The 121,896-nt window shown below is 42.0% G+C and overlaps 1 protein-coding gene across 2 annotated transcripts; it reads left to right on the top strand.

Annotated features, from left to right (window-relative positions):
• The first annotated feature begins 11,647 nt into the window (after window positions 1-11,647).
• LOC126285002 (RING finger and transmembrane domain-containing protein 2) lies at window positions 11,648-104,975 on the top strand. 2 transcript variants are annotated; one of them, XM_049984299.1, is made up of 7 exons: window positions 11,648-12,056; window positions 45,369-45,713; window positions 54,192-54,308; window positions 61,968-62,145; window positions 101,987-102,140; window positions 102,231-102,446; window positions 103,195-104,975. In XM_049984299.1, exons 1-7 carry the CDS (start codon window positions 11,930-11,932, stop codon window positions 103,426-103,428), a joined length of 1,371 nt encoding a protein of 456 aa, XP_049840256.1. In that variant the 5' UTR covers window positions 11,648-11,929; the 3' UTR covers window positions 103,429-104,975. The 2 variants fall into 2 exon arrangements, with proteins under 2 accessions (XP_049840256.1, XP_049840257.1); XM_049984300.1 differs by having other exon boundaries at window positions 11,673-11,824.
• Window positions 104,976-121,896: the final 16,921 nt, after the last annotated feature.

Here is a 121,896-nt window from a genome sequence, read left to right as displayed (position 1 = left end):
CTGTGCCTCTAGATAGTTGTCAAAGAACGTCTCAATGCTGTAACAGCTGAATTACTCTAAGGACAAACACACCCACTACCAGTAGAGTCCTTTACTGCCATGACAAAAAATATTATTGAAGCCTCAGACTTTGTGCAGTATCCTTACTTGCAGATAATGAAAGCTCCACCCTGCCACTTCAAAATAACAGCAACCATTCATTTTCTGCAAACTTCAGGTTTTTGTCTGACACCGTGACATTCTAAAACATCTCCGGCCACAGAACGATGGTGCATACACAGTACTGACGCCACAATGAACCATTTGATATTGATATCAGTGGCCCTTCCATCACAATATCTATCAACAAGCTCAAGTCAGCCATTATCCTGGCTGAGACTTGCACCAGTACTGCACAGAGATGAGAGCTAACACTGAGATGCTACCTACGGGTGATTCCACAAGGACACCAGGCGTACCCACTCTTCCAATGCCAGTCTGTGCCTCTAAGTGAACCTCATGTCACAACTCGTTTTGGGCGTCACATACGTTTCTACCCCACATATCGCTGACACATGGAGTAGGGGAGTGATGTCAAGAGTGAATCATCTGCTACAGCTTGTGTGTAATGTAAATTCTCTCTGTGATTCTTTGTGCAAGCTCTGGACTACAAACAAATGATAGATATAAGGCCAATTCACACTAGCCGTTACGTCACATCACACCCTGTCAAATGTACCGCAATGCATTTCAAATGGTGGTATCCACACTGGCCATCCCATCATATCACGACACGGCACTGTCAAGGTTTCTTGGGAAGTAAGTTTTGCAGGTAATGCCATATGTCCATTGGTAATCAAAATCAAGTGACCCCCAAGTTCATTTCCTCTAGATACATTGCCGCACAAATCTCTGTATATGATTTAATTGTGGTTAATATCAGTTGTTTTTTATTTGTTATTTATTATAAATTGTTTCGTTTCATTTTATCTTTTGTTAAAATTTATTACAAAAAAAGATTAATTGAAGCAGTGAGGCAGCTGCCTGAATTGTACGACATGAGTGTACTAAACTTCTTGCCCTCGTCTACATTTATAAAGTTGATTTCCACACAGAGCTGTATAATATTTAATATCTTACAATGAGATACATTGCAATAAGGCTCCAACTTGAAGTGAAAAAGTACTGTGGGTAGAATCAGATTGATTGGTAGATGGAATTTACTTGTATGTTGTCAGGCATTTGTACTGTTACAAAAAGAAATTGACTAAAATATTTCCACACTTCATGTTGTTTATTTAAATATATGTTTGTGGCTGGCTTAGTTCTTGTGAAATAGCTCTGAATTTTGTGTGAAGCAATTTAGCAAGCATCATTGGTCAATATTTATATGGTTTCACTAACCCCATTTCAAATAAGGCACTTTTGAAGTATTAAAAGCCAAATACAAGACGTAAAGAAAACCTATAAATCTTGAAGAGAAAGGTATTGAGGGAAACATGACTATTGTACAAAAATTTGCACTGGAAATAAGTAAAATAAATTTTAAACAAATCAATTTTTCATGGGATGTGATGGCAGCTCGTAACACTTTGTTCCTTCTAGTAATTTTGTTTGCAATTTGACGTAACGTATGAAAAACATTATGCTTCAACTTCCTAAAATATAAAAGGAAGAGTCGTCTTCCTTGAGCTCTTTACAAAGTGCGTGAAATTCCCATTTTGCCACTTAATGACTTTTTTTCAGGCCCACACATCCCCCCCCCCCCTCCCCTCCACGTCTGCTTTCTCTAATATAAACGCTATCCTTGCAAGCTGTAAGCCATATGAGTTCAATAAATGTCATTTTCATATGAATGTGGATTCCTTGATCCATGTACGTGCCTAGAGGTGCCAACTTGATTTTATTAGGTATTACATTTGACAGATAACTTTGCATTTCCATCTACATGTTTGACACTCCAAAGCACTCCTATTTGCAGACGACATCAGTGTATTGATTGAAGGTGGAAATAGAAAGGGTCTTAGGCTGTATGCTGAAGTCACGAATGAAAATATTTCAGAGTGGTTTGTGAGGAATAAGCTACTGATTAACCGTTTTTTTTTTTGTTTTTTTTTTTTTTTAAGAAAAAAGGCTACTATACAATTCCACACACTAAATTAAAAATCTATTAAAACAAAATATTTCTTTGGAAAACCAAAAAATTAAGTGTCACTGAAACAAAATTGCTTTGTTTACTTTTACTTATAAGACAATCTGAAATGGAATTCCCACATCACATTCTTAAATTCTAAGCTACCTGAAATGACCTATGCAATGATAAATATATGGAACAACACAAGTGCTGAAGGAGAGAGGTATATTATGCACACATACTTTCCCTTTTGAGTTATGACGTCATATTCTTGGGAAATTCCCCACACAGCATAATAACTTTCAAGAAACAAAAAAAAGATTGTGAGGATAGCTGAAAATCATGCAAACCATGATTGGCTGGTGACTAGCCCCAATCCCTCGACTCACTGAAACATCAATCACAATGTCATTTCAGTCGGAGTATAGGTCATTAGTGGTACAAAACAAGTACATAAATAACATTGAAGAAACGTACCTTAATTTTTGATGGCAAACATACTCCTCTTCAGATCATTCCTGCATATGAACTTGTCACAAATGGCATCAAGGTCGAGTTTCATCGATTCATCTCTATGGGTGTTGAGAAGGGCGATGGCATTAAGACGATCCTGCCTCATTACAGAACAAAGATACGTTTTCACCCTCTGTAGAGAAGAAAACGATCACTCGGCAGTGTAAGACGTTACTGGAATTGTCAGCACTACACGTGTGAATTTCCCTAGTTTAGGCAGTAGGCCAAACAGGTGGTTTTCTTGTTTTAGATATTTCACTATGTCATCCAACGAACGAACATTCGCAGAATCACTAATTTGGAGAATCTCATGAAACATGCTTCGGTGGAGAAGCAAGCGTTCTTTGTCTATATCTGATTCGTAGAAAGATAAAATATCGAATGAATGTTTGTTATCACCAAGAAGAAATTGTTCAATTTGATTTGCAAACATGAATGATAGAGTTTTGAACCGTGATTCCAAGAATCTGATGGATGTATCCATTGTTTCATAATACAATCTTCTATATTTGTCACATACTTCAGTGAATGTTTCTACAGATGAATTGATGGAGTCATCATATTTCTTAGGGACTATTCTTCTACGGGTAATTTTGGGGAATCAACATCCATATCTTGACATTTTGAAGTTACTTCACCCCAGAATGATTCAAATAGTTTCTCGTAAATTTAATAGAAGTTACAAGAGTGGAAATCATCTTATTGGCCTCCTTTGAGTGTTGGGATTTCCTCTGTAGTGCTATGTTTACGGTGTCATTGTGACCAAACAGTTTTACCAAAAGTGATAACATGAAAAAAATCATATGTCTACACATTAATCAAAAAGCCATTTGCTTTGGCCCCAGTGTCTGAATCGTCATTTCTTGAAACATTTATAAAAAATTCCTGAAGTTCTGCATAGTTGGACAAAACTGAAGACATTGCCAAATATCTTACGGCTCACCTTGTAGGACAGAATGGTTTCAAATTTGTAGAGGCGTCTGCATTCAGGTGAGCAAAAAGATCTAATCTTTTAGGTGAATCTCTCACGAAATGTATTAAGTCCTTCATAACATTCAATACATTTCGACATTCTCGAACTGCTTTCACAGTGTCTTGTAGTGTTAGATTTAAACTTTGCCTGGACACCATTATATAATCTGGCCATGTTAGTTGAACCGTCAAAGCATTGACCCCTGCAATTAGATGTAGGCAAATCAAATCATCTTAAAATGTCGATAATAATATCAAACAGAGCCTTAGCTGTGGTACTTTGTATTGAGTGTAGCCCTAAAAAATATTCTTTTATCTCTAGGGAAGTATCAAGAAATCTTATACGGATACTAAATTGCTCTTTGGTGACTATGTCTGTTGTTTCATCTGCTATTATTGCAAAATACTCTGCACTCTTGATATCCTCCAATAATTTTCTAAGAAGTGTATGACTTAAAATGGTCAAAATTTCATTTTGAACATCATGGGATGTCCATTTGTAAGTTTAGCGCTGTAGCCATATTAAAAGTAGTTCGTTAGCTTCACATCGAAGGCATAATACATTGTCAATGTTACTTGTTTCATCAGCATGCCCACATATTGCAAGCCCCTGCACTGCTAAATAACGGAGGGAAGATATGATTTTTAGTAAACAAGCTCTGTTTTCATTCATTTGTGTCAGCTTTTCTTTGGAAATCTGGCTAAATACATTTACATTCCATTTTAAGGATCTGAATTTTAGTACAGCTTCTCTGTGGCAGCCCGATGCTTCATGCGCTTTCAACTTTTCTACCCCTTTCTTCCAGTTCGAAAAACCAGTTTCCATGAAAGTTTTTTCCATTTTGTGAGAAAACTGAAAACGATTTTCTTCAAACATTTGTCTGCAAATTTCGCAAAAAATAAAAACTTTTACCTTATTGTAATCGATCCATGCCAATTGCTGTTTCCATGAGGGCTGATAACAGCGTTGTTCTTTTTTTTTCCGGGGAACAGTGTTTTTTGTCTCTGTCACTATCTCACTCATTCACTATACTGACAGGCCTGCCTTGGCCCAAGGTGTAGGAGTTCAAGCAGGTTGAGCTGTTCCTCCTGGAATCCTCTCTGGTGGGAATATTTTTCTTCGCATTTTGGTCTGGCCTCTGGTTTCTGTGGGATAAGGAATTTATCTGCCGGGTGATTCCAGTGGCTTCTTGTTCTTCTTTTTCTTGCTGCTTCCTGGCTGCCCAAATTCAATCTTCTTTAGGCGGAAAAAGTCCACTGGTGGCGTCTGTTGCTGGATGTACATGACTGCTTGGTCAGTTATGTACCGCCAGTCCTTGTCGGTAAAGATCGGGTGCTTGTTTATCAGCTCCAGATCTGCATGCCTGACGAGTTCCCTCCCGTGCAGCTTCTGGTTCAAGGGTTTGCACCCCCAGAGGGATGGATAAGGTTTATGAGGTATGGGACGGATGTTGTCTACCATGAAAGGGTAAGGATGATCATGACGGGGGTAGCTACTATCGCACAGGGAATCTGCGATCTTGGTGAGCACCTCCCTCACACAGTTCTTGTTGGGGAGGGGGAGGCACTCGAACGGCTCGTCTTCTTCTTCTCCCTCGGTCTCCATCAGCACTTCCTGTTCCGTCAGCGTTTCTGGTGGGGGTGGGGGTGGGGGGGTGGGGGGGTTACGCTTGACATGTTTGCACAGGGCGGCAAAATCCCTGGAGCTGGTGCTGATTTGTGTAGTGTTGTACCTAGTGATTATCAATAGAATTTACAAAAATGAATGAAGGGTCTTTAACATTACAAAGTCCTTCTAGGGATTGCCATCAAATTCGGTGTCACTGTTGCTCATTAGTTTCTTTTACAAGCTGCCAGCAGGCTGCTGTGAGAGGAAGTGGAGCTCGTCCTAGCAGCCAAAGCACTGCGAGCTCATGGTGAGCTTTCGTTCCCTGCATACCTCCGTACAGTGCAGATGCAGTTCGTCATATGCAGAGGTTGGAGGAGTAGCAGAAAGGAATACGCAACAGCTCGTAAAATCAGTATTTTTTTTTCCTACATAATCATTACATACTATTATGCAAAAATGTATGTGCAAGTTTTAACAGATTTCCCAGTAAAGGGTGAGGAAGGGGGAGAGAGCGGTGAGAAATGCGTGTTTCAATATTGGGGGGGGGGGGGGGGGTGAGGTCCCTACTTTTTAACTTGAGGCAACAGTGACGTGCCATAACATCTCTGGCGTGCAAAAACTCTTTTGGGCCAAGGTGGCCATTATGTTTTGTCTATATAATACTTTCATTGTTTTAACAAGGGGATCAACAGGGTGTTATTTATCACGATAAGGACCCAAAACCCCACACTGGTGATCCCGACGCCAGTTTGTGAGCTCTTCCAGTGTTCTACGTGAGTTCAATAACAATAACATTTGTGTGTACAAGTGAACTGCCTGTATCGTCATGTGGCCTACGCCACGAGATGTACCGCTGTACGATTTCTACGGTCAGGATCCGACCATGCCACCCACGTGCACTACACATGGACTCTATACATCGAACATTTCGAGGCCCTCCGACCTGCGAGTGGATTGCAGTACCACAACACTCACAGACAACGTGTACGTACCGCCCGCCATCTTGCCTCAAGATCATTCTTTCAAACATACAGGACAAAGTGTGAAAAGATATCTGGACATTGCACCGCTAACGTCGCACGCTCGGGGGTGCGCAACCACCGTCTGAACTTTCAGAGCAGTGCCACTACACAGCTGCTACATCATCCACGCCGCAAATGAGTTCTGCGCCTGGCTACACACAGCCTCAATTTTCTGATCGAATTGAACAGTGTATAGTGAATGTGACCTCTCCTAGTACCTCTTCCCAACTTTTGCTAGACATCAGACAGCAATAACGACCGATCAGAGGGGTGTAACAGTTTACGGGCCCCCGGGCCTACCCCCCCCCCCCCCTCCCCATTGGCGGACGCCATATTGACTGCTCCCACACCTGTAGCTCTTACACACCCAGTGGTCGTGGATTCCAAACCAACTAAGTTACCTAAACTGCCAACTTTTGCAAAAACATAGCCCAACTCATGGTTCGCGTTAGTCGACTCTATTTTTGATGCCACAAGCAATGACTCAGAAGAAACACGCTTCATGCGCTTTGTGGGACATTTGCATGACCATTTGGATTTGATTAGCGACATTGTGATCAGCCAGCCGCCTTCACCAAAATATACGAACGCTCATTTGTGAAGCTCCAGACGAGATTATTCATCATATCATTCATGAGGAACACTTGCTCGACCTCACCCCATTGGGACTATGGCGACGACTCAGCCGACTCAGCACCCTTGCACCTGTGGATTTGCTACCCGGTACAGCATTATGGTCGATGTGGCTCGCCAAAATGTCGGAAGCATTACAACTACAGCTCCTGCCACTCACCAACAGCACCTTGGAAGAGAAGCTTTTGATCGTGGATCGAGCTTTCAGAATTATTAACAGGCGAGCGCGCAGCATGAAGAGTCAGGGTAGCGATCTCAACAGTATGCCACCCCCTCCAGGATTCGGGCGAGCTTGTTTCCTCAGTCCTCACACTATGACTGTGGTGACATGTGCCCACCGTCGTGGGGAACCAGATACAGCCTCCACGACATCCGCCGTGACACCCCACACCGCACTACAGCGCTCCACAATGGACACAGCAGACACCAGGAGCTCTACATCACCCCCGCCTAACGCAGCATGGCCGCTGTGTTGGTTCCACGCCAACTTCGGCGACACGGCCAGGAAATGTCGCAGCCCTTGTGCGGTAACAAATGCAGCTCACGAGGTGCCATAGGTGCAGCATCTCGTGCACAGGAAAAAAGACGCCTTACAGCAGCAACAGCATCTAACACGGTAAGTGCCGACGTCTATTCGCTCTTGACCTCATCTCAGGAATTAAATTTCTCGTTGACAATGGTGCTGATATGAGTGTAATACCCCCAGCTCTCACACCTGCCATGTTAACTTCCTCACCCAGACTGTTACGCGTGGCTAATGACTCTCATATCAAAGTGTTAGGTACAGCGCCTTTAACGCTCAAACTTTCAAAAGACTTGAAGTTTTCGTGGGCTTTTCATGTGGCACAGGTGACTAGTCCGGTCTTAGGCATTGACTTTCTGCGACACCACAAATTTTCGCTACACATTCTGCGATGTACATTAGTCCACCAAACTTCGCAAAAGACTATTGCCCTTATGGCCACTTCATCTGTATCACCCATTCGGTCAACAAACATTGACATTTCAGTATTGCAGACCAAATGTGCTCTTCTTGCAGCCAAGTTAACAAGTAAAAGTTGTGACGTGCTACTACAACGACAAGAAATCAGTGAACTCAAGCAAAGGCAGGCCAAGCTCACCTCCCTTATCGAGCGTACCGAACAGACATTACAGAGCACGAAAACTGAACTCGCCTCACTTCAAGGTATTCGCTCTTCGCACAAACCGGCATGCGCTCAAATCATTGACTCATTGCACGAGTGTTCGAACGCTAACGACGCACCCTGCATGTGAAGCATGTCGTCAATCACGAGCGGCGCACGTCACAGACTAAATACGACTCAGGGCCCTCTGGTCAGGCACCGACCACGACGCCTCAATTCACAAAACTCAAAGTGTCGAAAGCAATCATCTCGGACCTGTTAAAAGCAGGCATTGTACGTCCATCCTCCAGTGAATGGTCATCACCTATTCATCTCACACCGAAGAAGGATGGTTCCCACAGACTCTGTGGTGACTGTAGACATCTCAGTGACCACAATCATGGACAATTATCCAGTAACGAACATTCAGGACTTCGCTTCTCACTTGGCAGGCGCTAAAATTTTCAGTGTGGTAGACTGTGAGAAAGCGTGTCACCAAATACCAACGTACAAACAAGATATCCCTAAAACGGCCATCACCATACCCTTCGGCCTCTTTGAATATGTTTACATGCCTTATGGATTGAAAAGCGCCTCCCAAACCTGGCAGAGGTTCTTAGATACAGTGTCACGACCCCTACCTTTCTGCTACGCATACCTGGACAACATTTTGATCTTTTTTTCCTCTTGGGAGGAACACGAGCTTCACATCTGGGCACTGTTTGATACATTACAATCCCACAGTGTGATCATCAACAAAGACAAATGCAAACTGAGACAGGATTCTGTTGTTTTTCTAGGACACATAGTTTCAGCCGATGGTATCCGGCCCACACAAGAGAAAATAGACATTATCAAACAGCTGCCGATACCAGAAACATACCATGATCTCTGGTGGTGCTTAGGAATGATCAGTTTTTTCCGCTGCCACATTCCAAGAGCCGCTGAACTACAGGTTCCCCTCACAGACGCACTGCGCGGACCGCAATTGCCAGGCGACCTGCGCGTGCCGTGGACAGAGGTCGTGCGTGCGTCTTTCAAAAAGCTTAAAACCACACTCTCTGAAGCCATCACGCTTGCCCATCCACACCCGGATGCAACACTTTCGTTTACCATGGACGCTAGTTAAATATCTATCGGCGCAGTACTTCAACAAGACAGAGGGGAGGTGGTGCAACCTCTTAAGTTCTTTTCAAAAGAACTTTCTCCCTCTCAGTGCAAATGGTCCGCTTTCAGCAGAGAGCTCTTAGCTGTCTACGAAGCCATTAGATATTTCCGCGAAGACGTCGAGGGACGTCCCCTCGTGACCTTTACAGACAACAAACCTCTCGCCCAAGCACTCACAAATCCTCCAGCTGACCCACCTCCTAGGAGGTTCCGTTATTTCGACCTCATTTCACAACTAATGTACAAAACGTTCGAGGATCCGACAACATAGCCGCTGATTATTTCTCCCGGATCTCAGGCACATCTTCCTCAATCGTCTTCGACGCTCTTGCTCGAGTGCAAACAAATGGTGACTCCTTGGCGAGTCTTTTATCTGACAATAATCGCTCTCCGTGCACGGCGCGCAAGACGATCACTGGCACATGCTCGGAGCTGTGGTGTAACACTTCCACTGGTGTGCCACGCCCCCTCGTCCCCTCCTCTTTGCTTCGCTCAGTGTTTGACGCACTGCACGGTCTCGTCCACCTGAGCATTCGCGCAACTACGTGCATCATCGCCGAGTGTTTCGTATGGCCTTCGCTTCACAAAGACTGTCGCAACTGGTGTCGCACTTGTATTTCGTGCCAGCGGTCCAAAGTCGGACACCACTGCACGCCCCGCTCAGGCATCTTCTGCTCTCCTTCTGGCAGACTCCACCACATCCACATCGACATTGTCGGCCCCCTTCCCCATGTGGATGGTTACCAATACTTTTACTTTTATCGACAGAACAACAAGATGGGTAGAGGCAACCACTCTAGCCGATATTTCAGCCGAAACAGTCGCCAACGTTGTCCTCTCCACATGGGTCGCACGTTTCGGCTGCCCCGAAACCATTACTATAGACCAAAGCCGTCAATTCGAGGCTGTCCTCTACACAAAAATGTACCTCGTGTCTCCATCTATTCCCCCCACCCCCTCTGTCACCTCACGAACCGACCGCCGCATACTCCCACTGGTGTGGCACCGAGATTACATTTTTCCATGCAAAAGGGCTCGAACCCCTGCCCCGCCCCGCCCAGTTCCCCCTCCGGACGATGATGGCGCGACACGTGCACCCCCCCCCCCCCCCCCACAACAGCCAGAGCCTTGTCCTCCGCACTACGAGGGTGGTGGGGGGCGGGGGGCTCTGTGGCAACACTGACGTGCCATAACATCTCTGGCGTGGAAAAACTCTTTGGGGCCAAGGCGGCCATCATGTTCTGTATAAGTGATACTTTCGATGTGTAATGACATATATCTGAAGTGTGACAATAACATTGTTTTAACAAGTGGATCAACGGGGTGTTATTTATAACGATAAGGACCCAAAATCCCCACAAACTATTGGGGGGTGGGGGCAAGGTACTGACTCCTTAAGGCAGCGCCACTGTACGTGCCCGTTGTGTGTATGCACTTCGAGCGTAAAAAAAGTTGAAAAGCATTTTCGCAATTCCTGCGAAAAGAACAGTTGAGGACAGCCATCCCAGTTGAGATCACGTTACTTGAACTGATTTCAAGTGGCGGACAGTGACAGTGTGAATACACCTTGACGTGACAGACAGTGGAATCGGCCCATAGATGTTACAGTTACACGGCGCAGTTAATAGCTTATGTAACGTGGAACAAATAAATTACATTTATATACGACACAACCATACCTGTAAGCTTTCTTCTGTAGTCACAATTCTTTTCCAGAACGTTATTGTTATTTGTTAAATAACAATAAAGTCTCTCATCGTTTAGCCAGAGCGAATCACTCAGTTCATGAAAGAAAACAGCCAATACCCACAAATCAAAATCTAATCGTGTGGGTGGAGAGGGAAAACCATACCTCGTTAGCACGAAATGAAGTACAACAAAATATCTGTAAGCGGACACAATGGGCACAATACCTCTACAAAACCGCCACTTGTTTGCGCTGTGTGTGCTAATATCGTAACAAACTGCTATAGCCCTTATAAAATTGTAATAGAAATGCCTGGAGAAATGAAATCGAAATCCTTAGAAGAAAAGACGTAGTTCTCGCGAAACCTTGATGGATCTATTTAGAGACTCTGTGTTCTAAAAAGAAAGATTAGGGTGCATACCAAGGCATAGAGACAGTCGTTTATCTCGCGCTCAGTAAGAAAATGTTATAGGACAGACTGGTTATAATTTTGGTAGGCTGTACCTTCCCCCATGCACTGCATAGGGGCTCGTGTAGATTAAAAGTTATATGTTTTCTTGAAGCAGTTCTTGTGTGACATGCTGACTGACTTTCCCCATGAGCCCCATCATTATGTTATAGTGCGTTGACGCCCATTTTACTGCAAAGGATGAAAAATTCTCTACACATACTAGATGAAGAAAGAAACGAGAAAATTCACTTGTTGCCCAAAGTATTTTACTTCCCTTCAATAACTCTCATTACACAAGGTCTCGTAAAAAAAAGAAAAACTGGCGTGATGGTGGTTACGATTTTCAGTGTTTTCTTATTCATTTCTTTGCAACAAGGATGCCTTTAGTAAAAAATCATGGAAAATATGATTACCAGCTACTCTTCAAATCATCGCAAATTGGTCAAGAATTCTGTATCAATCTCTGACGCACATAGTAAATAAAAGAGGCAGAGATAATATGCGATTGCAGGATTTGACACAGATGGAACTCGGTAATGATGTTTTTGTGTGTTGTGTGATGTGGACTGAAAGAGTGTTGTCTTCCACTAATACCGATCAATCAAACACAATGAAACGACTTTCCTAACACCTTAACAATGGCGCAATCCGGTGACGGCAGAGGACCACCAAATATTAGCAGCAGATTTGGAGTGCCGTTTGCAATGTTTGGACACAGGCAGGCACATCACGGTTTATTAATGACACATTCCGTAACGCCACTGGGTAAGAATAAAAATAAATATTCGAGAAGAATACAGTTCCTTTCAGCAATATAAATGTGATTTAACTGATGTTATCGAGGATACTTTCCTAAGCCGTGGTTTGTTCAGTTCAGTTACGTATTATGGTTTGTTTATTTCGAAGGGTTTCGTGCACACTAAGGGTACCTTTTCAGATTGGCAAAAGTGATGCGTCGTCGATTTAGTTGTCTGCATTTTTATGTATTAAAAACTATGTCAAGTGTTCAAAGCCAGTTCTCAGAAGAGACATAGGACTTTTTCACAGTGAAGTGTTCCAGGCAACGACTCATCGCGTAGTAATCATTATACTGGATACAATACTTTTTTATTTGACACTGTAATCCAATAGAAACCTAAAAACATTTTTTGTAGGTTGCATTAATAACAGTAACCCTGGCCTGTAGTGACTAGTGTGATTATTATTTCTTTCTTTCCTTCTTGTACATTAATTGTAAAAATGACAGCAGCAGCAGTATAAGCAAAGGGCTTCATTATATTCAATTTAAAATAATTACCTACAACTTATTATTTAGTTATAATGTTTGTTGTATAAACCCTTAGAATTTCCTCACGGTTGTGAAATATGTCAGAACTGTTTTTTATTTTCTTCTACATTGAATCTCATTCACAATGTCGTATTATGAATGTAGTAGTCCTGTGTCTATTAATACGGACCATAGAACAACACATTTTCTCCTGTAGCCCAAATGTAACCTCCAAGAACGTTCTGCATGTTAACAAGTGTGATTTTTGCTCTCATTAAACTCAGTTTAGTTTATTACAATATACACAAGCGAAAATTCCCAAAAAATCCATGTCACAAATGAACAATCTTGCCCTGTTTGAATTGCTACAGAAGTTTGTTAGTATTGTTAATTCACTAAGAAACGATAAAATGTTTTTGCAGCTTGATAATTTGCTCCTCTCAATGCCAGCATAATGTTGCTCTAAAGAGTAATCATTTTACTGCCTAGTTCTTTAATTTCTTTTGCAACTGAATTTGACTCACTCACCTTGTAACGTGAAGTGTCCCCTTCCACCGTAATGATGGCAGGTCAAGAGGAATATTCGATAAAGGTCGTTGGCTTTGACGAGTAAAGTAATGCTAATGACTGCTGTGACATCACATTTTTGTGTTTATATTCACAGTTTTGTTGTTAGTTGACAAAGCCGATGAATGTGAAAAATGCCTGTTTGTGGTGACAGATTGATCTGTAGCTTACCCTGTTTGCAAAAATCACCACCGATATCATTCTATAGTCAATGTGTTGTTAGCACCATTTGTTGCTCATTTTCTACATCACTGATCTAAGCCGACAACCTGTACCAGATATTCGCTGTTTATCCATGATGGCAGCAATATGTCCTGGTCTGGACTCCATGAGATAGTGAAGCATTAGGAAGCCATCTGGCTCCACGCCTGTTCACCCTTTGCCCAGAACTCATACAGATGACACAGAGCAGGCTCTAAGGAACCTGTGTATCTCTCTGTGGCACCACAGATGGGTATTAGCTGTCCATTCCCACAGTTTGGGAACAGTGAGACAGATATACTTCGCAGAAGTAAGACACCTGCTGAGTGCTATGGCTGTATCTGCTGTTACAACCCACAATAGTTGATAGTGACTCCTGCCTTCAATGTTACGGCAAACGGCAGTTGTGAAGTGGTTTGCTCCACTGTAGACAAATAGACTTTTGTTGTAGAATTTATGCAATCCTAAAAGCTGTGGAATGGGTGTGGTGTGATCAGTGCGGTAATTTACTTTTTTTCTGATTTGATAAGTACCCTTCCAAACATTACACGGATGAAATATTGCAGACCGTACAAGACACCCTTCAAATACTAGAACACAAGAGGAAAGCATGCATTATTGTACTGGTACAGTAGTGATGGGTACAACCAAATGAAAACAACAGTCAGTTGGTTGTTGGAAAACAGTCAACTCATTCGGTTGTAGTTTTAAGTAATGATTGAATTCGGCCTACTCATAAGAAAACTTATCTGCTCAAATTTGTAGCCATTGCTGAACTTTCAGGCCCACCAATACATCAGTTTAATTACTTGCATTTGGAGCCAACTAATACACAGCAATATATTAACCATTTCTGAATGATGAAATGAAGAATCAGTCTATTCAGCACATACTTAAATGAATATGTATGTGTAATGTTTACTTTAACTATGGTGTACAGCCTGAGATGCCTTCACATCCAAGCTGTACCTCTGGGGGTTTGTGTGCCCTGGTTGTACTCCTGTTGTAGTTCAACTAACAAAAGCGCTGCAGACTTCAATCGGAAGAATGAATGGAGAGCTCCGCCAACTAATATACTAAAGAATGATTTTAGTTGAAATAATAGGTACATGGTTCAACTAACAGAAAAACTGCAGACTGGTTCTCCTGAAAAGAAAGAAAGAATAATTCAGTCAACATGTACAACTGCAATGGACTGGATCAAATATATTCATATGGTTTGTCTGATACACTGGTTTCTCTCAAAATGATGAATGAATAGCTATGTGGAAGAAAAATGAATATTGAGAAAATTTATTTAGCAACTGTTTTCATTGCATCTCACTGTGATGATTTCCAGTAATTACAAACAATTTCAATTTAGCCCTTGCCATTTGTTTGTGTGGGAAGTGAATATCCTACGCATAAAATTCCATTACCAACTATATAAATAGGCCTACATGTCTTATTCATCTACACAAAACTTTTTACATTTAATAGCCTTTGAAAAGTAGCAGATATATTTCATGAGCATGAAGAAATACTATTCATAATCGTATATTGGTACTTTAGTCTCATTGTTAAACCATTACCGTAAACAGTCTTGACACCATGTTCGTACCCCTCTGATCGCAAGGGGCAACGTGATACATCTCACATCATGTGCGCTGCCACCCAGGGCAGCAGGAACATTCGAGAGGAGTTGCAGGCTACAGCCACCTCTTACCAACAGGCATTCGCTCCCTCTTGTGTTCAGCTGCTCTCCTGACCATCCAGCAGGCTGGCTGTGCTCCTTTCTGTGCAACAGGCACAAAAATTGCTGTAGGAGGTGGGTGAGTGGGGTTAATACAACCTCTGATAATAAAGTTCGATGAATGAAGTCAGAATGGTCGATCGGACAACACTGGCAACTCACAAAGCTGCACCTGTGTACCGGCCAGAGTTGACAACCTGTCCCCACCGCAGTTCAGTTGAGCATCATGTGTGTTCTGTGTTAGACCTGTTGGACGAAGTGCTTGTTTAGTGCATTGATTTTGAACTGAGAACAGGACAATGAACAAGTAAAGGATCAATTTAAAGTTTTGTTGTAAGCTTGGCAAGACACCAAAATAAATGCATTCAATGCTGGTACGTGTTTATGGGGATCAAGATCTGTCCGTGAAGTGTGTGTACGAGTGGTACACCCCTTTTCTAGGAGGCCGGGAAAGTGTTTCTGACAATCCCCGTGGCAGATGACCGATGACTGCCTTCAGTGACAAAAAAATTGAGAAAGTGAGGACATTAATCACGAATGACCGTCGGTTAACTGTGCAAATGATAGCGGATGAAGTGCAGATGAACTGTGAATCCATGTGACAAATCCTTACCCGGGAGTTAAGCAAGAGGAAAATGTGTTGTAGTCTTGTGCTACATCACTTGACTGACGATCAGAAGCAGGCACTTATAGAGGCTTCACAGGATTTCGTCAAAATGGTGGATGCGACACCCAATTTCTTGAACTGTATTGTCACTGAGGATGAAACCTGGTGTCTCCAGTACGACCCTGAAACGAAAAGGCAACCCATGGAATGGTGTTCTCCAACATCTCCTTGTCAGATAAAGGTCAGAGACAGAAAATCACGCATCAAAATGATGACCATTACCTTTTCCAATAGTCAAGGAATTTCTACCTGAGGGAATGACTTTGAATGCTGCATGGTACATTGAAATTTTAACCCATTTCATGCAATATCTATGCAGGTTACGACCTCAGTATGAACAAGGTTCCTGGTTTTTGTTCACGACAACGCTCACCCACACACAGCCATTATTGTCAAACAGTTCCTGGCAAAAAACGGTTTAACTTGAACAACCAACATACTCGACAGATCTCAATTCTCCAGACTTCTTCCTATTCCCTCAACTGAAACTTGCTTTGAAAGGAAAGGGATTTGATGATATTCCTGACATCCAATGAAACGTGATGCGGCTTTTGAATACCATCCCAAAGGAAGACTTTGTGCAAAGTTTCCAGGACATGTATCACAGAGCTCAGCAGTTCATAGTTATGGGAAGGACTATTTCAAAGGGCAGTAAGGTAACTGAAATTCATAGTTCATCTACATTAATGTTACAGGACTATTCACCGAACTTTCTTTTCAGAGTTTGTCTAAGTAGTAACCTTCTTTTTTCAGCACATCAGTTGGTATTCACAGATTGTACAGAATCCAGTAATGGTCTGCCAAGAGTTCCTTAGTGTGAAATGTGTAAAATGATATTTTCCGCAAAAAATCTTAACATTTTAAGAAATATACTTTATATTCACCTCTCCTTGAAATAAGGTATGTTATTTGTGTCTCAAAATATTGGCAACCCTAATCATGGTTCAGGTATAATCATGAAGTCTGATCATTCAAACCCAGAGATTAGGTAAAAACATTCATATAACAGATGTAACGGTGAGAGACTTGTCTATCAGTTGTCTTATATTAAGTGAAAAACTTTCATATAGCTGATGTGGCTGTGGTGACTAGTTTCATTCGTTTGTTTTGTTCAACTGAAAAAAACTGACTGAGTGAAAAACCAGTTGATTGTCTTGTCAATAGGTATCAGGCCATATAGGAAACAGTGGAAATGAGACGTGTCAACAAGGGCTTCTTGCACCGCAACAACTCACCACATCCATTTAGGTGCTATTGGCTATTGTGAGTGGGGATAATAGTGACTGGAGGAACAAAGTGACAAACTACAGCAGATTAACTAAATCTTTCTGTTATGGCAGATTGTGTTTTGTACATTGATGACAGGGAATACCCTTTTTAGGTTTAAAATTGTGACTTTAAATATTCTCATTTCAACCTTGTCTGAGTTACAGACTGAACTGCAGGTGGTTTGATGCCAACTGAATATGAGCATTATCATGTGTCACAGCGTATAATGTAACTCTTTTCACCATGTGTAAACATACTCCACACACGAATGTCTCCACAAGTTGCCTCAGTAGTGGTTCTCTTGGAAAGCAGATGTTTCTATTCCCAAGCTAATCTCTGTGACGTGTGGTGGATCGATGTACATGTGTGGTGTGCTGTTCTGTCTTCCACTCGCTATAGTGCTGATGGGTTGTACAAGGTCTGTGACAGGGTCGGGAGTAACATTTGATATGAGTTGTCAGCTTTGGCCAGTGACATAACGTTAAATGTTGCTGTCATATCACCTTTTGGTGCATGTATTAACAGTTTTGTTGTCTGTTGAAGTCAGTGAATATGAAAAGATAAAAAACTGGTTGTGGTGACAGGTAGATATGTAGCTTGGCCCAAGGTACAGGTTAGGTTGGGAGGTGATAGTTGGGTTGTGAATTGGCGAAGGCAACAGTTATTTAAAAACAGTTGTTTGTGGGGAGAGACTGATCTGTTGCATAACCTCTTTGAAAAAATTGCTAATGTCACATTATAGTTACCATATTGTTTACAGCATTTGTTGCATGCTTCCTATGTCACTGGTCAAAGCTGATGCTCGTATTTGACGTTGCTCTAAATCCAGTTTGGTGACATCCAATTCTCTCCTCCTCCTCTTCTTCTTCTTCTTTGGTCATTTTTGCTCGTTGCATCTGCTCGGGGCAGATGTCGCAAGACACCCATTTCAGTTTGGCGTTGTTACATTAACTCTGTTGCTGTTGTTGTTGTGGGTTCCCCCTCCCCCAGAGGGGAGCTAACCCTCTGACCGAACACGCTGAGTTACCGTGCCACAGTTTTTATGTGGCTTCAGCTATTCAGATTGTGACTTAATATAAATAATTGTTACATAAGGACTTGAACTCTAGACCACATTAAAGTTTTCACTCATTTTTGTGCATTTAATACTGTATGTTAAGTGTTTGGCTTCGGGATATTACACAATGATACTAGTGGATGAAAACAGCAAAATGAACTAACTTAATGAGCCTTCATCATCAGAATCAGCAATTGCAAGTAGAGGAAAAAATTACTGCATTCTAGCACTTTAAAAAAAGTGCTGCAAAATACTGTTTTTCTCATTACTCCCTCTTAAGTATGCACATACAAAATTTGAACATTATGTTATGTATGTTAACCTTATTTTTAAGTTTTGGTATTATTCAGCAATTTTAGAGGAAACTTTTTTGACCATTCCTTTTATTTGTGCCTCTGATCAATTTGCTCGTGTCCTTGTATAGGTTGTTTCTACTTTGGGAACAAACAGTGTTATTGACATGTCCAGACTACAGGGACAACAAGATCCACTGTGGATTAATAGAAACTGGAATACCACTGGTCTGCTTTGACCAATGATGCCATCACCATGCCGAAAACCCCTACTTTGAGCATATCCGAAACATAGAATGTAACACTGACAAATATACAAATACCATGCGAACCAATATCTGACAGGACTCAACAAAAGTTAGCAGAACAACTGCAGGGTAAAAGAGAGTTTTGGTCAGGGGCAAATCAAAAATTCATTAATAAAAACAACACTGCTGTTCAAGATGCAACACTGAAAAGAACAAGACACTTGAAACTGCAAAAAAATAAAACTTGACAAAACCATACAAAATATGCCATGAGATCATGGTATCCTAATCTCCAGTTAACCCTAGACCAGGATGTGAAGAACAACTACAATAGCTTTTATCCAATCTCCAGTTCACCTATATAGCTCAACTCTACACCAGGATATCAGTAAAGCCCCCCTACAACTACAGAAGCCTGTGTCCCATTCTCAAGTTCACCTATATAGCTCAACAGTAGAACAGGTTACCAATAACCATGCCTCATCCCAATTCCAACTCCAAAAGCCAGCATCCCAATTTCCAGCTCAGCCTTAGGGTAAAAGTACACTTACGGTGTCAGTGGCTGCTGTGTAATGTGTTTCAGTTGGTAACAGTATGTGTGGTGAATTATGGGAAGTGAACATGATGAATGGGGAGTCGGATAGCACAAGACAGTGGAACCCATGAGAAAATAAAAAACATCATAAGTGGATCAATGCTTTTTAATTAAATTGTGGGAGAAGGTAGATGAATCAATGTTTTTAATGAAATCGTGGGAGAAGATAGAGGAATCAATGTTTTTAATCAAATCGTGGGAGAAGATAGAGAGATCAACGTTTATTAATAATAGAGTCACAGGTGCAATATGTTAATAAAGATTCAGCCACCACCCTTCTCTCATAATTTAATTAAAAACATTGATCTGCTTACTCAGTGATTACTCAGGCACCTAAGAGTACAGTTTAAATTTCACACCTTATATTCTGCTTTATGCATAACATATTCCATTGTGCCACCATGTAATTTTGTACACTCCACATCACGTTGACTGTAGTGCACTAAATGACACAGAAACATACCTCAGAAACACATTGCCACTACAAGATTAAACCGCTAGAGCACGCCACCTCTTCATACATCGCACCCTCTACAGAATTCCACTTCACTCAAAAACACACACATTGGCTTAGTGACGTCACACATCACGGCACAACGCAAATACATCATGGGTCAAAACAGACGGGTGGTATACCCGATCACTAGTACATTGACCAGCATAGACTGTTGGTTTGACTGAGCGAGTTGGCGCAGTGGACTCGCATTCGGGAGGACGATGGTTCAATCCCGCGTCCGGCTGTCCTGATTTAGGTTTTCCGTGATTTCCCTAAATCACTCCAGGCAAATGCCGGAATGGTTCCTTTGAAAGGGCACGGCCGACTTCCTTCCCCGTCCTTCCCTGACCTGATGAGATCGATGACCTCGCTGTTTGGTCTCTTCCCCCAAACAACCCAACCCAACTGTTGGTTTGAAATATTTCTGATGTTCCATTGAGTGTTATAGAGAATGTAGCCCCAGTCTTGAGTAACTGGCATGTTCTATTTTCTTCTGTTTTTTGCAGCAAGATAATATAAATTCTGGTAACATTAGCTATAAATGACCGTATGTGTCCTGTTAATTGTGAACAAAGATCATCATTTCTGTGATAGTTGTAACCAAAGCATCTTTATAATGAACATGTTGAGGTTTGGTTTTGAGGAGGCTAGATCACTGCTGTACATGGTCTGTGATTTTATCTCTAAATAAAATAGAAAGAAACTTCCACATGGGAAAAGTATATTAAAAACAAAGATTCCAAGACTTACCAAGCGGGAAAGCGCCGGTAGATAGGCACAATGAATAAAACGTGTGTGTGTTTGTGTGTTTTATTCATTGTGCCTATCTGCCGGCACTTTCCCACTTGGTAAGTCGTGGAATCTTTGTTTTTAATATATTAGTGTGTAATCTGTATTTCATGAATAGTGACAACTGTATACAGGATACATTATTGTTAATTGTTGAATTGCTTTAGGAATGTTGAAATAACCATTTCTGCTTGTGTTCAGTGTATGAGGAGGGGGGGGGGGGGGGGGGGTCCAACCGAATGGAAATCTTTCTCTTTTTCAAATAATCTGTCAGAATTTGAAATAAGGACATACCACATTTTTGATGTTCTTATTGTCTCAAAAAATTTCACTCTCATCACAGGACAATCTTATGCCATAGTGTTTGCCTTAAATTTGAAACTTTTTGAAACAGTTCTTTTTGGCCTTCCTGGTCATGATTTATACCTGTGTAGCCACTATGGAATTGAATAAACCAAAACGAAACTATACTTCAATCCAGTGTTAATTCACCATAAACTTCATTTAAATTACATTGAATTTCTTTCCTGCTTTAGCAGTTTTCAAGTTAAGACTTAATTTACGACTTTTCACATTACCAGAGAGCCCTGCAGGTTCCATGTCGAGCTAGCATTAATTAAAAGGTTTATACTGAATGTTAAACAACTCACTCATTTATTCCCCAAAGTATAAACTACACCTTAAGTAAATTTTAGTTTTGTTCCATCACCCAGTATTTGATGTTGCCAACCTATGCAGTATTAATGAAATGACAAATGTAAATATAATTAAACTCTCTTTACATACACCTCCATGAACAGGAAATTCTGTGTATGATACCGAGTATCGTACTCGGTAGGAATAATGTAAAGGTAACAGGCATGAAATTTTCACAGTTCACTGCTTATATTAGTACCATCAAATTAGAGTAGTACCTAAGACACTGAAGTAAATTTAGGAGAAGTAATGTTTGAATCCCCATCTTGTTAACCTAATTTAAGCTGACAAAGTAGCTGCTGTTTTGGCAGACATCTCTGTATTCAGCTACAAGTTGTCAACTAGGGAATCAACAGTGTAACAGAAATTGACACATTGGTGTTCCACTGTAAAGAAATTATGTTGAAATTTCTTGTCATTACACCCATTAAAAATATATGCTGCAGAACAAATCTTATAGTGATGTGTCACTTCTCAAACTGTGTGTTAGCGAAAGAAAAGTGACTGTTAAAAACTAAATAACTTAACATGACCAAACTGCTGTTAACTACTTGTGGTTACATAGATTAAGTTTAACACAGCAAAATTAATAGGAAAGAAAGTACTTGGGAAAAATGATGAAACATTGAAAACAGTTATTGTTTATTGTCTACTATCTGAGTAAATAAAATAAATAAATAAAATGAAAATATTGAGTGTCATGTAATATTTTGTGTAATATAATATCTTGTATTGACACCTTTCATTAACCTGACACGTTCCACATCATTACGAAGTGTCGTATTCATGATCTATGAAACAAGTACTAATCTAATCTGTATAACAGTATTGATATTTATCCATTACAAAGTGTCGTATTCATGATCTATGAAACAAGTACTAATCTAATCTGTATAACAGTATTGATATTTATCAAAGAATAACAGTTCATGACATTTTCCTAAATAGATGTTTCATTACAGTGGATATTACCAACTGTGATTCACCAAACAGACCAAAATGTTATGTTGGTAGATGATACCAGTACACTGGTACATGGCTCAAACAGATGTGTAGCAGACACAGCCAAGACAGTAGCGACACATGATCACAACTGCTTCACAGTAAACAGCTTAACTCTTAATCATGCTGTGACTCTTGTTATTCAAGTCCAAAACAAATCAAAATTACTTAGGGCCTACAGGTATCAGAAATACAGATCAGTGGGCACATGCTAACTGAAACTCTACACCTGAATTTTTGTGATTGAGATGGATAGCAAACAGAGGTCATGCCAGCGTGTGGTTAAGTTAACCAAGCAACTTTGTTGTGTCGTAGGAAGTTCAGACATAGAAATTTCTCTCACTGTGTTGACAAGCGGGTGGGATTGGTAGCATATTTGCATTCAGTACAGTCTTATGGCATAATCTTTGGTGGAATGCAGCTAAAGTGAAAAACACATTTATTTTACAGAAGCGTGCCATAAGAATATTGAGCAAAGTTCATGGTTGAACATCTTACAGAGGCATTTTGTTGGACATTCACGTACCAATACATTTACTTCCTATTGGTATTTGTGTTTAATGACAAGAATGAAATTAGGATGAACTGTGAAATTCAACTAACATAGTGAAGTATAAATCATTTCTGGATTGACGACACACTCCTATCTGGCTCTCAGATAAGATTTTCACATTCTCATGCAAAAACCTTAAGTTGCCAGGAGACATTGCACAGAAAAAGATTATTTTATTATCTATGTTTTGTCAATACCTTTGGAGTCAAAGATGTAAATTTCATTTAACACCAATGTTGACATCACTTTTCTTGTATACAGACACCTAATTATGTTCTGTATAAACATTGCTTAGTTTGAAATATTGTGTAAAAACCACAACCAAGTAGTGCAACAGGGTATAAATGCCTCAAAAAAATGTTTTGCACAACTTTTACGGCTATGATTGCTTGTGGGCAAAGGTTTGAGGGAAGCAGGAAATGAAAGAAAAACCCTTCTGAGGCCCCATCAGGTGCATTTTAACATGTGCTTGTGTTCTTCTTGGCCTGCTGTCTACAATGTGGTTGAGATTATGCTACTCTAGCCTGATCTGTCTGTGACTGGCACCTTCCTGAAGTCCACTTGTTTACAAGGAGAGGGGAGGGGTGGGGGGGTCTTCCTACAGTGGTGCACTGCAAGTTTTGACTGGTCACAAGCGTCTCAGTCAGATTCGTGGTAGCAGATACAATAGGTCATTCCATTTGGTGAGATTCCTGTCTCCTGAAGAAGGTTTTCACAAAATGGGCATAATGTGCTCATACTTTATTGTCTCTAAAGAACAACCCATTACTGAAATACTGACTGTATGGCAAGGTAATAGGTTGAAGGACCCTCTCCCAATACTACACAGCCCTCAAATTCTCCTCCATTGTGTTATAGGTGTTTAACCTCTGCATGTGATTCTAATCCAAAATAGGACTGAGCTTCCTCCCAGCTGAACCTGTTCTAATGCATGTTTGTGTTGTGCATTAGTATCTGGCTGCCTTCACATGCTTCTACGACGGGTATGAATCGTCTGTCAAATCCTGCACTCATCAGTGTAGTGAACCTGACATTACAGATGCAGATCCATTCCAGGTGTTTCTGTGTACACCACTGTACTTAGGTTTGTACTGTTCCATGATGTGTGCCTAGTGGGACAAATGATCGTATGGAGAGGGTTACATGCTTTATGGGCCAACAGGGCCTTTCCAGGTGTCTCCTTAAAGGCAGCACACAGTTCTACTGGATTTTCCTCAGAATGCTTACAAACCATAATTTTGTAGGTAGTGTTTGGTAGCAGTGATGTTGTGGACCATGAGTGACTACTTCAGTGTTTTGTGTCTCGCGGTAATGGTTGAATTTTTGAACAATATTACTGTGGTGTATACCAATTTGCCAAGCAACTTCTCATGCTTCTAACCCTTGTGTTTCTTAAGTGACATTAAGTGCACAGTCTAAACCTGAAATGATCCTTTGAGGAATATTGACAGACTGAACACTCAACACAGGCTGCATTGTTCTATTCACAACTGGAGCCTCTGAAATGCACTGAGAATGCAAGTTTACTTTTACTTCAATTACACATCAGTTTTCTGCACTCAAAAGAGTATTGACCCCTCATGGGGCTCGCCACTCTTTGGCAGGTTCGTGCTTGGCTACCACAGGGCCGCAACCTTTGCAACATCTTTTCCCTTCCATGCTGCATGTCTATCCTTTTGCTATTGTTTTTTCCCTCCCTTGGGTAACATGTCTGTGGTGTTATTGAGAATGTTCCCCATTGTCTGTCGCCGACATAAGAACAGTCTCATAACTGTTTTTCGTTCCCTTTTCCTTTCTTTGTTTCCCTTCTCCACTCGTTCCCCTTCTCCACTTGTTCCCCTTCTCCACTCGTTCCCCTGCTTCACTGTTTGAGGTTCCTCTTTTTAGTCTTTCTCCCTGTGTGCTCCTGAAGGCCGGCCCACACACGTCTGATGTGTAACAGATGACTGGGTAACCTGTAATTCCCAGCCCTGGGTAGACAGGTAGGGTTCGCACATACCCCCTGGTACAGGCCAGGCCCACAGGGGGGTGACTGCCTGAACTGCAAGTTCCCAAATTGCCGATGGGTCCCTCTGTCAGGTGTTCGGGAGGTGTGACCCAAGGTGTGAACAATCACCTAAAGTGGGTGCCTCCCCTCGTGGAGGCTTGTTTACACTAGGCTGCTTGACAATCTAATCGAGCCCGAAATCCAATCTTGCCTCTCTGATGAGGGTCTCATTGCCGTCCATCAGATGATGAAAAAGATAGATTCCACCTTAGTGCCCACCCGCACTCTTTTTCTTACCTTTGATAGAGTGGTGGTTCTGTCTAAGATCAAAGCAGGCTATGAAATTAACTCAGTCCGACTGTACTCTGAACCTGATGCACCACTGCCAGTGTCATTATTTCAATCACAATATAACATCTTGCCGACACTCAGTCAAATGTGTAACCTGTATTAGGGATGTGTACTAGGGTGATTGTCTGCCTCCTTCTCCCCACTGTATCAACTACAATGGCAGTCGCACCACCTCCTTTTGGGATTGTCCCGTTTATCTTGATGAGCAGACTGTCCAAGAGACCTGGGTAAAGGAAAAAGTGCCTTACCCAGTCACTCGCAAGTTATTGGCTAGTCGCAAATTCTGCATTCTCCCGTCTGGCACCTATAATTTTGTTATTGTTACCCTTACTCCATGAAGGGATGGCCACGCAGACATGCTACCTCAGATTCAGCTCTGAGTTTGTGAAATCGCCCAGTGTCAAGGTAACATCGCCATCCCCCCATCCAATTGTGCAACAAGCCATCAAACTCTCACCTCAAGGAGCGCAGCCACCAGCTACACACCTGGCAGACAGAAGGAGTACTCCTGTAAAAACTTCCTACATCCCTCCAGCCAAACAACACCCGAGTCTTCCTCTGCTAACCAGAAAGGCTTGAGGAAGTCCACCAAAGGCAAACGGTATTCTCCTTCGCCGGCTCGAAGACCCTCTTCGATGGTGTTGCCACGTGATACCTTAGCCCGGCTGGCCTCTATGTTGCCGGTGCACCCCACCAACCGTTTTTCTGCATTGGACCAACAGCACAAGCAAGCTAATGCTTCTGTGTACCCCTTGGAGCAGAATCCTGCTTCTGTGCCCTGCAGCAGCGACTATTCGCAGGCTGTCACTTGGCAGTCGCCGAGGTGACACCCGTTCATCTCTTCGTCATCATGACTCTCCTCCAATGGAACGTTTGCAGCCTTTGGTCCCACAAAGAGGATATATGGCTGCTTTTAACATCACAGCATCCCCTTGTACTCTGCCTTCAGGAAATGAAATTGTGTCCTCACAACCGCTTTCAGCTTTCACATTTCTTCCCGGTTTGTTTTGACTTTTCCCCTGAGGTCGACGTTCCAGCTCATGGGTGCGTCATGCTGCTGGTATGGGATGATGTTCATAGTCAACCCATCTCCCTGACTACCCATTTTCAAGCCATTGCAGTTCCTCCTTTCCTTCCCCACCAGACGTTTTCCCTCTGTACCATTTCTGTCCCTCCCTCATTCCATGTCTTCAGGGCAGACTTCCTTCAGCTTATTGGGCAGCTACCTCTCCCATTTCTGCTACTCGGCGACTTAAATGTGCATCATCCCCTTAGGGACTCTCCTAGAACCTGTCAGAGAGGTGCCCTCTTGGTTGATCTTCTTAATCAACTCAACCTCTTCTGCCTTAACACTGGAGCACCCACATTTCTTTCTGACTCCTCGCACACCTATCCCCATTTGGACCTATCCTTCTGCACTGTCCAGCTTGCCCAACGTCTTGAGTGGTCTGTTCTTTCTGACACTTATTCGAGCGACCATTCCCCATGTGCTATCCATTTGCTGGCTCCTATGCTGCCTGTGTGTACACCCAAATGGCATCTTACTAAGGCTGACTGGCAACCTTTACTCCTCCCTGGAACAGAATTTCCCTAGTTGTGACGAGCAGGTGGAAAATCTGACAAACGGGTCCTTCCTGCTTCAGAACGTACCACTCCTCACACTTCCTCTTTACGATGTCATGTCCCAGTTGCTTGGTGGACTGAAGCATGCCACGATGCAATTCACGCACGGAGACGTGCTGTCTGCATTTTTAACTGTCGCCCTACGATGGCAAACTGCATTTGTTATAAGCAGATGCGCTCAGAGTGTTGTCATGTTCTTCGGAACAGCAAAAAAACTAACTGGATTTCATTCACTATTTCTTTTAACAGTTACACCCCTTCCTTTGTCATGTGAGTCAACTTCAAACGGCTCTCTGGGACCAAAATCCATTTGCCAATTTCCAGCCTGACAGTAGCGGACGATGTTATCGTGGATGCTATTGGTATCTCCAACACCGTCGGCTGCCATTTCGCAGAAATTTCGAGCTCTTCCCACTATCACCCTGCCTTCCTCCATTGGAAATGAGCGGCAGAGGCTCAGGTGTGATACCCTTATCTTCTTAGAATCGTGAGTGCTACAATGCCGCCGTTACTATGAGGGAGCTAGATCATGCTCTCAGTTCACCCCTATCCTCGGCCACAGGGACAGACACTGTCCACTTTCAGATGTTGCAGCACCTACCTCTTGCGGGCAAGCACTTTCTGCTTAACACATACAACTGCATCTGGGCAGAGGGCACATTTCCCAGACATTGGCATGAAGCCACCGTCATACCCATACCTAAGCCCAATAAGGACAGAAACCTTTCTTCTAGCTACTTCCTCTTCTCTCTCATCAGCTGTGTTTGCAAGGTGATGGAACGTATGATTCATGCCCAGCTGGTATGGTGGCTTGAGTCTCACAGTTTGTTAATGACTGCACAGTTTGGATTTCAAGTGCGGAATTCTGCAGTTGACCAACTTGTTACTTTGTCTACCCGTGTTATGAATGGTTTTCTGTGGAAATATCAGCCTGTGACCGTGTTTTTAGATTTGAAGAAGGCCTACAGCACCTGTTGGAGGACTGGTATCCTCTGTATTTTCTACACGTGGCACTTCTGTGACCGCCTGCCCTTTTTCCTTCAGGAATTTTCAAAACACCTAGTTTTCAAGGTGCATGTAGGTCTGCCTTGTCGGACACCTTTATCCAGGATAACGGTATGCCTCAGGGTTTCGTCCTGAGTGTCGTCCTCTTTGCTATCGCCTTTAACCCTGTAATGTCCTGTCTCCCGTCGGGCATCCCTGGCTCCCTTTTTGTTGACGATTTTGCTGTCTATTGCAGTTCTCCACGAACCTGTCTCACTGAGTGGTGTCTTCAGGATGTCTTGATCATGTTTATTCCTTGAGTATTGACAATGCCTTTTGTTTTTCCACTGACAAAACCGTCTGTATGAATTTCTGGCTGTGTAAATGGTTGTCCCACCATCTTTACATGTTGGGACTGGTGCCCTTCCGTTCATTGAAACTACGAAATTCCTGGGGCTCATGCTCGATAGGGAACTCTCTTGGTCCTCCAATGTGTCTCACCTGGCAGCAGTCCACTGTATGCAGTTCCTCAATGCCCTACATGTCCTCAATGGTACTTCCTGGGGTGCCCATCAAACAACCCTCCTCCATTTGTACTGGTCCCTTGTCCATTCGAAACTAGACTATCAGTGCTTTGTTTATGTGTCTGCACATCCATCCCTCTTACACCGTCTCAACACTGTCCACCATTGTGGTATCCGTTTGGCCACTGGTGCCTTTTACACTATCCCAGTTGAGAGTCTGTATGCTGAAGTTGCTGAACTACCACTGTCCTACTGCCGTGACTTTCTCCTCAGCGTGTATGCATGCCGTATGTCTGCCATGCGTGGCTACCCATCGTATACCTCCTTCTTTGATGATTCCTTTGATCACCATTATGGAGCGCGTCCCTCCTCTCTGTTACTTCCTAGAGCCTGCTTTCAGCAGTTGCTTCAGCAGCTTAACTTCATACTACCTGCAACTTTCACAGTGGGTGTGAACCCTTCACCACCTTGGCTTCGTGAAGTGGCCCATGTTAACCTTGGCCTTCATTCGCTTCCTAAGGACACTATTCCAGCTTCACTCTGTAGCCTTCAGTTTCATGACCTTCGCATGGAATTTCGTGATAGTACCTTTGTGTACAATGATGGCTCTCAGACTGACTGTGGTGTTGGGTGTGCCCTGGTCATTGGTGCCCACATCTTTATATATTGGCTTCTGGCACACTGCTCAGCATTTACAGCCAAGCTATTCGCCCTGTATCATGCCGCAGAGTACATCTGGCGACACAGACTTTTCAATTGTATCCTCTGCTCACACTCTCTCGGTGCCCTTCAAAGTCTGTGTGTGCTGTATACCACCCATCCCTTAGTGCAACGGGTCCAGGAAAACTTTCACTTGTTCACTCTTGGTGGAGCCACTGTGAAGTTTATTTGGGTTCCTGGTCATGTCGGTCTGCCAGGAAATGAAGCTGCTGACACTACTGCCAAGGTTGCAGTCCTCGTACCTCAGCCCACTAGTTCCTATATTCCCTCCAATGATCTCCGCATTGCCATCTGTCAGAAGGTGGTGTCCCTTTGGCATCGCCATTGGTCCTCCTTCATGGGAATAAGCTCAGGATTATTAAGCCTCCCCTAATGGCTTGGATGACGTCCTCTTGGCCCTCCCGCTGGGAGGAGGTCATATTATGTAGGTTGCATATTGGGCACTGCTGTTTTAGCCATCATCATTTGATAAGTGGCCACATTGTGTCCGAGTTTTAATTGTCTGCCACTTCATGACAGAATGCCCATTTTTTAACCGTTTATGTTCTCACTTGGGTTTGTTGTCTGAGTTATCAGCCATTTTAAAAAATTGTGTGGGGGCTGTCGACTGTGTTTTAGTTTTTACACATCAGAGCAATAAGGTGAAGGCCATTTAATTTTTAGTTTTGGACCTCCATTTCTGTATGGTGTCTTTAGTAGCCCTTTCTTCACGTCCCTTTTTTTAACTGTCTTCTCTTCTGTCAGTTGGGATTGCCGTTTACTTGTTTTTTAACTCCTCTCTGTTTTTGTTTTCTGTAGTTTTGGTGTGGGTGCATATGACCCCAGTTGTTTTTTGCATCCTAAAACAAAATAAAACAAAAGAGTGTTGGAAAAACAGATTTCTAATTTTTTTAAAAAGCTCTAAAAAGTAAAAAAATAGGAACTATTCAAGTCAGGAGAAAAACTTTTTGGAGCAAATTTTGTAGATAGTGAGTCCCTTAATAACGAATGTTAGTAGATTAACGTAAATTGCAATTGGTTTTTTAGTATATTTTACGGAATGAGTCTGCCATGGTGGCTGCTTCTGCTGATCTATGTATTATTTTACTCATTCCATATGCCTGAATGCTCTCTTTCATGATGAATTTATGGAACACAGTCTGTAAATGATAGGAATCTTCAGTCCTTAAAATTACCAAATCATATTGTTATTTTTTAAGAGCAGCGGGAACGAAATGCTTTTGATTTTGTTTTGTACAGGATCGCTGATTTCATGTTTTGTCTCATGGTGAAAGCGGAAGACCCGTTGCATCAGAATACAGAACCCCACCCTGAGCCTTAGAAATGAAGCAATACCTACATGTAAATTTTGTATCTTACATTGTGGTTGTGTAAGTTGCAACCAATCCAAAACAGATTTGTATTATTAGCAACAAACATTATTAAGGATAGTGTATTTAGAAGGAAGTGTATGAATTTAAAGATGGCATCTGCATAGTGAGCTGTTATGTATCCTACTTTACAAAGCATTCCTATTATTTGTTTGTGTTGGATAATTATATTATTTGCTTTAGCTGCTTAGTGTTGAGGGCAGTTCCATTGAACAATGGAAGATGAATGTATATAAAATAAGCTAACACCATGTCTCCAGGGTACTTGAGAGAATAAAACATGTGAAACTGTATTGCTTGATAATTATTCATTTAGCTTGACTCCATTTTATCATGCTATCTGCTTTGACCCCAAGGAATTTTGCACATATTATTTCATTTAGTTCACAACCAATAATTCCTATTTCCAATACCTACAGGGTATTTTTATTTGTTTGAAATTATTCAGTACTTGCCTTTGTGGAATTTGTTCTAATTAGTAATACAGGGAAACACATGGCTGTAAAAGAGAGAATTTTTATTGGGTCACAGTGTGATATCAGTAAGAATACAGTGAATGCATTTTACATGTATTAAACACATTAACAACTAAAGGCACAGGAGCCTGTATTTGCACTTATGAAATCACTATCCACATCAGGTGTCACTGGGTTAGTGCTGTGCACACACAGCGGACCTGGTGATAGTGGTCAGTGACTAGGCTGCCCCTGGTAGCCAGCTCGAGTTGTTCTGGGCATTCTGTTTGAATGTCAGCTTGCACTAATCTTGCCATAGTGATCCAGTTTAACATCTGCTGGGAGCCGTAATATATAGCAGCTGGCAGTTTTACTACATTTCTCCTTTTTGGCAGGGGTGAACACCAGGCATTGCTGTCCACAATGCTGTGACTGAAATTCATTCTGTGGTGATGTTGGGGATAGCAGCTAAAGTCACGAGGAGTTCCCAACCTGCCCAGACTAGTGCATATGAATGAAAGTGAACGGGACGAGGGCACCTCTGCTGCCCCTGTGCCCTGTGGTGGCTGGTGGACAGGACCAATTATGGGGGCGGAAGTGTTAGCCAGAGCAGTGATGGCGACAGACCAGAGAGGAGAGACTCTTGATGACAGAGACCTGATTTGTCCTTACTGACAGCGGCACCAGGTAATCGCAGTGTGTGGCATTGGTACCTGACACAGGAAGCAAACCTGTTATCGGTACTGATGAAGCTCCAGCTACGGGGGTAATCGGACACAACCAGGATAGCACGACCCCCAGCTTGGCCAGGACCAACAAAGAACGAGGCATCAAGTTCACGACCTGCAGAGGGTCCTTGCACCCATCCTGAGGTAGAGCTGGTTCTGGTGGTGTGCCACAAGTCGATCTTCAGTGAAAACTATGAAGAAGCTGCACCTATGCTGGCTGTCGGCCATCCAAACATTCTGGTCCAGACTTGGGTGCCAGGTGTGAATGTCAACAAAACTGGTGCTGCTGGGGAACATCTGCGCAGCACAAAGAGGTTGGGCAGCATCCGCAGCTGATGACCGTACAGCAGCTCGTTGGTACTCTCGATCTCAGTTGGTGTCTTCTCCGAGACCTAAAAAAGTGTGAGAGCCTCCTGAACTGGGATTTCTGCTACATAATTGCACATCTCTGTCTTAAACATTTGGACTAGGCATTATGTCTCATTGTTTATCTGTGGATGAAAGGCAGATGTCATGACACAGCAAATGCCATTCTGTATGCGAAAGTCCGTGAAAGATTGTGCCACGAACTTAGGACCGTTGTTGAAAACCAGGGTGCAAGGCAAGCCTTCTATAGAGAATATCTCTGACAGGACCTAGAAGTCACATCTTCTGTCACAGGTGGACAACAAATGAAATAAGGCAAACAAGAAAAACTATGAATTGCCAATAACCAAAAAGCATCTAAAAAGGATGAGCAAAATCAATGTGGACTATTTCCCAAGGCCACGTAGGGGCTCCCATGGCATAAAACGGTGCACAGCACCACCTGCTGATGAAAAAATTTCTAGCAGGCCCTGGCAAGGTGTAACACCTCCCGATTGGTGCCTGACCAAAACACACGGTGGTGCGTCAACAGTTTTGTACGGCAGTTTACCCCGTGACCCTCGTGTATTAAGTAGAGGGTCTCCTTGCCGCAGAACTGCTTCAGCCGTGACACTGGGAGAAAACCATAAGAGAGAAAAACCTTACAGGAGAAAAGCATCACCCGAGAGGGAGAGGCAGTGGTGCTACACAAAAAATTCTGAAGTGAGCCCATTCTGAAGTGAGCCCAATGCGTGGCCCAGCGAGTGGTGGGCCACCTGTTGTGGGGCGACGGGTGGAATTATTGTTATAAATGTTTTGTATTTATTTAATGCTGTTGTTTGCCGTTCTCAACACTGGCTCTCTAACTACAATATTGGCAACCATAAAGTGATTAGCTGCTGCAAATGGCTCTGAGCACTATGAAGATGAAATTGCAAATGAAGTGAAGAATCAGGACCACAGTGTGACTAGAATTCCTAGTGCCCACTTCATCTGAGAATTACATTTATAGCTACAGCTTATAGCTCTGAGGAAGTAGGAGATTGTCTGGGATTCATAATCAAAAACGATTCTCTCTAAAATGTTTACTATATTCTGAAAGTCACAGACCAAAAAAAGAATCCACACAATCCAACTACCAGAGCAGTTCAGAGTCTAATGCACTGATGCAACTATAACTGTTCAAATTAAATGTTTAAGTGAATGCTCACCATAATTTGATGAAGATGTTCATCAAACGCCACGCTAAATAATGGTAGAATGTCTGTCCCGCGGCGGCACATGAAAATACGACATACGCAAACTGAAGATAGATCATTAAAGTTGTCCCAGAATTAACACTTCACTCGAAAACGATTTCATGGTTATGCATATCCCGAGTAGCTTATTACGGCATCCGAGGCTGTTTATAGCTGCTGCAAATGGCTCTGAGCACTATGAAGATGAAATTGCAAATGAAGTGAAGAATCAGGACCACAGTGTGACTATGAACTGAGTGAGGGAGATGAAGAAAAAGAGGAAGAAGAAAGAAATAAATTGTGTTCTTTGTAGCTAGGGGATGGAACAGTGAAATTGCAAATGAAATAATGAAGAGAGAACATAATGTAGGAAGTGTGTGTTGGGCAAATAGACAGCAGAGCAAAATGACTGAGTACTTCACTCCTAAATAAATAAATTTGGTGCATACTCGACATACTGCTCCATATACTGTATTCAGAGTGTATTAAGAGTGAATAATGTACATAAAATAAAAAAAAGGCTAAATAAATTTATTCATTTCCATTTGCCACCACAATAGACTGAAAATATGAATCTTGGTTACGATGACACTTGTTTATAACAACATAATTTTCCAGGTCTTTTGAATGTTGGTATAGCCAGTTTCCACTGTATTAACCACAAGCAACTGTTTTGATGTCTCGTTCAATGGAATTTGGAGTAGGCTTCAGCCAATTTGATTTTCAAACAAAATTGTCCCCTAGCCAACTTTGTGAACAACTTCCCTGGGACAAGGCAGGGGGTAACTATCAATGACTGACGGAGCATTAATAGTGACCTTGAGGTCTCCACTGAGCCAAAACAGAACAGCCAACTTCTTTATGATCACTAAGGGTATAGCCCATTCACATGAAGAAATCTGTCTAATCACTTCACTTAACCTGGTCACATAAAACTACTGGCACTGGCCGTAGCCGAAAAAAGCAAGGGCAGCTGGAGGGTTTGTTAGTGTTGTGTACTGTGAAATTGTTTGCACAGTCTAACCCTGGGACAAACAGATCTGAAAACTCAGAACACAAGGGTCCCAACTCACGATGAGACACCTTGACACCAGATGCACCACATCCACAATAGAAAAGTCAAAGCCAGGAAAGGCACCTAATACAAACAGATTTTCAGTACCCACATTGTTAATCCTTAACAGTGTAACCAAAACAGCCTAGCTGTGCTGGTACTACGAACAGCTGACAGCAAGGGGAAACTACAGCCGTAATTTTTCCCGAGGGCATGCAGCTTTACTGTACGATTAAATGATGATGGCGTCCTCTTGGGTAAAATATTCCGGAGGTAAAAAAGTCCCCCATTCGTATCTCCGGGCGGAGACTACTGAAGAGGATATCGTTATCAGGAGAAAGAAAGCTGGCGTTCTACGGATCGGAGTGTGGAATGTCAGATCCCTTAATCAAGCAGGTAGGATAGAAAATTTAAAAACGGAAATGGATAGGTTAAAGTTAGATATAGTGGGAATTAGCGAAGTTCGGTGGCAGGAGGAACGAGACTTTTGGTCTGCTGAATACAGGGTTATAAATACAAAATCAAATAGGGGTAATGCAGGAGTAGGTTTAATAATGAATAAAAAAATAGGAGTGCGGGTAAGCTACTACAAACAGCATAGTGAACGCATTATTGTAGTCAAGATAGACACAAAGCCCATGCCTACTACAGTGGTACAAGTTTATATGCCAACCAGCTCTGCAGAAGATGAAGAAATTGATGAAATGTATGATGATATCAAGCAAATTATTCAGGTAGTAAAGGGAGACAACATTTTTATAGTCATGGGTGACTGGAATTCGGTAGTAGGAAAAGGGAGAGAAGGAAACATAGTAGGTGAATATGGATTGGGGGGAAGAAATGAAAGAGGAAGCCGTCTGGTAGAATTTTGCACAGAGCATAACTTAATCATAGTTAACACTTGGTTCAAGAATCATAAAAGAAGGTTGTATACATGGAAGAACCCTGGAGATACTAAAAGGTATCAGATAGATTATATAATGGTAAGACAGAGATTTAGGAATCAGGTTTTAAATTGTAAGACATTTCCAGGGGCAGATGTGGACTCTGACCACAATCTATTGGTTATGAACTGTAGATTAAAACTGAAGAAACTACAAAAAGGTGCTAATTTAAGGCGATGGGACCTGAAACTGAAAGAACCAGAGGTTGTAGAGAGTTTCAGGGAGAGCATAAGGGAACAATTGACAGGTATGGAGTAAAGAAATACAGTAGAAGAAGAATAGGTAGCTCTGAGAGATGAAATGTGAAGGCAGCAGAAGATCAAGTAGGTAAAAAGACGAGGGCTAATAGAAATCCTTAGGTAACAGAAGAAATATTGAATTTATTTGATGAAAGGAGAAAATATAAAAATGCAGTAAATGAAGCAGGCAAAAAGGAATATAAACGTCTCAAAATGAGATCGACAGGAAGTGCAAAATGGCTAAGCAGGGATGGCTAGAGGACAAATGTAAGGATGTAGAGGCTTATCTCACTAGGGGTAAGATAGATACTGCCTACAGGAAAATTAAAGAGACCTTTGGAGATAAGAGAACCACTTGTATGAACATCAAGAGCTCAGATGGAAACCCAGTTCTAAGCAAAGAAGGGAAGGTGGAAAGGTGGAAGGACTATATAGAGGGTTTATATACAAGGGCGATGTACTTGAGGACAATATTATGGAAAACAGAAGAGGATCTAGATGAAGACGAAATAGGAGATAAGATACTGTGTGAAGGGTTTGACAGAGCACTGAAAGACCTGAGTCGAAACAAGGCCCCGGGAGTAGACAACGTTCCATTAGAACTCCTCACGGCCTTGGGAGAGCCAGTCATGACAAAACTCTACCATCTGGTCAGCAAGATGTATGAGACAAGCGAAATACCCTCAGATTTCAAGAAGAATATAATAATTCCAATCCCAAAGAAAGCAGGTGTTGACAGATGTGAAAATTTCTGAACTATCAGTTTAATAAGTCAGAGCTGCAAAATACTAATGCGAATTCTTTACAGACGAATGGAAAAACTGATAGAAGGGGACCTTGGGGAAGATCAGTTTGGATTCCGCAGAAATGTTGGAACACATGAGGCAATACTAACCTTACGACTTATCTTAGAAGAAAGATTAAGGAAAGGCAAACCTAAGTTTCTAGCATTTTTAGACTTAGAGAAAGCTTTTGACAATGTTAACTGGAATACTCTGTTTCAAATTCTGAAGGTGGCAGGGGTAAAATACAGAGAGCATAAGGCTATTTACAATTTGTACAGAAACCGGATGGCAGTTACAAGAGTCCAGGGGCATGAAAGGGAAGCAGTGGTTGGGAAGGGAGTGAGACAGGGTTATAGCCTCTCCCGATGTTATTCAATCTGTATATTGAGCAAGCAGTAAAGGAAACAAAAGAAAAGTTCGGAGCAGGTATTAAAATCTATGGAGAAGAAATAAAAGCTTTGAGGTTCGCCGATGACATTGTAATTTTGTCAGATATAGCAAAGGACTTGGAAGAGCAGTTGAACGGAATGGACAGTGTCTTGAAAGGAGGATATAAGATGAACATCAACAAAAGCAAAACGAGGATAATGGAATATAGTCAAATTAAATTGGGTGATGCTGAGGGAATTAGATTAGGAAATGAGACACTTAAAGTAGTAAAGGAGTTTTGGGGAGCAAAATAACTGATGATGGTCGAAGTAGAGAGGATATAAAATGTAGACTGGCAATGGCAAGGAAATCGTTTCTGAAGAAGAGAAATTTGTTAACATCGAATATAGATTTAAGTGTCAGGAAGTCATTTCTGAAAGTATTTGTATGGAGTGTAGCCATGTATGGAAGTGAAACATTGGCGATAACTAGTTTGGACAAGAAGAGAATAGAAGCTTTCGAAATGTGGTGCTACAGAAGAATGCTGAAGATTAGATGGATAGATCACATAACTAATGAGGAGGTATTGAATAGAATTGGGGAGAAGAGGAGTTTGTGGCACAACTTGACAAAAAGAAGGGACCGGTTGGTAGGACATGTTTTGAGGCATCAAGGGATCACAAATTTAGTATTGGAGGGCAGTGTGGAGGGTAAAAATTGTAGAGGGAGACCAAGATATGAATACAATACGCAGATTCAGAAGGGTGTAGGTTGCAGTAAGTACTGGGAGACGAAGAAGCTTGCACAGGATAGAGTAGCATGGAAGGCTGCATCAAGCCAGTCTCAGGACTGAAGTCTACAACAACAACAGCAGTGTAATGGGGCAGACAGCTGTCTTGTAAGTTTTTTTGGCTGTGAATTGGCTGAGAGGAGAAATCTGCTATTTGTTACAGCTTACCAACTGACACCCGATGCATGCCAACAATGGGGACCATAGCCTGACATATGTCTGAGAGTTGTGTATGCACACGGCAGCTCCCATGTCGACTTATAGGGTGAATGTCATATCCGTCACCCGCACTTCAATGAAAAGTTTGTTCTGGCAAGCAGACAGAGGTGACTGTAATGAAAAAATGGTTGTTGTTGTTGTTTTCAGTCAAGAGACTGGTTTGATGCAGCTCTCCATGCTACTCTATCATGTGCAAGCTTCTTCATCTCCCAGTACCTACTGCAACCTACATCATTCTGAATCTGTTTAGTGTATTCATCTCTTGGCCTCCCTCTACGATTTTTACCCTCCACGCTGCCCTCCAATACTAAATTGGTGATCCCTTGATGCCTCAGAATATACCCTACCAACCTATCCCTTCTTCTAGTCAAGTTGTGCCACAAACTTCTCTTCTCCCCAATCCGATTCAATACTTCCTCATTAATTCTGTGATCTATCCATCTAATCTTCAGCATTCTTCTGTAGTACCACATTTCGAAAGCTTCCATTCTCTTCTTGTCCAAACTATTTATCGTCCACGTTTCACTTCCATACATGGCTACACTCCATACAAATACTTTCAGAAATGATTTCCTGACACACAAATCTATACTCGATGTTAACAAATTTCTCTTCTTCAGAAGCGCTTTCCCTGCCATTTCCAGTCTACATTTTATATCCTCTCTACTTCAACCATCATCAGTTATTTTGCTCCCCAAATAGCAAAACACATTTACTACTTTCAGCGTCTCATTTCCTAATCTAATTCCCTCAGCATCACCCGACTTAATTTGACTACATTCCATTATCCTCATTTTGCTTTTGTTGATGTTCATCTTATATACTCCTCTCAAGACACTGTCCATTCCATTCAACTGCTCTTCCAAGTCCTTTGCTGTCTCTGACAGAATTACAATGTCATCGGCGAACCTCAAAGTTTTTATTTCTTCTCCATGGACTTTAATACCTACTCCGAATTTTTCTTTTGTTTCCTTTACTGCTTGCTCAATGTACAGATTGAATAACATCGGGGATAGGCTACAACCCTGTCTCACTCCCTTCCCAACCACTGCTTCCTTTCATGCCCCTCGACTCTTATAACTGCCATCTGGTTTCTGTACAAATTGTAAATAGCCTTTCGCTCCCTGTATTTTACCCCTGTCACTTTCAGAGTTTGAAAGAGAGTATTCCAGTCAACATTGTCAAAAGCTTTCTCTAAGTTTACAAATGCTAGAAACGTAGGTTTGCCTTTTCTTAATCTTTCTTCTAAGATAAGTCGTAAGGTCAGTATTGCCTCACGTGTTCCAACATTTCGACGGAATCCAAACTGATCATCCCAGAGGTTGGCTTTTACCATTTTTTCCATTCGTCTGTAAAGAATTCATGTTAGGATTTTGCAGTCATGGCTTGTTATACCGATAGTTCGGTAATTTTCACATCTGTCAACACCTGCTTTCTTTGGGATTGGAATTATTATCTTCATTTTGAAATCTGAGGGTATTTCATCTGTGTCATACATCTTGCTCCTAGATGGTAGAGTATTGTTAGGCCTGGCTCTCCCAAGGCTGTCAGTAGTTCTAATGGAACGTTCTCTACTCCCTGGGCCTTGTTTTGACTTAGATCTTTCAGTGCTCTGTCAAACTCTTCATGCAGTATCATATCTCCTATTTCATCTTTATCGACATTCTCTTCCATTTCTATAATATTGTCCTCAAGAACATCGCCCTTGTATAGACCCTCTATATACTGCTTCCACCTTACTGCTTTCCCTTCTTTGCATAGAACTGGGCTTCCATCTGAGCTCTTGATATTCATGCAAGTGGTTCTCTTTTCTCGAAAGGTCTCTTTAATTTTGTTGTAGGCAGTATCTATCTTACCCCTAGTGATATGCACCTCTACATCCATACATTTTTTCCTGCAGCCATCCCTGCTTAGCCATTTTGCACTTCCTGTGGATGTCATTTTTGAGACGTTTGTATTCCTTTTTGCCTGCTTCATTTACTGCATTTTTATATTTTCTCCTTTCATCAATTAAATTCAATATCTCATCTATTAGCTCTTGTCTTTTTACTTACTTGATTCTCTGCTACCTTCACTATTTCATCTCTCAAAGTTACCCATTCTTCTTCTACTGTATTTCTTTCCCCCATTCTTGTCAATCGTTCCCTAATGCTCTCCCTGAAACTCTGTACAACCTCTGGTTCTTTCAGTTTATCCAGGTCCCATCTCCTTAAATTAGCACCTTTTTGTAGTTTCTTCAGTTTTAATCTACAGTTCATAACCAATAGATTGTGGTCAGAGTCAACATCTGCCCCTGGAAATATCTTACAATTTAAAACCTCATTCCTAAATCACTGTCTTACCATTATATAATCTATCTGATACCTTTTAGTATCTCCAGGATTCTTCCATGTATACAACCTTCTTTTATGATTCTTGAACCAAGTGTTAGCTATGATTAGGTTATGCGCTGTGCAAAATTCTACCAGGTGGCTTCCTCTTTCGTTCCTTAGCCCCATTCCACATTCACCTGCTATGTTTCCTTCTCTTCTTTTTCCTACTATCGAGTTCCAGTCACCAATGACTATTAACTTTTTGTCTCCCTTCACTATCTGAATAATTTCTTTTAGCTCTTCATACATTTCATCAATCTCTTCATCTGCAGAGCTGTTGGCATATAAACTTGTACTACTGTAGTAGGCGTGGGCTTTGTGTCTATCTTGACTACAATAATGCGTTCACTATGCTGTTTGTAGTAGCTTACCCGCACTGCTATTTTTTTTTTATTCATTATTAAACCTACTCCTGCATTACCCCTATTTGATTTTGTATTTATAACCCTGTATTCACCTCACCAAAAGTCTTGTTCCTTCTGCCACCGAACTTCACTAATTCCCACTATATGTAACTTTAACCTATCCATTTCGCTTTTTAAATTTTCTAACCTACCTGCCCCATTAAGGGATATGACACTCCATGCTTCGATCCGTAGAATGCTAGTTTTCTTTCTCCTGATAACAACGTCCTCCTTTCTCCTGATAACAACGTCGTCCTGAGTAGTCCCCGCCCGGAGATCCGAATTGAGGACGATTTTACCTCCGGAATATTTTACCGTAGAGGACGCCATCATCATTTAACCATACAGTAAAGGTGCATGCCCTCGGGAAAAATTTCCCTTGCTTTGAGCCGTTCACAGTACTAGCACAGAAAGGCCGTTTTGGTTAGTGTTACAAGGCAAGATCAGTCAATCACCCAGACTGTTGCCCTACAACTACTGAAAAGGCTGCTGCCCCTCTTCAGGAACCACACATTTGTCTGGCCTCTTAACAGATACCCCTCCGTAGTGATTGCACCTACTTTACGGCCATCTATATTGCTGAGGCGCCCAAGCCTCCCCACCAACGGCAAGGTCCATGGTTCTTGGGGGGGGGGGGCTAATTTTATGAATATTTAAATCATTGATTCTTGCAATGACCCTTGGAGGGGGAGGGGAAGGGGGTGAGTGGGTTTGGTGGGAGGTAAAGAGTGGCATACTACTGCTATGTGACTTTTTTTGTCAATGAACCCACTGCTGGAATCAGACCGCCTGCTCATGCTGTTCAACGCAAGAGGGGCACAAAGGAAGTGGCATTAGCTGTTCCTGCTGCTGACAACATGTTATTCCGTGTCACCCTGGTTGGCTTCTTCTGTACTGCAGCTACCCCCTCTTTCCCCAATGTGTTAGCCTCCGTGCGCTAGGGGCTGCATGCTGTCAACAGTGGCGACATCATTCCAGGCCTCTAATTAGCAGCCCACACTGCAGGAGACATCAAGTGACTATCCCTTATTTAAAACCTCTCCTAACAAAGGGTCCTCAAACAGAATGGCACATTGGTGTACCTCCTTATCTGGGGCCAAACAAATTATTGCATCTGAGACTACGGTGTCTGCATGAGACTACTGAGACTTGACCTTGACCAACTGTCACTTATAGTTGAGGGCGTGAAACTCAGCTGCCCAAGCTCAGTACAATTTCTGTGGCTGTTTGCGACACTCATATGACTCATTTCTTCTAGTCCACAACATCAATGGTTAGAATAAACATATGTACTCTAATAATTTTATGTCCAAATGTGACTCACTTTGCAATTCTCAGCGTCAGTTTGCTGTAATTCATTTCCTACTGCTCTTCTTAGCTGTGTAGATGGGTTCACAGAAATATGGCTTTGTCAGCAATTTTTATAGGGAAAAGGGGATTATAGAAAATCAGATTGTAAGCTATAGCACAAGATTTAGGTTCAGATACCAGTGATGATGTGTGTTCACATACACGCAGGTTGTGAAGTGTAGAGAACAACAACAGGTTGTATTTAATACTTTTTCCGTATGTACTTTGTCCTGTGAGTGCAAGTATTGCATCATTTACAGCAGTAGTTCCTAACCTAGGGGTAAAATGAAATTTTTTTAGGGGTAAAAACAATAGGGCTCAACTGTGTTTCAGTCACAACACTAAATTATTTTTAAAAGATTGTTACTATTATCACCAGATCTTGAGAGTGTAGTACTGACTCCATTATTTACCAGTAATTACATTCTTTTATTTCAAATGCGAGTAGTAACATGTGACAGTGTGGCTGAGTTTATACCTTGTGAAATGAATGCATGGACATCTTATTCATATACTGACCCACTACAAATACCGTATAGTTTGTACGATCCATTTATGACAGTAAAATTGAAACACGTATATCACATATTCTTAAATATCTCATTAAAATGTCTTCACTGAGTTGTAGGTAGTTCCTGCAGTAGACAATAAATTGTTTCATTATTTGCTTTGCAATGGTAAACTTATCTGGTAACATGATACAACATGTAATGCTACTTCACTGCTGTAGGACCTAGACAGTATTATTATTATTATTATTATTATTATTATTATTGAGAGTGGTCAGATACAAAGTATTGGTGGCTCGAATTCTTCCAATTTCTGCTAGTTCAGGAATCCAGCAGTTAAGTGATTTACAACAATAAGTATAGTGTACACATCTGAACTTGGCACAGTTTGAAAGGCTGTGCCGTTGGGTCTCTGAGTGGTACAGAGGAATTCTACCCTCAGTATGGATACTTTTCTGAGGAGGAGTTGTAGGTAGCAGTTGCAATGCACTGAGAATTGCTTCAGCATTGCACGTAAAAATTATTGTTTTAAGTAAGCAGCACCAGTTCTCTAAATGACTCTTTAGTTCATGGTTTAGTGAGACACCTACAAAAATGGTATTATTTGTCGTTGTTGTTGTTGTTGTGGTCTTCAGTCCTGAAACTGGTTTGATGCAGCTCTCCATGCTACTCTATCCTGTGCAAGCTTCATCATCTCCCAGTACCTACTGCAACCTACATCCTTCTGAATCTGCTTAGTGTAGTCATCTCTTGGTCTCCCTCTACGATTTTTACCCTCCACGCTGCCCTCCAATACTAAATTGGTGATCCCTTGATGCCTCAGAACATATCCTACCAACCGATCCCTTCCTCTGGTCAAGTTGTGCCACAAACTTCTCTTCTCCCCAATCCGATTCAATACTTTCTCATTAGTTATGTGATCTACCCATCTAATCTTCAGCATTCTTCTGTAGCACCACATTTCGAAAGCTTCTATTCTCTTCTTGTCCAAACTATTTATAGTCCATGATTCACTTCCATACATGGCTACACTCCATACAAATACTTTCAGAAATGACTTCCTGACACTTAAATCTATACTCAATGTTAACAAACTTCTCTTCTTCAAAAACGCTTTTCTTGCCATTGCCAGTCTGCATTTTATATCCTCTCTACTTCGACCATCATCAGTTATTTTGCTCCCCAAATAGCAAAACTCCTTTATTACTTTAAGTGTCTCACTTCCTAATCTAATTCCCTCAGCATCACCCGACTTATTTGGACTACATTCCATTATCCTCGTTTTGCTTTTGTTGATGGTCATCTTATATTCTCCTTTCAAGACACTATCCATTCCGTTCAACTGCTCATCCAAGTCCTTTGCTGACTCTGACAGAATTATGATGTCATCGGCGAACCTCAAAGTTTTTATTTCTTCTCCATGGACTTTAATACCTACTCCGAATTTTTCTTTTGTTTCCTTCACAGCTTGCTCAATATACAGATTGAATAACATCGGGGATAGACTGCAGCCCTGTCTCACTCCCTTCCCCACCACTGCTTCCCTTTCACGCCCCTCGACTCTTATGACTGCCATCTGGTTTCTGTACAAATTGTAAATAGCCTTTCGCTCCCTGTATTTTACCCCTGCCACCTTCAGAATTTGAAAGAGTGTATTCCAGTCAACATTGTCAAAAGCTTTCTCTAAGTCTACAAATGCTAGAAACGTAGGTTTGCCCTTCCTTAATCCAGCTTCTAAGATAAGTCATAGGGTCAGTATTGCCTCACGTGTTCCAGCATTTCTACGGAATCCAAACTGATCTTCCCCGAGGTCGGCTTCTACTAGTTTTTCCATTCATCTGTAAAGAACTCGCGTTAGTATTTTGTAGCTGTGACTTGTTAAACTGATAGTTCGGTAATTTTCACATCTGTCAACACTTGCTTTCTTTGGGATTGGAATTATTATATTCTTCTTGAAGTCTGATGGTATTTCACCTGTCTCATACATCTTGCTCACCAGATGGTAGAGTTTTGTCAGGATTGGCGCTCCCAAGGCCATCAGTAGTTCCAATGGAATGTTGTCTACTCCGGGGGCCTTGTTTTGACTCAGGTCTTTCAGTGCTCTTATCAAACTCTTCACGCAGTATCGTATCCCCCATTCCATCTTCATCTACATCCTCTTCCATTTCCATAATATTGTCCTCAAGTACATCGCCCTTGTATAGACCCTCTATATACTCCTTCCACCGTTCTGCTTTCCCTTCTTTGCTTAGAACTGGGTTTCCATCTGAGCTCTTGATATTCATACACGTGGCTCTCTTCGCTCCAAAGGTCTCTTTAATTTTCCTGTAGGCAGTATCTATCTAACCCCTAGTGAGACAAGCCTCTACATCCTTACATTTGTCCTCTAGCCATCCCTGCTTAGCCATTTTGCACTTCCTGTGGATGTCATTTTTGAGACGTTTGTATTCCTTTTTGGCTGCTTCATTGACTGCATTTTTATATTTTCTCCTTTCATCAATTATATTCAATATTTCTTCTGTTACCCAAGGATTTCTACTAACCCTCGTCTTTTTACCTACTTGATCCTCTGCTGCCTTCACTACTTCATCCCTCAAAGCTACCCATTCTTCTTCTATTGTATTTCTTTCCCCCATTCCTGTCAATTGCTCCTTTATGCTCTCCTTGAAACTCCGTACAACCTCTGAATCTTTTAGTTTATCCAGGTCTCATCTCCTTACATTCCCACCTTTTTGCAGTTTCTTCAGTTTTAATTTACAGGTCATAACCAACAGATTGTGGTCAGAGTCCACATCTGCCCCTGGAAATGTCTTACAATTTAAAACCTGGTTCCTAAATCTCTGTTGTACCATTATATAATCTATCTGAAACCTGTCAGTATCTCCAGGCTTCTTCCATGTATACAGCCTTCTTTATTATTTATGATGTTGAGAATGGTTGGAGGGGGGGGGGGGGGGGGTGAATAGCTAACATCTGATTGCACATGGAAGTAATAGTTTCGAGACAGTTGGGAACCATTGATCTACAGGACAGCCCTACTTACCCGAGAAGTACAACACACATTGATCTCAACTTATGAGAATTATTCTTGGAGTAGTAGTTAACACAAAAAGGGCTATAACTGACTGTGAGGCTTTAAAACATCCAAAGAGAATTTAGCAGTGGATCATAAGTAGGGAAACTGTTTTACTATGCCAAGATAATATCACCAGAAATTTTGTGTTCTTACTGTATGTATTTTTATGTTCATTTGATTGTGATGAGATCGTATGTTTTCTTTTACAGGGGCCACAACAAGTACACCTCGACTTATCCGAGAAAACTTGCGTTCTGTATATGCTGAGCTGACACGTACAGCTCAAGAAGGTGGCCTGTCATCATGGCTCCATGGTCCTGGTGATAATGGTGAAGGAGTCAGTGCTATTCAGCAAAGACCACAGCCAGTAGTACAAAATGATCCCACGAACTCAACAGATAGTATTGCAATTTCCATTGATGTAGGTACCCCAAATGCAAGTCATATTGGCAGTGAACAGAACATCCCAGAGACTGGTGGCCATGTCCACACCCACATAAATAGTGGAAATAACAACAACAACAACAATAATAATAATAATAATATTGATGAAGGTGAGTGTTCTTTTAGCTAAGTGGAAAATAAATGTGCTCACTTTTTGTGTTGCCACTGTACTGTAAAATGCACAGTCCTCAATATGTGGAGCACTTTTGAATTATGTTTGGTTGAAAGCTACTTTAGTTTGGGAGCAATAATGACTGGAAGAACTTTAAAAATGGCTATCCATGCTTCTACTTCGCATGTTGGCGACAGCAGTGATAAATATTTAATATGATGGAGCAGAATGTGATTGATGTAACAATGACATGATATGCTATGCAGCACAAAAATAAATAAGATTGTAATGTTAAACAGTAGCTGTCAGTGTGTGCACAATTTCATTCTTGAGTAGAAACACATTGTTTGGTCTCCAAAAATAAAACTAACATCTTCCAACCAGTGTTACACTAAATGTCTCTCATCACAGTAAATAATTCGTCCCATCATCAGCTAGTTCAATAATTTGATGGTATGACCACCTCGAATTGGCAAGCAACAGAGAATCCCTGCAGGTCCTTCCATTTCTGCTGATTTTTAGTTTCCTGTGGCCATTTTAATCCAGCTGCCCCTCTTGACTCTCTGTCCCATCTGTCCAGTGGTCTTGCCCTGGGTCTTTTATGGTAAAGTGGGCTCCAATCTAGTACCTGTTTTGAGCATTTGCCATATTTTATTCATAGTCCAGCATTCTGATCCATAGGTCAGTACAACTTGTATATCATATATTTGCTTTGGCAGTTCCTTTCCAATTTCTAATTAAGCCCAATACACACTAATAAAATTTTGAACTGTTTTCTATTCTCTCTGAAATTTCATTCCTGAGCTTTCCATTCATGGTTAATTTACTTTCTAGATACTTAAAGCATCTACATCTTTACTAGTTTTTCCATTGCAACTTAATCATTCAGTTTTCTGTTTTCCTGCCAATTTTCGTTACTTCACTTTTTGTGGGCTTATTTCCATGCTTGCATTTTCAATTACTCTCTGCCAGTTGTTCTTCCAATTTCTGCTAATTTTCTCCCCAAATCATATTTCGGGCATATGCTACGATTTTCATATTGTCTGCTGTTGACCCTTCATAAATTTTCCTTATGATGTTGTCCATGACTATACTAAAAAGCACTGATGAGAGCACGCTTCCCTGCTAAGCCCCTGTGTCTGTTATAAACCATTATGATTTTTTGCTGTCTATTATAACACAGTTTAGGCATTTTTGTACATATTTCTGATTCTCAGTTGCATTTCTTTTGTCAGTTCCAGTCTGTTCAGACCTACCCGGATCTCTTCCCTTCCTTACAGTCTCATAAGTCTTTTTTATATCTATGAATGCAGCTTCAATATAACTCTCGTTTCTTTTCTACATCCTGTTTGTCTGTAAATGTGGCATCTGTAGTTGATCTCGCAGGTTGAAATCCTTGTTATTCTTCTCTTACCTGTGGTGCTATCTTGTCGTGATTTTCTGTATAATTACTTTTTCATAAATCTTCATGCTGGGGCACAGTAGTGTTGTTCCTCAGTGATTCTCAAAGAGTGCTTGTTACCCTTCTTAAGGATAGGTGCAATTACTCCCTTTGTCCAACTGTCGGGAATCTTTCCATATATCCATGCTATCCTCATTCAGTGCACCCACTGAATTCTGACAGGCCCTGCAGTTCTGATCATTTCCTGTGTAATGTCCAGAAGCTTTTCCATTTTTCATACTAGGTACAGAAAGCTGGTTGAAACCTGATAGCAGTGATATTTTTGGGAAAAATTTAAGTATATAGTGAACGGATAGGCTAATGGAAAATGGAGGTAGTGTACTTGTCACAGTAGACAAGAAACTCAGATCCACTGAGACAGAAATTGAAGTTGCATGTGAGATTGTTTGGGGAAGACTCAGTATCAGGGATGGGCATAAAATGGTAATTGGGTTTTTTTATCACCCACCAGACTCATCTCGTGATATAACCAAAAACTTGGGTAAAAACACAGTTCACTTGTATGTAAGATCCCCAATCATACTCTAATGATTGGTGGAGATTTTAATCATCCATCAATCCATTGAGAAAATTAAAGTTTTGTTAGTGGTAGATGTGATAAGACATGCTGTGAAACATTACTAAATGCCTTCTGAGGAAACTACTCAGAACAGATATTTCAGAACCCCACTCATGATGGAAATATATTGGCTGTAATGGCAACAAAGAGACCTGACATCTTTGAGGATGTCCACATTGAAACTGGTATCAGTGATCGTGTAGTGGTTGTGAAAACGGTGATTACCAAAGTACAAAGGATAACTAAAACAAGCAGAAAGATACTACAGTAAACTCGATAAAAAATCAGTAGGGTCATATCTTAATGATAAAATTGAAACTTTGAGCACAGGGCAGGAGCATGTAGAGGAACTATGGCTCAGGTTTAAATGAACAATTGACCATTCACTTTGTAGATAAAACCCAGTAAAACAGTTCATAATGGGGGGGAGACCCTTCATGGTATACAGCCAATGTAAAGAAACAGAGACCGTTGCATAATAAATGTAAAACAAAGCATAGGATTATAGACAGAGAGAGGCTGAGTAAAACACGTTTGGCTGTCAAGAGAGCAACGTATGAAGCCACAAAACTGAAAGAAATTCTAGTTTTGAACATGGCCGATAATGCAGCAACCGTAGACGAAATTTATAATATAACTTGAAAATACAGCTCTTCAGTTGCAATTGAAAATTTTTTACCTGTACAACCGAAGAGCCGTATCTTCAAGTTATAATATAAAAAGAAAGTCTAGTCATATGTAAAGACTATTGGCGGCTCCAAAGTCAATGTCCAATCCCTAGGGAATGAGACAGTAACTGAAATTGAAGATAGCAAAGCATAAGCTGAAATGCTTAATTCTGCTTTCAAATGTTCCTTTACAAAGAAAAGTCTTGGCGTATTGTTCCAATTTAATCCTCATACTGCTGAAAAGATTAGTGAAGTCAGTATTAGTGTCAGTGGTATTGAGAAAGAGCTGAAATTGCAAATATTGAAAAAAAGCTCCAGAGTTCGATGGAATCTCTATCAGCTTCTATACTGAATTTATTGCCGACTTAGTCCCTCTTCTAACTGTACTATATCGTAGATACCTCAAACAAAAAACAGTTCTCAGTAGTTGGAAGAAAGCACAGGTCACACCCGTCTACAAAAAGGGTAGAAGAAGTCAATTGCTATCCAACGTCCTTGACATCGGTTTGTTGTACCAATCTTAGAACATAATCTAAGCTCAAACAAAGTGAGTTATTTTGAACAGAATGTCCTCGTTAATGCCAACCAGCATGTATTCCAAAAACATCAATCATGTGAAACCCAACTCATATTTTTCTCACATGATGTACTGAAAACTTTGAATCAAGGCAGTCAGGTAGATGTAGTATTTCTTGGTTTCTGAAAAGCATTTGATTCATTACCACACCTGTGCTTATTTTCAAAAGTTTGATCTGATGGGGTATCAAGTAAAATTTGTGACTGGATTGAGGACATTTTGGTAGGGGGGACACAGCATGTTATCTCAGATAGAGAATCATCGCCAGACGTAAAATTAATTTCAGGTGTGCCCCAGGGAAGTGTGTTTTCTGGCCTCTCAACAGATACCCCTCAGTTGTGGTTGCACCTACGGTACGGCAGTCATAACATACGGTACGACAGTCATAACAGGTCTCTAACAAAAATCCATGCACACAACACACTAAGCGTTCGGTTATGACAATCTATATGGTTTCCCAATAGACAAAGGATCAAACCCTCACTGCTTTTATGTAATTATTTATATTGCTAGTTTGTCACAACATTGTAATTGCTATATATATATATATAAGAAAGAAACTTCCACATTGGAAAAATATATTAAAAACAAAGATTCCAAGACTTACCAAGTGGGAAAGTGCCGGTAGATAGGCACAATGAATAAAACACACAAACACACACACAGAATTTCGAGCTTCCGCAACCAGCGGCTGCTTCGTCAGGAAAGAGAGAAGGAAAAGGAAAGATGAAACGATGTGGGTTTTAAGAGAGAGGGTAAGGAGTCATTCCAATCCCGGGAGAGGAAAGACTTACCTTAGGGGAAAAAAGGATAGGTATATACTCGCGCACACACACACACACACACACACACACACAAGCAGACATATTTAAAGGCAAAGAGTATGGGCAGAGATGTAAGTCAAGGTGGAAGTGTGGAGGCAAAGATGTTGTTGAAAGACAGGTGAGGTCTGAGTGGCGGCAACTTGAAATTAGCGGAGATTGAGGCCTGGTGGATAACGAGAAGAGAGGATATATTGAAGGGCAAGTTCCCATCACCGTAGTTCGGATAGGTTGGTGTTAGTGGGAAGTATCCAGATAACCCGAAAGGTGTAACACTGTGCCAAGATGTGCTGGCCGTGCACCAAGGCATGTTCAGCCACAGGGTGATCCTCATTACCAACAAACACTGTCTGTCTGTGTCCATTCATGCGAATGGACAGTTTGTTGCTGGTCATTCCCACATAGAAAGCATCACAGTGTAGGCAGGTCAGTTGGTAAATCACGTGGGTGCTTTCACACGTGGCTCTGCCTTTGATTGTGTACACCTTCCGGGTTACAGGACTGGAGTAGGTGGTGGTGGGAGGGTGCATAGGACATACCTTGGTGCACGCCCAGCATATCTTGGCACAGTGTTACACCGTCCGAGTTATCTGGATACTTCCCACCAACACCAACCTATCCGAACTCCGGAGATGGGAACTTGCCCTTCAATATATCCTCTCTTCTCGTTATCCACCAGGCCTCAATCTCCGCTAATTTCAAGTTGCCGCCACTCATACCTTACCTGTCATTCAACATCATCTTTGCCTCCACACTTCCGCCTTGACTTACATCTCTGCCCATACTCTTTGCCTTTAAATATGTCTGTTTGTGTCTGTGTATGTATGGATGGATGTGTGTGTGTGTGTGTGTGTGTGTGTGTGTGTGTGTGTGTGTGTGTGTGTGTGTGTGTGTGTGGCGCGCGCGCGTGCGAGTATGTACCTATCCTTTTTTCCCCCTAAGGTAAGTCTTTCCGCTCCCGGGATTGGAATGACTCCTTACCCTCTCCCTTAAAACCCACATCCTTTCATCTTTCCTTTTCCTTCCCTCTTTCCTGACGAAGCAGCCGCTGGTTGCGAAAGCTCGAAATTCTGTGTGTGTGTTTGTGTGTTTTATTCATTGTGCCTATCTACCGGCGCTTTCCCGCTTGGTAAGTCTTATATTTTAAATTAGCTTTTATGTTATAAGGGGTCCCACTGCTGCTATAAGACATGTAATAAAATTATCTCCTTTATATGAGTATCAAAAACCATTTGCTTGACAGTTTTCATTTCTGTTCTATCAACTGTAGAGGTATGATAGGTTCTGACCCAGTGCTTGTGCAAAAACAGAATATAACTTGAGTGCAATGTATTTATTTGGGACATTGCTTTTATGCTTTAAAGAGAACACTGTTCCCTTATACCGAAGTTCTGTTTGTATCATATGATAAATTTTTCTATAAATAATAGGTGTGATAGTGGAGGTATCTACTAAGCTAGTGTATTTTGTCTCTATCCAACATATAATTTATTCTTTGTAATTTGTAACAGTAGTTTTCACTCATGAATGCGCTATACGATCTCTGCATCCACAATTTGCTTTTAAAACATTGTGCTTTCATAATTATGATGACTTTTTAATGTATATAAAGTGCTCTCATGTTCCAACGGGATAAATGAGATGTGTGTTTCATCACGTCGTTAAATACGATAAAAAATTTTTAATCTGCACATTTAGAAAAAAAAATATTTATAACACGTAATGAGTTTCATGGTATTTTGAAATGCTATATTGTGACATACATGGTATAATTACATTTATGTATTTGACTTATTGGTTTCAATGTAATATTTTACGTAAATTAAGAACCTTATATCTCTGACTCCCTATGCCAGTTGGCAGTTACTGTGTTATAACAAATTCTGTTATATTTGATGTTACGTTATTTGTGTATTTTTCTTCTTTTCTAGTCCTGTTATCTTACACAATATAACTTACTCTCTTGGTTTTTATTCTGACATGTTTTTTAAGTTGTTTGAAAATAACATGCCAGCATATGTTGGCAAGATGTGCATAACCCCCCTGTCTTTTTCTTGCTATGTGTTTTTTAATGTATAGTTTTAAAATTGAAATATTCAATTAATGATTTGTAAGTGCAAGTTGGTATTTGGTGGTAATCTCTTGGCAAATAAAGAATTGTTAAGTCTTCACGTGACACACGCCACATAGAGGGCGTTCCAAGACTGTCACACCGAGGTCTGCTGTATAGGTGATATAAACAGCGGCTTCACTTATAGAAATCGCTTCTCAGTTTTGGTTATTGATAACTTGATACCAGTGCCTGAGTTTAATGTGTACAGGTATGTTCTTTCCACCAGTTGGTTTATACTCAGGTGTATTTGTGGTTTTTATTTTTACTCACTGATCGCTATGTTAAAAAGTTATAAAATATTAACTTCCAGCACCGAAGATGATCACTATGTGATCGAAAATCGATTCTGCTATTAATAAAACATCAATATTACGACCAACACTGACCTTCCTTTTAATTTAACATATATGGTCGTTGGGCACACAGCACTCCATGGACTTGCCAATCAATAAAGAATTCGTGTTAGTATTTTGCAGCTGTAGCTTATTAAACTGATTGTTTGGTAATTATCACATCTGTCAACACCTGCTTTCTTTGGGATTGGAATTATTATATTCTTCTTGAAGTCTGAGGGTATTTCGCCTGTCTCATACATCTTGCTCACCAGATGGTAGAGTTTTGTCAGGACTGGCTCTCCCGAGGCTGTCAGTAGTTCTAATGGAATGTTGTCTACTCCAGGGGCCTTGTTTCGACTCAGGTCTTTCAGTGCTCTGTCAAACTCTTCACGCAGTATCGTATCTCCCATTTCATCTTCATCTACATCCTCTTCCATTTCCATAATATTGTCCTCAAGTACATCGCCCTTGTGTAGACCCTCTATATACTCCTTCCACCTTTCTGCTTTCCTTCCTTTGCTTAGAACTGGGTTTCCATCTGAGCTCTTGATATTCTACAAGTGGTTCTCTTTTCTCCAAACGTCTCTTTAATTTTCCTGTAAGCCGTATCTATCATATCCCTAGTGAGATAAGCCTCTACATCCTTACATTTGTCCTCTAGCCATCCCTGCTTAGCCATTTTGCACTTCCCGTCGATCTCATTTTTGAGACATTTGTATTCCTTTTCACCTGCTTCATGTACTGCGTTTTATATTCCCTCCTTTCATCAATGAAATTCAGTATCTATTCTTTTACCCAAGGATTTCTACTGACCCTTGTTTTTTTACGTACTTGATCCTCTGCTGCCTTCACTAATTCATCTCTGAAGGCTACCCATTCTTCTTATACTGTCTTTCTTTCCCCTGTTCTTGTCAATCATTTCCTAATGCTCTCTCTGAAGCACTCTTCAGCATCTGGTTCTGTCAGTTTATCCAGGTCCCATCTCCGTAAATTCACACCTTTTTGCAGTTTCTTCAGTTTTAATCTACAGTTCATAACCAATAGATTGTGGCCAATGTCCACCTCCAGGCCTCTTCCATGTATACAACCTTCTTTTATGATTCTTGAACCAAGTGTTAGCTATGATTAAGTTGTGCTCTGTGCAAAATTCTACCAGGCAGCTTCCCCTTTTGTTCCTTATCCTCAATCCATATTCACCGACTATATTTCCTTTTCTCACTTTTCCTACTCTGGTATTCCAGACACCCATGACTATTAAATTTTCATCTCCCCTGACTACCTGAATAATTTCTTTCATTGCATCATACATTTCTCCAATATCTTCATCTGCGGAGCTAGTTGGCATATAAACTTGTACTACTGTGGTACACCAGGGCTTTGTGTCTATCTTGGCTACAATAATGCGTTCACTATGCTGTTCATTAAGGGATCTGACATTCCACGCTCCGATTTGTAGTACACCAGTTTTCTTTCTCCTGATAACGATGTCCTCTTGAGTAGTCCCTTTCCGGAGATCCAAATGGGGAGACTATTTTACCTCCGGAATAACCATACAGTAAAGCTGCACAGCAAAGCTGCTTTGGTTGATATTACAAGGCCAGGTGAGTCAATCATCCAGACTGTTGCCCCTGCAAATAGGCTGCTGTCCCTCTTCAGGAACCACACGTTTGTCTGGCCTCTCAACAGATACCCCTCCATTGTAGTTGCACCTATGGTACCACCATCTGTATCGATGAGGCATGCAAGCCTCCCCACCAACACCAAGGTCCATGGTTCACGGGGGGTCTTCATTGTTTATAGTAATAAATTATGAACTGGGCTTCTTTGTTGATGCATTATTGTATTTTTAAAACTGTCTTCATTTGCTGTATTGTCACATTAGATTCATAAGATTGGAAAAATTTCTCCTACATTAACCCCCCCTCCCCCATTTTTTTCCAGGGCCTGCTGAAATATTGCGACAGAGTCCAGAAACAAGAGAGTTCCTATCCATTCTACAAAAATACATTCCATTTGTCCTGATACTCTGCGCAAAAGGATTATATGATCATCGAGCAGGTAATGCTTGGACTGCCGATAAAACATTATACGTTGAAATTTTATTGATCATGTCATTGTGTTTGTATTCACATATAGAATGTTTCTGTCATTATGATAAGCATTTTGTGTGTGTAAATATACTGAAAATAGTGTTAATGAAGACTTTTTTGCCAGTGGAATTTATTGTAATGTTGAAAAGATGAACAAGAGAATATAAATTCTGTTTGGCAGTGAAAGGATTAGAAAAGTTTAGAAGAAAATCTATATGCTATCAAATTGAGATGCTTGCTATGAATGGGGATGTAGTAATTATCCACAGGCTTGAGATCAACCACTAAGTGTTCCATCAGACTGTAGGCATCGCCCCCCTCCCCCCTTTTTTCCATTCAGAGCTTGAGGCTAGTGTTAATTTATGTACTGTAAACTAACTACTGCCACTTCGTTGTTTTGTTTACTATCCTTGTGAACTACATGCTTCCTAGTTTACTGCCAGGTATCTTCATATTTTATCCACTGTAAAAGATGCAATACAAGGGGAAGACAGGCACTTACATATAGAGGAATGGTGTACGGTGCTCAGAAACGTAATAGAAAATAATTAATACTAGCTTTTGAGCAGTGCTCTTTTTCTAGTAAGAGTACCCACAATCACACACAACCTTAGAGGCACCCAAAAATACACACTTGTGGTAGCAGCGATGCTGATTATTGAATATTGATTATCGAAAGTAGTTGTCTGCATAGGTGGAGGTGGAAAGTGGGTAGGGAAGGATGCATGAGGTAAGGACGGGGTAGCAGGTAGTGTGAGGCAGGTCATTCGCCAGGTGACTCGGAGCCTGCACGAAATGACAAAAAGCGCTCTGAGGGTAGTGCATGTAAGGGAAATAGAGAGGGGAGGAGAGGGAAAGGTGATGGTGAAGAGGGAGACAGGGGAAAGAATAAGGGGAATGGCTGTGAGCTGGGGAAATGGGGTCAGAGGCCTGGGGGGGGGGGGGGGGGGGGGGGGGGAGAGAGAGAGAGAGAGAGAGAGAGAGAGAGAGAGAGAGAGAGAAGTTGGGAGGGGGGGGGGGGGGAGAAGAGTAGTTCGAGAAGGAACAGCCTGCATAGTTCAGAGAAACTTGTGCTGGAAGAGAATATCCAATTGGTCCATGTAGTGAAGCAGCTGTTGAAAACATTTTTGTTGTGGTGCACATCATGTCGAGCAGCTAGATGCTAGAGTTAGTGGCTTGCCACATTTTGGCTGTGACCATTCATGCAAGTGGCGGACACATGATTACTTCTCATGCACACACAGATTGCTATGCAGTAATCACTTGTGCAAGTGTTGGAAGTGTCCACAGTAAGTAAGCCAGGAAAACTCCAAAAAATTATAAAAGAGAAAGCTGTGATGTGTAGACACCAGTTTATCATTTAGATGAATGATGATGCAGTATTTAACAGTAGAGAGAACGTTGTGCCCATATTTGCAGATTGGAAAAAAATTCTGTGGTCGAAGAGGTGAATCAGAAGCGCATTTATCAAATAATGATATTGAAGAAGTAATACTGACTGGAAAGTAAAAAGCTACTGGAAGTATGGAGAAAGGAAAGGTACCAGGAGACAATGTTCCAATATAAGTAATTACATTCAGTCAAAGAAATATGAAAGAAACTTATGAAATTATTTACAGAATGTCTGCAGAGAAGACAATTCCTGAAACTGAGATAGTGTCTTTATTCTACTTAACAAGAAAGAAGGCAAACAAAATACGCTAAAATTAACAGAGACTTTATAGAGAAAACATCATATCTTAATGAGACAAAGGAATGAGATGGCTTTAGGAATGGATAAAGCACAATGGACTATTTGCAAGTTGTGAACGAATTAATGGAATGTATAGTGACTGTGTATTAGCACTTTTTCTGGAATTCTTAGATTCTGAGAAAGCTTGTGACTTGGCTTCAAAAAATGTAGACTAACATTCTGTGAGACCCAAGGTGTTAAATTAACTTATACTAGTATATTGAAAAATGTGTATGTTGTCGGTTTTACAGTCTCTGTTATACCTCGTGGTAGTGGTAAGGTCAATATTGACAGAGTATTCAAGCAAAGAGAGTCTATATCACTAACACTACAATTGTCAGTCCTAAAGGATGTTTTCACTTCCATAACTGGGAAAATTGAGGAATATACACTCCTGGAAATTGAAATAAGAACACCGTGAATTCATTGTCCCAGGAAGGGGAAACTTTATTGACACATTCCTGGGATCAGATACATCACATGATCACACTGACAGAACCACAGGCACATAGACACAGGCAACAGAGCATGCACAATGTCGGCACTAGTACAGTGTATATCCACCTTTCGCAGCAATGCAGGCTGCTATTCTCCCATGGAGACGATCGTAGAGATGCTGGATGTAGTCCTATGGAACGGCTTGCCATGCCATTTCCACCTGGCGCCTCAGTTGGACCAGCGTTCGTGCTGGACGTGCAGACCGCGTGAGACGACGCTTCATCCAGTCCCAAACATGCTCAATGGGGGACAGATCCGGAAATCTTGCTGGCCAGGGTAGCTGACTTACACCTTTTAGAGCACGTGGGTGGCACGGGATACATGCGGACGTGCTTTGTCCTGTTGGAACAGCAAGTTCCCTTGCCGGTCTAGGAATGGTGCAACGATGGGTTCGATGACGGTTTGGATGTACCGTGCACTATTCAGTGTCCCCTCGACGATCACCAGAGGTGTATGGCCAGTGTAGGAGATCGCTCCCCACACCATGATGCCGGGTGTTGGACCTGTGTGCCTCGGTCGTAAGCAGTCCTGATTGTGGCGCTCACCTGCACGGCGCCAAACACGCATACGACCATCATTGGCACCAAGGCAGAAGCGACTCTCATCGCTGAAGATGACACGTCTCCACTCGTCCCTCCATTCACGCCTGTCGCGACACCACTGGAGGCGGGCTGCACGATGTTGGGGCGTGAGCGGAAGACGGCCTAATGGTGTGAGGGACCGTAGCCCAGCTTCATGGAGACGGTTGCGAATGGTCCTCGCTGATACCCCAGGAGCAACAGTGTCCCTAATTTGCTGGGAAGTGGCGGTGCGGTCCCCTACGGCACTGCGTAGGATCCTACGGTCTTGGCGTGCATCCGTGCGTTGCTGCGGTCCGGTCCCAGGCCGACGGGCACGTGCACCTTCCACCGACCACTGGTGACAACATCGATGTACTGTGGAGACCTCACGCCCCACGTGTTGAGCAATTCGGCGGTACGTCCACCCGGCCTCCCGCATGCCCACTATACACCCTCGCTCAAAGTCCGTCAACTGAACATACGGTTCACGTCCACGCTGTCGCGGCATGCTACCAGTGTTAAAGACTGCGATGGAGCTCTGTATGCCAAGGCAAACTGGCTGACACTGACGGCGGCGGTTCACAAATGCTGCGCAGCTAGCGCCATTCGACGGCCAACACCGCGGTTCCTGGTGTGTCCGCTGTGCCGTGCGTGTGATCATTGCTTGTACAGCCCTCTCGCAGTGTCCGGAGCAAGTATGGTGGGTCTGACGCACCGGTGTCAGTGTGTTCTTTTTTCCATTTCCAGGAGTGTATGTTCATGGAATATCTGAAGTACCTTTGTTCAGGGATGGCATTGAATTATTTATGTCTTGTGCAGATAAACTTCAACAATAAATCGTGTATCTTAATGGAGTAGATTTTAAACTAGTCCTGAAGGTAATTTTAATAAGACAAAACACTGCACAACTAGTGTACAAAAAATAGGGTGATACAAATTAATAAAAGAAGTCATAAATGCTATAATGGGGCTTTTCTTTATTTAGAGTCACTGAAGACATAGAAAAGATGAACAGAGAGAGTAACAAACAGAAGAGTGGAACTGACCTGGAGTACTTTTCATAAAGTTTGTCAAAACTAGGCTTGATAATGTGTCTGAAAATGAAAGTTTACAATCATTGTGTATTACTAATTCTGATTGATGGCACTGTGACATGGATTTTTAATGAAAAAAAAAAAAAGTTACAAACGCGAGGGTTGCTCAGTGATTGGAGGAGAGAGATGCTCATTGGGAGTTACTGGGAGAAACAAGAAAACACACAGATGTATCAGGGAACAAACAGGAGGGGAGTGTGTAATGGTGAATTTAAAGAAAATGAAATGGAGGCTTTCAGGACATACACATAATTTGATCATAAGTATCTGGACACCCCTATGTAATGTGGAATTGAATAGTAGATGTTACAAGAGGCAGACCTGCCAGTATAAGAGGTGGTAGGAGGAATGTGCTGTCAGCAGAGAAGCAGTTAACAGCAGCGTAGGTCGGACAGGATGGCTCGGTGACTTTGAATGTGGATTAGTTGTTGGACGTCACCTGAGTAACAAATTCATGAGGGATGTTTCAGCTCTTCTAAAGCTGTCTAAGTCAGCTATTGTGGTGGTTGTGAAGTGGAAATGAGAAGAAACAACCACAGCTAAATCGAGGCCAGGGAGACCTCGTGCTGATGGACATGTACTTTGAAGCATTGCAGAGGGTGGTTGTAAAAAAATGACATGAAATCAGAGGAGGAAATCACTTGTGAGTTCCAAAGTGCTACCAGCAGTCCAGCTAGTACAATGATTTTGTGTATGGAGTTAAAGGAATACGATACAAAGGTTGAGCAGCTCCTCTTAAGCTACACATTTCTGTAGTCAGTGCTAAGCATTGCATGAGTTGATGTAAAGAGCAATGCCACAGGACAGAGGATGACTGAAAACAAATGATTTGGAGTGATCACCATCACATCCTGTGGCAATTCCATGGAAAGGTTTTGATTTGATAAATACCTGGAGACTATTACCTGCCATCATGCATAGTACCAGCAGTGAAGTATGGAGGAGGTGGTGGTACGGTATGGGGTGTTAGTCATTTTTAGGATATGGTGCATAAGAAAATGCTTAATTTGATGTGATAGGAACACATTTTGCAGCATTGTGTACTGCTTACAGTAACGGGATGGTTCAGAGGCGATAAGTGTGTGTATCACTGCACATGGCAGTGCACTCTGTCATAAAACGGTATCTGTGAGGCAATTGTTTGTGGATAACAACATTCCTTAAATAGATTGGTCTACCCAGAGTCCCTACCTGACTCCAGTTAAACTCCTTTGGGATGAGTTGGAACATTGACTTCGCTGTGGACCTCAGCATCCAACATCATTATCTCTGGTTTCGGCTGTTGGAGAAGTATGGACTGCCATCCTTCCAGTGACATTCAGACATTGTGTTGCAGAGCTGGAGCCACCGTAAAGGTGAAGAGTGGAGAGACACTTTACTAACGTCCACTAATATGTTTCCAGATGCTTTGATTAGATGGTGTATCCACAGGAATGTGTGGTAGAGGACCAAGATAGCTCCTTATTGGATTGCAAGAGATATGAAAACTCTGAGACTATGACTTAATGGATGGTGGGTAGATGACATTAGAAAACAGACAGGAGCAATTTCAGTGCATTTAACTGGAGACTGTAATGCATTGAAAAATACACTATGTGGTCAAAAGTATCCGGACAACCCCAAAACATACATTTTTCATATTAGGTGCATTGCACTGCTACCTAGTGCCAGGCACTTCATATCAGTGACCTCAGTAGTCATTAGACATCGTGAGAGAGCAGAATGGGGTGCTCCACAGAACTCGCGGACTTCAAACGTGGTCAGGTGATTGGGTCTCACTTGTGTCGTATGTCTGTACGCGAGATTACCACACTCCTAAACATTCGTAGGGACACATACAGCACAAAAACATACAGACCAACCTCATCTGTTGACTGACAGGGACAGTCGACAGTTGAAGAGGGTCGTAATGTGTAATAGAGAGACATCTATCCAGACTATCACAAAGGAATTCCAAACTGCATCGGGATCCTCTGCAAGTACTATGACAGTTATGTGGGAGGTGAGAAAACTTGGCTTTCATGATCAAGCAGCTGCTCATGAGCCACACGGTGCTTTGCTTGGTGTAAGCAGTGTAAACATTGGATGATTGAACAGTGGAAAAACGTAGTGTGGCGTGACGAATCACTGTACATAATGTGGCCATATGATGGAAGGGTGGGGATATGGCGAATGCTCGGTGAACGTCATCCGCCAGTGTGTGTAGTGCCAACAGTAAAGTTCGAAGGCAGTGGCGTTATGGTGTGTTTGTGTTTTCCATGTAGGGGGCTTGCACCCCTTGTCATTTTGTGTGGTACTATCACAGCACAGGCCTACAATGATGTTTTAAGCACCTTCTTGCTTCCCATTGTTGAAGAGTAATTCGGGGATGGCGATTGCATCTTTCAACATGATCGTGCACCGGTTCATAATGCACAGTCTGTGGCAGAGTGGTCACACAACAATAACATCCCTGTAATGGACTGGCCTGCACAGTGTCCTGACCTGAATCCTATAGGACACCTTTGGGATGTTTTGGAAAGCCGACTTCGTGCCAGGCTTCACCGATTGACATCAATACCTATCCTCAGTGCAACAGTCAATGAAGAATGGGCTGCCATTCCCCAGGAAAACCTTTGAGTATCTGATTGAATGTAAGCCTGCAAGAGTGGAAGCTGTCATCAAGGCTAAAGGTGGTCGAACACCATATAGAATTCCAGCATTACTGGTGGAGGGTGCCACGAACTTGTAATTCATTTTCAGCCAGGTCTCCGGATACTTTTGATCACATAGTGTATAGGGAGGTCTTGTTCCTGCAGATGGTTTAAAATGACTAATAATGAACACACATTTTATTGCACATAACATTAGAGTAGAAGCATTCACTGCTATTTGTATTAGTTTTTTTAATATGTATGTTATTTGGTGGGATGTAATTTTTTGAGTAAATTTCATATAACAGTACTTAAATAAACAGTCCCATACTCCGGATATGAGGGGCTGAGCAGATGTAGGAAACCTGTCACTGCCACTCACGGAAAACCCTTAGTGGAGGTGGTGTGCATTGCCTTCCTCCAACCTGTTACAAAGTGTGAAGCATGTATCCGTGTCTTGTGGATGACTGTGATGAGTATTTGTACAGTGTAGTGTTCGGTTTGTGTCATGATGGATGAGAGGAAGGTAGACGGTCGAACCCAGTGCCAGCACATAGCCTACTCCTCATGAATAGCACAAAAGGGGGCCGCTACACTCTACTTCTCCGTATGATGGATGGATTATTGTCTACAGTGTCACATGTCCTCACTTCATGAGACACTGCAGAAAGGCTTGAAATTTAATCCATGACATTGGCACAAAGACTGGCAATCGGGAAATTTGCACCACCACCTCTCCTCCCCTTGCCGGCCAAATACTGTGCAAGTGAAAATTTCATCCAACACAAAGAATAGAAACTGTCCTACCTCAGAGTCAAGGACCACTACACAAGTGTGCATTAACATCCTCAGCTGTGGATGTGGATAAATTTCATATTCATTGTAACTTCTTCTTCTTCTTCTTCTTCTTCTTCTTCTTCCTTTTTTTTTTTTTTTTTTTTTTTTTTTTTTTTTTTTTTTTTTTTTTTTTTTAGTGCACTGTATATGCTTTCTCCATGTAACTATTTTTGTAATATAAAATTTTACGTTTATTCATAAATAATTTTTGACATATGACAGCATTAAATAACATGTAACTTGGTATTTTAACTGAAGCCTGAACTGTTTCAGGCATTCTTATATTTCTGGCCTTATCAATAACGGCATGCTATAGCAACACAGTTCTAAGGAGAGAAATTGGGAAACAATCTCGCCGTAGCCTTGGCACTCTTGGTCTTGTTGTAACAAACTTACTTGTTTGTATCCTTGGATTGTATTATTTCTTTGAGGACCAAAAGCTCTATCTCAGGTATGTATTTTTGTCAAATGATTATTAGTTATGTTGTAATGCTACCCACTTGGCAAAAGACTGGGAAGTTAGTTACATTTGATAAGATTTGTGCAAGGTATTTCCTAAGAGTAGGAATGAAAAACCATCGGGCATTCACCAACATCTGTTGTAGAAAAATAAAACAAGACCAAAATCACTTGGCCCAACAAAGTATGCAAGGTTTCGTGTAGCACTTTATTGTTGTCTCATTTTGTACCTACAGCTAGACCAAATTGCCAGTTGCAGTATTCTTCTGTTTCACTGTTATCATTTCTTGTTATTTCCTGCAGCCCTATATTTAACTGTTTCAGAATATGAACTTTTTAATATTTTTTTGGAGACGAGTCAGCCATAAATACAATTAAGTCTTCAATATTTCTGTACACAGCTATTACTTTTTGTATAATATTACAAAGAAACAGAATGGCTGCACAGTACTTACCTCCAGAAGGTGAAACTCCCAAGTACTGCCAACAGGCACATTTAAACTGGAAGGGAAAAAAGTGAAACCTCGAAAACTGAAAGATCCTCTCCCCAGTAAGGAGGTGCAGGTCAGTCAGACCTCAGTTTGAGAAGGATCCACTTGTTTTGAAGAGAAGGGGAGACTCAGAGGAAGGGGAAACATCCGAGTAGGAGGTCAATGATAGATTCATGTATTAATTTACATAAAATAAGGAAAAGGTCACCACTTACCTTTAGCAGACTGATGCGCAGAAATACATATCAGAAAACTATTCACACACAGGCATCCAAATACACTCACTCTTTCAGTCACAACGAGACTGACTGGGGATTCCGCCTGCCTCTATGTCAACAAGATGTTAATCCCTGATCTTCCTTTGTTATTATAGATTGTAGATTATTGAGAGTAGTTGCCTGGACAGATGGAAGTGAGAAGGGGGGACGGAAGGACACTTGAGGCAAGGAACAAGACAAAAGTAATTCAGAGGTTAGAACATGCAAGACAGAGAGTGGGAGAAAGGGAGGGAGGCGAGGAAAGTAATGTGGAGATGAAGAATGTGTGTGTGTGTGTGTGTGTGTGTGTGTGTGTGTGTGTGTGAGACAGAGAGAGAGAGGGGGGGGGGGAGGGGCACATGGTGATGGGGGTGGGGGGAGAAAGCAGTACATGATGTGGATGGCGAAGAAGTGCTGGTGAACAGACGAGAGAAGGGGAAAAAGTAAGGTGAGGCTATGGGAGACAGGTTGCAGAAGTTTGGGCCATGGGGCTGCAAGAGTGCAGAATATACTGGAGAGACCATTCCCACATGCATAGTTCAAAGAAAGTTGTGCTGGAAGGCAGTATCCAAATTGCCTGCACAGTGAAGCAGCAGTTGAAGTCATGTGTGTTGTGGCATGTAGTGTGGGTGGGTGTATGGGACAGGTCTTGCAGCTAGGTCAACCTCAAGGAAAGGGCCATGAGAGTGGAGGGTTGGAGTAGGGATGGACAGGGATGTTCTGTAGGTTGGGAGGATTACAGAACACAACTTTCGGTTATGTGGATAGGGTAGACTTGAATGAGATTTTCACTCTGCAGCAGAGTGTGCGCTGAACTGAAACTTCCTGGCAGATTAAAACTGTGTGCCGGACCGAGACTCGAGCTCTGGACCTTTGCCTTTTGTGGGCAAGTGTTCTACCAACTGAGCTACGCAAGCATGACTCACGCCCCGTCCTCACAGCTTTACTTCTGCCAGTATCTCGCCTCCTACCTTCCAAACTTTACGGGAGCTCTCCTGCAAACCTTGCAGAACTAGCACTCCTGAAAGAAAGGATATTGCGGAGACATGGTTTAGCCACAGCCAGGGGGATGTTTGCAGAATGAGATTTTCACTCTGCAGCGAAGTGTGCACTGATATGAAACTTCCTGGCAGATTAAAACTGCGTGCCGAACTTGGGACCAATGCCTTTCGCGGGCAAGTGCTCTACCAACTGAGCTACCCAAGCACGACTCATACCACGTCCTCACAGCTTTACTTCTGCCAGTACCTCATCTCCTACCTTCCAAACTTTACAGAAGCTCTCCTGCAAAGTTCTGCAAGGTTTGCAGGCCATAGTATTCCTCAGTTACATGAAAAAATGGTTGCAGTATGCTTATAAATATATTTATTAATCTATGTCTTTGTTTATATCCAATATATACTATTCATGAAGAAATTGGATAAATATTTACTGTGTTTTGGAAAGCACAGAGACGTTAGGCTACTGGTCTAACTTTTGTTCTATTCCTTTGATATATGTTTATTTTGTTTGTTTCTGTATCTAATAATGTGTGTTAGTGTATTTAGTTTCAAGTTATTTAAACGTAAATCCAGCATTTCGAATGTGTTTCAATATATTTGTGAATGTACGTTGGCTTGGAGACATGGAGGGAGTGGTCTAGCCAATCACAGTGCTCATTACTAAGAGAGAAGTATGGAGGTTGCGGAGGAGCATCATTTCTAGAGAGGACACAGGAAAGTACGGCACAGGACACAGAGCGCTGGACGTGGCAGTGCGAGGGATGCACATGCATGAGAGGGACTTGGAGAGTGTGGAGCGGCTTGCATGTGTTCGTGGCAGATAGAAATACTTCGTAGTGCTGACTTGTGCACTTTTGAGATTTCTGTGGCTTCTACAGTGAACACGTAGTGTGCGTTTAGAAGTGAATATCTCACAAGCTATGGTGGTGTTCATAACTAATTACCTGATGTAGGAATCTATTGTTTCCCTGTTATTCAACTTGTATTTTATTTAATTGCTGGACCATCGACACCAATAAGTGTTTTGCAGAAATGTACCACATTCTCAAAAGTACTTCTGCTGTCATACTCATCATTTAAAGTCGTTAAGAAAGTACCTGCAGATTTTTTTTTTTTTCCATTGCAATCTTTCATTTATAAATGTATATGTTTCATTCATAATTCACAATTGCCGAGTGATAGAAACCTTTGACCATTCGATTCATGTGTGTATTCTTATCGTATACTGTAGATTCAGCACTATTTGGCCTTTAATGTGGCAACATGTAACCCAGCCCCCAGACAACAAAATCAGCCAAAACTTTTAATATTGCAACTCTGAGTCGGAGGGTACATAGGTGAGGGCCACCATGCCACCACCATTTCATTTCCATTTAATTTGAAAGCCTGCATTATGTTCTTGCCTTTCATGTTAGAGCCGCTGTCATAGCCCTGACCCCTCCTGTCCTCCAAAAGTATTCTCATTTCCTCTAACTATTTAAAGACTACCTCTCTAAGCCTCAAACCAAACATATCTCGTACACGTTCAAATCCAAGAAAATGTTTAATAATATTTAAATATTTAATATTTAAATATTATTAAATATAAATTATATTTATATAAATTATATTTATATAAATTATATTTATATAATATAAATAATATTAAATATAAATTATATTTAAATATTTAATAATATTTAATAATATTTACATCAGTCGTGTCATTGTATACCGATTAGGTTCCTTTCAGATTACGCTGATACTATAGCTCCCTACTTAGCACTCATATACAACCGCTCGCTCACCGATAGATCTGTACCTACAGATTGGAAAATTGCGCAGGTCGCACCAGTGTTCAAGAAGGGTAGTAGGAGTAATCCATTTAACTACAGACCTATATCATTGACGTCGGTTTGCAGTAGGGTTTTGGAGCATATACTGTATTCAAACATTATGAATCACCTCGAAGGGAACGATCTATTGACACGTAATCAGCATGGCTTCAGAAAACATCGCTCTTGTGCAACGCAGCTAGCTCTTTATTCGCACGAAGTAATGGCCGCTATCAACAGGGGATCTCAAGTTGATTCCGTATTTCTAGATTTCCGGAAAGCTTTTGACACCGTTCCTCACAAGCGACTTCTAATCAAGCTGCGGAGCTATGGGGTATCGTCTCAGTTGTGCGACTGGATTCGTGATTTCCTGTCAGGAAGGTCGCAGTTCGTAGTAATAGACGGCAAATCATCGAGTAAAACTGAAGTGATATCAGGTGTTCCCCAGGGAAGCGTCCTGGGACCTCTACTGTTCCTGATCTATATAAATGACCTGGGTGACAATCTGAGCAGTTCTCTTAGGTTGTTCGCAGATGATGCTGTAATTTACCGTCTAGTAAGGTCATCCGAAGACCAGTATCAGCTGCAAAGCGATTTAGAAAAGATTGCTGTATGGTGTGTCAGGTGGCAGTTGACGCTAAATAACGAAAAGTGTGAGATGATCCACATGAGTTCCAAAAGAAATCCGTTGGAATTCGATTACTCGATAAATAGTACAATTCTCAAGGCTGTCAATTCAACTAAGTACCTGGGTGTTAAAATTACAAACAACTTCAGTTGGAAGGACCACATAGATAATATTGTCGGGAAGGCGAGCCAAAGGTTGCGTTTCATTGGCAGGACACTTAGAAGATGCAACAAGTCCACTAAAGAGACAGCTTACACTACACTCGTTCGTCCTCTGTTAGAATATTGCTGCGCGGTGTGGGATCCTTACCAGGTGGGATTGACGGAGGACATCGAGAGGGTGCAAAGAAGGGCAGCTCGTTTTGTATTATCGCGTTATAGGGGAGAGAGTGTGGCAGATATGATACACGAGTTGGGATGGAAGTCATTACAGCATAGACGTTTTTCGTCGCGGCGAGACCTTTTTACGAAATTTCAGTCACCAACTTTCTCTTCCGAATGCGAAAATATTTTGTTGAGCCCAACCTACATAGGTAGGAATGATCATCAAAATAAAATAAGAGAAATCAGAGCTCGAACAGAAAGGTTTAGGTGTTCGTTTTTCCCGCTCGCTGTTCGGGAGTGGAATAGTAGAGAGATAGTATGATTGTGGTTCGATGAACCCTCTGCCAAGCACTTAAATGTGAATTGCAGAGTAGTCATGTAGATGTAGATGTAGAAGGTCGGTAGAAGTCACATTCACAAAATGCACTATCATTGTCGTTTGCTCAACACCCGAAATATCTGGTGTACAGTCCAAAATCAAAGTATAATATTTAGCAGATCTCAATTGAGACAATATTTTGTTTTTAATTTTTTGATGGAGAAAGTGAATTATTTCACTTCGTATGTTTTTAGCCAGATAATGACGAGACTTATTTTCACCATGTGCTGTCCTCCTCATATATTCACCAGAACTGAATCAAATTTACCAAATAATTCAATCAGTTTTAAGAAATTCCCATCTTTGTGAGTGAACAGTTTGTCAGAAGTTCCTCTTAAGGGAAGAGACTGCCTAGCCAAAAACTGGATAATTGTTGTAAGGCATTTGATTACAACTTTCCAATGCTGGGTTTCTGCATTTAATATCTGTCAGGATTCTGGCATCGATAGTATTGCCAGATTTTAATCTTCTGGCAAGGTCCACTCACTTTTGGTGCGATTGTAAATGCACTTGGGACCTACTGTGGCTAGCTAATGTCTCAAAAATGTGCTGTCAGTCACCTGAAGTCAATAATATTTATAATGTTACTTATAATACGTCACACAACAGTCGCTGAGTGCACCCACTTCCCAAATGGAATGTGACCTGATGAATATTTTAATGTTTGAAAAGAGTTTACAACTGAAACAAAAAACAGCATTTGCACTTTTTGAATAAACTAATAATTTCCTCTGTAGAATTTCACCATTGCACAAACTGTGACTGTAATTTTTAGAGTAAAGCAATTATTAGAATCATCCTTAGGGCAGCTTTCAAATTCTGTTATGTATTCCGGAGGCCCTGTTTCAACCAAAGTTGTTCTAACAAAATCATCTATTTTGTCAGGCCATTTTGCAGGTCTGAATCAACTAATCACTGACAGTTTGAGTATCAGGCAAAGACCTGCTAGAATAAGCTGGAACAGCTTCACATTCGTGAGAGAGGTTGCATACAGTGTCATGTTTATCGTGCGACATTGAAGGTACATCTACATCTACTGAACACTTACCCTGATTTACGTCTATATCTGCATTTGTGCTTGGATCATTCTGATCAAAATCTTCTTTAGGTTGGAAAAATTTATCTAATGAAAATTTTAATTTTTGTGTACATTTTCTCTTCATGCAACAATATTAGAGAAAGAAAGTTGCTACTCACCATATACTGGAGATGCTGAGTTGCGATAGGCACAACAAAAAGATTCACACAATTATAGTTTTCGGCCGTTAAGGCCTTTGTCATCAATAGACACACAAACAAGCATGCGACCGTAGGCAAGCGCGCCTACACACACACACACACACACACACACACACACACACACACACACACACACACACAACGCAACTTGCACACACGTCTGCATTCTCAGACAACTGAAAACTTTTTGCTCATCCTGCCCTATACTGGCTGCCTGAAAGGCGCTTCCAGTTGTCAGAGGTTGCAACAGTTTATAACATTCGCAATAACTTGCAGCCTAATGAAAACGCATCACGTCACAGTGAGAAAGTGTTTCACACAAAACTTATATTATGTTGGCACTGCTAACTGAATGTATTGCACATGCAAAGAAAGTTGACACTCGGTGCCAGTGGCTGACGGGAGCAACCGTAAAGGCACATACTATTTACAGTCGCTCCCATCAGCCACCACGTCGAGTGTCAAATTTGTTTGCGCGAATATTATAATTATCAGCTTTTAACACAATCGTTATTGTTTCTACTGAACAGCCTCCAAAAGGAATAATACGGCCAGTGATAGAACTGTCTTTACCTACATCGTTGTTGTTCAAAGTTAATTGATGAAAGTAAATTGTGTCTGGCAAATAAAATATGTTTCTAATAATTGCACTACATACAGACAGATATTGGCACTTCAATCTAAAATTCGACCACTACATCAAACACTTAACTCGCTACTTAGCTATTAACAATTAAGGCAATTGACCATTGTTGCTATATAATGAAACTGCCAACTGAGAGTGGCGTATCCACTGTGCCCTGGTGCCAACTCTCAAAAATATTTGCCCTGTAAACCCAAATCAAAACATCCCTAAGACTCGGTATTTTCATCTAAAACCTCTAGAAGAAAATACCCATATTTTGCTGTTGATTTTACTTATTTATTTGCAAATTATTCAACATTTCAAACATAATTTCAGATTTTTATGACGCATTCAAAGTTTTAATGCTAATGTCAAATAAACTTATCATTTTGATGATATGAATATAATAGAGGGAAACATTCCACATAGGAAAAATATATCTAAAAACAAAGATGATGTGACTTATCAAAGGAAAGCGTTGGTATGTTGATAAGACACACAAATAAACACAAATACACACACAAAATTCAAGCTTTTGCAAGCCATGGTTGCTTCATCAGGAAAGAGGCAAGGAGAGGGAAAGACGAAAGGATGTGGGTTTTAAGGGAGAGGGTACGGAGTCATTCCAATCCCGGGAGCGGAAAGACTTACCTTAGGGGTAACCAAACAGCCCTCGTCAAAGAGTTACTGTCCTACATTCGTACTCTCTGCTGGAAATATCACTTTGACATGAAGAAAAATAATCCTAAATGCTACTCCTAATGATCCAACTCCCCAAGACACTATCCAAATTGAACCCTGCCTGGAACAGTTCCGTCCTCCGTCACAGCGAGACCCACCTCCTCTTCCTCAAAATCACCCTCTCCAAACCTTCCAGGAATTTCTCACTTCCAGCATTGCCTCTCAATCCTTCTTGAAAAACCTTAATCCTACTCCCATCACCACCTCTGCTGAAGCCCAGGCTATCCGTTATCTGAAGGCTGACCGATCCATCGTCATTCTTCTGGCGGACAAGGGTTCCACAACCACGGTTCTTGATCGTCGGGAGTATGTGGCTGAGGGACTGCGTCAGCTTAGAGACAACACTACATACAAAGTTTGCCAAGGTAATCCCATTCCTGATGTCCAGGCAGAGCTTCAAGGAATCCACAGAACCTTAGGCCCCCTACAAACCCTTTCATCTGACTCCATCAACCGCCTGACCCCACCGACACCCCACAACCCTACCTTCTACCTACTTCCTAAAATTCACATACCCAATCATCCCGGCCGCCCCATTGTAGCTGGTTACCAAGCCCCCACAGAACGTATCTCTGCCTACGCAGATCAACACCTTCAACCCATTACATGCAGTCCCCCATCCTTCATCGAAGACACCAACCAGTTTCTCGAACGCCTGGAATCCTTACCCAATCTGTTACCCCCGGAAACCATCCTTGTAACCACTGATGCCACTTCCTTATACACAAATATTCCGCAAGTCCAGGGCCTCGCTGCGATGGAGCACTTCCTTTCACGCCGATCACTTGCCACCCTACCTAAAACCTCTCTCCTCATCGCCTTAGCCAGCTTCATCCTGACTCACAACTTCTTCACTTTCGAAGGCCAGACATATCAACAATTAAAGGGAACAGCCATGGGTACCAGGATGGCCCCCTCGTATGCCAACCTATTTATGGGTCGCTTAGAGGAAGCCTTCTTGGTTACCCAAGCCTGCCAACCCAAAGTGTGGTACAGATTTATTGATGACATCTTCATGATCTGGACTCACAGTGAAGAACAACTCCAGAATTTCCTCTCCAACCTCAACTCCTTTGGTTCCATCAGATTCACCTGGTCCTACTCCATATCCCATGCCACTTTCCTAGACGTTGACCTACATCTGTCCAATGGCCAGCTTCACACATCCGTCCACATCAAACCCACCAACAAGCAACAGTACCTCCATTATGACAGCTGCCACCCATTCCACATCAAACGGTCCCTTCCCTACAGCCTAGCTCTACGTGGCAAATGATTCTGCTCCAGTCGGGAATCACTGAACCATTACACCAACAACCTGAAAACAGCTTTCGCATCCTGCAACTACCCTCCTGACCTGGTACAGAAGCAAATAACCAGAGCCACTTCCTCATCCCCTCAAACCCAGAATCTCCCACAGAAGAACCCCAAAAGTGCCCCACTTGTGACAGGATACTTTCCGGGACTGGATCAGACTCTGAATATGGCTCTCCAGCAGGGATACGACTTCCTCAAATCCTGCCCTGAAATGAGATCCACCCTTCAGGAAATCCTCCCCACTCCACCAAGAGTGTCTTTCCGCCGTCCACCTAACCTTCGTAACCTCTTGGTTCATCCCTATGAAATCCCCAAACCACCATTCCTACTCTCTGGTTCCTACACTTGTAACCACCCCCGGTGTAAAACCTGTCCCATGCACCCTCCCACCACCACCTACTCCAGTCGTGTAACCCGAAAGGTGTACACGATAAAAGGCAGAGCCAGGTGTGAAAGCACCCACATGATTTACCAACTGACCTGCCTACACTGTGAAGCCTTCTACATGGGAATGACCAGCAACAAACTGTCCATTCACATGAATGGACACAGGCAGACAGTGTTTGTTGGTAATGAGGATCACCCTGTGGCTAAACATGCCTCGGTGCACGGCCAGCACATCTTGGCACAGTGTTACACCTTTCGGGTTATCTGGATACTTCCCACTAACACCAACCTATCAGTACTCCGGAGATGGGAACTTGCCCTTCAATATATCCTCTCTTCCCGTTACCCACCAGGCCTCAGCCTCCACTAATTTCAAGTTGCCGCTGCTCATACCTCACCTGTCATTCAACAACATCTTTGTCTCTGTACTTCCGCCTCGACTGACATCTCTGCCCAAACTCTTTGCGTTTACAAATGTCTGCTTGTGTCTGTATATGTGCGGATGGATATGTGTGCGTGAATGTATACCTGTCCTTTTTTCCCCCTAAGGTAAGCCTTTCCGCTCCCGGGATTGGAATGACTCCTTACCCTCTCCCTTAAAACCCACATCCATTCATCTTTCCCTCTCCTTCTCTCTTTCCAGATGAAGTAACCGTGGATTGCGGAAGCTCGAATTTTGTGTGTGTGTGTGTGTGTGTGTGTGTGTGTGTGTGTGTGTGTGTGTGTGTTTGTGTTTATTTGTGTGTCTATCGACATACCAACGCTTTCGTTTGGTAAGTCACATCATCTTTGTTTTTAGGTAAACTTATCATTTTGAATGAATTGAATTGTTGAAAATGAAGAACTCCACAGTGAATGTATTGTCACGCTTATAATTGCTACATGCCATAAACAGATTTGTGGAAAATTGATAAAAATACTGTTAAGTAACTAAATAGTAGCCAAATAGTTAAAACTTCAAGTCCGTTTTTTAATATGCAAACATCGGTGCAACCCGGCTTCACCTACTTCACGATACTGTTAGTGGTGTTCTACGTGTGATGTGTGAAATGTCCTTTTGAGAAACAGTAGTAGAACATGATATGATTATACACACGCTTTGTTAATTTTATATGTGCATAAAACATATTGTCTATATCAGTGTTTTCAGCTATAAATATTTCCAATTTTTGTGGGAGTCAGCATTTCTTTCGTAAATTGGCGCTCACTGTTTCTGTACCATAGATAATTTTCAAAAAGACCTTTGATTTTATGAATAATTTGTATTTACAACTTATTCTCACATTTCATAATTTATGTGTGGTGAATTTGCTGTCTCCAAAAATCTGCCACTCTTGGCAGTGGCACAGTTCCTCCTTGCCCCACCCACCTAGAGCTGGCCCTGTGTGACGTGTGAAGGCAGGTACTGTAGAGGAGAAGAAAGTAAAGGCATATTAAGGAATAAAGAATGGACAAATGAATTATAAATAACTAAAGGAAGAGAGTAACGAAGGCTAAAAGGGAAAGAGCCAAATCAAAAATGTATAACAATAATAAAAATTCCTGGATGGAAAAATGCATAAAATACAGGAGGCCGATGCAGGTTGCACAGCAACACACAATAGAAAACAGTATCCACACTAGCTTTAGCTCTCTCGCTTACAAAAGTACACACATTCATGCACACAGCCACATATACACCCAAACACACATTCCCATAGTCAGTGTGATACTAATTATTGAGTGTTGATTATTACGAGCAGTTGCCTGGGCAGATGGTAGTAGGGAAAGGATACAGAAGGCACACGAGACGGGGAGGAGCAGGGGGAGCAGGATGGTGTGGGGCAGGTCTTTCAACAAATGACTCAGCACAAGATGAAAGGAATGCAAACGGTTGAGCATATAAGAACGTGAAAGAGGGAGAGGAGGTTAATAATGTTTTCACATCAGGGCACTATCGAACCGAGGACAACCAGTACAGGGTTGGCCTAAGGATCATTTCATTCCTTATTGTTCAACAGTTGTTCCTGTGACCACCAATGCATCTTATCAGGTAAAATTAGCATACTCCAATATGCTGACATTTTGTGTATTTATTCTGTTGAAGCTTCCTTGAAGGCTGTTGAAAATAACATAAACAAGACAGTACACCACTCCAAGGGGACACTGGTTACAGGAGTATGGAGAACAGATTTAACATCACACTTAGTAAGTCGGCAGTCAGTTTATACAACTGTCAGATTCAAAGTGATTGAAGCCGTACGACTAGTTGACTTTCCTATTCCCTTTAAAGAATGTGTCAAATGTGTAGCCCTTTGTGTAGACAATAAACTTTGGTGGTTCCATGATATAGATGATAGCGAAAGGAAGCATGATAGCATTTTGAATATACTTCATCTCACGACAGGAAACGCATGCGATATAGATTCCATAATAGCTTAACATACATATTGCAAGCTGCTCTGAACTCCCCTAGACTGCAACTGCATTTTGTTTAGCATGACACCCAGGCTGCAGACACTCGACAGGTACCAATACAAAGCTTTGCAATTATGCTGTGCAGAAGAACACTTGGACCCGAAAGCTCATTTTGTGACAGATTTTTTGTTGTGCCTATCTGTGACTCAGCATCCCCGCTATATAGTGAGTAGCAACTATCCTTGTCATAATATTATTCTGATAAATGCTCTGTTAGTCGAAACAATGTAAGCATCTTTTTCACTATGAACACAACAACTCAGCAGAAAAAATCCCTTTGAGGACATACTGACAATCAAGTCTGCAACCTTGCAGTGTGATGCTCCTCCGATTGTTACTGGGTACATAAATCCACAAACCACTTACAGAAGGGATTTCATCACTAAGAAAGTACCAACACATTCATTCAAAGAACACAACTACTACCATACTTCAAACAAAGGTACGAACTTATCAACCAAGTACTAAACATACATAGTATTGTGACCTGCTCTGACAACCCAGTATCCTATAACAGCAATTTAGAAAGCCAAGTGTTTGTATACCGACTGTCTAAATATGACATCTCCACCAGCTATACCTGTGTTGATATTAAAATTAATGAAAGTAAACTATTTCATCTACTGAGAGAGAAGTCAGTTTATATAGTTGAACTACTAACCACTGACAGAGCAATAAGTTACAGCATGACCATAGTGGCTGACCATTCTTCTCTTACTCATGGACTTGGGCTCTGCAGTGAAAGCACTTAACATTAATTGGTAAGGAGGAAGGGAGGTGTTACCTTACATTCCAAATAGCGGCTCCTGTGTCGGAGTTGTACCGAACAGTTATGGGAGTTTCATCGTCTGAGTTATCTGGATACTTCCCACCAACACCAACCTATCCGAACTCCGGAGATGGGAACTCGCCCTTCAGTATATCCTCTCTTTTCGATATCCGCCAGGCCTCAACCTCCGCTAATTTCAAGTTGCCGCCGCTCATACCTCACCTGTCTTTCAACAACTTCTTTGCCTCTGTACTTCCGCCTCGACTGACATCTCTGCCCTTAACTCTTTGCCTTTAAATATGTCTGCTTGTGTCTGTGTATGTGCGGATGGATATGTGTGTGTGTGTGCGAGTGTACACCTGTCCTTTTTTTCCCCTAAGGGAAGTCTTTCCGCTCCCGGGATTGGAATGACTCCTTACCCTCTCCCTTAAAACCCACATCCTTTCATTTTTCCCTCTCCTTCCCTCTTTCCTGACGAAGCAACTGCCAGTTGCGAAAGCTCATAATTCTGTGTGTGTGTTTGTGTGTTTTGTTCATGTGCCTGTCTGCCGGCGCTTTCCCGCTTGGTAAGTCTTGGAATCTTTGTTTTTAATATATATATAAACTTCCACATGGGAAAAATATATTAAAAACAAAGATTCCAATACTTAGCAAGCGGGAAAGCGCCGGCAGACAGGCACAATGAACAAAACACACACACAGAATTACTAGCTTTCGCAACCGATGGTTGCTTCTTCAGGAAGGAGAGGGAAGGACGAAAGGATGTGGGTTTTAAGGGAGAGGGTAAGGAGTCATTCCAATCCCGGGAGCGGAAAGACTTCCCTTAGGGGAAAAAAAGGACAGGTGTACACTAGCGCGCGCGCGCGCGCGCGCTCGCGCTCGCACACACACACACATATATCCATCCGCACATACATAGACACAAGCAGACATATTTAAAGGCAAAGAGTAAGGGCAGAGATGTCAGTCGAGGCGGAAGTACAGAGGCAAAGAAGTTGTAGAAAGACAGGTGAGGTATGAGCGGTGGCAACTTGAAATTAGCGGAGGTGGAGGCCTGGCGGATATCGAGAAGAGAGGATATACTGAAGGGCGAGTTCCCATCTCCGGAGTTCGGATAGGTTGGTGTTGGTGGGAAGTATCCAGATAACTCGGACGGTGTAACACTGTACCAAGATGTGCTGGACGTGCATCAAGGCATGTTTAGCCACAGGGTGATCCTCATTACCAACAAACACTGTCTGCCTGTGTCCATTCATGCGAATGGACAGTTTGTTGCTGGTCATTCCCACATAGAAAGCGTCACAGTGCAGGCAGGTCAGTTGGTAAATCACGTGGGTCTCCCTTTGATCGTGTACACCTTCCGGGTTACAGGATTGGAGTAGGTGGTGGTGGGAGGGTGCATAGGACAGGTTTTACACCGGGGGCGGTTGCAAGGGTAGGAGCCAGAGGGTAGGGAAGGTGGTTTGAGGACTTCATAGGGATGAACCAAGAGGTTACGAAGGTTAGGTGGACGGCGGAAAGACACTCTTGGTGGAGTGGGGAGGATTTCATGAAGGATGGATCTCATTTCGGGGCAGGATTTTAGGAAGTCGTATCCCTGCTGGAGAGCCACATTCAAGGTCTGATCCAGTCCCGGGAAGTATTCTGTCACAAGTGGGGCACTTTTGGGGTTCTTCTGTGAGAGGTTCTGGGTTAGAGGGGATGAGGAAGTGGCTCTGGTTATCTGCTTCTGTACCAGGTTGGGAGGGTAGTTGCGGGATGCGAAAGCTGTTTTCAGGTTGTTGGTGTAATGGTCGAGGGATTCAGGACTGGAGCAGATTCGTTTGCCACGAAGGCCTAGGCTGTAGGGAAGGGACCGTTTGATATGGAATGGGTGGCAGCTGTCATAATGGAGGTACTGTTGCTTGTTGGTGGGTTTGATGTGGACGGATGTGTGAAGCTGGCCATTGGACAGATGGAGGTCAACGTCTAGGAAAGTGGCATGGGATTTGGAGTAGGACCAGGTGAATCTGATGGAACCAAAGGAGTTGAGGTTGGAGAGGAAATTCTGGAGTTGTTCTTCACTGTGATGTCATCAATAAATCTGTACCAAACTTTGGGTTGGTAGGCTTGGGTAACCCTCCCACCACCACCTACTCCAGTCCTGTAACCCGGAAGGTGTACATGATCAAAGGGAGAGCCACGTGTGAAAGCACTCACGTGATTTACCAACTGACCTGGCTGCACTGTGACGCTTTCTATGTGGGAATGACCAGCAACAAACTGTCCATTCGCATGAATGGACACAGGCAGACCGTGTTTGTTGGTAATGAGGATCACCCTGTGGCTAAACATGCCTTGATGCACGTCCAGCACATCTTGGTACAGTGTTACACCGTCCGAGTTATCTGGATACTTCCCACCAACACCAACCTATCCGAACTCCGGAGATGGGAACTCGCCCTTCAGTATATCCTCTCTTTTCGATATCCGCCAGGCCTCAACCTCCGCTAATTTCAAGTTGCCGCCGCTCATACCTCACCTGTCTTTCAACAACTTCTTTGCCTCTGTACTTCCGCCTCGACTGACATCTCTGTCCTTAACTCTTTGCCTTTAAATATGTCTGCTTGTGTCTGTGTATGTGCGGATGGATATGTGTGTGTGTGTGTGCGAGTGTACACCTGTCCTTTTTTTCCCCTAAGGGAAGTCTTTCCGCTCCCGGGATTGGAATGACTCCTTACCCTCTCCCTTAAAACCCACATCCTTTCATTTTTCCCTCTCCTTCCCTCTTTCCTGACGAAGCAACTGCCAGTTGCGAAAGCTCATAATTCTGTGTGTGTGTTTGTGTGTTTTGTTCATGTGCCTGTCTGCCGGCGCTTTCCCGCTTGGTAAGTCTTGGAATCTTTGTTTTTAATATATATATATATATATATAAAATAGAAAGAAACTTCCACATGGGAAAAATATATTAAAAACAAAGATTCCAATACTTAGCAAGCGGGAAAGCGCCGGCAGACAGGCACAATGAACAAAACACACACACAGAATTACTAGCTTTCGCAACCGATGGTTGCTTCTTCAGGAAGGAGAGGGAAGGACGAAAGGATGTGGGTTTTAAGGGAGAGGGTAAGGAGTCATTCCAATCCCGGGAGCGGAAAGACTTCCCTTAGGGGAAAAAAAGGACAGGTGTACATTAGCGCGCGCGCGCGCGCGCACACACACACACACACACACACACACACACACACATATATCCATCCGCACATACATAGACACAAGCAGACATATTTAAAGGCAAAGAGTAAGGGCAGAGATGTCAGTCGAGGCGGAAGTACAGAGGCAAAGAAGTTGTAGAAAGACAGGTGAGGTATGAGCGGTGGCAACTTGAAATTAGCGGAGGTGGAGGCCTGGCGGATATCGAGAAGAGAGGATATACTGAAGGGCGAGTTCCCATCTCCGGAGTTCGGATAGGTTGGTGTTGGTGGGAAGTATCCAGATAACTCGGACGGTGTAACACTGTACCAAGATGTGCTGGACGTGCATCAAGGCATGTTTAGCCACAGGGTGATCCTCATTACCAACAAACACTGTCTGCCTGTGTCCATTCATGCGAATGGACAGTTTGTTGCTGGTCATCCCCACATAGAAAGCGTCACAGTGCAGGCAGGTCAGTTGGTAAATCACGTGGGTCTCCCTTTGATCGTGTACACCTTCCGGGTTACAGGACTGGAGTAGGTGGTGGTGGGAGGGTGCATAGGACAGGTTTTACACCGGGGGCGGTTGCAAGGGTAGGAGCCAGAGGGTAGGGAAGGTGGTTTGAGGACTTCATAGGGATGAACCAAGAGGTTACGAAGGTTAGGTGGACGGCGGAAAGACACTCTTGGTGGAGTGGGGAGGATTTCATGAAGGATGGATCTCATTTCGGGGCAGGATTTTAGGAAGTCGTATCCCTGCTGGAGAGCCACATTCAAGGTCTGATCCAGTCCCGGGAAGTATTCTGTCACAAGTGGGGCACTTTTGGGGTTCTTCTGTGAGAGGTTCTGGGTTAGAGGGGATGAGGAAGTGGCTCTGGTTATCTGCTTCTGTACCAGGTTGGGAGGGTAGTTGCGGGATGCGAAAGCTGTTTTCAGGTTGTTGGTGTAATGGTCGAGGGATTCAGGACTGGAGCAGATTCGTTTGCCACGAAGGCCTAGGCTGTAGGGAAGGGACCGTTTGATATGGAATGGGTGGCAGCTGTCATAATGGAGGTACTGTTGCTTGTTGGTGGGTTTGATGTGGACGGATGTGTGAAGCTGGCCATTGGACAGATGGAGGTCAACGTCTAGGAAAGTGGCATGGGATTTGGAGTAGGACCAGGTGAATCTGATGGAACCAAAGGAGTTGAGGTTGGAGAGGAAATTCTGGAGTTGTTCTTCACTGTGATGTCATCAATAAATCTGTACCAAACTTTGGGTTGGTAGGCTTGGGTAACCCTCCCACCACCACCTACTCCAGTCCTGTAACCCGGAAGGTGTACATGATCAAAGGGAGAGCCACGTGTGAAAGCACTCACGTGATTTACCAACTGACCTGGCTGCACTGTGACGCTTTCTATGTGGGAATGACCAGCAACAAACTGTCCATTCGCATGAATGGACACAGGCAGACCGTGTTTGTTGGTAATGAGGATCACCCTGTGGCTAAACATGCCTTGATGCACGTCCAGCACATCTTGGTACAGTGTTACACCGTCCGAGTTATCTGGATACTTCCCACCAACACCAACCTATCCGAACTCCGGAGATGGAAACTCGCCCTTCAGTATATCCTCTCTTCTCGATATCCGCCAGGCCTCAACCTCCGCTAATTTCAAGTTGCCGCAGCTCATACCTCACCTGTCTTTCTACAACTTCGTTGCCTCTGTACTTCCACCTCGACTGACATCTCTGCCCTTACTCTTTGCCTTTAAATATGTCTGCTTGTGTCTGTGTATGTGTGGATGGATGTGTGTGTGTGTGTGTGTGTGTGTGTGTGTGTGTGTGTGTGTGTGTGTGTGTGTGTGTGTGGGCGCGCGCGCGAGTGTACACCTGTCCTTTTTCTTCCCCTAAGGGAAGTCTTTCCGCTCCCAGGATTGGAATGACTCCTTACCCTCTCCCTTAAAACCCACATCCTTTCGTCTTTCCCTCTCCTTCCTGAAGAAGCAACCATCGGTTGCGAAAGCTAGTAATTCTGTGTGTGTGTTTGTGTGGTTTGTTCATTGTGCCTGTCTGCTGGCGCTTTCCCGCTTGGTAAGTCTTGGAATCTTTGTTTTTAATATATTTTTCCCATGTGGAAGTTTCTTTCTATTTTATTTACATCATCATTAATTTGAACCCAACAATTTCGTTTGTTATTGTCTCTGTTGCATTTCGAAATCTTCTCTATCGTCTTACTTTCTCTTTTCGTTTGTACAAGTAGTTTCACTTTGTATTCATCTTCCCTTTTTCCGTAATCTACCATACATTTTATCCTGCCTAATTATACTCAATAATACGTAATTTACTTCCAGACCATAACCTAAAATTTTCAACGGTTTCAACATAACCGCTGCTATAAAATCCACTGTTCCAAGTTTACAAACATTTCGTGTAAACTCGTAAATACTATTTCACAGCTTCAGCTCCTTTCACCCATTACACAACCATCTCAGTTATTTCCAACAACTTTCGTTTTATTTCCATTCCCGTTTTTCCCACATAACCAATCATTTCTTAGCAGCTTCCTACAGGTTTACACATTATTATTTCTTCATCAAACAATTGTTAGCCTCATTCTCATAACCTGCCAGTACATAACCAGTCCTTTGAATACATTTACATACACATTTTTCGAGATTTTATTTGAAAAATTTTTTCGAATTTTATTTTTTCGGAAATTATTTTTTCGAAACTTTTTTCGAAAAATTATTTTTTAAAATTTTCTTGAATTTCTCCGCCCTTTAACGTGATCTGGAGACAACATAACTACCCAACCTTTGCACCCATTGTTGTTCACCAACCTAAGTTCAGCACAGGATCAAAATAGCTCATCTCAAACCAACACTTTTTTGACTTTTTTCACACCTTTATCTCTCCCTATATAAATTTCTATTTACTTTCACTTTAACCTCATATTACCTTCCCACCTTCTAATACCATGTCAACCTCACAACATCCCTACAACGACCCCATTAAATTTTATTTACATTCCCTCCGCAAACATGCCTTCACCCTAGCCAGATTACGCTCCCATATTTTATTTACTCAGGCTTGTCTGGCATTTGGCATTACTCCCAAAGGCCTCACACTTAAAGTTCCCATCTCTGGCTGCAATCCTTCTTTCCATCAGTCCTTATACCAGTTCCAAACAGCACAATCCATAGCCCTCACCCGCCTAATCCTTCACCTATACATCGACTCGGCCAATGAACACACCCGTCAACTCCTATCCCAAATCAAAGTCCTCAGTCTCTCCTCTCCCACATCCACACCGGCTGTACATAGCATCCTCCTACAGGCCAACCGCAAATTAGAACAACATGCCACCCTCCACCTCAAAAAACTATCCAATCTCCTGGTTTCCCACCTCCGGAAAGGCAGCTCACTCACCCTCCAAAACCTTTCTAACAAACCTCAACCTCCTCTCATTGCACACAGACCCAGTCTCTCCCATCTACTCAATCTCCCACTTCCAGCTCCACTCCCCCCAACACCTCAAAATTCTAGTCAACACAATCTGGAACCACAACACCCTAATTCAGTAGTTAACCTTTCCTCCAAACCCCTCTCCCAATCCGAAACCTCTGTCCTATCCAAAGGCCTCACCTTCAGCCCCACTCCCAGGTTCAACCAAACTGCCCTTGTCAAAGATTTACTGTCCTACACTCGTAGTCGCTGCTGGAAATATCACTTTGCCACGAAGAAAAATAATCCTGATCCCACTCCTAATGATCCAACTCCCCAGGACACTATCCAAATTGAACCCTGCCTGCAACAGTTCCGTCCTCCATCACAGCTGTACCCACCTCCTCTTCCTCAAAATCACCCTCTCCAAACCTTCCAGGAATTTCTCACTTCCAGCATTGCCTCTCAATCTTTCTTGAAAAACCTTAATCCTACTCCCAACATCACCACAGCCGAAGTCCAGGCTATCCGTGATCTGAAAGCTGACCGATCCATCATCATTCTTCCGGCTGACCGTGGTACTTGATCGTCGGGAGTATGTGGCTGAGGGACTGCTTTCAGACAACTCTGCATACAAAGTTAGCCAAGGTAATCCCATTCCTGATGTCCAGGCGGAGCTTCAAGGAATCCTCAGAACCTTAGGCCCCCTACAAAACCTCTCACCTGACTCCATCAAACTCCTGACCCCACCTACACCTCGCACTCCTACCTTCTACCTACTTCCTAAAATTCACAAACCCAAACATCCTCGCCGCCCCATTGTAGCTGGTTACCAAGCCCCCACAGAACGTATCTCTGCCTACGTAGATCAACACCTTCAACCCATTACATGCAGTCTCCCATCCTTCATCAAAGACACCAACCACTTTCTCGAATGCCTGGAATCCGTACCCAGTCTGTTACCCCCGGAAACCATCCTTGTAACCATTGATGCCACTTCCCTATACACAAATATCTCGCATGTCCAGGGCCTCGCTGCAATGGAGCACTTCCTTTCACGCCGATCACCTGCCACCCTACCTAAAACCTCTTTCCTCGTCACCTTAGCCAGCTTCATCCTGACCCACAACTTTTTCACTTTTGAAGGCCAGACATATCAACAATTAAAGGGAACAGCCATGGGTACCAGGATGGCCCCTTCGTATGCCAACCTATTTATGGGTCGCTTAGAGGAAGCCTTCTTGGTTACCCAAGCCTGCCAACCCAAAGTGTGGTACAGATTTATTGATGATATCTTCATGATCTGGACTCACAGTGAAGAAGAACTCCAGAATTTCCTCTCCAACCTCAACTCCTTTGGTTCCATCAGATTCACCTGGTCCTACTCCATATCCCATGCCACTTTCCTTGATGTTGACCTCCATCTGTCCAATGGCCAGCTTCACACATCCGTCCCCATCAAACCCACCAACAAGCAACAGTACCTCCATTATGACAGCAGCCACCCATTCCGTATCAAACGGTCCCTTCCCTACAGCCTAGGCCTTCGTGGCAAACGAATCTGCTCCAGTCCTGAATCCCTGAAGCATTACACCAAAAACCTGAAAACAGCTTTCGCATCACGCAACTACCCTCCCGACCTGGTACAGAAGCAAATAACCAGAGCCACTTCCTCATCCCCTCAAACCCAGAACCTCCCACAGAAGAACCCCAAAAGTGCCCCACTTGTGACAGGATACTTTCCGGGACTGGATCAGACTCTGAATATGGCTCCCAGCAGGGATACGACTTCCTCAAATCCTGCCCTGAAATGAGATCCACCCTTCAGGAAATCCTCCCCACTCCACCAAGAGTGTCTTTCCGCCGTCCACCTAACCTTTGTAACCTCTTGGTTCATCCCTATGAAATCCCCAAACCTCCTTCCCTACCCTCTGGCTCCTACCCTTGTAACTGCCCCCGGTGTAAAACCTGTCCCATGCACCCTCCCACCACCACCTACTCCAGTCCTGTAACCCGGAAGGTGTACACGATCAAAGGGAGACCCACGTGATTTACCAACTGACCTGCCTACACTGTGATGCTTTCTATGTGGGAATGACCAGCAACAAACTGTCCATTCGCATGAATGGACACAGGCAGACAGTGTTTGTTGGTAATGAGGATCACCCTGTGGCTAAACATGCCTTGATGCACGTCCAGCACATCTTGGTACAGTGTTACACCGTCCGAGTTATCTGGATACTTCCCACCAACACCAACCTATCCGAACTCCGGAGATGGGAACTCGCCCTTCAGTATATCCTCTCTTCTCGATATCCGCCAGGCCTCAACCTCCGCTAATTTCAAGTTGCCGCCGCTCATACCTCACCTGTCTTTCTACAACTTCTTTGCCTCTGTACTTCCGCCTCGACTGACGTCTCTGCCCTTACTCTTTGCCTTTAAATATGTCTGCTTGTCTCTAAACCCACATCCTTTCGTCTTTCCCTCTCCTTCCTGAAGAAGCAACCATCGGTTCCGAAAGCTAGTAATTCTGTGTGTGTGTTTTGTTCATGTGCCTGTCTGCCGGCGCTTTCCTGCTTGGTAAGTCTTGGAATCTTTGTTTTTAATATATTTTTCCCATGTGGAAGTTTCTTTCTATATATGTATATATATATGTCTGCTTGTGTCTGTGTATGTGCGGATGGATATGTGTGTGTGTGTGTGTGCGCGAGTGTACACCTGTCCTTTTTTTCCCCTAAGGGAAGTCTTTCCGCTCCCGGGATTGGAATGACTCCTTACCCTCTCCCTTAAAACCCACACCCTTTCATTTTTCCCTCTCCTTCCTTCCTTCCTGACGAAGCAACTGCCAGTTGCGAAAGCTTGTAATTCTGTGTGTGTGTTTGTGTGTTTTGTTCATGTGCCTGTCTGCCGGCGCTTTCCCGCTTGGTAAGTCTTGGAATCTTTATTTTTAATATATATATATATATATATATATATATATATATATATATATATATATATATATATATATATATATATATATATATATATATATATATTAAAACAAAGATTCCAAGACTTACCAAGCGGGAAAGTGCTGGTAGATCGGCACAATGAATAAAACAGACAAACACACACGCAGAATTTCGAGGTTTCGCGACTGGGGGCTGCTTATAAAATAGAAAGAAACTTCCACATGGGAAAAATATATTAAAAACAAAGATTCCAAGACCTACCAAGCAGGAAAGTGCCGGTAGATAGGCACAGTGAATAAAACACACAAACACACACGCAGAATTTCGAGCTTTCGCAACCGGCGGCTGCTTATAAAATAGAAAGAAACTTCCACGTGGGAAAAATATATTAAAAACAAAGATTCCAAGACTTACCAAGCGGGAAAGCGCCGGTAGATAGCCACAATAAATAAAACAAACAAACACACACACACAGAATTTCTAGCTTTCGCAACTGACGGTTGCTTCTTCAGGAAAGAGGGAAAGACGAAAGGATGTGGGTTTTAAGGGAGAGGGTAAGGAGTCATTCCAATCCCGGGAGCGGAAAGACTTCCCTTAGGGGGAAAAAAGGACAGGTGTACACTCGCGCGCACACACACACACACACACACACACACACACACACACACACACACACATATCCATCCGCACATACACACACACAAGCAGACATTTGAAAAATGTCCTACAAGAGTATGGCATAATTATTAATAAAACAAAGTGTATATTTGGGAATCATGAAGTTAAATTCCTGGGATACTTGGTTTCATGGCAGGCCTGTTACCATTGCCTGAGCAAGTCAAAGAACAGATGCTTCTTCCTACAACCTACAAGTGGCTTTGCCGATTCCTGGACATGCTGAATTATTACTGATGTCACTTGCCTAAACTGGTTGTCATCCAAGAGCCACTCACAGCATTGCTCGTTGGCTGCCATATTACAGGAAATTGTAAAATACTGAGTACAGATGCTGAAACAGCTTTCCATGACCTAAAGAAACATCCATCGCAGGCCACGCATGGGAGACACAAGACTGAGTACCACTTTGGTGCTTATGGTAGATGTGAGTGAAATGGCAGCGGATGCAGCTTTGCAACAAAAAGCTAATTGCAAATGGTAGCCACTCATATCTTTCTCTAAGAACATATAGCAAAAATGAAGTGTTTACTTTGCTGCCAAGCATTTTCACCCACCTCTGAAAGGGAAGCACCTTGCAAGCTTTACAGACCACAAGCTGCTAGTAGTTACATTTCAGCAAGGACAGACCTCGGTTCACCCCGTCAGTGCAGGCAGGTCCAGTATATAGCACATTTAATAATTAATGTGTGTCACATAGCAGGAAAAAACAATTTAGTCACAGAGTGCCATTATGGATTTGTGCCGGCTGAAACTCCATTCATTGGGCCGTGTTAGCATCAAAGCAACAAGATGTGACCCTCTCTTGTGTAATCTTATACAGGAGAAGTGAACTGCGTTGCAGCTCAGATTTGTGTCAGTCCTAAATGTGCCAGATAGAACTTGGTGTGATGCAGTGAAAGGAAAGCAGTGAATAACAATATTATCATAGTGTTTCCAATTCACTGCATACCCAGGAATCTGTTCCACCACCTAGATAATCTCCACCAAAGTCTTGTGGCCCAGAGTGCAAAAATGTGCATGCCTGATATGCCAACCTAGTACAATCAGCAGCCTTGCCTTTGAACATATTGCCCACTTCCCGACACCATCAGCTAGGTTTTTGCTTATTCATGAGGACATTATTAGACCGTTACCATACTCTTCAAAACAACACAAATTCCCCTAGATTATTGATCATTTTACCAGGTGTCTAGAAGTCATTATAATACAAGAAATATCTCCCAGTTTGGTGTTCAGCAAGACATAACTACAGACTGCGGGAGGCAGGTACAACCACGTAACCAGTAACGGAATGGTAACTGCCCTAATATGTAGCTCCTCATCATGATCTGAAGCACTAGCTCTAGTCCTACTCAGTTTAAGAACAACAGTGAAAGTGGGTAAAACTCTCGCACACAAGTGGTCTACAGCGATCAGCCAGATACCAAGAGAACTATTCAAATCACCATCCACACTCCCACATGCAAAACCTCAGCACAAGAATAAGGAACATTCAGCTTACAGGTCCTGTCGGACACAAAGACAGGAGAGTGTACAAGCAAAACCTGGAGAAAATGCCCCAAATGTGGCTCAGGAATGATACAGTGTGTCCACCGCTCATTTCGCCATACTCTAGACCCTAGAGAGTGATCACAAGAGGAGCCACAATTTCAGAAGAACAGTGAACAAGAGTCAGTCTCGATAGAGTGACTCAGACCCACTTACACCAATTAAGGTACACGTCTTACTCAGCCCACAACGTCACTCTCCAATGTGGAGCGTCACTCTCCAATGTGGAGCCTGATACTGCTGCAGACAATTCCAATAAGCGCTCAGCACCAGCAGACACTGAAGTCACAAGTGCATTGCCTGCACCAGCAGTTTTCATGAGAACGAGCAGACAAATGAAGTGCAAGTTTCCATATATATCGAAAGCTTCCAGTTTATAACAAAACAACGGGAGGAGGCTTGATGCACATGGCATCATTAGGCCACTTCATCGCAATGAGTGAGCGAACCTATTTTTAAACCAACAAATAACAGGCAGGTGTCTTCAAAGAAAGTTTATATTTGAAGAGCTCTCTGCACAGGCACATAACATATAACGAGAGTGGGAGTATGTTCATCGTTTTCTTGGCCTTCAGGGATTCAATAGATATTGAGTGCTTCTTGGGAGTGAACTGTGTGTTCTGTGTGTGAGCATTTTACAAAAATGGTGATTTGGCAACTATCACGGAGGAAATTTTGCAGTGCTCGTGGATTATATAACATACATGATGCTCCAAGTGTTCCCCTTATCCAGAAATTGATCACAATGTTTGAGGAGACTATTTCAACACTGGCCAAACTGAAATCCAGGCAACCAAGGTCATCAAGAATGGGTGAATCCGTGGAGAGTATAAAGAGAGTAAATCACTTTGTTCGTGGTGATGCTAACCTTTCCATCCATAAGTGTGCAAATTCTTTAAATGTGCATAGATCATCACTGCACTGAATTCTGAAAAACAACTTTAAACTGCACCCTTACAAAATCCAATTGGTGCAAGAATTAAAACTTTAGGATCCTGGGCATAGGCTGCAGTTCATTAATGATGAGACTGAGTGCTCTTCATTTATCATCATCTTGTTTCCTAGTGGGGCTCATTTTCACCAGAACAGTCATGTCAGTAAGCAAAATTGCCATTACTGGAGTGCAACGAGTCCTAAGCAGTAGCATAACAAACCCCTCCATTTACCAAAAGTTACTGTATGGGCTGTGATATTTGTCTCAAGTAATAATTGGCTTGTACTTTTTCAAGAACGAGAGTGGTCCTGCAGTAACAGTGAATTCCAAACATTATGTGATGATGTTAAATGAATTGCAAAACTTTCTGATTGTGACTAAAGAACACGGTTCCACCAAGATGGAGCCACAACACACACATCCAATGTGTCTGTACTGCCAGTTCATGAAATTTTTCCTGGGAAGTTGATTTCCAGGAGGAGTGACATAAATTGTCCCCCATGCAGTCCTGATTTGAGCTCTATGGATTTTTACTTATGGGGTTATGTCAAATGTAAAGTATATGCAATAATCCAACTTCTCTGGAATAACTCAAAGAAAATATCCATAGCAAAGTGGCAGCCATTGTAGTGCCTACATACTGAGCTGCCACACAAAATTTTGTTCATTGTTTAAATGCCGGGGCAGTGGATTGCATTTAAATGACATTATTTTTAAGAAGTAAATATCTAAACTGTATATACTTCAACAATAAATAGAGATTTTGTTGTTAGATTTCATCCTTAATTTTATTTTGACATATTAAATATAAATTTATTTTTGAAATACCCTATGACATTACATCCCTGACATTCTTTTATCTCAATTTTTTCAGACTGAAGAACTGTTGAGGACAGTAGCACCTACTCATGAAACCAGTTATTACTATAAACAGCATTGCATCTATGAGTCTATACCAAGCAAACTGTATATATATGACAGAAAAGTGTGTGATAGACAAAACTTTTCAAAATAATATATTAAATATGTGGGTAAAATAAGACTTTCTTGACAGGTTGCAAATCCATGTTAAAAGATGTCGGAAAAGACCCTTAGAAGAGAACAGGTTTCCAATACCTGTGTGTGATGACAACTTTAGCCAATGTGGCATAGAAATCCCACATGGCCAATACTAGCCAGTGGTGAAGAAGTAATGCAAATAGAAGTTTCAAAACAGAACCTGAGTCAAGAGGAGAAATATAATTACCTGTGAGGAAAGTTTGCGCACTAACACCTTTGATAAGAAATTGGTTGGAAGAGAAGTTGGCATATTTGTCGGAGTCAGAGCAAAATCTTTCGTATCCAGTTTTAGAGGAACATACGTGGTTATTCAAGGGAAGGCAATATTTGCCACCAACTGACCTCATGTGACAATAAATTCCCACAGGAGACGCTAGACCTATTATGCAGAAACCATATTGCAGTGGTGGTGGTTGTTGGGATGTTTTAGGGGGGCTAAACAGCTAAGGTCATCAGTCCCCCATTCCAAAAAACCGGCGAAACGAAAATTTACGGAGCAGGTAAAACCCCAAGGGGGGAGGAGACGCCCCTCCCCCAGTCACTGAAAGAACACCAATGCGGCAGCGAACACTAGAGACAAGAAGAGTACAGACGAACACTGGACAGAAAGAAACGGAAGAAAATAAGAGGGTCGGAGACTGGTTGACTGACCATGGGAACAAAAATTGGGAAAGAGTCAACCACCCGAATACACACATTAAAATCTGCGACCAATGGGACACTCGAGGACAAGATACACAGAAAGGGAAAGGGACAGGTCCCCCCTAAATGGAACCATAAAAAGGACTACCACGGATAAAATTTAAAACGTCGTCAGCCATGGAGGCATCGTTGCATAAAACCAAAGGCAACGTGCCCAGGAGATTAAAAGACTGCCGGAGGGTGCGCAGTCGGGGACACTCCAACAAAATGTGGGTGACTGTCAACCGGGACCCACACTGACACAGGGGGGGGGGGGGGGGGGATCCTCCTGACGCAAAAGATGTCCGTGTGTCAGGTAGGTATGGCCAATGCGGAGCCGACACAGGATGACAGAGTCCCTGCGAGTAGACAGGCACAATAAAATAACACACAAAATCTTTAATATGCAATGCTTACATATTCCATATGCATGATAGCCTTCACCACATATATAAAAGAATGTAACTCTTCATGTAATAATTACTATCAAACTGATAATTCATGTCATCGCTTAATAACAGAAGGTTTGAGTCATTGACTAGCACACAAAAAGAATGGAAACTTGCTAGCTTTTGAATGAATACTTGAATGAGCTAAGTGTGTGTGTGTGGGGGGGGGGGGGGGGGGGAGATATCATATGCACGCAATGTGGGCAGAGGGAGAAAGAGGCAGAAGCAGGATGGAGCTGGCAGCTCAGAGGGATGCAGCAGGTGTGAGATATACGAATTCAGGAGGAAAAGGCACCTATGAGTGTTGCCCAGAAGGTAGTGCACTCCATTTTTTTCTCAGCGGAAAACTATTCTATGAATGCAAAACATGACATATGTATTATTTGAAGTCTCCTGAGTGAACATGCCAAGTTTCAGTCACTTCCAACAGATAGCGTAGCTGCAGGACAGTTTCAAAATGGCATCTGTAGGTGATGTACATTAGGAGCAATGTGCCGTCATTGAATTTCTCACTGCAGAGAAATAAACTGTGGGGAATATTCACAAACACTTGTGCAAAGTCTATGGAGCATCTACTGTTGACAGAAGTACTGTTAGTTGCTGGGCACGGAAGGTGAGGTCATCAGGAGGCAGTTTGGCGGCGCTCCATGGTTTGCAGCGGTAAGGGAGACCAGACACGTCTGTCACTCCTGAAGTGTTGCAGTGAATTGATGTTGTCATTCTTGAGGACAGATTAAAGGATGTCATTCATGGAAGACATTTTGAGGACGATAAGGAAATGATTTACACAGTGAAGCACTGACTCTGCCTCCAGGACAAGGATTGGTACCGACAGGGCATACACACTCTTGTTTTGCGCTTGAGGAAGGCCATAGAATGGGATGTAGATTATGTGAAAAAATAGACATGTAGATAAAACACCATTCTTTTGTGTGCATAATTCTCATTATGTTCAATAAAGAATTGTCGAAGAAAAAAATTAGATGCATTACTTTCTGGCCAGACCTTGTACAGCTACATGACTGCTCTGCATTTCGCACTTAAGTGCCTGGCAACTTGCATTTAAAATGAACACTTAAATCTTCCATTTAAAATGAACACTTAAATCTTCCCACGCGAGCTCTGTTTTTTTTTCCTGCTTTGAACTTCTTTGATGTCCTCAGTCAGTCCTATTTGGAACTGTAGATATATGGAATCAGTTTGAGGTCCACTGCCAACAGCACTCTTTACGTTGTGTGAATTAAGAGTGAGTTGTGTTTCACAAGAATATTTTTTTTAACCTTTGCTGACATTATGTAAATACATCATTTTGTTTGTGGCAATTCGTTTTGGTCAAAGACTGAATATATTCTAAAATCCCACTGCAAATTGACATGAGTGATATGGGTCTGTAATTCAGTGGATTAACCCTGTTTACATTCTTCAGTATTGGTGCACCCTTTGCGACTTTCCAGACTTTAGGTACAGATATTTTGTCAATCTTGGGGATGCATGTTATTGCTATGTATGGTGCTATTATATCAGCATACTCTGAAAGGACTGGGAGACTTGTGCTTATTAATGGATTTAAGCTTCTTCACCACACTGAGGATATCTATTTCTAAGTTGCTCATATTGACAGTGGTTCTTGATTTGAATTCTGGACTATTTACTTTACCATTTATGGTGAGTTTTGGAAAACTGTGCGTAGTAACTCCACTTTACTGGCAATGTCATTAGTGATGTTACCATTACTATCACGCAGTGAATTTACTGATCATTTCTTGCAACTAAACCTCTTTGGATTTTGTGCCAGATTTTGAGACAGAGTATCAATGTGGAAACTATTAAAAGTGTCTCGCATTGGTGTCTGTTAAATTTCAAGCATCTGTAAAACATCACCAGTCTTGGAGATTTTGCTTTCATTTAAATTGAGCATGCTTCTTTGTTGCTTCTGCTACAACCTTTCGACCTGTTTTGTGCATCTTTGGAGGTGATTGAAGCAGAGCTGGTATAAGAGATGACTGCCTTCACAGGAGGCTCCGTCTCAGATGGAATAAAAGAAGCCTGTGATAGGACTAGAATAGGATGTTTTGGTGGGTGTATCATGCAGGTTTTGTATCTGGATCTTACACAGGGATATGTTGCTGCTGTCAAGCTGTGGTGAAGAACAGAGTTGACCACCCAGTGGCAGAACACATTGCTGAGCACAACACGCTCAAGATCATTGGTTGCGTCACAACCTGTGCCATTTGGAGCCTTCCCTCTAGTATCAACTTTTCTTAACTACCCACCCAATGCTCCCATAATCCTCCTGGCCTCAATTTCCACTAATCCACTTCACCCACACCTTGATCCCAACAGTTTCTCCGTCCTCTGTTCTGTTACCACCACCTCTCACAAATCCATACCTCCACATCATCATGTGCAAATCAAACACACCGTGCCTGCAAGTTGTATTCCTAGCCAGTTCACCTGTGGCCACTTCCACACAACTGCTACCTCTCTCAGAGCCACGAGCTACCCTTTCATCTACATCTATACTCTGCAAATCACCATGGGGCGCATGACAGAGGGTGCTTCCCATTGTACCAGTTATTAGGGTTTCTTCCTGTTCCATTCACATGTGGAGCACAGGAAGAAAGATTGTTTGAATGTCTCTGTGCAAGCAATAATTATTCTGATCTTATTGTCATGATCCCTGTGTGATTGATGCATAGGTGGTTGTAGTATTTTCCTAGAGTAATCATTGAAAGTTATTTCTTGAAACTTTGTTAATAGATCACTGGCAATTGGGGGGGAGGGGGGGGGGGGGGAGTTCTCACAGTGAGCCAATCATCTACTAAACGTAAATGGAATGAGGCTAAAGATTCCAAGACTCTGCCAGCTGTGCCTCGGTTCCTCATGGTATCACATACTGAAGGAGTTCAGTCTTTTGCTATAGTTAATCCGTTTATAATTCAGGGGGTGTTGATGCACTGGAGCTTCACTCCTCCATGGCGACCCTGTTCATGTTGAGGCCCATCACATGTGAATTCTTCAGGTACTGTTATCTACACTAGGCTGCTCAATAGACTGATGAAGGGAGAAATCCAAACTTACCTCTCTGCGGCACTGCAGTCCATCGGCTACTGCACTCTTTTTCTCGCGTTTGATAGAGTAGTGCTTCCATCAAAGATCAAAGCAGGCTATGAAGTCATCACTGTCTGATCTTACATTCCAAACCTGATGTGCTGCCACCAGTGTCAGTGTTACAACCACACTTGCTTGCCCTGTTGAAACATGGCCAAATGTGTTACTTGTGGTAGGGATGCTCATGAGGACAGTTGCATGTCTCCTCTTCCCTGCTGTTTCAGTTGCAATGTCCACAGTGGGAGCTCATCTCGAGAATATCCCTAGTATCTCAATGAGCGAGCCATCGAGGAGATCCGGGTAAAAGGAAAAGTGAACCCTATTGCTCACAAGTTGTTGGCTGCTGAAAGCCCTGCATTTTACCATCTGGCACTTACAATAATGCTCATGCTACACCTGCTTCATGAAGGATGCAGCCAAGCAGAGTTGCACCTCAAATTCAGCACCATGTTTGTAAAAATGCCCAGTGTCTTGGTAACATCCCCATCTCCTTCTCCAGATATGCAGCAAGCCACCACATCTTCACTTCCGGTGCTGAAATCATCTGCTACACAACCGGTAGGCTAGAAAGGACAAAAGGAATACTCCTGCGAAGACTTTTTACATCCCTCCAGCCAACAAACATCTGAGTCTTCATCTGTCAACCACAAAGGCTCCAAGAAATCACACACAGGGAAACAGTCCTGTCATTCATTGACTCTGGGATCCTTTTCAGTGGTGTTGCTGCATCATACCCTCTCCCAGCTGAACTCCCATTTTGCCAGTGCGCACTGCCAACTGCTTTTCTGCCCTGGAATCCACAGGCCAACCCAGTGAGGATGCCGATGCCTCTGTAGATCTCGAGGAACAGTATCCTCCAGCCTCTGTGCCTGTGTCTGGCACTTGATAGCCGTGGAGGTGACAACCCTTCTTTTTGTCCCCCCCTCTGCCTTTTTCCATCATGACTCTCCTCCGATAGAACATTTGCGGCATTAGATCCAACAAGGAGGAGTTAGTTGCTCTTGGAATTATAGTGTCCACTTGTTTTCTGCCTCCAGGAAACAAAACTGTCCTTGCGACCCTTGTGACCTGTTGTATATCTTTCCGGTCCACTTTGACCTTCCCCTTGAGGTTGGCATTCCATCTCTCAAGGGAGTCACACTCCTGATCTAGGATTATGTTCATAGTCAAACCATGTCTCTGAACACCCAGCTGCAAACTGTCACAGTCTGCATTTTCCTTCCCCACTTCATCTTTTCTCTTTGTAACATCTACATCCCTCTGTCATTTGGTTTCACCATGAAAGACTTTCTCATTTATTGGTCAACTCCCTCATCCTTTTAACTGCCCAGTGGTTTTAATGCACACCATCCCCTCTGGGGCTCTTGCAGAACCTTTCAGAGAGGTGTCCTCTTGGCTGACTTCTCAGTCAATTCAATCTCGTCTGCCTTAACACTGGAGCACCCACATTCCTCTTAGACTCCATGCACATCTATTCCCATCTGCCCACCATCTCAAGTGGTCCATTCTCACTGATACATACTCAAGGGACCACTCCCAGTGTGCTATCTGTTTGCTGACTCCTACCTCAGCTTTTAACTAGTTCTAAGTGTAGGGGACTGATGACCTCCTATGTTAAGTCCCATAATGCTTAGAACCATTTGAACCATTTGATGTTATTGTGGACCCCATTGCTATCTCCAACATCTTAGTCCGCTGTTTTGCAGAGATCTCGAACTCTATCCATTTTCATCAAGCCTTCCTCCATTGGAAACAGTGGAGAAGGCTTGGGTGACATCCTTCTCCTCACAGAATCATAAATGCTACATGCTGCCTTTACTATGAGGACCTAGATCAAGCTCTCACTTCATCCCGATTTTCTGCCTCAGGGCCAGATGATGTTAACATTCAGGTCTTACAGCACATTTCCCTTGCAGGCAAGCACTTTCTCTTTCATTTGTGCAATCACATCTGAGCAGATGGCACAGTGTCCCAGACACTGGTGTGAAGCCACTGTCATACTTGTGCCTAAGCCCAATAAGGACAAACACCTCTCTTCTAGCTACCATGTCATTTCTCTCACCAGCTGTGTTTGCAAGGTGAAGGAACATATGATTCATGCCTGTCTGATATTGTTGGTCGAGTTTAGGCTTTTTCTGCAACTCCACATCACACATTCTTCAACAGCCAATGAGCGTTCAGCAGTGTGCTGAGTGCTCTGCTGTGAATGTTATATGCTGTGCGACTGTTTATATCTACATCTACATCTACATGACTACTCTGCAATTCACATTTAAGTGCTTGGGAGAGGGTTCATCGAACCACAATCATACTATCTCTCTACTGTTCCACTCCCGAACAGCGAGCGGGAAAAACGAACACCTAAACCTTTCTGTTCGAGCTCTGATTTATCCTATTTTATTTTGATGATCATTCCTACCTATGTAGGTTGGGCTCAACACAATATTTTCGCATTCGGAAGAGAAAGTTGGTGACCGAAATTTCATAAAAAGGTCTCGCCGCGACGAAAAACATCTATGCTGTAATGACTTCCATCCCAACTCGTGTATCATATCTGCCACACTCTCTCCCCTATAACGTGATAATAAAAAACGAGCTGCCCTTTTTTGCACCCTTTCGATGTCCTCCGTCAATCCCACCTGGTAAGGATCCCATACCGCGCAGCAATATTCTAACAGAGGACGAATGAGTGTAGTGTAAGCTGTCTCTTTAGTGGACTTGTTGCATCTTCTAAGTGTCCTGCCAATGAAACGTAACCTTTGGCTCGCCTTCCCGACAATATTATCTATGTGGTCCTTCCAACTGAAGTTGTTCGTAATTTTAACACCCAGGTACTTAGTTGAATTGACAGCCTTGAGAATTTTACTATTTATCGAGTAATCGAATTCCAACGGATTTCTTTTGGAACTCATGTGGATCATCTCTCACTTTTCGTTATTTAGCGTCAACTGCCACCTGACACACCATACAGCAATCTTTTCTAAATCGCTTTGCAACTGATACTGGTCTTCGGATGACCTTATTAGACGGTAAATTACAGCATCATCTGCGAACAATCTAAGAGAACTGCTCAGATTGTCACCCAGGTCATTTATATAGATCAGGAACAGCAGAGGTCCCAGGACGCTTCCCTGGGGAACACCTGATATCACTTCAGTTTTACTCGATGATTTGCCGGCTATTACTACGATCTGCGACCTTCCTGACAGGAAATCACGAATCCAGTCGCACAACTGAGACGATACCCCATAGCTCCGCAGCTTGATTAGAAGTCGCTTGTGAGGAACGGTGTCAAAAGCTTTCCGGAAATCTAGAAATACGGAATCAACTTGAGATCCCCTGTCGATAGCGGTCATTACTTCGTGCGAATAGAGAGCTAGCTGCGTTGCACAAGAGCGATGTGATTGAAGCAAGTTATTAAGTGAATTTTTATTCCGTTTGTTGTGAGTTGTCGTGGCTGATTGTGGTGGTAAGCGAAAAATTGTACATTATCAAGTGAGAGATATAAGTTGTGGGATAAATGCTTCTACAAAGCACAAAGCACATGTATGTGCTTATTGCAGTTGTCTCTTGGAACCGGCAACAGTGCTCTCCCAATCCTTGTCTCGACCTCCATGAACGGCCATCGTTCGTGGATCGGACTGTAATCACTGCACAGTGCAGATTTTGAGTGTGCCATCCGTTTGTCAACCCATGTCATGAACATTTTTCTGTGGAAATACCAGACTGTGCTATGTTTCTTGATTTGGAGAAAGTCTGACACCTGCTGGAGTACTGGTATCCTCCATACACTGTAGAGTGCTACACATGGGACTTCCAGTGGTGCCTTCCCCATTTCCTTCAGGAATTTTTAAAGACAGAGTTTTCAAGGTCTGTGCAGGTTCTGTCTTGTTGGACACCTTTATCCAGGAAAACAAGGTACCTCAGGGCTCTGTCATGAACATCATCATCTTTGCTATAGCTATTAACCCTGTTATGACACGTCTCCTGCCAGGCTTCCCTAACTCACTTTCCATGGACAATTTTGCAATCTAGGTGTCTTCAACGATGTCTCCATCATCTTTACTCATGGAGCACTGACAATGGCTTTCACTTTTCCACTGACAAAACCGTTTCTATGAATTTTTGATGGCGCATTATGTTTCTTCTATCGTCTTTACATCTTAGGCCTGTTGATCTTCCATTCACTGAAACTATGAAATTCCTCAGCTTTATTCGTAATAGGAAACTTTCTTGGTCGTACTACGTGTCTTACCTGGCTGCCAATTGTATGCAGTCCCTCAGTGTCCTACATGTCCTAAGCGGTATTTTCTGGGAACGGATCAGACCACCTTCCACCGTTTGTACCAGTCCCTTCTCCATTTCAAACTAGACTACGGAAGATTTGTGTATGGATCTGCATACTCATCCATCTTACGTCATCTAAATACAAATCACCATCATGGAATACAGTGGCCCATATTCTGGTGCACTGTCCCACTTTGACTGCTCAGCGATGAAATTTTGGGTTACCGGACTCTTTGCCATTCATTTTATCTGACAACGCCTCATTGGCTGATTTAGTTTTACATTTTGTTCGTAAGGGTGGGTTTTATCATTTGATCTAAGTTTTAACGCATGTCCTTTGTCCCTCTGTGTCCCCCACCCTAGTGCTTGTAGGGTGGTGGTTTAAATGTGTTGCAGAGTGGCTGGCTTTTCCTTTTTATTCTCGTGCTCAGCGAGCTACTGTAATCTGCTTTTCTGTTTTACTCTCTTCTGTTTCTAGTTATCTTTCTAGCATCTCTGTTATTTTCTTGTCCTCTTCTGTTCCTTTTAGTGTTCGTTGCCTTTCCTTTGTTCTTGTGGTTTTTCCTTTTTTTCCATTTTGTGTTATATTTCGTGTCTGTTTTATTCTCACACTTGTGGCATTGTTTTATTAGGAACAAGGAACCAATGATCTCATAGTTCGGTCCTTTATCCCCTCTTTTAAACCAACCACGCAACTAACCAACCAACCAACCAAACAAACAATCATGGAATCCGTTTGGCCATTGGAGCCTTTTACACTAGCCTGGTTGAGAGAGTCTATGCAGAAGCAGCTGAACTACCGCTGACATACCAGCATGGTGTTCTACTCAGCAGATACGTGTGTTGTTTGTCTGTCATGCCTGGCCATATGCTTTCTTCTTTGATGACTCCTTTGACTGCCAGTATGCGACACGTCCCTCTTCTCTGTTATCTCCTGGTGCTCCCTTTTTCGGATTTTGCTCTGGCAGCTTAACTTTATGCTGCCTGTCTCTTCCCCGATGGATATGAACATTTTACCACTCTGGATTCATACAGTAGCCCATGTTCACCTCACTTCATTTGCATCCTAAGGAAACAACTCCAGACTCAATCTATCATTGTAAATTTCGTGACCTTCATATTGTACTTAGAGATAGTGCCTCTGTGAACACTGATGGCTCTTGGACTGACCGTGGGGTCTTCATTGGCTCCAATGGTTTTTGGTATTGGCTTCCGGAACATTGCTCAGTATTTGCAGCAGAGCTCTATGACCTGGATCAGGCCACGCAGTACATCCAGCGACACAGGCTTTTCATTTGCGCCATCTGCGTCAACTCTTTCATTGCCCTTCAGAGCCTCAGTGTGCTGTACACAGTCCATCCCTTAGCGCGAAGGGTTGAAGAAATCTTCCTCTTGCTCATTCTTAAAGGAGTCACTGTGATGATTATGTGGGATCCTGGTCACGTCGTTCTGACGGGAAATGAGGCCGCTGATGCTGCCAAAGTTCTTCCACCCCCTCTGAGGATCTCTGTGTTGCTGTCACACCTTGTATCACATACATATTTAACATCATGTCATGCTCCAGTAGGTATATAAAAAGTGTGTATTCAAATGCAGTGTTCCGTTAAAATTTCAAAGCAGTCAGTGAAATACTTTTGGAGATTTAACATTTTGAACTAACATACATTTACATCTTTACTTATATATATTTTATAGATTACTTGACAAAATCTAAATCTGAGTGGGTAATGACTGTGTCTTATTGGTTACTTATTTAGATTAGAACATTCCATAAATATTTGTTATCTGTCACAATTTTCATAAAACTATTTCACACCAAATATTTAGCTCCAAAAGAGTAAGACAACGCACATCCATGTCTTTGCGGATCTGTTCAAGCAGTTAACTAAATGTGCACCACCCATACATTGCTCTCACAGGACCCATTATTAGCAGCAGGAATGATACTTTCCTTATTGTTGTGATAGTCTGCCTGCCTTAAAGTGAATAAATAAACAAATAAATAAATAAATAACAGGATTAAAAAATTACATGTCAGAATATGGGATCATTGTAATTTCAGTCTAAATCTTACGTGTTTTAATTGCATCATACAGTGTTGATAATGTATCGGCAGAGCGGAATCCTAATGACATAAGATTCATTTGAGCTGTATTAATTCAACTGTAGTAATGACTTTATGAAGATGCAGTGGGCGACTGTTAGAGAGCAATGATAACAAATTAACTGTTGTCCATCTAATAGTTTTATGGCAAGGCTTTTTGTTGCATTGGTCACTGAGATATCAACCTTTTAGTGTATGAGTGCTGTTGAGGTACACTGGACTAGAGTATTCAGCTACCAAATACACACTTGACATTGCTGTTGTTTGGAAAGCTACTGTACTGGTCTTCCAACCAGTACCAGTACTTAAAATTTTAATGGATGCTGTTATTTCTCATAACAACTTTGGCAGCTGTTTCATGAAGATGTGGTCTGTATCATAGTGAGTAGTGTAGTATAATGCCTATGTACTTTGAAAATATTATATTTCAACTGTTAGCCATCAACGTAGACTAGCCACCCAGCATGATGTTGCATTACTAGATTCAGATTTTGCACCATGTCAATCTTACTTCATGACATTTAGCATCAGTTTTTATCTCTTCCACACTAATTGTCCAAGTATGGAGTTTAATCAATATGGGAGTATGTGTCATAGATGTATCTTGATATGTTCTCAGGGCTAATAAGGGACCTGTAATATAGACTCTTTGGCTTACCTGTCAGTTCCATGTCTATGTTCTGTGACAGTATTGGCCAATGTGACCAGGAAATGTTGCCTTTTAACATTTGACAGCTGAACATGTTTGCACAATGGTCTGCGTACTGTGACAATATACACTCCTGGAAATGGAAAAAAGAACACATTGATACCGGTGTGTCAGACCCACCATACTTGCTCCAGACACTGCGAGAGGGCTGTACAAGCAATGATCAAACGCACGGCACAGCGGACACACCAGGAACCGCGGTGTTGGCCGTCGAATGGCGCTAGCTGCCCAGCATTTCTGCACCGCCGCCGTCAGTGTCAGCCAGTTTGCCGTGGCATACGGAGCTCCATCGCAGTCTTTAACACTTGTAGCATGCCGCGACAGCGTGGACGTGAACCGTATGTGCAGTTGACGGACTTTGAGCGAGGGCGTATAGTGGGCATGCGGGAGGCCGGGTGGACGTACCGCCGAATTGCTCAACACGTGGGGCATGAGGTCTCCACAGTACATCGATGTTGTCGCCAGTGGTCGGCGGAAGGTGCACGTGCCCGTCGACCTGGGACCGGACCGCAGCGACGCACGGATGCACGCCAAGACCGTAGGATCCTACGCAGTGCCATAGGGGACCGCACCGCCACTTCCCAGCAAATTAGGGACACTGTTGCTCCTGGGGTATCGGCGAGGACCATTCGCAACCGTCTCCATGAAGGTGGGCTACGGTCCCGCACACCGTTAGGCCGTCTTCCGCTCACGCCCCAACATCGTGCAGCCCGCCTCCAGTGGTGTCGCGACAGGCGTGAATGGAGGGACGAATGGAGACATGTCGTCTTCAGCGATGAGAGTCGCTTCTGCCTTGGTGTCAATGATGGTCGTATGCGTGTTTGGCGCCGTGGAGGTGAGCGCCACAATCAGGACTGCATACAACCGAGGCACACAGGGCTAACACCCGGCATCATGGTGTGGGGAACGATCTCCTACACTGGCCGTACACCTCTGGTGATGGTCGAGGGGACACTGAATAGTGCACGGTACATCCAAACCGTCATCGAACCCATCGTTCTACCATTCCTAGACCGGCAAGGGAACTTACTGTTCCAACAGGACAATTCACGTCCGCATGTATCCCGTGCCACCCAACGTGCTCTAGAAGGTGTAAGTCAACTACCCTGGCCAGCAAGATCTCCGGATCTGTCCCCCATTGAGCATGTTTGGGACTGGATGAAGCGTCATCTCACGCGATCTGAACGTCCAGCACGAACGCTGGTCCAACTGAGGCGCCAGGTGGAAATGGCATGGCAAGCCGTTCCACAGGACTACATGCAGCATCTCTATGATCGTCTCCATGGGAGAATAGCAGCCTGCATTGTTGCGAAAGGTGGATATACACTGTACTAGTGCCGACATTGTGCATGCTCTGTTGCCTGTGTCTATGTGCCTGTGGTTCTGTCAGTGTGATCATGTGATGTATCTGACCCCAGGAATGTGTCAATAAAGTTTCCCCTTCCTGGGACAATGAATTCACGGTGCTCTTATTTCAATTTCCAGGAGTGTAGATTATATACCATTATAAGCACATAGACATGGTTATAACTAGATTTTAAATATCCATTGGGTTCTATATTTATTAGATCAACATTGATTTTGACACCATAGAAAATTTATGATTTTCACACACACACACACACACACACACACACACACACACACACACACACACACCACACACACCACACACACACACACACACGTGCGGATTTGATATAGAGTTATGTAATATGTAAGTAAACATATGTTTCTACTGTTACACATACAATGTTGTAAATATCGATATGTGTACAATTGTTTGTTTGTCCTCTGTATCAGATACCACTGATGATACGTTGTATACCCAAAGACTGGTCTGACGGTTAAAGATGTTACATGCAGTTCTTGTTGTTAACAAGATGTCTTTTAACACATAAAAGCCTTAGAGTACCAAATGTACAAGAGCAGTTTTTTTTAACCAGCTCATTAGACATTACATTTTACTTTAACCCAACTGAAATAATTCCAATTTACATATGATAAAACATATCTCTAGTTTGTATGATTTTTCCCCCTCTCCTCCATACCCTTACAATGTTATTAAGTATAATTTCTGAAGCCAGTATTTTAGACCAAGGCTTCCAGTATCTGGGCAACATATGATTGGTACTTCTGATCTTATTGCAAACTGCAAACTCCTTATAACTAACTTCAGTGTTTTGTTATATGTACTGTAATATAATGTGTGTAGAAATTACATTCATGATGTCCTTTATGGTGTATTAAGTGCACTAAATTAACTGATATATCTATTTTCCTTTTCTCTAGTTTGGTGTTCATACCTCCCTACTCTCAGCCTCTGAGTATGTGGGATTTGCTTTGGATAGTGGGTATCACTGACTTTGTGCTGAAGCTGGCAACAATAATATTCAAAGTGTTAATTGCAGCATTGCCAGCATTTGCAGTTCCGTATCAGAGGAGAGTGAGTAAAACACTTTTGCATCCTATAAAACTATTCCAGATTACTTCTTATTAGCAGATTTGTCTATTTACTGTCTTCTCTCTGTATCAGGGAAAATATTATCTATTTGTGGAAGCAACCTCACAACTTTACCGTTGTTTGGCACCTATCCAGCCATGGCTGTACTATCTTCTGGAATCTTATCAGGGCCCAGAAAAAGTTGTAGGTGTCTTCCTGTCTGCTGCATACATGGTTTCAAAGGGCACAGATCTTATGGTGAAAGTCCGCCTGTGGAGAGCTGCCTTCTGGAAGCTGTTGCAGAATGTGGTAAGATGCACTTGTGTTTTACCATAAGGCATTGAATTTATTGTGGTCAAGTATTACCACATCGGCCAAGGAATAAATTGCATTTTAGAATGCCACCTCTATCAAAACTTGTATGTATTCAGTTAATGAAATCTCTTTCAACCTCATCTGAAGTGAGGCTTCTGTAAATGCATGACCATGTTAAAAGCTGGCACAGTGAAGAGCCAGCAACAAAATTCTGTTTTATTAGTTTAGACCTCTGCTAATGTTTAACATGTTTCATTGGATCAGATTGTAAACAATCATGTTTGATTATATTTTAAGTCATTTTTGAAATTTAGTGTATGGCAGAGTGAAATTACTAAAGGAAGAGCATTAACAATTCTACTGTTGAGCTTCCCTAAATCTCCCTCCCTCCCTCCCTCCCTCCCACACACACACACACACACACACACACACACACACACACACACACACACACACACACACACACACACACACAAACCATCGACTAACATAGGTACCAGAAGACTAAAGTGTTTTTTAAGAAAAGTATTCTTAATTTTAAGCTTTCCAATTGTCACATTTGACACATGTTGTGTAGGTTCCCTACACCTTAAACTGCTTTTATTAACTGGCTTGCATAAAAGAAAAGAAAATTCAAAAAGGATACTTGTTGAAAGAATATTAAAATAATTCCATGTGTGTTTTGTGCCTTTTTTCGTTCAGTGGGAAATGTCAATCAATGGACGGGTGTACTATGTTACAGAATCTTGGTATGAGCCCCAGCAAGGAACAGCTACAGTCAGCAGGAGGGCAGTGTCCCATCTGCCATGATAATTACGCTGAGCCTGTTCTTCTCCAGTGCCGACATATCTTCTGTGAGGCTTGTGTTTCTACTTGGTTTGATCGTGAGCAGACATGTCCTCTGTGTCGTGCGCGTGTTGTTGACGATCCTGCCTGGCGTGATGGGTCCACTGCCCTATTTGTCCAGTTGTACTGAAACTGTTGAAACACACACACACACACACACACACACACACACACACACACACACACACACACATTCTAAAGGAACTTGTTAGCATTTTAGCTAGAATATATTTTCAACATTTTACCCCATCTTTGTTATACACAGCATACTTTGTACCAAAACATAACTCATTGTCGTAAACAGCGAAAGTAAATATGTTACTTAAAAATTTTTTAGTTTTATGTACCCAAAAGAAATATTTATTGTGTTAAAAATTATTGTTGGTGTAAGAGACTTGTTTTATATCACCACATAGCTATTTAAAAAAAGAAAAAAGAAAGAAAGAAAGACAGACAGACAGACAAAGAAAGCTCTACTCAATTGTGAATAATTGGATTGTGTAACAGCAGCTGCAATACTTTGAATTTCTTTTCACAGAAATTCACTGTTTGCATGGAACCCCACAATGTTTGATAACGTTAAGGAAGAAGAAAAGAAAATTGTAAGACTTTTAATGTATCAACATTACTTACTGCAAGTGTACATTGTTTAAAAAGACTACTGATTAATCAGACCTCTTACAGAGACTATGAAGAGAGATGAACCTGTTAAAACTATGGGCACTGCTGAAATGAATCCACCATTGGCTGTATCCTCTTATCATCAAAACTCTGTCACAGTATGGGTTTGAAAACTTTCTGTTACAGTAGGAGAATAATTAAGTGTAATATCATTATCCAGATAAAGGAGAAAGTATTGCAGCCTGTGTGTTGGAGCACTTTATGTGATAAACTATTGGAACTGTGATAAAGATATAGTGAGAAACTTAGTACGTGTGGACATTTGTGGTTATTCCTGCCCTTGAAATCAGTTTTTTTATTGTCCATTATTTTCTGTACAGAGAGAACTGTGATAGGTCATTCTATTGCTTAAAATATTTTTACTTTTGACGTACAGATTTTAACTTTTATCAGAGTAATTATAATTTTAGAAAGTTTTTGTTAAATTTTGAAAACTCCTTTGAACAGTACTGTGAATAAAGTATTGACAATTTCGTAGAACATAACTTTAGTCTAATACTGTTACACATTGCTCAGTTCACTTATGATATGGGAGTGACAGATACCAGAATCTATTTGCTTTCATTTCATCAGATATTGTGTTGTAAGTTTACACTTACCTTTTTATTGTGATGAGAAACATTGTCTGAGTGACTGCATGCTGAATATATATATGTTTTTAAACCAATTGGAGTAAAAGTGACGGAAAAGACTGCTTCTCCAGAATTTATATTTGTTCTGTTACTTTAACATTAAACACTTTCCAGTTTTATTTATGGGTGCACTTAGTTTAATGTTTGAGAGAATTGCAGTTTTGTGCCAATTGTAGAACATCTGCAACATATTGAGTGGGTTTTTTTGCACATTACAGTGACAGAAAGGAGGAAGTAAAACTTGGTTGTCAGAAATGTAAGAGATGTTTTTACTGATTTGAGTGATGTATAATTGTATCAATGTTGCCTGTAATTCCATAATGAGCAATATTAAACATACTATTATTATTGTGTTTTTACCATTCAGGATGATTTTAGTTAAGAACCGAATCTTTTTAATACCCTTTGCTCCCACAGATGATGATATTGTTATAGGTAGTCATATTAATGGAGAGACAGATAGAAAGGTGCAGCACACACAGATCATAAAAGGGAAAAGAGAAACTTGTTACAAATTGAAAAACAGTTGTATCAGACAAAATATAAGATTAGTAAAATAGAAAAAATGGAGATAAGGAGAGGTTTGGTAAGAGGAGCCTTGTCAGTCCACCTTTTTAAAAGTCTCAGGTTACTCAATAAATTACTTATCTTGATCATCAGTAATTTTTTACTCATATAACTCAATGGAGCACACAGTATCTAGTCAGTTGTACAACTAACTACATCTCTTTAAAGTCTGATGATGCTTAGGGTGAAACACGCTGTAAGAATAAAAAATAAAAATAAATATTGATAGCAAAGACAAGGCTGATTCATTAGTGTTAAATGTGACTATTAGTGTAAGGAGTAGTCATTAGTGATCAACAGAACACAACTAGTGAAGCAGTAGATCTTAAGGCCTTTGACAATGGTCTTATCTAACTGCCTCTTATACAAATTACAAAGGCCTCTCTCTCTCTCTCTCTCTCTGTGTGTGTGTGTGTGTGTGTGTGTGTGTGTGTGTGTGTGTGTGTGTGTGTGTGCGCACGAGTGTACACCTGTCCTTTTTTCCCCCTAAGGTAAGTCTTTCCGCTCCCGGGATTGGAAGGACTCCTTACCCTTTCCCTTTCCCTTTAAACCCACATCCTTTCGCCTTTCCCTCTCTTTCCTGAAGAAGCAACCGTTGGTTCCGAAAGCTTGTGTGTCTATCGACCTGCCAGCGCTTTTGTTTGGTAAGTCACATCATCTGTGTTTTTAGATATATTTTTCCCATGTGGAATGTTTCCTTCAAAGAAACTTCCACATGGGAAAAATATATTAAAAACAAAGATTCCAAGACTTACCAAGCGGGAAAGCGCCGGTAGATAGCCACAATAAATAAAACAAACAAACACACACACACAGAATTTCTAGCTTTCGCAACTGACGGTTGCTTCTTCAGGAAAGAGGGAAAGACGAAAGGATGTGGGTTTTAAGGGAGAGGGTAAGGAGTCATTCCAATCCCGGGAGCGGAAAGACTTCCCTTAGGGGGAAAAAAGGACAGGTGTACACTCGCGCGCGCGCACACACACACACACACACACACACACACACACACACACACACACACACACACACACACACACACACACACATATCCATCCGCACATACACACACACACAAGCAGACATTTGAAAAATGTCCTACAAGAGTATGGCATAATTATTAATAAAACAAAGTGTATATTTGGGAATCATGAAGTTAAATTCCTGGGATACTTGGTTTCATGGCAGGCCTGTTACCATTGCCTGAGCAAGTCAAAGAACAGATGCTTCTTCCTACAACCTACAAGTGGCTTTGCCGATTCCTGGACATGCTGAATTATTACTGATGTCACTTGCCTAAACTGGTTGTCATCCAAGAGCCACTCACAGCATTGCTCGTTGGCTGCCATATTACAGGAAATTGTAAAATACTGAGTACAGATGCTGAAACAGCTTTCCATGACCTAAAGAAACATCCATCGCAGGCCACGCATGGGAGACACAAGACTGAGTACCACTTTGGTGCTTATGGTAGATGTGAGTGAAATGGCAGCGGATGCAGCTTTGCAACAAAAAGCTAATTGCAAATGGTAGCCACTCATATCTTTCTCTAAGAACATATAGCAAAAATGAAGTGTTTACTTTGCTGCCAAGCATTTTCACCCACCTCTGAAAGGGAAGCACCTTGCAAGCTTTACAGACCACAAGCTGCTAGTAGTTACATTTCAGCAAGGACAGACCTCGGTTCACCCCGGCAGTGCAGGCAGGTCCAGTATATAGCACATTTAATAATTAATGTGTGTCACATAGCAGGAAAAAACAATTTAGTCACAGAGTGCCATTATGGATTTGTGCCGGCTGAAACTCCATTCATTGGGCCGTGTTAGCATCAAAGCAACAAGATGTGACCCTCTCTTGTGTAATCTTATACAGGAGAAGTGAACTGCGTTGCAGCTCAGATTTGTGTCAGTCCTAAATGTGCCAGATAGAACTTGGTGTGATGCAGTGAAAGGAAAGCAGTGAATAACAATATTATCATAGTGTTTCCAATTCACTGCATACCCAGGAATCTGTTCCACCACCTAGATAATCTCCACCAAAGTCTTGTGGCCCAGAGTGCAAAAATGTGCATGCCTGATATGCCAACCTAGTACAATCAGCAGCCTTGCCTTTGAACATATTGCCCACTTCCCGACACCATCAGCTAGGTTTTTGCTTATTCATGAGGACATTATTAGACCGTTACCATACTCTTCAAAACAACACAAATTCCCCTAGATTATTGATCATTTTACCAGGTGTCTAGAAGTCATTATAATACAAGAAATATCTCCCAGTTTGGTGTTCAGCAAGACATAACTACAGACTGCGGGAGGCAGGTACAACCACGTAACCAGTAACGGAATGGTAACTGCCCTAATATGTAGCTCCTCATCATGATCTGAAGCACTAGCTCTAGTCCTACTCAGTTTAAGAACAACAGTGAAAGTGGGTAAAACTCTCGCACACAAGTGGTCTACAGCGATCAGCCAGATACCAAGAGAACTATTCAAATCACCATCCACACTCCCACATGCAAAACCTCAGCACAAGAATAAGGAACATTCAGCTTACAGGTCCTGTCGGACACAAAGACAGGAGAGTGTACAAGCAAAACCTGGAGAAAATGCCCCAAATGTGGCTCAGGAATGATACAGTGTGTCCACCGCTCATTTCGCCATACTCTAGACCCTAGAGAGTGATCACAAGAGGAGCCACAATTTCAGAAGAACAGTGAACAAGAGTCAGTCTCGATAGAGTGACTCAGACCCACTTACACCAATTAAGGTACACGTCTTACTCAGCCCACAACGTCACTCTCCAATGTGGAGCCTGATACTGCTGCAGACAATTCCAATAAGCGCTCAGCACCAGCAGACACTGAAGTCACAAGTGCATTGCCTGCACCAGCAGTTTTCATGAGAACGAGCAGACAAATGAAGTGCAAGTTTCCATATATATCGAAAGCTTCCAGTTTATAACAAAACAACGGGAGGAGGCTTGATGCACATGGCATCATTAGGCCACTTCATCGCAATGAGTGAGCGAACCTATTTTTAAACCAACAAATAACAGGCAGGTGTCTTCAAAGAAAGTTTATATTTGAAGAGCTCTCTGCACAGGCACATAACATATAACGAGAGTGGGAGTATGTTCATCGTTTTCTTGGCCTTCAGGGATTCAATAGATATTGAGTGCTTCTTGGGAGTGAACTGTGTGTTCTGTGTGTGAGCATTTTACAAAAATGGTGATTTGGCAACTATCACGGAGGAAATTTTGCAGTGCTCGTGGATTATATAACATACATGATGCTCCAAGTGTTCCCCTTATCCAGAAATTGATCACAATGTTTGAGGAGACTATTTCAACACTGGCCAAACTGAAATCCAGGCAACCAAGGTCATCAAGAATGGGTGAATCCGTGGAGAGTATAAAGAGAGTAAATCACTTTGTTCGTGGTGATGCTAACCTTTCCATCCATAAGTGTGCAAATTCTTTAAATGTGCATAGATCATCACTGCACTGAATTCTGAAAAACAACTTTAAACTGCACCCTTACAAAATCCAATTGGTGCAAGAATTAAAACTTTAGGATCCTGGGCATAGGCTGCAGTTCATTAATGATGAGACTGAGTGCTCTTCATTTATCATCATCTTGTTTCCTAGTGGGGCTCATTTTCACCAGAACAGTCATGTCAGTAAGCAAAATTGCCATTACTGGAGTGCAACGAGTCCTAAGCAGTAGCATAACAAACCCCTCCATTTACCAAAAGTTACTGTATGGGCTGTGATATTTGTCTCAAGTAATAATTGGCTTGTACTTTTTCAAGAACGAGAGTGGTCCTGCAGTAACAGTGAATTCCAAACATTATGTGATGATGTTAAATGAATTGCAAAACTTTCTGATTGTGACTAAAGAACACGGTTCCACCAAGATGGAGCCACAACACACACATCCAATGTGTCTGTACTGCCAGTTCATGAAATTTTTCCTGGGAAGTTGATTTCCAGGAGGAGTGACATAAATTGTCCCCCATACAGTCCTGATTTGAGCTCTATGGATTTTTACTTATGGGGTTATGTCAAATGTAAAGTATATGCAATAATCCAACTTCTCTGGAATAACTCAAAGAAAATATCCATAGCAAAGTGGCAGCCATTGTAGTGCCTACATACTGAGCTGCCACACAAAATTTTGTTCATTGTTTAAATGCCGGGGCAGTGGATTGCATTTAAATGACATTATTTTTAAGAAGTAAATATCTAAACTGTATATACTTCAACAATAAATAGAGATTTTGTTGTTAGATTTCATCCTTAATTTTATTTTGACATATTAAATATAAATTTATTTTTGAAATACCCTATGACATTACATCCCTGACATTCTTTTATCTCAATTTTTTCAGACTGAAGAACTGTTGAGGACAGTAGCACCTACTCATGAAACCAGTTATTACTATAAACAGCATTTCATCTATGAGTCTATACCAAGCAAACTGTATATATATGACAGAAAAGTGTGTGATAGACAAAACTTTTCAAAATAATATATTAAATATGTGGGTAAAATAAGACTTTCTTGACAGGTTGCAAATCCATGTTAAAAGATGTCGGAAAAGACCCTTAGAAGAGAACAGGTTTCCAATACCTGTGTGTGATGACAACTTTAGCCAATGTGGCATAGAAATCCCACATGGCCAATACTAGCCAGTGGTGAAGAAGTAATGCAAATAGAAGTTTCAAAACAGAACCTGAGTCAAGAGGAGAAATATAATTACCTGTGAGGAAAGTTTGCGCACTAACACCTTTGATAAGAAATTGGTTGGAAGAGAAGTTGGCATATTTGTCGGAGTCAGAGCAAAATCTTTCGTATCCAGTTTTAGAGGAACATACGTGGTTATTCAAGGGAAGGCAATATTTGCCACCAACTGACCTCATGTGACAATAAATTCCCACAGGAGACGCTAGACCTATCATGCAGAAACCATATTGCGGTGGTGGTGGTTGTTGGGATGTTTTAGGGGGGCTAAACAGCTAAGGTCATCAGTCCCCCATTCCAAAAAACCGGCGAAACGAAAATTTACGGAGCAGGTAAAACCCCAAGGGGGGAGGAGACGCCCCTCCCCCAGTCACTGAAAGAACACCAATGCGGCAGCGAACACTAGAGACAAGAAGAGTACAGACGAACACTGGACAGAAAGAAACGGAAGAAAATAAGAGGGTCGGAGACTGGTTGACTGACCATGGGAACAAAAATTGGGAAAGAGTCAACCACCCGAATACACACATTAAAATCTGCGACCAATGGGACACTCGAGGACAAGATACACAGAAAGGGAAAGGGACAGGTCCCCCCTAAATGGAACCATAAAAAGGACTACCACGGATAAAATTTAAAACGTCGTCAGCCATGGAGGCATCGTTGCATAAAACCAAAGGCAATGTGCCCAGGAGATTAAAAGACTGCCGGAGGGTGCGCAGTCGGGGACACTCCAACAAAATGTGGGCGACTGTCAACCGGGACCCACACTGACACAGGGGGGGGATCCTCCTGACGCAAAAGATGTCCGTGTGTCAGGTAGGTATGGCCAATGCGGAGCCGACACAGGATGACAGAGTCCCTGCGAGTAGCCCGCAGGGAGTACCGCCACACATTGGTCATCTCCTTAACAGCCCGCAGTTTATTCGGCGAAGTCAGGCTACACCACTCGTCATGCCACATCCCAAGCACCTTACGGCGCAACGCCAGCTGCAGATCACGAGCCGGGAGGCCGATCTCCAAAGCGGGGGCATCGATCGCCCCTTTGGGCAGCCTGTCGACACGTTCGTTCGTTCCGGGGATGCAAACGTGACCTGGCGTCCAGCCAAAGACCACCGAACGACCAGAGCGGGTAATGGCAAAAACAGACTCCTGAATAAAGGATACCAGAGGAGAAGAGGTATAGCAGCAGTCAATAGCCTGGAGGCTGCTCAGGGAGTCACTGCAGATGACGATGGACGTACCTGAGCAGGAACGCATATGCTCAAGAGCGCGCAATATGGCCACCAGCTCTCCAGTAAAAATACTGCAGCCAGCTGGCAAGGAGCGCTGTTCAATATGGGCAGCGTGAGCAAAATTGCTTATTCCACCAGTTGCAATCTGTTGTTGATGATGCAATGCAACAGCAATTGGCTGCAGGGATAATTCAACCCTCTGCAATTTCGTTGGCCAGTCCAATTGTCATTGTTCCAAAGAAATCAATCAATGGGGAGACCTTTCATCTATACATCGATATGAGAGCAGTAAACAAGGCTACCACATTGGATCCTTACCCTCTGCCACATATCAATGAGACCTTAGACAGGTTAGGAAACTGCAAATATTTTACCACCCTGGACTTGTTTTCTGGATATAATCAAATTCCAGTTGCACCATAAGATACATATAAAACTCCTTTTGTGGTCCCATCTGGATTGAACAAATTTTTGTGCATGCCTTTGGTCTAAGGAATGCACCTGCAACTTTCCAGATATATGCCGACTAGTTATTGAGAGGTCTAAAGCCTGCTGTGTGTTTTGTGTAATTTTTACAAAAACGACTGAAGAGCATGCTGAAAGATTAAGAAATGTATTGTGTAGATTGCGACCCGACTTTAAATCTAAATAAATGTTCTTGTACACATTCCCAGGTTCAGTACCTGGGACACGACATTAGTTCAGACAGAGTTAAACCATATCCTAGGATAACTGAAGCAATGGATAATTTTCCAACCCCAAGAAATGTTAAAGAGTTCAATCTTTCGGAGGTTTAGCCAACTATTAAGGCGCATTTTGCAGTATTATGCTACAATAGTGAAGCCATTAACAAAATTACTAAAGAAAGGTGTGCAGTATTTGAATGGACGGATGACTGCGAGGCAGCAATGATAAAATTTAAATAATTTTTGACTACTAATATATCCAGATTTTGGAAAACCTTTTATTCTTTCAACGGCTGCAGCAGACTATGCTGTTGGAGTTGTTCTAAGTCAGGATTATGATGGCGAAGAAAGACCTATTGGTTATTCCTCCTAGCAAATGAATTCAGCAGAAATTAATTACAGTACTACCAAGGTGGAGTTGCATAAATTACTTTATGTGTTTCTTATACAGCCATCACTTCACTGTCGTTATGGACCACACTGCTTTAGTAAGAATGTTTAGTTTAAAGGACCCCAGTAGTCACTTGACTAGAAGGGCATTAAAATTATCAGAATACAATTCCACCATTTGGCATAAGCTGCGTGCACAGCATTGGCGACAGCGGAAAGGTTAGAGTTGTTCAAACGAATGATGTTCCAATTGATGAATTGGAAGAGGCACAGGAGAGAGTTGCAGAATGCCATTGGTATGCCAGAAGATGGTATACTACACTGCAAAACTCCACTGGGGAATAGGATAGTAATACATAGGAATTGCAACAGCATGTTATGATACGATGTCATGACAGCCTACAGGCCTGCCGTAATGAGCGACATGCCACAAATGCTAGAGTAGCCTCACGATACTGGTGAAGGGGTTGACAAACGGATGTTTGGTAGTATATACAAAATTTTCTGCCTTGTGTGCAAAGGGCGCCTCCACCAAGAACCAAAATTCCTTTACAAACATGGCCAGAAGCTACAAAACTATTTCAAAATGTGGCCTTAGATTTTTTAAGCCTTTTCCCCAAAGTAATCATGGTTATAAATATATACTGTCAATCCTTGATTACTTTTTTAGGTACCTAATATTAGTATTACATAACTGTGGAAATGGTCGTGTGCACATTTGTCAATCAGTTGGTTTTGCAGTTCGGCAGCCTTGATGCAATACTTACTGATCAAGGTTCAAATTTCATGTCAGTTTTGTTTGTACAGGTTTGCAAAATGTTACCAATCAGAAAATGTTGAGCTATGCGCTTTCACCCTACAGCCAACGAGCACCTGGAGCAAGTGCACAAAACTATTGTGCAAGTGATATCGTATTATATGGGGGAGGCCCAGATAGATTGGGCGAGGTACATAGTAGTTGTCACCTCAGGTTATAATAGTTGTGCCCACGAGGCAACAGGATATTCCCCATTCGGAGCTGTCTATGAGAGGCCCATGAATTCACCTTTTGAGATTGACAAATTGCCCTGACAGCAATATAGGTGAAGTGAAAAGGCTTGTCCACTGCCTCAGAGCAATATGGAACTAAGTTAAACACAGTAATTTCAAAACCACACAAAAACAGCTATAACATAGCAACAAAGACACTACACTGCCTCAGTATAAGCCCAGTGATGTGGTATTGCTCCAAAACCTGTGGTAAAAAAGGGATGAGCTAAGAAGTTCACTCCATGGTACAAGAGTCTCTATACTCTATTGCATATTATATCCCCAGTGAATGACGAAATTGTTACCTGATCGTACTGGCAATAGTACACTTTGATTAGCTAAAGCTGTATCACAGCCCAGCTGTGTCGCCTCTAGCAGCACCGCCTGCTTCCCCCTAAAGTTGCATGATGGGTATAGGTGTCACCACAACAAAGCAGAAAAAGAAGAAAGACAAGCAGAAAAAGAAGAAAGACAGGGTGTTACCAGCACATTCTTGCTATGCTTTAAGAAACAAGCATCCCTGCACCCTGAGGTCCAGGGACTAAATGAGAAAGATGTAGTGATAAGAAGGTATCAAAATAGGACATTGCAAGGTTACTTGTGACCTTTGATGCTTCTAGTTGTGTCATGTTATATTATAACTCATAGTGTTAAGCATCAGCAACTAGGGCAGAGGAAAATGATAAAGAGTCAAGTCATGAGAACTAAATGACAGAAGTGAACCAATTAGTAAATGCCCTTTCAGTTGTGGCAAATTTCTGCCAGTTACAGGAAAATGTGAAAGTATGAGTAATTTTTGAATTCAGCAGTCACAAGGTAATGTAAGTTAGACATTGCCTACCACTTACACTTTGTCATGAGCAGAAAAGCTGTAGAGAATAGGTTGATATGAATTCATGGTAATGGATTGTTTAACTTTAATTAATGCAGGTCCAGGGAAACAAGAGACCACCACGAGACATATAGGAAACAGAATCAGTTTGCATAATGTCACTATAAGTGAAATAGATGCAAAATACAACAAAAGGTGAATAAAATGCTTAATAGTAATCTATTTCTCAGAAACAAATACAATCACAAGTTAACATACGTGATAGATACACGTGAAGAAAGCAAGCCTCTCTGTAACACATGGGACACCACAGATGTCAACAATTATCGGCCAGTATCCTTGCTTACAGCATTTTCAGGAATTGTTGAGAAAGTAATGTACTAAAGAGTAGTTAGCCATCTCAACAGTAATAGAATACATAGTAAATCACAGATTGGATTTCAAAAATGCTATTCTACTGAAACAGAAATACACAATTTCATTGCCCGCATAATAGAGTCGTTAAACAGGAATTTTCAATGACTTATCCAAAGCATTTGATTGTGTGGCCCATGACATTATGTCACAGAAATTACAAAACTACAGTATAAATGGAACAGCAGATGAGTGGTTTAAGTCATGCCTACAGAACACGAAGCAAAAAAGTTTCTTTACGTGGGTTAAGTGATTTTCCCACTTCATCTAACTTGGGTGAAATTACATTAGGTGCTCCACGGGGTTCAATCATGGGTCTCCCTCTGTTCTTGATACATGTGAATGACCTCCGTTCTTTTCTGAAACAAGAAGCTACACTGACACTGTTTGCTGGTGATCCAAGCATCATTATTAAACCAGTAAAAGACACTACAATAGTAAATGATACAAATAATGTCTCAGGAAAAATTATTGACTGGTTTTCTGTGAATGGGCTTGCTGTGAATTTTGAAAAAACACAGTACATCCAATTTTCTTCTGCAAGGAGTACAGTTCCTTCAATAAATATAGCACATCAACAGAAGTCAGTAGTCAGGGTTGACCATACTAAGTTATTGGATGTAAATATAGAAGAGACTCTTAATTGGAAAATTCATATTTTGGATCTTCTAAAGCAATTTTTGCAATCAGAATAATTGCTAATTTTGAGGATACAGAAATTGGCAAGCTAACACACTTTGCATCTCTGATGCCATACGGAATAATAATTTGGGGTAACTTAACATTTAGGCAAAAAGTATTCACTGGTCCAAAGAAAGTGGTTAGAATAATGTGTAGGGCTCATAGTCGCACATCTTGTAGGCATCTGTTTAAAATTAAGGCCAGGAATTCTTACAGCAGCTTCACAGTACATTTACTCGGTAATGAAATTTGTTCTCAACAACATGGACCTGTTTGAAAACAACACTGACATTCATGATTATAATACTAGAAGAAAGAAACTTGACCTATCTCTGGCACAGAAAGGGGTAAAATATGCTGCTGTAAAACTTTTCAATAAATTACCAGATTAAATAAAATGTCTGACAGACAGCAATAATAGATTCAAAAATAAATTGAAATCATATCTCCTTGACAACTCCTCCTGTACCATAGATAAATTCTTGAATAGGAATAAATAAATCTATAGGTACAATTTATGCATTTTGTGCCATTTAAGGAAATAGGGTAGGTAATAAAAATTTTAAGTTAAAAAAACCTTGATTCTTGTGTGCATTTCTTATGCACTTAACACATTCCACATCATAACGGTTCTTGTGAGATTGATCTATGGAACATGTAACTAACTCCACTAGAGAGTCAGTCAGAAACTACTTTTGGTGCCACAGTTTGAACACATAGAAAATGCAGAATAGGTTAATTGCCACCTCACTTGATGTTTTAGTACCAATAGATAGCTCGAGACATAAAAATCTCGCATTTAAAAGCAATGACTGTTATCAGTACACAACTGTTTCATCTCTTGCTACAATTCTTCATGCATAGTGCAGTTCTACCTCTTAACAAGTATTAAGAAATGTTTTTTCAGTCAATGATTTATAATGCCGCACGTGAATTGCTATGTGTACCTCCACAAAATGTAATACTACTGTAATACATTAGCCATTGCCATTACTTTTGAAGTCAACCAATGTCATTTACAAGAAGATGAAATAGTTCATCAAAACAGCTAACGTTCTAGACAACACTTAATACTTACATGAGTTGAGGTAGAACCGTAATTTTAAAGAAAGCCATGACCATTAATTTTTTTACACTCAGATTTTGTACACTGAGGCAACCAGTTGATTCCATTTAGATTCAAGATTGTTGATTATTATCTGGTAGTAAGAAAAATTTTTGTTATGAAACAGGAAACTAATAAAGGCCAGCTTATTTGCCTCAGCTTGGAGGCAACACGGCCATAACTGTGATTAAAGATTTCTACATCTTAACCCTCGCATTACCAAGCGGGGTATTCTGACTACCCAAGTTGATTTTTTCCCTATAATAATGTTATCTGAAGGGCCACATGCCTGTGGTTTCATGACTTTGCACTAAAATGATTGACATTGAATTCACACTCACGACTGTCTAATTTTTTTGGCTTTATCATTGTTATTCAAGTCATTTATTGATGGGATTGTGAGACTACCCCACTTGGTGTGAAACGTCTTATTTTCTTATTTGTAGAAAAAGAAGATTTTGCGAAATATATCTGTCATTCATCTTCTTTGTTGAGTTTTGTCATAGATCCAATGTTTGTTATTGTTGCTGGTTACTATAGATGAGTTGAATTTTACGTTCACTGTTGAGCTGACATTACACGAGCCAGTATTTAATCTGCAAGTAAGGATGTCCAGTGGACTTTCTAGGGAAGAGATCATGGAAATTCTATACAATTCTGATGTCAGTGATGATGAAAATGAATGGGACATTGATAATGAACTGAATGAATATATGGAACCTCTTGATAAAGACCATATCATAGCATCAGATGAAGCTGATGATGAAATAGAAGACACGACACATTCATGTGAACAAATAGAAGAAGAGGAAGAAGAAGAAGACACCAGAGATTTGTTTGTTTCTAGAAGTGGACTACAATTTTCTAGTGAACCACCAAAAGGTGGGCGATGTTGATGTCGCAACATTTTGAACATAACACCTGGGCCAGTGAATGATGGAAAAACAATCAAAACACTAACAGAGTCATTTTTATTATTTATCTCACCGGAAATCATGAGCATCATTGTAGAAGAAATGAACAGGAAACCCAAACGAGTAATTTCTTTGTGGAATGCAGCTCATTCTTCAAACAATATGACATGGTGAGATATAAATGCAACTAAAGTGTATGCTGTATTAGCAATTCTAATAGCAGCTGGTCGAATTCATTGACATCGCACAATGTGTGGGGAGGTAATGTTGCCTTTTGGCAACCATTCTTTTCTGCTGCCATGTCAAGAAACCGATTTTTGTCTATACTGAAAGTCTTGCGATTTGACAACAGACACACAAGGGCACAGAGAATTGAAGAAACCAAGGGCAAGCTACGAATTGAAGAAACCAAGGAGAAGCTACAAGCCATCCGGGTAGTGTTCGACAAACTTCAATGTAACTTGTGCAAGAACTCCTATCCTTACGAATATGTGACTAATGATGAACAATTAGCAACACACCAAGGAAACTGCAATTTTAGGGTTTATATAAAGAGCAAGCCTGGCAAGTATGGCATTAAAATTTGGGTTTGTACTGATGTGAAGACATCTTACTTATTACGGATCCAAATTTACACAGGAATGTTGGACAATACTTGGGAAGTGAATCAAGGACAGAGATTTGTTTTGGATCTGATGGAACCATTTCTGAATAACGGTCATGGTGTAACAACTGATAATTTTTTCTTCCATTGGCTGCTGTACTGCTAAAATGAAACACGACATTCGTTGGTACCTTGCATTCCAATAAGAAAGAGATTCTGAAGGAATTCTTGCCAAACAGAAAGAGAGAAGTTCACTCTTCAATGTTTGGTTTCATGAATGACTTTACCCTAGTTTCCTATGTTCCAAAGAAGGGAAAGGCAGTAATACTACTCTCTACTCAGCATAATGATAGACAAGTGAGTAGTGAAGAAAGTGAACACAAACCCGAAATCATACTGCACTACAACAAAACCAAAGGTGCTGTAGATAATGGGGACAAAATGACAAGAGAATACAGTTGTGTTAGAGGAATGAGGTGGTGGCCACTATGAATCTTCATGGAAATAATAGATATTGCAGCACTGAATGCATATATTCTGTACACTCAAAGATTTTTGACAGGCAGAATAATAACTGAAGCCGTCGTAAACTCTTCACGACTGAACTGGCATTTGGACTCAGAAAATGGCAACATGAATGAAACAGCCAAAAATATCAACGGTCTTCATAAAAATGTACAAGATGCACTGAAAGCTTGTGGCATTGCAATTCCCACAGCAGTGATCCAGACCCAGAGTTCCAAGTTACCAACGCCACAACAATGTCAAGATTACAAGAGAAACAATCGGAAAACAAGATTCTGTTGCGTAACGCGTAAGAAACCCGTTTGTAATATACACAGAGAAGAAACTGTTACTGTGAAGTGCAAAAATGTACCTGACTGAAAAGTTGAAAAACGTCTTGTGTTATTTTACTGCAGTGACTGTTGAGGAACATAGATTATTAATTTTCTGTTCGTTGAGTACTGAATTTAGTGAAAGATATAAAAAATTTTTTGTACTTTGTGATCTGATTAAATACTTCTAATAACCTGAAAAGCTGCTTTTCAATACTAAATAAACCCATTCACTGGAAATAACGAAATCTGAGAACAAATATTACAAGGATCATACACCGACTGCCTGTTAAACTCCTTTCCATTCTCCTGATGGGAGATAGTAACGAAGTTACAAGTCGAAAAGCTGTGCCACTACAGCAGGCGATGCCACATTGTCACCTGCAGGTGTGGATTCGAATGCACGTCGGCTCCCCGCCCGTCCTCTGGCGGCAAGCGGTGGCCATCACTCTTGTATTGTACAGTGCTCAGCTCTCTGACTGCATGCCCACTCGCTGTTTACGACCAGCACATGTGCATTTCTGTACTACCACAGAATACCAGAAGATGACTTCCTTTCTTAAAACAATAATTGTACCACAATCTAGCAAAGAATTATTAAAATGTAAAGTTAAAACATTAAATCAACTTATCAAATAGTTATCAATTTGCCTATACACAATTAAACTTATTCCTAGTAGAGATCTAAAACTAAGCAGAAATTTCACATTAACATAGAAATACCACGAAGTTCTATTCAAGATATAATGTAAGTGATACCCATTATTGACCATGTTCAGTAATACTTCACTCAAATTAGGGCAAGAATTGCCGTTTATCTTGTTGCTGCAATCAAGGTATGAGGACCTGAGCATTTAAAAATGACTGTTTGTAACCAATTTATCAATCTGCAGCATCTTCCAGTCGTATCCTTATGTCTCAAAATGTAATTGAAGTTAACTATGAGTTTTACTTATGTAACGATAACAGAAGACTATAGAGTACAACAGACTGATATTGATCCTACCACTGTGCCAACTGGCCATATCCATTTCCAATATTTCTCAGCCACATGAATATTGGTCATCATAAAAGCACCAAGCGAGCCGCTTGCGCTCTGGAGGTATGCTCGCTAACAATACAACACTGGATCCTGCTGACTATAGCACTTACCACTGGCATCACACCACAGCAACAGCACCAAGCCTCACTTAGCTACAACATCCGGACCCTTTACACAATGCAGTTAAAAAACTTTGGCATACAGCCCTGATCTCTCCTTTTCACATCAAAATAATATATTGATTTTACCAAACACTCTTTACTTGTGCCCTTACAAAACTCATAGGAAAATTCATGATAGAAATTATTAGTAAAATATCCATTTTGAAGATACAGCCTCTTATGACACAGTAAAGTCAGATTGAGTTTCATTGCCTTTCAGCCCTGAGCTCTTCCTACTTGAAGGGGCCATCTGTTATGTGTCAAGACATCGTCTACAAGCCTCAAGCTTGTGTTCAACACACCTGAGGTTACTTTCTATGATTTACCACACTGACTTACAGCTTTCAGCCTTCAACGTAAGTTTGTCACTGGAAAATCAACAGCCACCATCTGCCAGAATCTCCACTGCAGCACAATAATTCATAGGATATTGCAGGTAGGTTGAATAACTCACCACAAAGGCCAACAATGATGACTTACCGTTGGATGAAGATTACAGGCACGAAGAAACAAAACACATATTAAAAAGACCATACCTAAGTAACATGTAGAAGGTGTATTGGGATTAATGATGAACCCATAAGGCAGTGGGAGAACCGTTAGGTGCACATTGCTCAGCACTTTCATGTGAAATATACCAACCTACAAGCAGGAGTAAATGACAACAGCGATAACAAGAGAAAGGTCATCGCTATAGCCCCTGCTCTAGCTATTAAAAAATGTATTTGAAAATATTTATTGTGTTTAGTGTAAGATTTAGAAATAATGCTGTGTGTGTTTGTATTATATTATATTACAAACAAAGTTTCAAGACTTACCAAGTGGGAAAGCGCCGGTAGACAGGCAGAATAAAATAACACACAAACACACACACAAAATTACGAGCTTTCGCAACCAGCGGTTGCTTCGTCAGGAAAGAGGAAAGATGAAAGGATGTGGTTTTTAAGGGAGAGGGTAAGGAGCCATTCCCATACCGGGAGCGGAAAGACTTACCTTAGGGAAAAAAAAAAAGGTTGGTATACACACACACACACACACACACACACACACACACACACACACACACACCCATCCATACATATACAGACACAAGCAGACATATTTAAAGGCAAAGCGTTTGGGCAGAGATGTCAGTCGAGGCGGAAGTGCAGAGGCAAAGATGATGTTGAATGACAGGTGACGTATGAGTGGCGGCAACTTGAAATTAGCGGAGATTAAGGCCTGATGGATAACGAGAAGAGAGGATATATTGAAGGGCAAGTTCCCATCTCCGGAGTTCGGATAGGTTGGTGTTGGTGGGAAGTATCTGGATAACCCGGATGGTGTAAAATTGTGCCAAGATGTGCTGGCCGTGCACCAAGGCATGTTTAGCCACAGGGTGATCCTCATTACCAACAAACACTGTCTGCCTGTGTCCATTCATGCGAATGGACAGTTTGTTGCTGGTCATTCCCACATAGAAAGCATCACAGTGTAGGCAGGTCAGTTGGTAAATCACGTGGGTGCTTTCACACGTGGCTCTGCCTTTGATCGTGTACACCTTCCGGATTACAGGACTGGAGTAGGTGGTGGTGGGAGGGTGCATGGGACAGGTTTTACACCGGGGGCAGTTACAAGGGTAGGAGCCAGAGGGTAGGGAAGGAGGTTTGGGGATTTCATAGGGATGAACCAAGAGGTTACGAAGGTTAGGTGGACGGCGGAAAGACACTCTTGGTGGAGTGGGGAGGATTTCCTGAAGGGTGGATCTCATTTCAGGGCAGGATTTGAGGAAGTCGTATCCCTGCTGGGAGCCATATTCAGAGTCTGATCCAGTCCCGGAAAGTATCCTGTCACAAGTGGGGCACTTTTGGGGTTCTTCTGTGGGAGGTTCTGGGTTTGAGGGGATGAGGAAGTGGCTCTGGTTATTTGCTTCTGTACCAGGTCGGGAGGGTAGTTGCGTGATGCGAAAGCTGTTTTCAGGTTTTTGGTGTAATGCTTCAGGGATTCAGGACTGGAGCAGATTCGTTTGCCACGAAGGCCTAGGCTGTAGGGAAGGGACCGTTTGATACGGA

Source organism: Schistocerca gregaria, chromosome 8 (assembly GCF_023897955.1).
Source record: "Schistocerca gregaria isolate iqSchGreg1 chromosome 8, iqSchGreg1.2, whole genome shotgun sequence".
Lineage (NCBI taxonomy): Eukaryota > Metazoa > Arthropoda > Insecta > Orthoptera > Acrididae > Schistocerca > Schistocerca gregaria.
This window is presented reverse-complemented; position numbering and strand designations above follow the sequence as displayed.

Bases quoted from the DNA above. Each gene is read 5' to 3' on its own strand.
- LOC126285002 (XM_049984299.1), top strand. From the start codon at position 11,930: ATGGCGCAATCCGGTGACGGCAGAGGACCACCAAATATTAGCAGCAGA. The intron at 45,714-54,191 runs GTGAGTGTTCTT...ATTTTTTTCCAG, and splicing joins TAATAATAATATTGATGAAG to GGCCTGCTGAAATATTGCGA. The intron at 54,309-61,967 runs GTAATGCTTGGA...GAACTGTTTCAG, and splicing joins ATTATATGATCATCGAGCAG to GCATTCTTATATTTCTGGCC.